This window comes from Mercenaria mercenaria, chromosome 7, assembly GCF_021730395.1.
Source record: "Mercenaria mercenaria strain notata chromosome 7, MADL_Memer_1, whole genome shotgun sequence".
Classification (NCBI taxonomy): domain Eukaryota; kingdom Metazoa; phylum Mollusca; class Bivalvia; order Venerida; family Veneridae; genus Mercenaria; species Mercenaria mercenaria.
The window spans coordinates 61,270,017-61,414,195 of record NC_069367.1 but is presented as its reverse complement, the minus strand read 5'-3'; the positions used below and the strand labels follow the sequence as shown (position 1 = coordinate 61,414,195).

The window sequence follows — 144,179 nt, the reverse complement described above, 5'->3', positions numbered from 1 at the left end:
TCCAAGGCAACGGTACATTTGTCAGTTTTGTTTTACGATAGGCACTAGGGACGCCAAGTCTATTTTGCTACGTTTGAAAGAAGTTTGCTGGAAGATTTTGACGCCATAGTAACATCTTCCATATAAATGTTATACAGAACATTCACTAAGTTGATGACTTTTGCTTTTGTTGTCATTTTTTTGCAAATGAAGTATTAGATTTATTTTGTGCAACAACGTGTAATTAAAATGATGAATTTGCAGTCATATAAGTCGAAAACAACAACTAGCGGGAACACAATGCAGACATGATACACGGAAAAGAAAATGAAACTGATTGAAATAGTTTACATTTATAACCAAAGCGGGATTGAATGTCTAAAAACAGTTCCGTCACAAATTAGTTTTAATTATTTTTTTATGTTTTTGCACTTCTATCCATTTCTTTTGCATATCTTACGGCAAACCCTTTGATGAATATTTCAGATCATCGGTAAATAACATCCATCTCACGCATTCCATTCGTCTCTACATGTTTTTCCAATGTGGGCCGTTTCATAATCAACAAATTCTTGTTCTTGCTATTCAAATATCAATATACTGTTATTGTTAACGGAGAAAATATCTTTATGTAGACTTTTATTATTATGTATCGACACTAATAAAATAACGCTTTTTGTCTATCTGCTTTTAAAAGATATAAACTTAGGTGTTTGGTGAACAATGCACTTATTAGAAAGGACGGCATTGCTTCGTGAGCACCTGTTGAAAGAAAGCAAAGAGCTCCGACAGAAGCAGATCGTGTCGATTTTGAAGTCAGCCGCCGGTGTCCTAATGGATGCAACAGGGAGTTGTTTGTAATGAAGCCTCCTTGCTGTAGATGCATGCAACGCTAGATGACTCGCATTCTTCTGCGTTTAATGTGGGGTGCGAGGTAGGCAAGAAGGCAACACATACTTGATTCTGTTTTCGGGATGATCTAATTTGCGGAAGTTCAGAGCACCATCGGTTTCAACATTTCCGCTTATCATCATTTGTTCAAAAATTTTCCGCCGTGGTTAGAAAATTCACCTTTACGGTACCGAACATTAGTACACGTTTGGTGTGGCGATAATTAACGTAATTCTATAAAGTTACGTAGTCATGACGCAAATAATGAAAAGAATGTATGACATTCATAGAACAGAACTGTATTTAGAACAGTACTGTATTTAGAACAGTACTGTATTCAGGAAGTGCTATTAAAGTGCTACATATCAAAATTATTTAGTAATGGCTATTTTCTTGTTTTTGCCCGATTAATCACACACGTAGGCGGGGGATCAACCACAAAGCGCATTACCATGCCTGCACTTGTTTAACAGACAATATTTTGTGGTTTTCAAATAATATGCAGGACGAGAATGAACAGATTAAAATATTTTTCAACTTTTACGTCATTTGGTACGAACAAATAATGGTATGTTTCTTGGTTTACATAGAATTTAATAGATAACTTATACAATGCAAACTTTCTGACAAAACCCTTTTTTATTTCATTTTGTTTTTCATATTGTATTGACAGGTTGAACCAATCCTATAATGTCATATCGAATCATAGCACACAATTCTTAACGAAATCAAATACATTTGTACTATACAACTTTATGAAAATTACAGTTGAATACAATATTAAATTCCTTTTGTCTCTGTCTGTATTTTTAAAAAAAAAATCTTTTTACTACTCGCCAACAAGTTGTGTTTCTGGATGGGAAGATGTATCGATTGTTTTCACTACTTTTTCAAAGATAATTTGTACTGGTAGAAAATAGCGAAGAAACAATTTCTACATTTTTTGCGTGGTACAATTTAATCTATTAATTTATCTACTTTTTGTATCAAGCATACTGTTTTATCAATAAATATTGCCAGGAACATACTGAATATGTTGATATAAGAAAGCAGAGTACAAAATTTTGAAACTGACACGTCTGATGATGGCCCCCCTTAAATATATTTCATAGAAAAATAAAAAAGTGAACATTATAAAGTCTTGCTTCGAATAAGATATATAATGTTTCTACATTCACATCGTTTGCTTGCTGCTCATGACACAACATTTATACAACACTTTATATACATAGATAAAAATATACGTCCATTAGAAACTACTTAAATACCTTTTTATTCTTTGGTGATTTATGTCTCGCTTTTCGTCTTTTATCCATAATACATGGTAAAATCTCTACTTAATTTTCACAAGAAATCCATTTGTAACTTTGTGATGCACTCCTTGTTTACCTCACCGATTATATGAAACCACTGGTTCAATCCATAATCATTTACTGGAGGGAAACAGTTCGTACGAATTAAAACTTTCAATGTGCATTAATAAACTTCTGTTCTTAATTATTTCAATTATGTTATTTGCATAGGCTGCAATCAGTCTTAATAAAGAGGTAATTAACATATTTAGTAAATCTTTCACGGAATCTGTGAATATCAGCAATATATATAAGTTATGTGCAATAAAAAGGTGAAAGTTTGACAAGCTATTGAACCTCTATCAAGACATAATATCTTTTTATAGATGATTTATTCTGTATGAAAGCACCTTATAAGGCGTTCAAACTTGTACACGTTTGGAATGTTGTATGCGAGCATAAAGTCACCAACATAATACCGCAAAGAGTTTTCCACTTCACGCGACAGTAAACTAGATTTTTATTGATGTTTTTCAAATATAACAACATATAAACATGATAAAATGAACAGGTCATTTACACACAAACAACAATAATCCTATTTTTTTCTCTTTATTCTCTCTCTCTCTCTCTCTCTCTCTCTCTCTCTCTCTCTCTCTCTGTGCGTGTGTGTGTGTGTGTGTGTGTGTGTGTGTGTTCGGGTTTAACGTCTTTTTCAACAAGTTTTCAGTCATATAAACGACGGTGTCTACTTGTAACAGTGAGCACAATGCCCAACTTTATAGTGCTGCCTCACTGGAATATCACACCGTACACACGCGGCATAATACCCCACCTAGTCACATTATACTGAGACCGGGCTGACCAGTCCTAGCACTATCCTCTTAATGCTGAGCGCAAAGCGAGAAAGCTACTAGTACCATTTTTTACGTCGTTTTCTGTGGCAAGACACATAGGTTTATCGTACGCGCGACGATGTATTTGTTAGACTTTAAAAAGAATTTCACGGATAACTGTGAATCTCCTGAATGTTTTTGATGAGAAAAAGTTATGGAAAAAAGCAAAACAAAAAATTAATATTCAGTTTAGAGGAATTCAGATCGTAAAGCTACCATGTTTTCTGTTGATGTTTTTGTTTTTATTATAGTTATTATTTGAGCCGCGCCAAGAAAAAACCAACACAGTGGCCCCGCGGCCCGCAACGACCCATTCTATTCGCTGACAGTTTCTCTAATTGTTACAGGCTTTGAAATTGAACAGCATAGAGCCCGACCAGACCGCCCGGACGCGAAGGCCGGCCCGGACCCGATCCAGCCGCAAAAGAACCCCGCCGGCCTTCTCACGGCGCGGCTCATTTATATGACGTCACCTTGATGACGCGTATTCAAATATATACTGTAAAGCAAGACTTAGTTTAAATGAGCTAGATCTAGAGCGTTCAATAAATTTCTTTTTCGGATAGATACTACAATGAACGTCTTCCGAAAGTAACAATAAAATAACAGTCGATCTTGATACAAGTTTTAAACATGTACATTTTATTTTCTAAATGTATACTTTTAAAAATTTAACTGTCTACCTCTCGTTCTTGGAATTTGCAGGAAAAAAGACCGCTCCTGAAGCGTGGGCTGTTTATATATGGGGTAAAATGTAGTGGGCGGTTCTAAATTTTTGAAACGGATTATTTGATTGGATCTTGGGAACCATGCGGTCGCGTGCAAAATAAATGTTGTTCACGCTATATGTCGTAAACATTTTATTGTATCTGTATGGACATGTTGGTCCGTTTTAAATAGATAAAATATGCAACAGAAAATTTTACTAAAATCATACCCTTCTTTAAAACAATTATTTAACATAAAGTACAAGGACGGTATTCCAAAATGAGCCACCAAGTCTGCTTACAGGTCGTTTTCGATATGATGAATGAAAAGAAATGCATAAATAGTGTTCCCTCCTGTTGGGTAGTTTATTTCTTGTCTTATTGCTCAGTACACACAGTGTTCAAGTTTTAACTGTTACTGCTTTGTTTGTATTCTTCCTAACTCGTCAAACCTAGCATTTATATTACATTGTTGGTATTGATATCTTTAAAATCTTTAGATCTGTGTCTTAAGTCAACAAAAAATTGTTGTTTGCTTGTTACGTTGGCTTTAACGTCTCGCAATTATAAGTCATATGACCACTTTCCAGTTTTCCAGTTTTTGATGGTGCAGGAAGAAGGCAATATACGGGCACCTGGAAAGATTGTGACCACTAACCTATTGCTAGTAAGCTGAATGGCTTCGTCATATGAAAGAATTCTACACACCAATCGAGGTTTCGAAACCACATCGGTGAGTGGCAAGTGATTCAAAGTCAGCGACCTCAACCACTCGGTCATGGAGGCCCTTTCAATGAAATTATATAAGTATGAAATAAAACATATTTATTTTCCTTCTATTATAAATTTTTACCATTTGATATGGTGACTGATTTAGGATATTTCGATATGTTGCGTTGGCGTGCGCGCGCGGTTTATATAGAACATTTCATGGTATCGTCTTTGCGCGAGCGCCAACGCTCCTAAACGAAATTTGGGAAGTTTTATTAGTCGTTTTGGAGCGCGCACAAACGCAACAAAACCAAATTATCAAGGCAACATAACGAAATGTGGAATGCGAAAGAACAACACATGTTAATTTGTGTTGGAGCGTACGGCAAGACGAAATGAAATGCTTCGTTCTGTCGCATTGGCGTGCTCTCCATTTAACAACGATTTTGTTTTGGCGTGTTGGCGCTCTATCAAGGCAAAAGAAATGTTTCGTTGTCTCGCATATCTGAAGTCTTTGTTGATGGCGCGCACGCCAACGCAAACTAATTCTGTTGCGTTCTATGTTTCCTAATGTAGGACTGTTTCGTTTTGTCCCGCTGTTTATTTCGTTTTGTTGCGTTGGCACGCGCGCCAGGACGACACAACAAAATTGTGCTTCAAAGGCCGCGCGCATGCCAACATGATATAACGAAATGTCTTAAACAAACCACCATAGTATGACGGAAACAATAGTTTTTTTCAACATTGGTTATGGACTATACGATTCTTGTTAAACCAGTACTGCCAATATCTTTCCGAATCACTTTGGTTTTACTTCTTATACATTTACTTAAATAAGAAATTATAAATTTCACATTAATTTGCTTAACAGTGTGTCCAAATCACTAAATGTGAAAATACTCTCGTTTTACTTTTTATCTTATAAATTTTAGAACAAAAACGCAGTGTTTTTTTTTTTATGTTTTTTACAGTAAACAAAGGCAATTTCCCAACAAAAAATATAACAGTAGTAAATCAAAATGCATCTTTTGGTCAGCAAAAACTTAGGCTAATAAATTTTATGGTATAACTTGTGTTTGTGCGGTCGATGACCAGCCATTTTGCTGTTTCCTAATACGTGCTTTGCTGAATGATATCGCTTGCAAATAAAAAAAAATGTTTAAGTTGTTAATATTGTTTCTAAATTATGTTTTCATATGAAATAACTCCATGCGAAATAACTAAGATCGTACGAACGAGCACATACAAAATAGAAACAGTATGATAATATGCCGAGACGGCTGATCCTCTTGTGTATACTTCGGTTATCAAGTCTTGCATATTATACCTGGACATTATGCTACTATAGACCCTAAGAGGAACAACTTGCTAAAATCTAGACTACAATGTAATATATAGAAAAGAGTGCAAGGATTCTAGAACTCCTTTAACTTTAAGTACATATCACAAAATACTAGAGTGCAGAACAGATATGTCTGACGTACTTGTTCTTTCTAAATCACTGTTTAAATACAGATGTTTTTGATGTAGCAAAGGCAATCACTGCTAGATATATCTCAACAAACACTAAATAAACATACTATGTAATCAATAATAAATCTCATAATTATTTACCACAAAATATTCATAATACTTATTATCAATGTTAAACTATCAACAAGCTGCAAGAGGTCTTTGAAAACTATCAATCATGTATTTGTTATTGTGTTATTCTTTATAAAAATATGACAATAAATCTAACAATTACCTCTTCGTCAATTTCCTGTACATGCTCATAAGACTTGATTCTACGAAGATTTTGCACGTCATATTTAGTTTCAATATTTTTGCATTTCCCCTTAGCTTCATTTTGAAAATAATCCTTTCTGTCTTTGCAATGACTTGACACTGGTCTGTCAGACCTCTGTGCACATTTTTCTACACCAGATTCGTAAATTTTATCTTTTTCAAAATCAGTATATGAATATCTTCTTGGTGCATATTTCTTTTGAAGACATGTAGTATCAGATAATCGTCTTTTTCCTTTCCAGTTCGACATTTTGTACTTTTCGTTCCATGCAAAATATTGTAAAATGTAATTCCAGATTTAAAAATTCTACAGACACTGTCCATCACGTAAAAAAACTTCATATGTATTGCAATAACATATTTTAGAGGTTATATTTAGCATCAATCATCAGAATATCTATTAGATTTTAAACAGCGTGATTTTGTTTCAATGACAAATGAAAAAAATGACGTATGACCTTTTTGACGCATTACGAATTCACGAATAGACAGACACAGTTATGTGCCAATTAGCAAAGCGAGACAGTTAAAAGTATTTAAATTCGAATCTAATTTCGTTCAATGAAGCAGAATTAAACATATGATTTTATGTAACAGTGCATTGGAAAGACATACATTTATATATCATAATAGTTTTTTATGAAGAGGGATGTTAAAAAAGTTTCATAAAACGTATATATCGTCAATTCGGTACAGTAAATTCATTTGGGTTAAGAACATTTTGCTATATTCAGTGGGTAACTGAAATACAACGATACATTATACCTTAGTAAACTCACTGTTGCCAGTGGGTTGATTTATACTCCAGCTCGTTACATTGGCAGTGATCTAAATTCTCTCGTTAAAGTAAGATCTATATGATTGTAATAAGAACATGAAATATATTGTCATTTCAAATACAAATATCAAAATAAAAGTTTAACTTTCAAACGTGTGTTTCTCATTTTGTTCGACATGTTGAGATGTCTTACACACGTTCAAACTCTTCTTTATTTGTCCGTATCGTTTTAGATGGTATCTTTGTTGTTCTACTTGATCGCCTTCCCCATATATTTATGATAAATTATGAAACTGTTGATGGTTATTTGAAGCGCGCATTCTGGTTTATCTCCGTATTAGAGTGTCACTTTGTGGTTGGCATATTTTTGAGACGTGTGGCTCTGGTTTAGTGTGTTTTCAATGCTTCTACGGAGTCTACCTTTACTCATTGATTCTTTTTCAGCATTTTCCAAATTAAGATCGGCTGCCCCAGCTGCAGCTTTAACAATATATCATTGTTATATCTCTGATCTGGATTTTTGGTTGTTTTGTTTTTGCTGCATGTTTCTTTTGTTTGTTTCTTCATAGTTATTTCTAACAACTGACGAGCTTGAATTTGCCCCCAGTGTTCTTGATTATGTGTGATTTACACCTGGAACTTCTTATATGCTTTCAAGTCATATTTTCTGAAGACCAGTGTCAGATTATAACTTTAAAGTTAGCTACAAAATGAGATCGTTGGTTGTGACATAACGTCCATGTGTTTTATTGTAGGAGGAAAATGATACTTAAATTCCGATAAGAGACCCGTAAAGTTAGTTTAGCAAGAAATAGCACTGAAATAATGTACAAAGGCTCTACAGAGCACTATATAGATCCATAATAGGATTATACTATATCTGATTTTTTGTAATTTGGTGTTTGTATTTTCATAAAAATACGAGTGCGAAATGATGAGAGCGGAAGCGGCATCGTGAGCTGCAGCAACAGGGTAATACATGAGTAACGTGCAAGGAGCAAAAGGTTTAGACATTATAAGCCAACACACAATGGCTCGTAACGAATCGAAGTATTTATACGACAAAAATGAAGACCAAAGGCAATATGAGCTTATGTAGAGTGAGTGAGTTGAGTTTTACGGCAAATCGACACAAAATGGTCATATATCGTCGAGGAGCTTATGTGAAAGCTTATGTAAAAGTTATATAAATGTTACAATCAGAGGTCTACAATTACTTTACTTCTTGCGTTCTATGCTTCCAGATTTTATTTTTTCTTACAGAGTTTATTAACTATCACAAAAGAAATTTTTGTGTGATGTGGATCTTGCACATAGACGCAGTATATGTATTGTTATGTTGTTTTTTGTTGTTGTCATTTTGGATAATTGAGTTGATTCAAATTTACTGTAATAGAATTCCACTAAGGGGGCGTAAGGGGTGTTTGACTTTTCATTACGTCTCATGAGCAGACTCATTCAAACCAAGAATGCTATTGTTTTGCTTAACCCTTAGCCTGCTAAATTTCATAAATGCACTGGTCAATCATTCAATTTGGGCAATACCATATATTATTCGAAGGGGTGTTCATTGAAAATTTACTGACCGAATAGCGAACAGTACAGACCATGATCAGCCTGCACGGATCTTAGTCTGCACTGGTCGCAAAAGCAGAATCTCTTGCCGCCAGCAAGCTAAAGATTAATTAAGTACTACACTTCCAAAGGATCTTCTTATATATTTTATTAGTTCATGTGTGTGTCAGTTATTTAAATTGGTGAAATTTATTTCTTACATATCGATCTTCATAGTATGTATATTATTTTACAAAAATAACAGACTTCGATTGATTGGACACCATCAAGCAACGTATAACAATATTCATAAGTCTAAATTACTTATATCGACACGATATATGCTGTGGAATGAGTAATTTCCCTGGAGACTTTAATGTTGTGAACAGTTGCAGTAAGACCGACATTTGAATTGAAACTCCTCCGAACACTAAGGTGTAAATTTATAACAATGCAAATAAATATGTTGTCATTCAAATTGAGAAAAGTACATTTCAGTATTCCAGACTAAACTGTCGCACAACTAGAGAAACCCCTCTTTCCAGAAAATGCATACGAAACCAAATTTGTATGCATTTAATTATAAATTGTCATATATCATACACGAAGTTGACTCAAACGTATAATTTTGTAAATATCCTCTGTATATCTGGAGAAATGTGTTGGCGTTAACGGGAAAAATAAATGGTATATGACAAACCATTTATTTTAAGATCACTAATGGCTCGGAAGTCTATGCTTTAAACCATTTTTTTTGTGACAGGAAAATGATATCCTTTCGCAAATTAAAGACAAAACTTTATGCGTATGTTTTTGCATTTTAAATATCAACCTTTCATCATATTCACCGAAATGGTGACAGTAACTAGATTGATCGAATGTATAAAAATGAACAAATGGCAAAATTAGCTGCAGTATATACATGCAGATCAAGATTTGTAATGAGCTGCTCAAAAAGCAGTATTCAAGTCATCAGAGATTTTTACCATCTTATTAATTTGGTAGTCAGATAGAAATTTCATTTATTAATACCCTTTTTATAATGTTATTGATATCTCTTCGTTAAAAAAAAACACACTAAATTTTCGTTATTAAGAAAATGTTGTATTTTATGTGGTACGATGTGACTGAGTACACATGTTTAAAAATGTGACGATCGTAAATTTGAATGAAATGTTATAATTACAGCAGCATGAGTTAGTCCGGCAAACCATGTGCTCTGGCTTTTTTTTTTTATTTTGCTTACAGCCAAAGTAGAAATACATTTTTTCCAGCATCTGACATGGGTAACAACATATACGACAACACAAGTTTCTTTGTGCTTTCAGGCGATCCTTTGCAATTTTTTTTATAAGGTATAAGTATTCATTTTGCAGATTGGACTAATAGACTTAACGAAAAGTGTCGGAAAACTGGCTTTGAACAGAAATATAAAACAATAATACATCAGTATAAATCATTAGATGATAGAATACAAGAGCAGGAGAGAGTTGTTTTAAAGATCGCCCAGAACAATGAGGGAATGACGAGGGGCGGTCGGTGTCGATTGATGGGCATATAGGTTCGAACAGAGGAGTCAGTGAAATATTTAGGACATAATTGATTGAAAGTGTTTTGTTATATGTATAAATCTGTGCAGATGTCCGAAGACGGATGTGCTAACTTCATGTCAAAGGCCAGTGTCTCAAAATACTTTGATAGAGTGTTTCTGATATACTGAAAGTTTATAAGTTATTCGGGTTCTCTAGTTAAACGTGGAAAATTGAAGAAATAATGACAGGTGTCGTCTATTTTGACACATTCGCAGAAAGAATAGTCTATGATATTTTCTAGAAAATAAATGTTTCTTGTTAAGAACTGCAACTGGTTCTTAGGTGAGTGTGATATATTTATTCTTCGTGTGCGTCTGTATAGTACTTTGGAATCTGTTTCGCGTCGGAGTTTCTACGGGGGACCAAAACTGAGTCTTGGGGAACATCAGAAGAAATGAGCCGTGCCATGAGAAAACCAACAAAGCAGGTTTGCGACCAGCATGGATCGCTAACAGTTTCTACAATTCCAATAGGCTTTAAAAGCGAACAGCATGGATCCTGACCAGACTGCGCGGATGCGCAGGCTGGTCTGGATCCATGCTGGTCGCAAACCCACTATGTTGGTTTTCTCATGGCACGGCTCAAATTATGAGTATCTCAGGAAGTACAACTCCTTGTTTTCTCTCAGATAATAAATAAGCAGTCAAGGAGTTGACCTATAATATACGTTGACTTCAGTTTATGCAAACGACCTCGATGCCGTACGCCCCGAAAAGCCTTTGAGATATAGCAAAAGATAACTCAGATTTTTTCCTTTCATCGAGACTTTGCGAAAGGTAATTTATATAGATACAAGTTGGGGTATAGTATAGTCCGTTGTTACAAAACCGACTTGCAAAGAGGTAACAGTGTATGAAGCTAATCCCTTGTAATATGGTGCCTAAAGAAGGTGTATATTAGTATATAAATCTTTTCTTTTTCCACTTTGTACTTATTTTCAGAGCAAACCTGATACAGTTTTTTTAAATTCAGATACATTCTAGTTCATCTATTCTGCAGATATGAGTCTTGCAAACAAAGCTGCAATTTTACTTTAAGTGTTTTGTCGCATGTTCTAAAAAAGTCATGATGTAACATAATGACACTTTGTAGAAACTCCAAGTAAATTAGTCTCTCTTTCCCCATCTCAATTGCAGGTTGTACCTCAAAAGGAGAACAGGAAAATCAAGAAATACACTTAATTATGTTCATTAGCATAACAATGAGCAGTATAATGTATAACATTTTAACAAGAAATCTTGAAACAAACTGTTTTTGCCGTAAATTCTGCTAATACATCCTCATTACCTCTACATTAATTTTCGGTGAAAAGTAATTATGTATTGTGTTACACATTTGAATTATGATATATATGAATAGTTTTAAACTTATTAACACAGTTGGATTTTCAAACACGGATAAACGTGATATTGCATTGATGTAAACAGAGGATAGGTGAGAGGTCGACAAGCGTAATGATGTTTGTGCTTTAAGTCCATGATATCTTCCGCATTTCGTTGTCAAAATGATGGGATAGGACCATATAAACGTGTCCTTAAAATATTTCCACGTAATGAGATTAGCTGTATTAAAATTCTAAGCAATTCTGCATATCTAACGTTAAAGGTATGCAGCATTCTTTCACTTGAACTGATAAAGAACTGTCCACACGACAGGGCGTGGTTGTATTTTATCATTATTCTGTGGCTTCCTACTTCTTCTCAGTACAATGTATTCAATTAATTCCGCAAAGTAGACAGATGGGTAAAAATAGTTTTACACTAAGTAGCCTTTATATACTTCATCAATCCCATTTCCTCCACGTAGTTCTCCGCCAATGTAAGTGGTGAAATGCTGATCCTGTTGGATGTTTCATAGGGGACATAGATCTACGTGTAAGTGTAGAAAATAGACAATCTATCACATGTTTTTGATTACTGTAATTGTTAAATGCAAGTTCAACTTTAAGCTATTAACTTTGTAAAGCTGCAGGTTTTTAGGACATGTATATTTCGCCACATAGGCTGCAGTGGTCTAATAGATAAGGCACCTGCTCCGCAATCGGGAGGTCGAAGGTTCGAGCCCTGTCACGGGCGGGACTTGTTACTTAAGAGAGACCGGTTGGTGAGCCGCCAGCTAGTTAAATAATGGTTACCGACTGCCTTCCTTCCTGGTGCTTGGCATTTAAAGAGAAATCGGGAAGTAAGGCTGTTCAATGTATGTAGGTGTCTCATAAGCCAACTTAACTGGCCCTTTTAGTAGGGGTGACACTATAATAAACAAACACTTCACTTCACTTTACTTTTTATCTGATAGAAAGACTTGAAAAGCAAATGGCTGTATGATATCATACACATGAAATACTACTTCATGAATACTGTCGTTCCAAAAAAAATTATGGATTGTAAAATTCTAAATACTTTGGAATGGTTAATTGTCTACTAGGATTCAGGAAATTTTATTAAACAAAAAAAATACTTCTGATTGTTGTCGTGGGTTTTACGTCAGTCTTACGGCGACGTTATAGCGTATGGCGGAAGGAAACGTAAGACGCACCTACACCTACACCTACTGGGCGAGAATCTCTTTATCTGCAAGCCAGCTGGTTGGATTCCTTACATGACGTGACCAAAAGTGGTATGGGACATTTTATGAAAACCACACAGGTACGAATGTCTTTATATGTCAAAAATACCAGTCATACAAAATTTATAAATGTAACAAAAGGTTGACATGAACGTATGCATTATAGCTTTTTTCATCATTCAATCTACATTTAACATTTTGTAAACTTTAAAAAAAAATGGAATATGTCAATGAAAAAGCAATTAAAGTAAATCTAGATTCGCATGTTTAACACCTTTAAAACAGTTACAGTTTAAACCTTTTGCTACGCACGACATTTTTATGATTTACGACACCCACTTTGATAATAGGAAAAACAGGTGTAGATTATGTAAATTCATGTTTTGCAAGCTGACAGACATGTTCTGGGCGTATTCACTCTCAGTTTTAATGCATGTTCTAAAATAAAATGTTCATTTTTATCAAGATCTCAAATTATGTGTGTCAGCTGTTGCTGCTGTCGAAGAGGTCCTTCGTTATTGGTACAATGAGGCGCGATGGGTGTTGCACATTTCTATTCCTCACATGAAAAACACTCACTCGAACTTACTTTGCTAATATTTTGCTCTTGGTAACTTGGTTGCCATCTTTATTTCTTACAGAATTGTTAAACAAACGTCATGTAGATAGCCATTATCGAAGTGATGCAATTAACATTCGCTTTTTCGTTGTCATGTATGACATTTTAGTTAGTAACCACGAAATTATGGGGCGTCATGACATCAATTTATACCTTACAACCTATACTACTTACTAATCTTTATAATTATTATAATTAGAACAAAATGTACAAAGTCAAAAACAAACCAAATAGAAGCGTTGGATTTTTTTTTTTGTATTTAAAATTGACAGTTGTATACATTAACAAATACCTCGACACACAAAAAATTAAAATTAGCGTTTTAATTGATACTCCACCTCATTTGCCGATTTCACACCCAGTCTATAAATCAGTCGGTAACCCCAGGGCTAATGCATAGCTGATTGTGTTCTGACAATAAACGCCTACAACATTTATTATGACAAGTGATAAGTATCAGTGATCAGTGTAGCCGTCCATAAACGATAGGGCCTGATCGCCACTCAACTATGTCACTTTCGCGGTAAAGTATGTCTAAGCTGACGGAATTCAAATCATATGTACCTCCCAGTTAATGTCACAGTTTTCTGTATTTTCTTGAGAGATGTCCTAAATTGTTAGTATCTGCCATTGTCAAACACAGAATCTTGTCAGACATATTACTAGTACCTGACATTCTAAAACATAGCTCAGCTGAACTACGCTATTCTTTCATGTGAGGAAGCAACCCAACCTTGGATGTATCTGAAATACTGTACATTAGGTATTATCCGCGAAAATCTAAAACAAGTTTGACAATTTCTTAACAACGTGAATTCGTAGCTATTCTGTCTACAAAATCGCGGAACAAAAGAATGCGAAAAGTACTCTACCATCATCACAGGACTTGTTTTGGCGAGTGTTACTATCATAAACCTTTAATAAGCTTGAATCCAGTCCTTAAGGAGGCGTAACAAAAAGCTAATCACACGGCGCTTCATGGCTAGTGGGACAATGACAGGCAGAAAATAACCCCCATTTTCCCAGTTAAAATAGCATATTCATGACTTATGTAGGACAGTTACTGTTTTTATTTAACGTAGTATCTTAACAACATTTTCGAGAACTTTTTTTTCAATTTTAGAAATATAAAGGTGTTATGACATATGAATTCACATTCTTAACTGTCAGAAAAAATCTATTGTAAGTACGATCATCTACTTATCTATGACAAAAGACCCTCAGAAGATCTGTACATCCCTCATCCACCCGAGTTCCGACATGGTCACCAGGTGAACACAGTCATGTCCAGTGTAGGACAAAATCTCTCCAGGGACAAGATACCGCTGCTCAATTTGACTAAGGCGGACAACCCTGAATCCAACCATTTTTAGGATGATTATTATAATTGTTTACACGGAATGTACATGTAAATAAACAAACAAAGGGGGATTTTGTATTTCTTGGCAAGTTTTGAATGAGGGAGTGGACGGGATGTGGGTGTGGAGATTTGTTCGTGTATTGAATGGGACTGATTTCCAGAATAACAAGATAAACCGCTGCTTTGAAGTGATGGTTTGTTCTTTAAGTGTCATTTATGAACAAAAGACAAGTAATTCTGATTTAAGATGGACCTGACTATGTGCGACAGCTTAGAGACTATGTATATTTTATATTTAGCACGTACAGATATTTTGCGGACGATACAAGAAGAAATTTCTCTATTGATAAAACTTATTTAGCGTTACATAAAGCCATCAAATACTAGAGTAAGTGTTTCTTAAGCATGTTAATTTTTTATATAATTTCAAAGGATATTCGTTGATTTCTAATGCGACAAATTTGGGCGTATTGCCCCAACGAGTTCATACCTTCTTTTCCTAAAAGGCAAACATTCATGGTAAAGGAGGCAATCACTGTGCAGTATCAACTACGATGTTCCGTTAGTGTCACTCCGTGCTCAGCGTTTTATAAACGCGAAGGTACGAAAGCGAAGAGATGTGCTACAATCGTATAAACTTCATACTTTGCCATCGCAACTTCGCATATCGTGCTTCGTTTCTATCAAGGGACACATGAAGAGCGAATTATGGAAGGTACGATCGTGAAACGCGAAGGTGTGAAGGTGAAGCTACAATGGTAAAAACATTGTGCTCCTCCATCACAGCTTTACGCTTCTCCACAGTACATTCGTGCTTCACGCTTTGCGTCTTTAAAGGGACAAGCGGAGTGCAAATAGCGGAGATACGATAGTGAAAAGTGAGGCACCACCAGTTTATACCATCGTAGTTTCAGTATAGCGTATATATAGGGAGCACGAGGTAGCCCTAACAGAACTCCATACTTATTAATTGGTTAATTACTTCCCTTGAAAAATAAAGTTATTCTACTTGACATATATAGATACACTTTTAATGTCAAAAATGCCACATAAAACAAATAAACGACATTATTATTGCATAGATGCTTTACATATTATATAAATATGCTGTCAAATAAACCACCAACTGTAAACTTTATCATGTGTATGTGACATAATTAGTTTTCTTACGAAAATACAAGTTACTTGCAGACAGACATTTTCGTCTGAGATTTGAAACAGAACGTTAAAGGTCCAGAATCCAAATTTGGAAAATTGTCCGAGATTGTAAATAAGACGAAAAGTAAATGCGATCAATAAAGTCATAGGCAGTCCTTACATTCCTTTATTAAACCCTTAGAGTTATATCGAGATGCCTTCCTACACACGCAGTAAAACTTTATGTATATAATAGAAGTAATTCAAGTAATTTAGCTTACGGATTAATTATTATCATACTGTATTAAATGTACGTCTTAACTCCTTTTTGTAAGTATTAACAATCACATAGAGCATATTTATTTGTTTCTGTGTAAGACTGGAATATTTTTCACCGCTTGAACAACTGTGCCCTAATGAGAAAATACAGGTTCGAGTGTTGAAAATAATAATCCGCGCAATTCCACGTGCATTGTATATAGATCAACGTCTATATATTTGTTGAAAGAACATCTGATATGAGGAACTTCTGGGGCCTCTATGGCCGAGTCGTTAAGGTCGCTGACTTCAAATCACTTGCTCTTCACCGATGTGGGTTCGAGCCTCACTCGGGGCATTGAATTCTTCATGTTAAGAAGCCATCCAGCTGGCTTTCGGAAGGCCGGCGGTTTTACCCAGGTGCTGCCCGTGATGAGATAATGCACGGAGGGGCATCTGTGGCCTTCCTCCACTATCAAAGCTGGAAGGTCGCCATATGTTTTATAATTGTGTCAGTGCGACGTTAAACCTGGCCCATTCACACCAAAGTTAATATCTAACCATGAAATACTTTAGTGAAAGTTAGTACATTTTATCATACAAATAAAAATACTGATTTATGGGTTTTAGATTTTTATAGCCCTTGTTATGTATATTGTAATGTGCATCTGGAGATAAACTTAAAATAAAACTTGCTTTGTTACGGAAAAAAGTCAATTCGTTTGTCAAGATGGAAGAGAAAAAACATCACTGAAAAGTATTTCTGTTTTGTTTTTATCTTAACTAGACTTTTTTGATAAATGACCGACATTTATTTTCATGTATGAAATGTTTTATTGTGAGTATGAAATTTCATCACAGACGATTGACTATCAAATTTGCGGTCAGGATAGAGTATGGACCACGATACGCGCATCAACTGTGACAACTAGATGCAAAAATAGATGGCCTTTCGTATTAAATACCACACCGAAATTGTAAGTCGCATAAAACCATCAATTTCATCTTGATAAAAAATACATGAAGACTGACGTTTATGACATACAAGGATGCTGCTGCTTCCGCCTCACAAAAGATACGTGAGCCGTCACGTCAACACGGACCTCCCCCAGAGTGACGTTTTACTAGTATTTTAAGAAAAGCAAATTTAGTTTACATTACTGGCTCTTCGATATCCCTTCTTCAGGTTTTCTTCTCAGTTATGTTACTATATGCAACAGTAGACAAATTCTGTTAGATGAGAGTATGAACTTACATTCGACCAACAAAGCCCATAAATGTTCGGTATTTCTCACATTAAGTTACAGAAAAGCCAAGACAAGACAATATGTGTAACGAAACTAGGAGTCTGGACATGTGACCTTAAAGGGTTTTGTTTATGCGAGGTTAGTTGGTCGGTCACATTTTAGAGCCTGTCAAATATTTTTTACATCTTAAGTTTGTTCTTTTGTCATTTTAAAAGCCAAACAGTTACTAATTTGACAAATCTGTTCACGTAAAAGTGTTATATATTGCATTGTACTAATTACAAAAATGCGAGACTTTTTTTCTTACGAACTGACTAAAAATGAACCACATAAATCACATTTAACTTACAAGAAGACATATTACTTAACTGATAAATTACATAAACCATTAGAAGAAAAGACTAAATTTCTTAATGACAGGACATAATACTCAAATGAGACGCACGATAGAGAAAAAAAACTAAACAGGACAAAGTATATTATATGCTGCGGTATGATATCTTACGCTACTGAACTATATAATTCAATATGCAACGATACGATACTATATATTACAATATAATATGATTAGTTATACTATGATACAATGCAATATGATACGATGGTTTTAAGATGACAAGCGCGATATGATACGATACGATGAAATATGATGAAAGATATGACATGATATGACACGACATTATCTGACGTGACATGACATGTCATAACATGGAATGACATATGATATGGTATGGTATGAGATATGATATGAGATGTAATACGATACGATGTGATGCAATGTGATTTTATGTGATGCCATGTGATGTGATGCACGATATATGATACGATACGATACGATACGATACGATACGATACGATACGAAACGATACGATACGATACGATATGATACGATACGATACGATACGATACGATACGATACCATACGATACCATACGATACGATACCATACCATACGATACCATACGATACGATACGATGTTATGTGATGCAATGCGATGTGATGTGATGTGACAGAATGTTATATGATATGATATGAGATTTCATGCACTTCATATTTTTTATAAATCCATCTAAGAGGGGTTTGGTGTAGTCAGAATTAATTAAACAATCCTCAAGTGACTGGATGTATATGGAATTATTAAGCTTATCTGTGTGCAAACGAAGGTAATATCAGGTAATAAAACACAAAATGACATTTCTCTTTAAAGTAATTTACTAGTTAATTTTGCATCCGTATTTGCTTTGTTCCAATAAAGCGTGAACGAGATCAGTTTATTTTTGTTTCCCTTTAACCGCATTTTATTAATGAAAATGTAAATTTCTTTTTTATTTTCAGCTAGTCTGATTAAAAGAATCTACGAGGCCTTGACGTCATAGGATCGTCCATATTGGTGTCAGCATCGGCATCGGCGTTAGCATCGGTTAAAAGCTTTGTTTAGGTCCATTTTTTATAGTTCTAAAACTTTGAACACTGATTTACCAATATTAGAGGAGTACGTACTTAGAAAGTGATAATTTCTTGATTAATTCTTGACCTAGGCCCTTTTTTCTTGAATACTGTAAGAGCTATGGCCTCGAAATTAAGTTGACTTGTTTTTCCTCATTAGTTGTGCTAAGAATCACTATTCTTTCAAGCATTTTATCGGATTTATAGCCATTTTTTAACTTACAAAATTAGTAAATATACGTTTTTACTCTCGGTTAGGTCATTTTAAAACTAAAAGAGCTATAACTTTGAAACAGTGTACATTTATTCATTATCATTGAATGAGAAAATGGTCAAGAATCATCACTCTCTCAGGCTTGCACTATATTAGAATTTTGCCCTTTTCTGGACTTGATTACGTTTTGCTTTGTTTATGTCCATGTTCCTTGAATACTACAGCCGTGATACTTCATACCTTTCCTTATAATCAGCAGGTGAGTAAGAAGGTCGAGAAACATTACTTTCTTTCTTGTACATCACTTACAGACGAGCGTCAGCATCCGAAGGCGGCGCTCTTGTTGTTTAACTACTGGTGTATAACCTTGATTTGAAAGTAACGAGACAAAATGCATCGATATCCGTTCTAATGATCTCTCTTTTTTGGTTTTGATGCATGTTGTTTACGTTCTGTGTTCCCCGCTTGCATTTTAAGAGACTAAATGTCACGAAGACATGCAGTTTCTAGGAAATTAAAGTTGATCACTAGGTTCGGAGGTAATGGGTTCTCTGATTTATGCTACAAGTGTAACACTTCCATTTAATTCTAAGATTTCTTTGTCACGTGATGGTTCTCACCCGGGGATGTCAGTTCATGTACTTGCAACAGCATATGATCTGAGAACGGTTAATGCATAATACAGACGAGTGGACTGAAATGAACGCTTAAACCGATTGAAATACTCGCACGTGCACGTAAAGTGACTGTGTCCATACTGTAGCCCTAGTCTGTACTCTCATCCCTCGCTCAACAAAGCACACATAAGAGAGAGAGAGAGAGAGAGAGAGAGAGAGAGAGAGAGAGAGAGAGAGAGAGGGTCTACTGGTAGTACATAACATTGTATAACAAAATAAAAAAACCTATAAATGTATGTATTTTTATGGCGTATATCTATATTTTTTCGTTTAAACAACATGTGGGTTTTTAATTTCTTTTTCTCATTTTTCAGGTTGTACTAACTGGCCTTTGGGCCATTTTCTATTTTAACATAAATTAACCACTTGCTTCCTTTTGTAGCCGAAACTAAAAGCGCAACAACCACAAACTAAGAAGATTCAGGATATAGAATTTTATCCTTACCTTCAACTTATTCTTATAACGGCAGTCTATGTGAAATACAAACATTTACTGACATTTGCGGAGCGTATAGAATTATAATAAATTATGACTTCTCAATGTTAAAATTGTCTAAATTTCATAATGAGTACATAAAGAATACGGTATAATGAATATATCATTGAAAACTTTAACGGCGTTCAGGTAGAGGTAACCCAGTTCTCTGATTTTTAAGACGATTTTCCTACATATTTAGTACCAATTTATACATATCAGCTTTAATACTTTCGGTGAAAACTGGTTAATACGGCGTCTATAAATTTTATACATTCAAAAGTGCTCTTTAAATAAGCGTACTTTACGATATTCAAACATAATCAAACTTGGAAAAGGTAAAAGAACTGGCATACAAGGACTTGGTCCGGGCCCAGCTGAAACATGCCTTTACCATCTTGAGACCTTATGCAAAGACAAATATTGGCAAGGCTTCCTCAACTCTTGAGTGTAACATCCGTGTTATACGAACTGAACGGGTGGTCTCTAGAGCAGCGGAGATTAGACCTCACACTCAATATATATTTACCACACTCGTCCAGTATGTTTCTTCGAATGGGTACTCGTGGGTACTCGTACAAATATATCGCTGTACAGTACAGAAAATGTTACATACACTAATAATACAGATATGGCTGCCCTCATATCTGATAGAATAGCTTCTGAATGGGAAAACTGTTCTATTATCTGGCAATGCATCTATTTATACTTTGAAAACGATCCTTATATATATGGAACAAGTTACACTGGAAGACAGTCTTTCAGATTTCATTCTCATTTTATCTATTTGCACTTATTCGCACATTAGTGAAGATAATGAATTTCTACTAAATTGTATGAAGGATCAAATTGAAGCCTCTAAACATGTACTCATGTACTACTAGGACAAGGCACTGTTGGAGTGAAAGTTCGTCATTTAAAACATACTTTATGTAGTATTTTACATACCGGCAGTCGTGCATATCCCTCTGAGTCAATATACGACCAAGAATCCTCTCTGTTTGCTTCTCGTCTAGTAATTCCAGTGTCATGTTGAAGCGAATCGTTTAAGGTATTATCGAAGCTGTTGTTCCTTCTTCTTTGATTCATTAATGTTTGAGTGTTGTCTTTGTGACCTCGAGATGACACATACCTTGAGGAAACCTCAGATTCCAGGTCATGTTTCCCACTGCTGTATGGATTAGAACTCAGCGTGGAAGAACCCGATATATACCCTTTATTCGTAGCTCCAAACCGCGACTCAGTAGTTCCGTGGCTTCGACGACCGACAGTTTTTGAAGCATATTTTTCGGAAAAGTTACCGTTACCTCTAGAAGCTTCCTGGTCTATACTTCTACGCCGCTCCGATATATTCTCTGTAGAAACATTTGAATACCTCGACAGACTTGTCTGGGAGGCCAGTGATGAGGTAGAGGCGTATAATGAAGCCTGTGGTATCTGAAAGCTCAAGCCAGCGTTATCACCAGGCTCGCTCAATCGTCTAATCCAGGACGGTGTAGCCATTATTAGTTCGCTTATTCCAAAGTTTATTCCAAATATCTGTCGGGTTTAGGCTGTTATACAAACACGAATGATAAATTTTAGTTTAGAAACGTCTTCATAATTTATATTAAACGTTATTTGTTATACAAAAAAGAATGCACATTATAGATAAACAATTAACTTTCCGCCATAATGTCATGTTCGATTTCAACTGATTTTACAATAGTAGTAGATCATTTTCTGAACGATTACATTTTTGGGACAGTTTGATAAAAACCGCCTTTATTGGTTGTACACTATCTATCAATCAACCTATTGTTCTCCCGGACATTATGTACTTTGACGAAAAGCATCCAAATCATTAAGTGGCCCATGTTTTACACACGATTTATTTCATTATTATCCATGTTTCAAATTTTACAGCACGCAATATATAGATCCAGCTACATCCATGAAACAAAATATTCCAAATAAGACGGACGCATGGGCGAAGATTACAATAAGGAATAAAATTCAGTATTTCGGACAAAACTGTCAGGTTATGACAGCCTAGGGCTGTATTACCTAATAAAGCCGTTGAGTTTTATCATAACAATCTAGTTATAGCTGGCAAGCATAGACTTGTATATAAATCAGCATATTTATAGTGACAATCAACGGCATATCACCATGTTAATTTATGACCACTTTATGTCTGTGAAAAATGTATGAACTAAGTCCAGTTGTCATGTAGCTCTTACTGCCGGAATGCGTATAAAAGTAGTCTCGGTTTCCCTCATTTGTTTTACAATTTGGTCGGCAGCAGGTCACAAAGTTTAATAAGCAGCTAAAAGTGCAAGATTGAATCACGGTAGAGTATGCATCTCAGGTAAAACCAGAAACGAATGCAAAAGTCCAGGGGTGAAATACCGGACTACGAAACCATGGGTCGCTAGCTCGAGTTCCCGCTCCTTTAAGTAATATTACTAACCATCTCTAGGATATGGGTATTTTGCGACTGCCATGATGATGAACGAGAGAAACCTCCAGCATCTGAGGTACTTTCGTATCACGAACTATCCTCAGACTCGGATCTCTACCACTTGTCTGGAAGAATCATCTATACTAACAGCTGCTGGCGACTATACGGAGACAAAAATAGAAACATACATGAATAAAACCAGTTCTTACGTCTAATACGACAAGTCTAGGGAAATAAAAGTGCTGATGACGGTCATATTACAGGGCCTTTAAAACCTGGTCTTCATAATAATTATAAATCTCTTAAAGCTGCTCGTCCACAGTTTGGGTGAAATTTTTCAACATGTTCATTTTACCAAATTTGACGTAGAATGTATATATGACACTGAAAAATGTTAATGTGGGTGAAAATAAAAGTTATATATTGGTAAAGATACAAGAAGAACGTAAATTTTCTGCATTATTTAAAATTTTTGGTTATTTATAAGAATATCTTGCAAAAATCTTATGACAATAAGTTTGTACCATTAGTCACTTTCAGAGAACTCACTTTTTATGGATTTTTGAGGGAAATTATTCTTTCGCGTAAAATGTGTTGGTTAGTCCCTTTAAATCTTCCAACACACATACAATTAACTCTTGTTCGTGTCAGCCTGTGGAAATAAGTATAATTATACTGAAACTATATTTATACGGCCTTTAAACATTGGCTCTCTCTCTCTCCCTCTCTCTCTCTCTCTCTCTATGGTACCAAAGACGTAAAAATGGTACTAGTAGCTTCCTTGCTTGGCGCTCAGCATTAAGAGGATAGTCCTAGGACTGGTCAGCCCGGTGTCAGTATAATGTGACTGGGTGGGGTATCATGCCTCGTGTCTACAGCATGATATTCCAGTGAGGCAGCACTATAAAGTTGGGCATTGTGCTCACTGCTACAAGTAGACACCGTCGTTTATATGACTGAAAAATTGTTGAAAAAGACGTTAAACTCGAACACACACACACACACACACACACACGCACTCTCTTTATGGAGTTGAGTTGAAAAAAGAGCCAAGCACATTTTCGAGGCGACGCTAAGGACTGAACTTTACGTATAACCATTTTTGAATAGAACTACATTGCCCGGTTTACGAAGTAAGGTCTTCAATTTCTTACTGAAAGTAAAAATCAGCTCACCCTTTTTCTTTGTTTAGATTTCTCGTATGGTTCCGGTCATTTGCGCCGCCTCGGAAGTGTCATTGGCCTTTTTAAAACTCATCTCCATAAAGAGAAGGAGCCAGTGTTTACAGGCCGTGATTTAGTAGCAACAAAATATGTCTAAAATATCTCGCAAATGATAAATAGCACGTCCTGGTAAAAGCATAATATACTGTGAGAAGGGGCATTACCGCGACGAGCCGAACTGCAAAACAAACATTAATTATCACTTCCCTTATATAAGTGACAATTTACTGACATTCGGCGTGTAGCTACAGCTCACATTAACCCATTTTCCAAGGAGCTTCGGAATATTTTTTTTCTTCACAAAAATATCTGTTTAAAGACGACGATCTTATCATTATCTTTAGCGCGAGCGAACCAACCGAAAACATCCATCGTTTTGACGCATTCTAAACTGGGACAGACGACAGATTTCAATTCTCCTACCCACTGATTTTCAGTACATTTTATTTTCAGCCAGCGCGCTTAGCTCAATAATTAAAGCGTAGATCTACGGATCGTGGGGTCCTGAGTTAGATCCCCGGGCGAGGCGTATGTTCTCTGTAACGATTTGATAAAAGACATTATGTCTGACATCATTCGTACTCAACCTCTGATTCGTGTGGGGAAGTTGGCAGTTACTTGCGGAGAACAGGTTTGTACTGGTACAGAATCCATGAACACTGGGTTGCCATGAATATACTACCACTTTAGATTCCCTACAGTTTGTAGGTTATAGTGATTAGTACAGCCAGTCTACCTAACCCTCTGACCCGTGACATTCCGTGCAAAGCATAGTTGTAAATACAGAACAGAACAGAACAGAACAGAACTTTTATTAACAACTTGACTTGAACATAGAAGTTCATCGTTTCTGTTGTAAATACATGTACACTACTGACTAGTGCACAAATTAAAGCCTGCTCCGCGGCTATTCAAATTCCGTTGTGTGTATGCAACCCATGATTACAATAGGTAACAGTTAACGGCCACGCGCCACACTTTAGCACGCAAAATCACAGGTATTTTATATAGAATTTTATATAAAATAGACTCTATTTTGACAGGCGTCACTGTTCATAGTCAGGATTTTCATGCTTTTTCAGTGACAATTTAAGGTTAAAAGGTAGGACTGGAGCAGGTCTTTAAACCCACTAGAGCTATTGCGGCTTAATATAGTATGTTATTATTAAGTTATAGAATAATACCTACAAAATTTCACTTAATGAACACACATGATGTTAAAGGGGCTAACCTCCTGATCGTACAACTTTTAAAATATCAAGAAATTATTGCTAACTCTCCCAAGAAAGATCTGAAACTTAGCTACTGACACGAGCATGAGTAGTATTTTTTAATTCGACAATGAAGTGTTTGTAACGGGGTACCGAAGTTCAACTGCCTTACTTATTAACCTTTTTACTCACTCTAAGTCATGAGTAAATTAATTATTCACTGATTCAATGTTCCTAACAACAGAAAAGACAAAGACTAATTTAGGATAAAGGTTTTTACTATTTGACAGCATTTCAATGAACAGTAAAGTTGTATAAACATCGTCCTTCCTGAAAAGGGAGGGTGGGTGTATATCTAAACTGAAAACGTTCAGTCTACTGCTGTCAAATATTGAACCTCTGCACAAAGCAAACGCTCAAATAATACACAGAAACGCACGAAAATACCGTGAAAAGAAGAAGTAAAGACGGTAAAATATTTCATTACGTAAACGGGAGCATAGTGTTAGCAAACGACGAAAAACGTTAATAATTTCATATATAAACGGTCGGTGTATTGGTGAAGAGGGAAGGAAAGTTTTTATTGCCGCGGTTCCTGACTCAGACGTGTTTCTTTCCTGATAAAGCATATTTTTAAATAGCTTATAAACAAAAGCTCATATGTATTTAATATGATCTAACTTCAGATTTTAAGAAAGATCATTTTTAGACAAAACCTGGAGTCCGGTCATTTAGAAATAAATCGTTTACAAGGTGTGGACACGATTTAAGCTAACATAGCTTTCAGTCCAATCGTGAATTGATGAAATAAATGATAAATGATAAAGTTAGATTATTTTAAAAACACAGGGGTGTGTATGATTTGCTTTGGGCGGACAATTCTTTCAAAAGGGAGCGGACAAACAATGGATCTGCACCCATATATAGTAAAATATCCGAATTGAAAAAGAATATAGTATTTCCTATTCAAAGTGATATTCAATAGCTTATACACCGATTTAAAGACGTAACACCCTTACATATATCAGTGTATAATCGCATTCGGGTCATTGAACTATATTTACTATAATTATCTGTATTGTAAAGATATAGTATTTCAACATAAAATCCCTCAGAAATATATTTTTTTATTACCCAGTTTGATTATTACAGTTGAACAATATACTTTTATAAAAAAACCAGCATGTGAAAGTAACTAAAATGACATAATTCTGCAAGGATTGAATCAAGGACTATAAATCAGTTTATGAAAAAAATGTGGGAAAGAAGAAAAGTGGGTAAAGGACAAAATTCGTACAGATCCTCATCAAAGTGGACAGCCGAAATAAACTTGCTGTGCTTCACAATAAGTTGTATGAATCATCGAACAGTTTCTGTCCAGACAAAGCTTCTGGTCAAATATATATATTAGCAATGTCTTTTTTCCAAAGAAATTAGAAATGAATGAACACTCAACTGACCGAAAAAGTAGCAGTTTAAATGTACCCCGAATACAACAGGCGTGCCTTTTATGATTAACCACCAGTCTATTGTTATCCGAAACCTCGTCACGCGCTATAGTCAACAAAGCCACTACATCACCGTACAGATTTGTGTTGTAGTACTTAGACTAATTCAAATATTTGGATATTTCAGGTTCATTTTCCGATTTAAATACATTTTGTACATTACAAGTGTTTAATACGGTCGATATACATAAAGCGGATATAATACCTTCGGTCGGTCAAGGTATGTCATATTAATTTCTGTATCATCCGAAAATATAACCAATGTTTCTGTCAGTTTCTGATTTAAACTTAAAGTTTAAAGTATTGTGTATTATCAACAAAAGTCAGTGTACGTATTATTCTATTCTGACTAAAATAATATATAAAAATAACTGTTTTCTTGTATATATATTTGTTCTTATGTGTATAAATGTATATTTGTAAACACGTTCGATCCTATTTTGGGTTATTAAATCTGTGTTAAACTGCGTATTTTTAAGTCATCTTTTATTTCAGAGCTCACCTCTTTCATGCTCATAACAATCACTTGGCATGCCTATTAAAAACTGAAAACCTATGAAATTGTGTTCATACAAAAAATATATATTTAGATAATTTTCTGTTCATTAATAACATATATACTTAATGACGAGTACATGTTTAATACAATACGTGTTGCCTGGCAGGTGCTTCAGCACGGATGCAAAGACCTTTCATAATTACAAGATTTCCTACTATATAAAAGTTTGCCGTCCATTAACTACATTAACTCACGATAAGTCTTGAACCAAATACATCAGAACACAGTATCTCCCATTCACAAAAAGAAAAAACACGTTGAATAGCTTTGACTAAATACTGATTAAGTACATCCGAGCGAAAGCATCTGTCTATGACTTATATAATCGTACTTCTTATGGATTTTATAAGTCTGTTCCATTAAATATGACAGTATAATCATTTTACTGCGTGACAAATGCGGTAAATAGTTGTTTACATACTTTTTTTTTTCAAATAACAATAGAAGAGCATTTTTAAATAAAAATCACCGCATGCGGCTTAAAAATCAAATAAAATTACCGTTATTTCGTTCGTATGAAACAAAATATAATTAACATTATTGGAAAGGTAGTTACTGCGTAGTATGTAATTTAAGCTTTAAAGTTTGTCATTTCACACTGTGTCCAACCGGTAACACTGATTCACGGTAATGACACTTAGCGTCAGACAACAACAGCGCTAAATAGCTATTAGCAAAATCCGCACGTAATGAAATGTATGTAAGAACTCTTTGTAATATCGGGGCTACTTTAAAGAATTGAAATAAAATAAGATGTGCAAACGAGACTGTGAATAAATGGTAATAATGCTGTGCATTATCGTACAGCTAAACTCGCGAGTCGAACTGTCTACATTTTTAATGTTGTTACCATTAACAGTCATTGTTACTAGGGATGGTTATGTGCCACATCCTGTGTTTCTTTAAAAAATTATCAAGTGCTACTAAAACCGTCCCTCACGATGTTCTTGTTTATCTCTTCTTCCAATGTAATGACGCTTACATTTGTGTATTGTTATAAAAACACCAAGCAACATATTGCTGTGTCTGAGGTGACAGAGAAAAGTACTTTCCCATTGTTTTTGTTTTTGTGTAAGCTTATTCATAGTCACCACCGGTAACCCATATGGGAGGCTCCTCATGAGGACTATTAGTAATGTTAGTAGGAGGACAGTACAGAAGACGCTCCAATTCCAAATGCTTCCCAGGTTCTTTAGCGTGCCAGGTGTAAAACACCCGTACATCGGACTCTTATCCCAAAGGTAGTAATTTTGAGTTGGATGAACGGGGGCTCGAACCTACGACTCTTAGTTTCGTAGTGAAACAGTGTTACCACTGTACTACAGCGTCCACTCTATTTGCACTGAAATAATACAAATAGGATTAATTGCCACACTTTGTTCACTCAACAATTTACATCGTATCAATAAGTTGTTTGCGTTGAGTAAGGAGAAAAAAGGTGGAGTGGTGAGGGTTAGCGCTCAGGATACCCAAAGATCAATCAGAAGTTGTAGCAGCACTTGTGCTTTGTTCTGTAATATTGTAATTATGTGTGCCCCAAAATGATCATTATACATTATTACACTGTTAAATCAGACTGTTGGGATCATCATTAGAATAAATTGAAATTTAAACCTACCCCTGTCCCATTTTAAAACCAAGAAAATTTCGGCACTTTTTCCTTCTTTCCAACACTACCATACATATATTTATGCCTCCACTTTGGGGGGGGGGGGGGGGGCATATAGATTTGCCCTTGTTCGTCCGTCCGTCTTTCCGTCATTCCGTCCGTCCGTCTGTCCGTCCGTCCGTCCGTCCGTCCGTCCTTCCGAGAATGTTGTGTCGCGCCTAGCTCCAAAAGTATATGACGTAGAGTCACAAAACTTTACAGGAATGTTGGTCAGCATGTGTAGTTGTGCACCTGGGGTTTCGCGTTCGGATTCATTCAGTCATGTAGAAGTTATGGCCCCTGACTTTGTAAAAATTGGTCATTTTAGTGTTGTGTCGCGCCTAGCTCCAAAAGTATATGACTTAGAATCACAAAACTTTACAGGAATGTTGGTCAGTATGTGTAGTTGTGCACCTGGGGTTTCGCGTCCGGATTCATCCAGTCATGTAGGAGTTATGGCCCCTGACTTAGTAAAAAATTGGTCATTTTAATGTTGTGTCGCGCCTAGCTCCAAAAGTATTTGACCTAGAGTCACCAAGTTTACAGGAATGTTGGTCAGCATGTGCAGTTGTGCACCTGAGGTTTCGCGTCCGGATTCATTCAGTCTTGTAGGAGTTATAGCCCCTGACTTAGTTAAAAATTGGTCATTTTAATGTTGTGTCGTGCGTAGCTCCAAAAGTATTTGACCTAGAGTCACCAAAGTTTACAGGAATGTTGGTCAGCATGTGCAGTTGTGCACCTGGGGTTTCGCGTCCAGATTCATTCAGTCGTGTAGGAGTTATGGCCCCTGACTTAGTTAAAAATTGGTCATTTTAATGTTGTGTTGTGCGTAGCTCCAAAAGTATTTGACCTAGAGTCACCAAAGTTTACAGGAATGTTGGTCAGCATGTGCAGTTGTGCACCTGGGGTTTCGCGTCCGGATTCATTCAGTATTGTAGGAGTTATGGCCCCTGACCTGGGAAAAAATTGTCATTTTAATGTCATGTAGTGGGGGCATCTGTGTCCCATGGACACATTTCTAGTTGTATACTGTACTTTAATATGATTTGCCATGTTTTCATAAAGATCAACCCATTGGGTGTAAAAAATGCAGCTCCCGTGGGTGAGTGAGTGATAGGAGAAAAGCAAGTCAAAGTCACTTACTGTCATTTTGCTACAGAAAACACATTGCTTCTATATAAATTAGGACTCATTTTGATCTCTTTGAGAATTTACTGTAAATAATTAAGACATTAATAAACTACGGTCCTACATATTTTTATGGGGACAAGGTGTCATATACAGGGACGATTTGCGAGACTGGTACGTTTTACTTTGCTATCGTAACAGCTGTGCGTTCGATACCCTACTTTGGATGAGGATTATCTTGTGGTTGAAAACTGTCTAGCTAACTTGCGGAAACGTGGTACTTCCGTCTTGCCTGTAAAAACCTAAATTTGGTTGGTGTGACGTAAAACCAAACTAAAGTGTTAGAGCAAAAGTTCTGAGTTTAATAAAATAGAATTAATTCTTCATTCATTGTCGATTGCTTGACAGTCAGAAAACTATGTAACATCCCGTAAGAATTGCGAGAACTTACAGATTCGTCACAGCAATTTTACGTTAAAATGATCGATTGTTTAATTGATTACTGATTATTGATAGATTAAAACAATTATTAAAATCACTACAGTTATTGATGACGCAAAGCAGAACATTAATTATTGATTTGTTTGTTTGATGATTGATTGAAATATGGAATAATCAGTTACAAAGACATGACTTTGGAAGAATTAAGGGTTGTTTTTGATAGATTGATCCATATAACCATTACAGATGTTGATGAATGTGAAGATCCAAACCGCTGTAATGGTCATGGAACGTGTGAGAATTTTAATGGCGGATTTAGATGCATCTGTGACCTTGAATGGGAAGGAAAGCTTTGTGATTCTGGTACGTGCGAATTATTATTTCGTCAAACGACACCGGCATAGCTGATTCAGCACACTGATATATCTGCACCATTTAAGTCTTCCAAAAACAAAAATTGAAGTTTTACCATGTGCCCGATTTCAATACATTTTCCTTTGATATTCGACATGCAGGCATAGAACTAGGTAGACAAAACTTACGGTAAATATTTACTATAACAACTATCTTTTAGACGTATATAGTTTTCTTAAAAAAATGATCTAACTAAATGAGCGTGAGAAAAAAATAGAGAAAGTTAGAAATTTATTGTGCTTATAGATCACGACGAGTGCTCGGATACAAGTCTTGGTCAGTTATGTTACAACAATGGCCAGTGCATCAACCAATGGGGATCATACAAATGTAATTGTTTAAAAGGTTGGACAGGACGAGATTGCAGGACAGGTATATGTGCAGATATGTATAGAAAATCATTGTGCGATAAAATGTATGTTGAATGCACATAGAGTTTGAGTATGTCTGTTAGACTTTCTTGTTAAATGTTGCCATGATATAATTTAAAGCCTTACATGTATTTATTTTTAATCGGTTTTTGAGAAAGCACTAACAACTTTGTTCACTACGTTTGATGACTTCTTCACATATTTCAAACTAATACTTACACGCGTTTGTAAGCGAATCTGGATCGGACGCAGGTTCATTTTATAATCAGTGGGATTCGAATCTGCAACTTCAAAGAATGGGGTTAATTACCTTCTTACAGCAGTGGAAGGCTCGTTCCCTCAGCATCAGATTGGTGGGGTCTTATTTTCATATGTATAACTTTATATTATTAAGCGTTACTCATAATCCTAAGCATGAAGAGCGAATATCATTGGCTATTATTCACGACTCTTTATAATCTACAAAAGAAAACATCTTGAAATAAAATTTCGCATTTACGGTACCATGGTTACAGATATTGACGAATGTTCCGAGTCACCGTCTGTATGTTTGCATAACGGAGCATGCACTAACAAAGACGGAGGGTATGACTGTACGTGTTCCTCGGGGTGGACTGGAGATCGATGCGAGATAGGTAAAGTATTGCCAGTCAGTCGTTTAAAATCTACTTTGTCCTTTCATTGATATTCAGGGATTTTATCATTCTGTGTCTACAAAATGTATAGTTTTCTATTCATATGATAAAGTATTTAACTATATAATTGTTTTGATAAATCAAGTACTCTGTCTTCAAACCTGCTCCAATATTGAATCAGTATGCATATTGTTTGCTGATTACGTTTATTTTGAGTAATGCTTATTGCAGATTTGTATTCATAGTTCTATTATGAAGCAAGCTTGCATATTTGAAGCAGAAATATATATTATATGTGTTTTAAATCCCATGCAGTGAATGTTCGACGGTTTAAACCATCACATGCATTTTTGTGTTCATAGTCTTACAACAAATGCTTGTCGCAGAGAATACGCGGGGCATTAGTTATAAATTGCATATTCTAAATATTTTGTTTTACTAGTATGTAACTTGCTTCTGATTCTGATTTTAATGTACTTCAGCTTTGTATGCTGCAAAAATAAATAAGATATAACCATAAATAACATTGAATTTCTACAGTCTGCATTTTCTTATCAGTTTGTTCAGATTTCTGAACCAGTTTGAACGTTACTCTGTAGACCAAAATGTTGAACTGATTTATATTGGTTCTGTCATACATTTGAATGTGCAAAGCGTTCAAAAGGTTGAATAAAGGTTGAATAAAATACTTTCTAGATACGTAGCAAAGACTTGAGAGGTAATAATTTATTACACTGATTATTTGACACAACTGTATCCAAATGTTGAACATACCTGAAGTAGTGGTATAAATAATCATATGTTTTGTCTTGTTTATAGATGTGGACGAGTGCAAAACAACATTACCCTGTCAAAACAATGCTACATGTACCAACAAAGTTGGCTCATTTGTATGCATGTGCACTTCTGGGTGGAGAGGACTACTGTGTCAACACGGTAAAAGAGACTTTTTCTTCGTTTTTTTAAAGCTTTTCTGTTTTGTCATTGTGACGTTATGTTCGTGTTTGAAGCCTTTATGTTTTGTCAAGGAATTAATTACATCTAGGGTCAAACTGCAACACCATTGGAAATGTGCTCACTACCTCGCTGTTTGGCTTAATGCCAGAAGTTTCTGCTTGTCTTGTCTTCATGAAGGTTTACTTTTGCAGAAATACTGCCTTAACACATTTCTTAAAATGTAGTCCCCCTTGATAATCATGCTCAACGTGGATGACGTACCCAAACGTAAATGTACGTATATGCCCTATATTACTCACTCTATGTCGTGAGTAAATCGGTTATTCACTAATTTCATGTTCCTAACTACAAAAACAACAAACAAAAATAAAGGATACAGGTCTTAGTATTTGACAGCATTCCAATGTACAAAAAATACGAATATATTTGTCTTGTAAATGCCAGTTGGTACGATGTTGTGCAATAATGTGACCAGTAATGGGTAAATGCGGTTATCTTTATCTTTGTACACCACTCAGCCTGAAAACATACTATCAAAATTTAAGGCAAACATACAATCAGATGTTCATGAAAATCTAAACTGTAAAAATGGGTTTTCTATTATGTCCCGAATGAAACAGAAAAATGTAATAACTTGAACTCATCTAATCTAGAATAGTTAAACAGCATGTAAGATAGCCACTCGGATCTCTCGCAGCTTCTTAGAACATCCACAGAATCAAAAAACAAAAATTGTTTAGCGTGTAAAACATTACATTCTTTCAAGTTAGAATAAAAATAAAATGAAAAACTAGCTCAAAAGAGGATAACGACAATTTCCCTTTGATAACGAAAGAATAACATTGTATGGGGAAAAACAGCATAAAATATATTGATATAAAATTAATTGCGTACTTGTGAATGTTACTTTTCTAAATGTAGATACCGAGTCTGGCATGAATAATCCAAATATTCTTATATAATGTTAAATGTATGTCTGCCTTTAATGTTCTAATACTACACGACTACTTACTCAGTAGTAATAATTATCAAGAAACTGTTCATGCCTAAAAACCCTTAGAACATATGGATATACATTTACGATACGTAATTGTGAACCTTATTTTCTATAAGAACTTAAAGGAGATGTAGTGTCTGGCCTGAGGAATTTCTAGACGATGAAAAACGTGAATAATTACATTTATAGAGCACAACATTCTCAATCAATAGCTCAATCATATCTGTACAAAAATCCATTTAACAAATCCTAGATTCTAAAGTAGGAACTTATTGGAATAATATTTGGGTAAAAAATGAAAAACACCAGAATTATAGATATAATATAAATTTTCGGACACTTGTTCTTTTATCAGAAACGCTAGAGACATTTATCACTAAATCACATCCATTTATCATCGCTATAAAGTATGTAAGTGTTTATTTTTCTTAAAAATATTAAATATCTATTGCTATATGCAACAAAATCAATCAGAATCATCATCGTTTACAATAATGACAAACGTTCAATATTTCTACATTATGACCATGCGTGAGGGTTAGAAAAAGTAAAAGACTCTCAGGTTTCCTAGGCTATTGAGTCCACATAGTGCTTACCAACAGGTTAAAATGAACTTTTATAATAATCAGCTGTAGTAGCTGGTATCTGAAATGTCAAATGATTGTAGTGTCTGGACTGTCTTCTTTAAGGTGTAACGTATTACTTAGAATCAACATCTACTTGATAATAAACCATTTTGTAATACTTATTGTCTTCTAATTGCAACGAGTTCCAATTAGGTCATTTATGATATTTGAGACTGTGCCCGGGTCTTGATATAATTTTTGTTACAAATCTTGCAGCTTGTCTTTGAACGTTTTCTAGTTTGTCCATATCCTTCTGATGTTGGGATCTCAAACATAAGAACAGTATTCTAAAGTTGGTCATACAATAGTATTATAATCAGCTGCCTTGTTGAAACTTTAAAATGAATGTTTTAAGAAACCCAACATATATGCTTTAACATCTATATTCATATTTACTCAACATACAGATATTAACGAGTGTGTCGAAACACCGGGTATATGTAGAAATGGTGGCACCTGCACCAACAAGCCAGGAGACTACCACTGTGATTGTCCGCCTGGTAGAGGAGGAAAGAACTGCGATTACAGTAAGTGTAATATGACAAATATATGAATACATAATGAGGATAAATAAACAATTAATGTTTTACCAGAATTCTTATATGTCGAATGTGTCTGTTGAATAGATTTCGGAAAAATGTGAAAAAACATAGTCTTTAAAACGACACAAAGTATGCTTTCCATAGAAATTCCCAGAAAAGCATCGAGTATAAGACAACCATGACGACCTAATGCAAGTAAAGAAGAACAAAAAAGCTACATTATCTCGGAATTTAAACGCATAAAATGGCAATCTATTTTACTGACAACTGAGTGTCATAGTAAAAAAGGACATGCTTCACTTTCGCCTTGTATGGCCTACACAATTTGGAAAATTTTCAAATAGGCGATAACTGAAATAAATTTACATTGTTATAGAATGTATTGTTTGCAAAATACAGACATAGTTGCATTATTTGTTTTGAACATCCCTTGTATATAGTCAGAGTAAAACAAATTGGCTACAACAGCACAACACGCGCATAAAAGAACGCAATAAGCCATCTCCACTTAACCGACATAAAACATTGCTTAGGGGTTTAAACTAGTTAAATGTAAAAAAATACGTTTAAGTCATTAAAACAGTACTTGAATATATTATCCTACAGGTACAGATCCATGCAATGATATAGTGTGTGCTCACGGAGGTACCTGTTACATTGATACAAACGGAGAACCCGCGTGTGCTTGCACAGACCAGTTCCAGGGTCAAAACTGCCAAGAAGGTTTTTCTTTCCTATCCAAATCTAAATAGCAGCTAACATCTGTTACTTGTTTGGCTTGATAAATTAAAATTGTAATATAGTGTTTGACCTAAAATTACATTTTTAAAATTTCCTGTGATATGGACAGTTTAGCGCGCTAGTTAGCTATAACATCTCATTTGGTTCCAGATTTTGACGAGTGTAGTCAGAGCCCCTGTGTAAATGGAACTTGCAGAAATCTTCCTGGAACCTTCTATTGTGATTGTAATACAGGCTATACTGGGGATCTTTGTGATGAAGGTAGGATCATATATACTATACAGCAACAATTTTACCCAGTTATTCAGTTTTGTTTGTTGTCGAAATAACAAAAAAAACAACAATTAACCGCACCCCCCCCCCCACCCAAAAAAGAGAAAAAAATGAGAAAAAATGTATTAATTACTACTTCATTTTCAGAGTTACTGACCATACGCTTTGAAGTTGTAACCGAATTGTGTATACTCTTTTTTCAAATTAAATTATCTTGAAACTTCTGTAGACTGGATACAAATAAATCCAGGAAATAAAATTCCACAATTTGTATTAAGAAATCTACCAGCATTTAATGGAATATCGATAATCAGATGTCATTATTGTAAAATTAGCCGTGCCATGAGAAAACCAACATAGTGGGTATGCGACCAGCATGGATCCAGACCAGCCTGCGCATCCGCGCAGTCTGGTCAGGCTCCATGCTGTTCGCTTTTAAAGCCTACTGGAATTGGAGAAACTATAAGCGAACAGCATGGATCCTGACCAGACTGCGCGGATGCGCAGGCTGGTCTGGATCCATGCTGGTCGCAAAGCCACTATGTTGGTTTTCCCATGGCACGGCTCAAATTACCTCCTTTTGGATGTGGATGTCTGGTAATTATTAAATGGTATGAGCGTAAGAAAACAGTTAAATTGAATATATTAAGTGATGCACAGTGATCAGTACAAAGCAATGACAGAAAAAAGTACGTTTTTTGACTTATCAGAATAACTGCAGCATTGCTACGATAAATAACGTTCTGGAAGTAGAGCGAAACTCTTTAGGGTAGGTATTTGTCGGTCATAGTTTCACGAAGCTGTATATTTTGTATCTCAAGTATGAGTGTTTGATGCAGATGTTCAAATGGATTTTTAGCTCCTGTCCTGAGCATTCACTTTTTATGTAAATTTATTGTACACTATTATTTCTTTTTTCTGGAGCGGAGGTTTTCAACAAGACTTTCATTTTTATGCCGAGTGTGCACTGTTTTATACACAAAAAATTCGGTCTTGTGTGTGAACTGTTTTATGTAGTTCATAAGCTATAGAGTCAATGATCAAGCAGCATGCACCGCTTTCAAAAGACTCCAAGGACCAATGTTTTCTGAAAGTGTTTACTACTTGATTACTGGTCCCAGTTTTCTGACAACGACTGAACCTTATAAGAATGAATCACTTTGTTATAGCTCTTGTATAATTTAACATTATTCTAGCAACCTGTGTATGCTTCATACATTAGTGTTTTATAAAGCCCTACGGATGCTTTTCTTGACATTCACAGCAACAGTTTGTGTAAACGTTTGTCTTTATACATTTCACGGTAAATTAAATATTTGCTATCACAGATGTTGACGAATGCACATTCTTCCCTTGCGTAAATGGTAATTGTATGAACACTGTCGGTTCATTCTACTGTGACTGTGTTCCAGGATGGACAGGCCCAGCCTGTAATGTCGGTAAGGTTATTTAAACATACCGTTTACCAATACCTTCATTCCTTTTTCTTCTTTATTTTCAAACTATACCTATATTTCTGTTACCCGCTTATATTTTCTATATTTTGCTGCAATTTAAGTAATGCTCCTATTTGTTTGGATATAAATAAAAATGATAAACCTTGTCAAATTTTTGCTGCTTAATTCGACAAAGTATAGACTTTGTCATCTACTAACCAGCAATACTTTCCAGTTGTTTTTCCAGTTGTTTGTAAAATAAAGCCTGATACAAGGACAGAGAGACCCAAATATGAAAGCAACGTTCAAAAAACGCACTGAATGTATGTATGGCTGTATACACCATAAATATGTGGTAAGATTAAAACATATTTTGCAGATAAAATGTTTGCTGCAGGTCATACAACATGCATTTGTGTTTTGTTATGTAGATAGGTCAGAATGCTCACTGTTGACAGACCCGTGTAACGGCAATGGTAGGTGTGAGGAGATACCTGGCTCATACAAATGTGTCTGTTACGTAGGATACGAGGGCCAATTCTGTCAAAATGGTACGTTAAATTTCTTATCTGTCCGTATTTCTTGTATTTCGTCACATTACATGGTAACTTAACCGATTAGATTAACATATTATTTTAACATTTCGATAAAATATTGCATAACAGTTAAAACTATGTTGGTAATACGTCGCTTGTTCAGAGTATCTACGTTTTAAATTACTCCTCTGCATATGCAATGAAAAAGGTAGGTCTAGACCTTTTGTATAGCTGCGTTACAATATTACCCCTTTGTTCTTTCCTGTTTTTATAGTTTTTAAGCTACAGAGAAATCTACTATAGTTCTACATTTCATATATCTGTAAATTTAAAAGAGACGCGTTACGTCGATATATTGAGGTAATATTTTAAAGTGTCGGTAACCAGAAAAAAACATACAAATACTAGTACATGTTTTAGTCTAGAAATTATTGGTTTAAACGCATTTGATTGCAATTTGAATTTTCACCATTTATTGTTTTTCTTAAGATGTCGATGAATGTAAAGAAATTCAGTGTGACAATGGTGGCACTTGTGTAAATTATCCCGGAGGCTATCAGTGCAACTGTACTCAGTACTGGACTGGTCCATTCTGTGGCATAGGTACATGTATACGCTTACGCAGCACGTGATATTTTGAAAGTGATTTCAAAGTAACTCATTTCAACAGTATATGCTTTTAAAAATGCCTTACTTTAAGACTGCATCGTCGGTATTAAAAAATAATAGTGTTTAGTCAATATATTTGGCATTTGTTTTGTATGAAGAAAATTTGTTTAATGACGAAAATTTTGCTTAACAATCTATGGGAATATTGATGGAGGTCTGAAAAATCTGTATATAACTTGAAACAAGATACTGAAGTTCGCTTTTAAATTAAGACGCGTTTTAAGAAAATATTTCTCTTAAAAATTCAGATCTGAATGAATGTACAACACTGACGGAACCATGCATTAATGGTGGAACATGCAAAAATAGACAGCTTGGATATGATTGTACATGTACCAGTCAGTGGCAAGGTGACACCTGTACTGAAGGTAAGGCGGATAATAGTGGCGGTGCGTTTGACTGTTCTTTTCAATGGAACATCTAAACGTATTGTCATGATAACTGATGCCTTATATTAATATGATTTGTTAACAAAATTTGTATTTTAAAGTATTATGGTTTTCCGACCGCAGCGGTAAAAACCACTAAATTCGAATTTCAATCACATTGTCGCTGCAGTTTCGAACCCTGCGCTGATCATTCTCTAAGGAAGCTGATTTCGGAAGTTCAGGTGCCCGCTCGTACCTGAAATAATGCACGGGACACGAGTTTCCTCCATTGTAAAAGCTAGAAAGTCGCCATATGACCTGAACTGTGTCAATGTGACCTATAAGGCCAGCAGCCAGAAGTGCACAAATCATATTGTTCATGCGGCGTATGGATATGATAAGAACTGATCTGAAAGCATCGGTAGTTCTTAAGTTTCATTCTTGTGGAATAATTTGCAACCAAAGTTTGGTATTAAAGTAATATATCTCTTAATAGTGTTGTTATTCGTGTCTCAAAAATGCGTCAAATTAGACAAATTGATACTGCAGATGTAGACGAATGTACAGAAACCCCTGGGATATGCCAGAACAGCGGAGCATGTATAAACGAACCGGGAGGCTTCCGCTGCAATTGTACAGATGGATACGAGGGTGATTTATGTCAAACAGGTTAGTAATTAATGCTATTTTAGACCAAACATGTTAGTTCAACGGAAAGCAACGTTGCTTTCATAATGATATCGCTAAATGAGCCGCGCCATGAGAAAACCAACATAGTGGCTTTGCGACCAGCATGGATCCAGACCAGCCTGCGCATCCGCGCAGTCTGGTCAGGATCAATGCTGTTCGCTAACAGTTCTTCTAATTGCTATAAGCTTTGAAAGCGAACAGCATGGATCCTGACCAGACTGCGCGGATGCGCAGGCTGGTCGCAAAGCCATATGTTGGTTTTCTCATGGCACGGCTCACATGAATATTGGTTTAAAAGAAATTCTTTTTTTATTCCTATCATGGTTTTCCCAGTTGAGATTTATCATTGCTTAATTGATAAATACTTTATTTAAATTGATTTTACACTGGATATGATAGCATGTTCCTTTGAGAAAATGGGATGGTCGTTTAACAAAATAGTACCTCACTGTAACAAGAAAGTATGCTCACTAGACATGATATCAAGTTGCTTTAAGACAATAGGATGATCGTTTAACAAAATAATACGCCACAGAGGCAAAATAGTACATGTGTTATACATGATGGCATTGCAAGTCAACATGATAATACAGTAAATAACAAAATATAACAGGATCTTGGGAAGAAACTATTCTAAAGAATTCCTCGAATTCATTTAACATAAGACATCTCTGGCGTTCCGTAATTATGCATGATATCAGTTTTGATTTGATTTGTAGTTATTCGAGTTGTTCCCTAAATCACTAACCTTGTATAATTTTCTAGTATTTGTCTTGAAGTGTAAATCATATTTTGACTATTTATAGATAAGAATGAATGTATGACATTAAAGCCATGCATGAATGCAGCGACGTGTGAAAATATACCCGGAAGTTATGAATGTACATGCGCTAAGGGGTTTGAGGGAAGAAACTGCGAAATTGGTAAGCTTGTTTACATTAAAGCAAAACCATTCTCAAGTGTGAGTCTACGTAAGGAATAAATGATTTTATTGGACATTATTTTCATAATACAGCAAACACAGTTAAATTTTATATTAAAAGTCGCTACATGATCGAAACTATGTTGTATCTTAACAGTTAATTCCTCTCACAAAAGCCCCTAATTCCGTGATATAATATGAGCCGCGCCATGGGAAAACCAACATAGTGGCTTTGCGACCAGCATGGATCCAGACCAGCCTGCGCATCCGCGCAGTCTGGTCAGGATCCATGCTGTTCGCTAACAGTTTCTCCAATTCCAATAGGCTTTAAAAACGAACAGCATGGATCCTGACCAGACTGCGCGGATGCGCAGGCTGGTCTGGATCCATGCTGGTCGCAAAGCCACTATGTTGGTTTTCACATGGCACGGCTCATATAACTTTCCTGTTAACGCTAAAGTTGGTGCTTGTTAGGAGTGATTAGTACTATCTCTCTTAATTGATGTCTAGACATTAACTACGGACTTTTCGCCTAAAATTCCTAGTGAAACTTTTAAACATGAAATCAGATATTTTGAAGGCAGTTAAGTATACGTTTAAATATATGTTTTTACATAGATCTATTTTGAATGCTTCTCTAGATATAAATGAGTGTTTAACTGATCCTTGTGAAAATGAAGCTACTTGTATGAATACACCACCCGGTGATTACACATGTACGTGTACGGACGAATGGACAGGAAAAAATTGCACTATAGGTAAATTTTCGTTCAGGTTTAATTTAATTCAAATTTAAATCTGAAATGTCATGTCTGTTGCACCTATGAACATAAAATGCAGGTTTGTCAACTTGTCATCAGTTTGTAATACATCTTATTTTGATTTATAAAAATGAATTTCTTTCTATACTTCAAACGGAACATCTTATAGTTTTAAGTATTTAAAAACGACTGTAATGTCCAAACTTCTACTTCTGATTTTAAAAGCATTAAATCTCGATTTTTTTAACAGAGGTTGAAAGATGCCCAGAATGTGAGAATGGAGGTATTTGTATAGAGGTGAACAGTGATTTCCAATGCGATTGCCCGTCTGGATGGCAAGGAGAAGTTTGCCAGAAGGGTAAATGTTATTCCATTACTGATTGGATTCATTATAGGAGTATACACAAATGTATTAAAGTTCTCAAACACAAATCACTATGTTGTCTAGACGTTTTTAGTTACTGGTACTGATGATAAACCCGAACAGAAATTGAGGTTTTTTACCTGTAACTTTTTTATTTCTGCAATTTGTAATCAATGGTTGGTATCAAAATAAAGCTTAACATTTGCTGAAAACTTTACATAATTCAAATTTATATTTAGTTAGCAAACTCACACGAAGTGAGGCCCTGAAAGGGGTTAGTAAAATGGGGACTGTAAGCAGGTTGACTGATGATAAATTCGAACACTTTGTCATTTACAAAATTTTCTTCATAGTATTATATTGATACTTTCCCCCAAAAGCTGCAACAGAGATTCCTGATCAAGTAATGAAAAGTGACCTAATGTCAGGCCTTCATGTGGCGACAGTGAGCATGCGCAAGAAACACCCTCTTCCCCAGTAATTTTGGATAAATATTTTTTATACAGATAAATGTAAGTCATTTATTTATACAGAATATTTACCAATTTTGTTTTTATTTACACCAGTTGGTGTTGTAAATGGAAACTATTAGATGGTGTATTCAATTTTATAAATAACCGATTGCAATCAAATATTTCCAAGGTGGTCGACTTTATCATCTGTCCGGGTTTATCATCAGTACCAGTATAGATAAAAGCATTCCTGTGCTTATTCTGTATTTTGAAACGAATGGAAGAAAATAATAAAAAGTAATGTATTTTTACACGAGTATGTTGTGGTTTGCAGAGCTGTTATATTTTTGTCTCTACAGATTTTTGAAAATGACATATATTTTGTGTTAGTGGCATTGTTTAGCTTTCCAGCTTTAATATTTCGGCTTGGGTGGTTACAATATCTCCAGATTTCATAGCTTTTGGTATTGCTCCAAAATTGTGTCTATAAGCAGTTTCTGTGATATGCATGCTCCATAACCTCGGATCCTCTCTCTAAACCCAGTTTGTTTAGTTCTGTCTTATTTTAACTTGGGACCTTACGCTGCTTTTCATATCATGGATTTGCACAGTGTATCATTGAAGGTTTTATGTACACCGCCATATGAACACACATGTACAGATTTCATAGCTTTTGGTATTGCTTCTAAATTGTGTCTATAAGCAGTTTCTGTGATATGCATGCTCCATAACCTCGGATCCTGTGTCTAAATCCCAGTTTATTTAGTTTTGCCTTATTTTAACTTGGGAACTTACGCTGCTTTTCATATCATGGATTTTCAGTGTATCATTGAAAGTTTTGTGTATACCGCCATATGAACACATATGCGGATGTCTCGGAATTGTTTCTTGGTACTTGTTACGTGTGTAAAGGTTGAGTTTTACTCAACTCGGGGCTAGCGTTCAACTTTTTCTATATTACATATCGTGTCTTTCATTACTCTTACTTTTGTAACTTTTGTTAGGAGTTCAGCCGGTTTCTTTCATTTACACTGTCCAGTAACTTTGGAACAATTTTGCAACATTTGGAGTAGGGTTAAGAGTGAGGGTTGGTGATTTCATTTCCCATCTGGTACGTTGCCACTGACTCTTCTAAGGCGTCGTCCATTGGTCTGTTTGGTTTTGTCTTTGTTTCGTGTGAATATGCAACTACTCGTGCAAGTTACGGGCAAAGTAATTTTTTTTACAAGTTAAAGCATAGCAAAAGTTCCTTCTAGGGCACATCTATATAAATATATAATGATCTTGTAAAATTTTGGTTGCAATGTCTGTTTTATACTGCCAAAAATGTCAAGTAAGTATTAACGCTAGTTATTTAACATAAATTGTTAAATCCAACAACAAATTAAATCTGTTACCACTTTCAGTAGAGTAAATACGGCAATAAGACATTGACCCGGTCAATCTATTACGATTCCATGCGTGAATTTGTTGGCATAATTAGAGGGTCACAATGGGGTTTGTTTCCATATATTAAACCATGCATTTGAAGGTGACGATAATATTTAGTTGTTACATGCAAATTTGCTGATATATGTCTATCTGGTCGACTGAATGTACATATGTTATGTTCTTCAAAAATGGAGGAAATAAAAGAATCGATTAATCATCCTCGGGTTTAGTAATATGTATTCCACAGAACGCGTTTTAGTAAGAGAGTCGCCTCAATTAAGAAAGAATAGTTTAACGTCAGAGGTTATTTCTAAGGTCACGGATTTTAATTGGCCAGCTTGTAATGACAACAGCTTTAGATATCAGTAGCTCAGTCAAGTGTGACTTACTCAATTAAGATATTCCTTCTCAAGAGAAGGAGCAATAACAGGACACATTTATTAACATATCAATTTGGATTTGTCATCACGGGTTATGTCTCGGCATTTTCTGATATACTTTCTGGCAGGAATATTTGACATCAAGTAAATTTAACACGCAAATTTAGGAAGTATTGGTGACTTACACACGTGGAGGTTGGTATTCCGACCCTCAAACTGATTCCACTAATTCTTTCTTAATACTACGTAAATATAATTTTGAATACTTTTATCAGATGTCAACGAATGTAATACTATAGCTGACTTATGTCTGAATGGTGCTACGTGTCACAATAGAGATGGAGATTACCATTGCGCTTGTGTCCCTGGATATGAAGGGAGACACTGTGAAATAGGTATGTTTGGTGTTTTTTTAAAAAAAAATAATAAAAAGGTAACCAATAGAATCTTACATTGACGTTATCTCAACAAACCACGTGTTCACTGAAATCAAATACGCTTATAAATTTCGCAATACCTAACGAAATTTCATCTTTTGTACAATCAAGAGTTTCCGTTTCATTTCATAGATCTTTGTTTAAACGTACTTACCAAACCAAAACACTTATTTATCGATAAGCCCTAAGATAGATAAGATACCATTTTATGTAAATTATTGCACCAGTGAAGCAAATACAGTCACAGTTTTTGGAAATACAAAAATTGAAAAAGAAATCTCCTCAGGTCCATTTAATTAGTTAAAAGTAACTTTGTGATGAATGATAAAAAGATTTCTGTTGTATTTTGTTCACCACTTAGGCAAACAAATTTCCATGATGAATTTATTTGATTAATCGGACTAATTGTATGTATATTCTTTGTCAGACATAAACGAGTGTGATCCTAACCCCTGCTTATTCGGTGGTACTTGTACTGATGGCATAAATTCCTACTCCTGTCTGTGTCTTCCGGGAAGAACCGGTGATACATGTCAGAATGGTAAGTAAGCAAAACATGCAACCTTTGTTTTACCAATCAATCCAAACCATCTTCACTTGTTTAAAATTTCGATCAATCTGTATTTCTGTGTTGCTCCTAGGAACAACGGAACTTCCGCTATAGTATGATTACTTTTATGGAACTACCAAATAATTATTTTAAAGATGTAGGACAATCGATGCATGTTTGACAAATTTAATTTATAGTTATGAAGTCTAATTTATTCTTGCCGCGCTTTGACAGATATGTCGTGAAAATTTTCAGCTTTAGACATTGGATTTCGAATCAGCGCAAAAATGGTCAAGCAGTGGTACATATAGAAGCCAAAACTTTTTCTGCTAGACTACTTGTAAAGTGTGGGGTTTGAATGTCTTTCAGTCAAAAACCATTATACTATAGCACATTGTTCGCAGATTTACCGATATAGGTCTGTAAACTTAACTTACTATTGCCGAACGTGTTCAAGCTCATTGGTAATATTATGTCAGATATGCTATCATAAATGTTTTTTTTTTTCTTTGATTGCATCATTAGATATAAATGAGTGTCAAACTGCAACACCGACTTGCCAAAATGGAGGCACATGCTCTAATACAATTGGATCATTTGATTGCAAGTGTACAGACAACTGGCAAGGAGAGCTTTGTGAAATCGGTATGTAGACGCAACCACTTTTATAACTTCTCCAAAAAAAAGCATATTTGTGGACTGCTTTTACTGTTATTGCGTTAAATTCAAATTCATATAAGATACGATTTACTTACTTTTTGCCTGTAGTCTGTATATAATGTCAAATAGTTTACCCAACAAATTACTGTATGATCCAACTTTCAGTAACAAGGGTTTTCATTGATTGCTTTTTTGAGGTAGGATAATATTGAAAAGAACTCTGATGTGGTATCAGGCAATTTTTTATAGTTTCAAAATATCTTGGTTGTTTTGTATGTTTTACTTATAAACACTTTTTATGAGGTATTTTCTGTTGTAAATTGCAGTTGATTGTTTGAAACGTTGAGGATATATAACTTAGCACACAAGGAACACTTCCTTGCAAAACGTTTTGTAAAATTTCTGAAAATAAATGTTTTTCAAAACTGTGATTTGTCCAGATATTTACGTGGGAAAATGCATTTTTGCAATAAAATTAACATACTTTAACAATTCAGAAGAGTTCTACTATCATTCTCGGAACCATTAAGAATGATTTACAATGTACATCTAGATCTTGTAAAAAGGACGCAATTAAAGAAAAAACCTTTGTCATGGATTAGATGGATGTAACAAAACAGTACTGTGTGCATTCTATGCTAAAGACAATCTAATACAAAGAGGGTTTGCTGGCACTTGTCCTGTATTCTGTTAATAATACCTGATTGTAATATATCTTATTTAGGCGACTTTTTTTCTTCTATCTGAAGAATTATCTAAGTATTGAGTGCATGATTTTGATTCAGATAAAGATGAATGTCTGACGGTGACCTGTATGCACGGTGGAACATGTGTTAACACTGAAGGTTCCTTTAATTGTGAAAACTGCGACAGTGGTTGGGAAGGCCAGCTGTGTGACCAAGGTAATGTACACATTGTTAAGAAAATATGTGTAAATTTTCTGATACAGTACGGTATTTAAAATGGTCCGAGAAAAGAATGGGAAATTTTACTTTAATCATCAAAAAGAAGAAATTATTATTTCCATTTATTTTCTATGTCAAATAACTTTTAGCCTTATACACTGTTCCTTTTCGTATGTACATCCACCATTTCTCACATTTTCCATATTAAAGTCTTCGTTTATAATACATCTTGAATATATTGACACTGTGCAGCATTCGAAAGAACTCAAAAGTTGGAAATAGAACTATATAATTTATCAAATATATTTCTGATCATCAAAATTGAACTGAAATACAATTTTGGCTCAATTTGTCAAAGGATTATCGATGACCAGCGATATTGCAATTTAATCGTTATAGTCAATGGACGATACAAAGCGAAAGCATATTCTCCAAATGGTAGGAATGGGTCTAATTTTCAGATACAGATGAATGTCCGACGGTGACCTGTATGCACGGTGGAACATGTGTTAACACTGACGGTTCCTTTTATTGTGATAAATGTGACAGCGGATGGGAAGGTCAACTCTGTGATGAAGGTAATAAGCGTTACTATTTATAGGAAATAGGAATAGAATCATTATTTTAGGCAATAAACCATTCAGAAGGCTCCTACTATCATTTCCGGAACCCTTCAGAATGATTTACAATGTATTCTGCTAATAATACCTGATTGTAATATATCTTATTGTAGCTACTTTCTTTGTATTGAGTGGATGTATTTGATTCAGATACGGATGAATGTCGGACGGTGACCTGTATGCATGGTGGAACATGTGTTAACACTGACGGTTCCTTTATTTGTGAAAACTGTGACAGTGGTTGGGAAGGTCAGCTCTGTGACAAAGGTAATGTATACATTGTTAAAAATATGTATACATTTTTCTGATACAGCACGGTTTTTAATAGTCCTAAGATGTTATGTCAAACAAGACCACAGAAGAGTGCCTCCATTGAATTCATATTTCTAGATTATACAAAAATATTGTCTAAGAAAAGAGTGGAAAGTTTTTATCATCAAAATGAAGGAATAAATATTTCCGTTTATTTTCTTTGTCAAATAACTTCTCTCCTACTACACTGTACCGTTTAGTATGTATATCCACCGTGTCTCTAATGTTTGCTCAACTTTTCCGTAACAATGTTTTCGTTTAATTTCTTTTTGTAATACATTTTTAACATGCTGATACTATACTGCATTCGGAAGAACTCAAAAGTTGGTAAAAGAACTATATAAATTATCAAATGATTTTTTAAGTTTGGACTGATCATAAAAATATATTTGTCAAAGTGTTATTGATGACCAGTTATTACCATTTGATAAATTTGCAATTTAATCGTTAGGCTAAGGTCAATACAAAGCGAAAGCACATTCTCCAAATGGTAGGAATGGGTTAAATTTTCAGATACAGATGAATGTCCGACGGTGACTTGTATGCACGGCGGAACATGTGTTAACACTGACGGTTCCTTTTATTGTGATAAATGTGACAGCGGATGGGAAGGCCAACTCTGTGATAAAGGTTATAAGCGTGACTGTTTATAAGAAATTGAAATAAAATCATTATTTAAGGCAATAATCTAGAAAATGAGTGAAATACTTGTTGTTTTGTAGAAAGTTTTGTTGAATCTGTCCACATTGTATTATATATAACTGTATTAGAAAAACACGAAACAATATCACGCGCTTCAAGAGACTGAAGTATCCAAACTCTGCGATGTTATTTGAGCTGAAACGAAACAAATTCCTCCAAGCAAGAGAATATTGATCCATTTCACAGAAACAAACGCATAGGCCCAGTATAAATAGCTACGTTCCAAAATAACAAAAATGTACATCAGTGCATATACAGCTGAGTAAATGGCATACATTAATGCAATTATACCTAAAGAAAATAAATCAAGAAGAAATGACAGCACATTAAAGGAAAAGAGTGGTTCATCGCATTAGGTCGGGCAGTGTTAAAACACTACATATAGTTGTCAACCAGTAAATACTGGCTAGTCTGTCATTTACAGAAACAGATATAGAATCACAGGGAACGAAATAAATAAGACCGACTCTGGAACATAACCAGACATGGGGTAACCCGCGGAATGAAATACAAAATATCGCTGGCTATCAGGAGTACTTTATTGTTTTTCTCAAATGGGACAAGTAAATCTCAAATGTATAGTTTTTTAAAGAAACATCTAGTGAACAGAAAGATAATTAATTTGATTCAGATATAAATGAATGCCCGATGGTGAGCTGTATGCACGGTGGCACTTGTGTAAACACTGGCGGTTCCTTTTATTGCGAAAACTGTGACAGTGGTTGGGAAGGCCAACTCTGCGATGAAGGTATTTAATATTCAGAAATATGTTTTAAGTTGCAGACAAGCACATCTGCTATAAAGCTTTAAGCGGCGCGGATAAACATTCGTATAGCATAAAGATTTCAGTCAATCTTCACAGACAAAGGTGCAATACAGTAGTTTTATCGAACCATTGCACAGTCTAATTCAAGACAGTTGTAATCCAAACCTCTACAGTTCACAAAACACAATTTTTATGCATTCCAGTGTGAGTTATCTGTGAGTTATATCTATGGCTAGCTATGAGAGATATAAATGACATAAAATAAGACTGAGTTTACCTTCAGATATAGATGAATGTCCAATGATAACTTGTATGCACGGTGGGACCTGCTTTAACACCGACGGATCATTTAATTGTGAAAACTGTGACAGTGGTTGGGAAGGCCAGCTGTGTGACAAAGGTAGAGTACACACATATTTTCGAGTTAACTTGTATGCATTGTTGAACAAGAAAGATTCTAGGTTGAATATGAAAATGGAAATTTGTTAACATGAAAATACATTCTCTAAAATTTCTAAAACTGAGTTTTTTTTAGCTCACATGAGCCAAAGGCTCAGTGTGAGCTTTTGTGACCGCTCGGTGTCTGTCGTGCGTCGTGTGTCAACAATTTCTAAAAAAATATTCTTCTTCAAAATTACTGGGCAGATTTACACTTAACTTCACAGGAAGGATGGACACATTTCAAAATTGCCCTCCAAAATTGAATTCCATGCAGAACTCTGGTTGTCGTGGCAACCGAAAGGAAAAAATTTGAAAATCTTCTTGTCCAAAATCACAGGCCCTAGGGCTTTGATATTTGGTATGTAGAATGATCTAGTTGGCCACTACCAAGATTATTCAAATTATTTCTATAGGGTCAAATATGGCCCAGCCGTGGGTGGTCACATGGTTTACTTAGACTTACATAGGGAAAACTTTGGAAATCTTCTGATCCAAATTCACAAATTGTTCAAATCATTTCCCTAAGGTCAAATATGGCCCCGCACTGGGGGTCAAATGGTTTACATACACTTATAACGGGAAAATTTTGAAAATCTAATTGACCAAAACCACAGGGCCTAGGGCTTTGGTATTTTGTATGTATCGTCATCAAGTGGTCCTCTACCAAGGTTGTACAAATTATCCCCCTAGGGTCAAATATGGCCCCGCCCTGGGGGTCACATGTTTTATATAGACTTTTATAGGGAAAAAACTTTGAAAATCTTCTTGTACAAAACCACATGGCCTAGGGCTTTGCTATTTGGCATGTAGCATTGTGATGTAGTCCTTTACCAAGATTGTTCAAATTATCCCCCCTGGAGTTAAAACTGGCCCCGCCCTGGGGTCATATTGTTAATATAGACTTATATAGGGAAAATCTTTGAAAATCTACTTGTCCAAAACCACAGGGTCAAGGACTTTGATATTTTGTATGTAGCATCATCTAGTGGTCGTCTACCATAATTTTTCACATTATCCCCTTAGGGTCAAATATGGCCCCGCCCTGGGGGTCACATTGTTTATATAGACTTAATTATGGAAAACTTTGAAAATCTTCTTGTACAAAACCACATGGCCTAGAGCTTTGATATTTGGTATGTAGTATCGTGTAGTAGTCCTTTGCAAAGATTGTTCAAATTATCCACCCTGGAGTCAAAACTGTCCCGCCCCGGGGAGTGGGGGCACATGGTTTAAATAGACTTTTATAGGGAAAACTCTTTAAAAAATTCTTGTCTTAAACCATAAGGCCAAGAGCTTAGATATTTATTATGTGGCATGCTCTAGTGGTTCTCTACCAAGATTGTTCAAATCATGCCCCTGTGGTCAATATAGGCCACACCTGGTGGTCCCTTGTTATGCATAAACTTACTTGTTTTTGAAGCTGTGGACCACAATATAATGTTTGATACAGATCTCAACACTCATCTTGAAAAGTCTTATTCGTGACCTACTGACCTACTTCCTCGTTTTTGAAGTAACTTCAGATACAGATTTCAGTACTCATCTTTAATATTCTTAACCCTGACCTACTGACCTACTTTCGTATTTCTGAAGCTACAGCAAATATATTTGGACCACATGTATAATGTTTGATACAGATTTCAATACTCATCTTGATATTCTTTACCCCGACCTACTGTCTTGTTTTTGAGGGTACAGGAAAGAAATTTAGACCACCTGTACGATTTCAGTAGTAATCGTTTTTTGGTTTTGAAATTTTAGCAAAGAAATTTGTTCAAGCAAGCAACTAAATTCAAATGAGCGATATAGGACCATCATGGCCCTCTTGTTTAACTGATTTGTTTCTTATCAAACAAAGAAGGGTGAAAAAGTGACGTTATTATGCGATAAACCTTTGCATGTACGTCATAACGTATCAATGTGAAATGCGGCACATTGAAAAGTATTACGGTGAAAACAAGGCAAGTTTTAGGGTGAATGCTGTAAGAATAAGAATGATATATCTCGTAGTGATGAATAAGCTCGTTATTTGTTTTACAGATGCACACTATTATATAATTCCTACGCATATGATTCCAAAGAATAATCACTGGTTGAAATATATTATTTCTTAAACATTTTCTGATACATTCTAGTATCAGTTATAAATACATTCTAACATCAGTTATAAATGTCGAATTAGAAACTTGCTTTATTAAGCGAACTAAGAAGAATTGTATATGTAAAAAATCTGTTTAATCATCAGATAAAGACGAATGTCCAAATATTACATGTATGCATGGTGGAAATTGCGTTGACACTGACGGTTCCTTTAATTGTGAAAACTGTGACAGTGGTTGGGAAGGCCAGCTTTGCGAAATAGGTATCATCGTACACATATTTTCAAGTTTGTTGGTAATAACGTTTGTAAAAAGACTTAACGAGAGACAAATATTGCTTGTTGGTCCAAATATTACATCCCTTTATTCAAATAGATTGTAACCCCGATGTAAATTAGACTTTAAAGTTGATATTTTTTGGAGAAATTTTAGTCTGAACGCAAAGTTGGTTTAAACTGTCAGACGGCTTAGGTAAAAATGAATACCAAATGTTTCATGTATGCATTACATTACTGAACATGGGGTTTCCATGCAATAGCTTGCATTTCTCCCATCCAACAATCTGCATTACCTCCACCACCCCGCACACATCCAACAGAAAAAAATCAATTTTTATCTTTTTGATATTGCTTCCGTCCTCCTCTGATATAACCCTTTGGGCGTGTATAGTCCCGCTTGGCGAAGCTCTTGTTGTAGACATAGGTACATCTTTTTAATTTTTGGATTTTTGAAGCAGCCCGTCTACAATATTTTTTCCGTTACAGCTTCTTTTTGTTGTGGGCCTACTTGGCGATGCATTGCTTTATGGCTGTGTTTGGGGTGCTCTGTGCTTCCAGGAAATCTACCCTTACATTAATTTTGATCTTTTATTCATTTTATTTTTCAAATTCAGTTCTATAAAACAGGAAAAGACTGTTTTACAGAATATTTTTTTTTGCTTTGGTAAAACATGAAGTCGCGAAATACATTACAAATCGCTCAATCAAGAATCTAACCACTAAACCTTAATAGTCCTACCTTGCATGGTAAAAATGAGTAACATCTAAAACGAAAAGTAGATTATGATATTTTACAGCGATTTTCAGGTGTTACTATTGGAAAGCAACAAGAAGTGTAGCACATGGGTGTTTTCACGTGATTTTTTCATCGATCTCGCATTCATGGAACGACATTTTCGCAATATAGCTGACATAGATAATTTTCGGGCAACAATTTATTATTAATAGCAAAATTCAGGTTTGGATACTCTTTTAGGTATCGTTTATGAACAGCAGTAAACTATTGTTTTTATTTTGAAAATTAATTTCATTTTTGTCAGTGTCCCTAATTTTCCGGAAAGTAAACTGGAAAACAATCGCGAATATTTTAATATGCATACATACATCCAAAACAATTTCTGGTCTGTACATTTTCTGGCCGCAGGAAATCTTTTAACTTGTCTTCACCTGGTATTTGTAGCTCAGGTTAGCAAAATCATAATTGCTCATCCAATTCATGAGAGAAAGAAATGATATATCATTTTCAGCTACGCAAATCAGTAAAATGAAAGAAACATCTTGTCCGTAAGGACGTAAAGGTATTAAATTTCCGTCCAAATCTTACCTTTATTTTCCTTGAAAGTGCCGTGCTTATCTGATGTTAGAAAAAAGTAAGGAACATAAGCAGGTTGTTTTATTTGATATTCAATAACCATCGATATTGCTGTAATATATATTTGGGTTAAAAGCTAAAATGCACTCTTCTTTCAAGTTAATGGCAAATACGCATTCAAATTTCAGATATAAATGAATGCCTGACGGTAACTTGCATGCAAGGTGGAACTTGTGTCAACACCGACGGTTCCTTTAATTGTGAAAACTGTGACAGTGGCTGGGAAGGTCAGCTCTGTGAGCAAGGTAACGCATAATATATAAAGATATTGTGTTGACAATCTAACTATATAAAGAAATTTAATGTAAAGCTAAACATATTCTATGTGGAATAGAAAAAATCAGTCAAAATATTGCTATGTTATGTCTAGTCATAAGAAAGCATTTATTAGTCCCCTACTGGTTGAAAACCAGTTTCGGGGACTATAGGAATGCACTTTTCCGTCATTCCGTCCGTCCGTCCGTCTGTCCGTGCCCGCGAAATGATGGTTAAGTGACAGCATAACGGTACTTTCTCTTTGATGTCATTCATTCCGTTCTGTTTATGTGACCTTTTTCTTTTTATGTGACTGTTAGAACAATAGAGAGAACAATGGGGGTGTCACATAAATACCGTTTCGTTAGAAAGTCCGTCTGTCCGTCCGTCCGCAATTTCGTGTCCGGTCCATAACTCTGTCATCCATGAAGGGATTTTAATATTACTTGGCACAAATGTTCCCCATGATGAGACGACGTGTCATGCGCAAAAACCCGGACCCCTAGCTCAAAGGTCAAGGTCACAATTGCAGGTCAAAGGTCAGCAGGGCTTTTTTCCTGTACGGTCCACAACTCTCCCATCCTTGAAGGGATTTTAGTATTACTTGGCACAAATGTTCCCCATGATGAGATGACGTGTCAGGCGCAAATCCCGGACCCCTAGCTCAAAGGTCAAGGTCACAATTGGAGGTCAAAGGTCAACAGGGCTTTTTTCCTGTCCGGTCCATAACTCTCCCATCCATGAAGAGATTTTAATATCACTTGGCACAAATGTTTCCCATGAGGAGACGACGTGTCTTGCGCAAAACCTGGACCCCTAGCTTAAAGGTCAAGGTCACAATTTGAGGTCAAAGGTCAACAAGGCTTTTTTCCTGTCCGGTCCATAACTCTCCCATCCATGAAGGGATTTTAATATTACTTGGCACAAATGTACCTCATAATAAGACGATGTGTTATGCACAACATTCAGACCCCTAGCTCAAAGTTCAAGGTCACACTTAGCAGTCAAATGTTAACATAGCGCGAACAGGGTCTGTTTCGTGTCCGGTCCATAACTCTGACATTCATGAAGGGATTTTAATATCACTTAGCACAAGTGTTCCCCATGATGAGACGACGTGTCATGCGCAAAGCCCAGACCCTTAGCTCAAAGGTCAAGGTCACAATTGAAGGTCAAAGGTCATTAAGGTTTTTTCCCTGTCCGATCCAGAACTCTGTCATCCATCAAGGGATTACAATATTACTTAGCATAAATGTTCCCCATGATGAGACGACGTGTCATGCGCAACACCCAGTACTCTAGCTTAAAGGTCAAGGTCACACTTTGAGATCAAAGGTCAAGAGGATTTTTTTCCTGTCCGGTCTATAACTTTGTCATGCAAAGCAGGATTTAGATATCAGTTGGCACAAATATTCCCCTGGATGAGACAACATGTCATGCGCAAGAACCAGGTTCCTAGGTCTAAGGTCAAGGTCATATTTAGAGGTCAAAGGTCAAATTCAAAAATGGCTTTGTACGGAACATTTCTTCTTCATGCATGGAGGGATTTTGATGTAACTTGGACCAAATATTCACCACCATGAGGCACCCTTGTTTTTAGAATTACGTCCCTTTGTTGTTACTATAAATAGATTTTATTGTAACTTTTTGTTACTGGCAGTAGAGAAAAATCGAGACCACTTTTCTGTGGTACAGCATGCATGCTACATCCAATTTTTTGGTGTATTTTGACCTATCTCTACCTTGTAAAGAGTTTCTTGTGGACTTATATTATATAGATTTTTTTTTTTTTTTAAGATTAATTTCCCTTTGTTGTTACTATAAATAATTTACATGATAACATTTTTATAATCAGCCAAAAAATTTCAATATGAAAACAACTGTGGGTTTTTATATATGCACATTTTAATCCAAGTGTGTTGTTATAACATATTGTATATGTAATACAATATTGTTTATACATCATTGACAGATGTCAGTTCATTATGTCATACTGCAGTAGAGAAAATAAGGTGCCTTCCAGTAGGGGACTTAGTATTGCATGGCAATACTTCATTCACTTGTTTACTTTGAATCTTTTAAATTCATATCGATATATTACCAAATCTACAGCATAAAAGTTAAGTAACGAGGAATAAAAGGGTAAAATATTCTCACATAAGTTTCAATAAGTTTTACATATGCAGTTATTACAAGAGTACTCGCGACCTATTAGAGCAACATTATCACAATTTAGCAATACCACGTTAGTTTATACTAATTAATTATATTACCGCCACCACCCCGCACAAATCCCACTGAAAAAAAATCAATTTTGCTGTTTTTTAAATATTGCCTCCGTTCTCCTTTGATATTTCCATTTGGGCGTGTATAGTCTCGCTTAGCGGAGCTCTTGTTGTAGACATAGATACATGTTTTTTACTTTTGGACTTTTGAAGCAACCCGTCTACAATATTTATCCGTTACAGCTTCTTTTTGTTGTGGGCCTACTTTGCAATGCATTGCTATATGGCAGTGTTTGGGGTGCTCTGTGCTTCCAGGAAATCTTCCCTTACATTTGATCTTTTATTCATTCTATTTTTCAAATGCAGTTTTATTAAACAGGAAAAGACTGTTTTTAGCTCACCTGTCACAAAGTGACAAGGTGAGCTTTTGTGATCGCGCGGTGTCCGTCGTCCGTCGTCCGTGCGTGCGTGCGTCCGTCCGTAAACTTTTGCTTGTGACCACTCTAGAGGTCATATTTTTCATGGGATCTTTATGAAAGTTGGTCAGAATGTTCATATTGATGATATCTAGGTCAAGTTCGAAACTGGGTCACGTGCCTTCAGAAACTAGGTCAGTAGGTCTAAAAATAGGAAAACCTTGTGACCTCTCTAGAGGCCATATATTTCACAAGATCTTCATGAAAATTGGTCACAATGTTCATCTTGATGATATCTAGGTCAAGTTCGAAACTGGGTTATGTGCCATCAAAAACTAGGTCAGTAGGTCTAAAAATAGAAAAACCTTGTGACCTCTCTAGAGGCCATATATTTCACAAGATCTTCATGAAAATTGGTCAGAATGTTCATCTTGATGATATCTATGTCAAGTTCGAAACTGGGTCACGTGCCATTAAAAACTAGGTCAGTAGGTCTAAAAATAGAAAAACCTTGCAACCTCTCTAGAGGCCATATATTTCATAAGATCTTCATGAAAATTGGTCAGAATGTTCACCTTGATGATATCTAGGTCAGTTTTGAAACTGGGTCACGTGCCATCAAAACCTAGGTCAGTAGGTCAAATAATAGAAAAACCTTGTGACCTCTCTAAAGGTCTATATTTTTCATGGGATCTGTATGAAAGTTGGTCTGAATGTTCACCTTGATGATATCTAGGTCAAGTTAGAAACTGGGTCACTTGCGGTCAAAAACTAGGTCAGTAGGTCTAAAAATAGAAAAACCTTGCAACCTCTCTAGAGGCCATATATTTCAAGAGATCTTCATGAAAATTGGTCAGAATGTTCACCCTGATGATATCTAGGTCAAATTCGAAAGTGGGTCACATGCCATCAAAAACTAGGTCAATAGGTCAAATAATAGAAAAACCTTGTGACCTCTTTAGAGGCCATATTTTTCATGGGATCTGTATGAATGTTGGTCTGAATGTTTATCTTTATGATATCTAGGTCAAGTTTGAAAGTGGATCACGTGCTATCAAAAACTAGGTCAGTAGGTCTAAAAATAGAAAAACCTTGTGACTTCTCTAAAGGCCATATTTTTCATGGGATCTGTATGAAAGTTGGTCTGAATGTTCATCTTGATGATTTCCAGGTCAAGTTTGAAACTGGGTCACGTGCCTTAAAAAACTAGGTCAGTAGGTCTAAAAATAGAAAAACCTTGTGACCTCTCTAGAGGCCATACTTGTGAATGGATCTCCATAAAAATTGGCCAGAATGTTCACCTAGATGATGTCCAGGTCAAGTTTGAAACTGGGTCACGTGCCTTAAAAAACTAGGTCAGTAGGTCAAATAGTAGAAAAACCTTGTGACCTCTCTAGAGGCCATACTTTTCATGGGATCTGTATGAAAATTGGTCAGAATGTTCATCTTGATGATATCTAGGTCAAGTTTGAAACTGGGTCAACTGCGGTCAAAAACTAGGTCAGTAGGTCTAAAATTATTAAAATCTTTTGACCTCTCTAGAGGCCATATTTTTCAATGGATCTTCATAAAAATTGATCTGAATGTTCACCTTGATGATATCTAAGTCAATTTCGAAACTGGGTCACGTGCGGTCAAAAACTAGGCCAGTAGGTATAAAAATAGAAAAACCTTGTGACCTCTTTAGAGGCCATATTTTTCATGAGATTTTCATGAAAATTAGTGAGAATGTTCACCTTGATGATATCTAGTTAAAATTCAAAACAGGGTCACGTACCTTTGAAAACTAGGTCAATAGGTCAAATCATAAAAAAAACATTGTGACTTCTCTAGAGACCATATTTTTCAATGGATTTTCATGAAAATTGGTCAGAATTTTTATCTTGATAATATCTAGGTCAAGTTCAAAACTGGGTCACATGAGCTCAAAAACTAGGTCACTATGTCAGATAATAGAAAAAACAACGTTATACTCAAAACTGGGTCATGTGGGAAGAGGTGAGCGATTCAGGACCATCATGGTCCTCTTGTTTAGAATTATTTTTTTGCTGTGGTAATATTTGAAAATAGAAAAAGTGGAAACTCCATAGGTCGCTCAAGACGACAAAAACGAAAATCTTGCAGGCTCGGTTTGATTGAGCCTGTTCATGGACGGTAGTGGAAATGCATGCTACCGTCCACGCCCTCTAGCCCCGGGTTGAGCAGAACTCAACATTTACACATGCTAACAGAACCAAACATTTTTTCCGCAGATGTGTTCATACGGTGGTGCACATGCTACACTAAAATAAAGAGTTTGCCCTAAACGAGAAAACAATGGGCAGAACTAAACAAACTGGAATTTATAAAGGGGGTCTGAGGTTATGGAGCCTGCATATCACAGGAACTGCCAAAAGACAAAATTAAAAAGCAAGCACCATATCCAAGGGGTGATTATACAATACCTAAAGCTATGAAAGCGGGATTATTGGAACCACCCAGGCCAAAATGTTCATGCTGAGAAACTAAACAGTAACAATAACACGACATAATTTTTAAGTCGTGCTGAACGATCTGAGAAGTCGCGAAATATATAACAGATCGCTCAATCAAGACTATAACCACCTAACTATACCTTACCTTGTATGGTAAAAATGATTAACATCTGAAACGAAAATAGAGTATGATATTTTACAGCGATATTCAGGTGTTATTATTGGACAGAAACAAGTAATGTAGCACATGGGTGTTTTCACGTGATTTTTATTACCGATCTCGCATTTATGGAACGACGTTTTCGCAATTTAGCTGGCATAGATAATTTTCAGGCAACAATTTATTAATAAAAGTAAAATTCAGATTTGGAAACTGTTTCTTGTATCGTTTATGAACAGCAATAAACTATTGTTTTTATTTTGAAAATTAATTTCATTTTTGTCAGTGTCCCTAATTTTCCGGAAAGTAAACCGGAAAACAATCGCGAATATTTTAATACGCATACATACATCCAAAAACAATATCTGGTTTGTATATTTTCTGACCGCAGGAAATCTTTTAACTTGTCTTCACCTGACATTTGTAGTTCAGGTTAGCAAAAGCATAATTGCACACCCACTTCATGAGAGAAAGAAATGATATATGATTTTCAGCTTATCTAATCAGTAAAATGAAAGAAACATCTTGTCCGTAAGGACGTAAAGGTATTTAAGTTCCGTCGAAATCTTACCTGTGTTTCCCTTGAAAATGCCGGCCTTATCTGATGTGAGAAAGGTAAGAAAAATAAGCAGATTGTTGTATATCGCTGTAATATACAGCTGGAAAATTAGAAGCTAAGATGCACACTTCTTTCAAGTTAGTGGCAAATACGCATTCAATTTTCAGATATAAATGAATGCTCGACGGTAACTTGCATGCATAGTGGAACTTGTGTCAACACCGACGGTTCCTTTAATTGTGAAAACTGTGACAGTGGCTGGGAAGGTCAGCTTTGTGAGCAAGGTAATGCATAATATATAAACATATTGTGTTGACAATCTAATTATGTAAAGAAATTTAATGTAAAGCAAAACATATTCTATGGGCAATAGAATAAATCTGTCAAAAATATTGCTGTGTTACGTCTAGTCTTTTAAATTCATATCGATATATTACTAAATCTACTGCATAAAAGTTAAGTAACGAGGAATAAAAGGCTAAATATTCTCACATAAGTTTCAATATTTTTTACATATGCAGTTGTTACAAGAGTACTCGCGACCTGTTACAGCAACATAAACACAATTTAGGAAGATATATATACTAATTAGTTATATTACATCAACCACCCCGCATACATCCCACTGAAAAAAAAAATCAATTTTTCCTTTTTTAATATTGCCTCCGTTCTCCTTTGATATATCCATTTGGGCGTGAATAGTTCCGTTTTGCGGGGCTCTTGTAGACATTGATACATGTTTTTTTATATTTGGATTTTTGAAGCAACCCATCTACAATATTTTTCCGTTACTGCTTCTTTTTGTTGTGGGCCTCCTTTGCGATGCATTGCTCTATGGCTGTGTTTGGTGTGCTCCGTGCTTCCGGGAAATCTACCCTTACAATTGATCTTTTATTCGTTCTATTTTTCAAATTTGGTTCTATAAAACAGGAAAAGACTGTTTTATAGAATTATTTTTGCTGTGGTAATATATGAAGTCGCGAAATACATGACAAATCACTCAATCAAGAATCTAACCACCAAATCCTAATAGTCCTACCTTGCATGGTAAAAAGGAGTAACATCTGAAACGAAAATAGAGTATGATATTTTACCGCGATTTTCAGGTGTTAATACTGGACAGAAACAAGAAGTGTAGTACACGGGTTTTTTAACGCGATTTTCTTACCGATCTCGCATTAAAGGAACGACTGTTTCGCAATATAGCTGGCATAGATAATTTTCAGGCAACAATTTATTAATAATCATGATAGTAAAATTCAGGTTTGGAAACTGGTTTAGGTATCGTTAATGAACAGCAGTTAACTATTGTTTGTATTTTGAAAATTATTTTTTTTTCAGGGTTCGTAATTTTCAGAAAAGTAAACCGGAAAACAATCGCGAATATTTTAATACGCATACATACATAAAACAATTTCTGGTTTTATATTTTCTGACCGCAGGAAATCTTTTAACTTGTCTTAACCTGTCATTTGTAGCTCAGATTAGTAAAAAGCATAACTGCAAATCCACTTCATGAGTGAAAGAAATGATATATCATTTTCAGCTACGCAAATCGGTAAAATGAAAGAAACATGTTGTCCGTAAGGACGTAAAGGTATTTAATTTCCGTCAAAATCTTACCTGTGTTTCCCTTTGAAATTGCCGTCCTTATCTGATGTTAGAAAAGTAAGTAAAAAAAGAAAAATAAGCAGATTGTTGTATTTGATATTTTATAACCACCGATATCGCTGTAATGTACAGTTTGAAAATTAGAAGCTAAGATGCACTCTTCTTTCAAGTTAGTGGCAAATACGCATTCAATTTTCAGATATAAATGAATGCCCGACGGTAACTTGCATGCATGGTGGAACTTGTGTCAACACCGACGGTTCCTTTAATTGTGAAAACTGTGACAGTGGCTGGGAAGGTCAGCTTTGTGAGCAAGGTAATGCATAATATATAAACATATTGTCTTGACAATCTAGTTATGTAAAGAAATTTAATGTAAAGCAAAACATATTCTATGGTCAATAGAAAAAATCAGTCAAAATATTGCTTTGTTACGTCTAGTCATAAGAAAGCATTTATTTACTTTGAATCTTCGAAATTCATATCAATATATTACTAAATCTACAGCATAAAAGTTGAGTAACAAGGAATAAAAGGCTAAATATTCTCACATAAGTTTCAATAATTTTTACATATGCAGTTATTACAAGAGTACTCGCGACCTATTAGAGCAACATTAACACAATGCAAGATCACGTTAGTTTATACTAATTAATTTGTGCTCGATTATTTGAACCACTTTCGTTCCTTGAAAAACCTGTACAGGTGTCATGTGAGAAGGCGTGGTCGTGACCGAGTTTGACTCGAACCCACGATCGCAGGGATGAGCTGCAGACCTTATTAAAGATGTTATACAGAAACTAAGAAATATTCAACTACTTGCCAAAACCGATAGTTGTGAATACACCACATAATGTTACTATTGTGGCACTACAGCACCTATTCCAGTTCGAATCAAATGACCTGGTGCCAGATGCATGCCCAGATACATGTTTGTCTTCTTTTAATTCTGTGGGAATTTAGCTTTGTGATATAGAATGCTATGATAGTTTTAAGAAGATAAGAGCTTTAGGTTTGTGTAGGAATATGCTGACGAATGTCTGTAAATTCAACGTTCTAATTAATTGCTTTAATCAGTGCCCCATTCCTAATGGAATGTTATATACATACTAAATTTGTCTCTTGTTTATACGTAAAATAATGTCTATCATTTTTTTTGCAAACATAAGAATGAAAAAGAAAGACTTTCGCGTAAACATATATAAGGAGGACGACAAAAACATTTTGTATTACTTGTAAATGTATAAAATAATTTAATATTTGAAATACACCTGTATGAGATTTTCCTAAATTATTTCACGAATCATATCGAAACTGTCCAAAAACAGATTATTTTAGAAAGTTGTTGGTATAAGTATGACTGTAGCAGTATAATATTATTTTCATAAAGTTTTAATAAAAACAATAACAAAAGCACGCGTTTCATCAAAGTAAAACCCTGCACCTCTTTTGTTATAAAGTAAAAAGATAATAAGTTTTCTTTGAAAAAGAAATATTGTGCGCAATAATAACTTATTAAGAAGTCGAAAAAAAAAACACCTTTCTATTTGCTTATTATATCGTATTTATCGTTCCATTTTGTTACATTGTTAATTTAATATAATGTTAAAACTGTATTACGTATACGATCTGTGTATACTACTATGAATAAGCCCTGATGAAGGGCTAATATAGCCTGAAACTAATCACATTTAAATAAAATTACATTTATTTACATTCGGTTCCACTTTTTCTTCCTAGTATTTAACGACCAAAAATAAAAAAAAAGATGAAAAAATAGCTAAAACAAATTCAGGTTCTCTATTATCACTGTTTAAGTTAGTGGCTTATATACTATCATTAAAATATTTTGAACTTTCATTGACACAGATAAAGATGAATGTCTGACGGTAACCTGTATGCACGGTGGAACGTGTGTAAACACCGACGGTTCATTTAAATGTGAAAACTGTGACAGTGGCTGGGAAGGCCAGCTGTGTGACAAAGGTAACCAACACGTTTAAACTGCATTCGGATGTAATAAATTTTATATTAAGGAAACTATAAATATTGCATTTATTCTGAATTTAAAAGATGAAATGCGAGCAATTTGACAAAGCTTTATTACTATGACTTCATTTTGGGTTAGAAGCTAAAATGCACATTTCTTTAAAGTTAGTGGCAAATACGCATTCAATTTTCAGATATAAATGAATGCCAAACGGTAACTTGCATGCATGGTGGAACTTGTGTCAACACCGACGGTTCCTTTAATTGTGAAAACTGTGACAGTGGCTGGGAAGGTCAGCTCTGTGAGCAAGGTAATGCATAATATATAAAGATATTGTGTTGACAATCTAATTATGTAAAGAAATTTAATGTAAAGCTAAACATATTCTATGGGCAACAGAAAAAAAAACAGTTAAAAATATTGCTATGTTACGTCTAGTTAAAAGAAAGCAGTTATTTACTTTGAATCTTTTAAATTCATGTTGATATATTACTAAATCTACAGCATAAAAGTTAAGTAACGAGGAATAGAAGGCTACATATTCTCACATAAGTTTCAATAATTTTTACATATGCAGTTATTAGATGAGGACTCGCGACCTATTAGAGCAACATTAACACAATGCAAGATCACGTTAGTTTATACTAATTAATTCGTGCTCGATTATTTGAACCACTCTCGTTCCTTGAAAAACTAGTACTGGTGTCATGTGAGAAGGCATGGTCGTGACCGAGTTTGACTCGAACCCACGACCGTAGGGATGAGCTGCAGACCTTATTAAAGATGTTATACAGAAACTAAGAAATATTCAACTACTTGCCAAAAACGCTAGTTGTGAATACACCACATAATGTTACGATTGTGGCACTACAGCACCGCAGCTATTTCAGTTCGAATCTAATGACCTGGTGCCAGATGCATGTCCAGATACATGTTTGTCTTCTTTTAATTCTGTGGGAATTTAGCTTTGTGATTTAGAATGCTATGATAGTTTTAAGAAGATAAGAGCTTTAGGTTTGTGTAGAAATATGCTGACGAATGTTTGTAAATTCAACGTTCTTATTAATTGCTTTAATCAGTGCCCCATTCCTAATGGAATGTTATATACATACTAAATTTGTCTCTTGTTTATACGTAAAATAATGTCTATCATTTTTTTGCAAACATAAGAATGTAAAAGAAAGACTTTCGCGTAAACATATATAAGGAGGACAACAAAAACATTTTGTATTACTTGTAAATGTATAAAATAATTTAATATTTGAAATACACCTGTATGAGATTTTCCTAAATTATTTCACGAATCATATCGAAACTGTCCAAAAACAGATTATTTAAGAAAGTTGTTGGTATAAGTATGACTGTAGCAGTATAATATTATTTTCATAAAGTTTTAATAAAAACAATAACAAAAGCACGCGTTTCATCAAAGTAAAACCCTGCACCTCTTTTGTTATAAAGTAAAAAGATAATAAGTTTTCTTTGAAAGAGAAATATTGTGCGCAATAATAACTTATCAATAAGACGAAAAAAACCCTTTCTATTTGCTTATTATTATGTCATATTTATCGTTCCATTTTGTTACATTGTTAATTTAATATAATGTTAAAACTGTATTAGGTATACGATCTGTGTATACTACTATGAATAAGCCCTGATGAATTGCTAATATAGCCCGAAACTAATCACATTTAAATAAAATTACATTTATTTACATTCGGTTCCACTTTTCCTTCCTATTATTTAATGACCAAAAATAAAAAAAGATGAAAAAATAGCTGAAACGAATTCAGGTTCTCTATTATCACTGTTCAAGTTAGTGGCTTATATACTATCTTTAAAATATGTTCAGTTTGAACTTTCATTTGACACAGATAAAGATGAATGTCTGACGGTAACCTGTATGCACGGTGGAACGTGTGTAAACACCGACGGTTCATTTAATTGTGAAAACTGTGACAGTGGCTGGGAAGGCCAGCTGTGTGACAAAGGTAACCAACACGTTTAAACTGCATTCGGATGTAATAAATTTTATATTAAGGAAACTATAAATATTGCATTTATTCTGAATTTAAAAGATGAAATGCGAGCAATTTGACAAAGCTTTATTACTATGACTTCATTTTGGGTCAGAAGCTAAAATGCACATTTCTTTAAAGTTAGTGGCAAATACGCATTCAATTTTCAGATATAGATGAATGCCCAACGGTAACTTGCATGCATGGTGGAACTTGTGTCAACACCGACGGTTCCTTTAATTGTGAAAACTGTGACAGTGGCTGGGAAGGTCAGCTCTGTGAGCAAGGTAATGCATAATATATAAACATATTGTGTTGACAATCTAATTATGTAAAGAAATTTTATGTAAAGCAAAACATTCTATGGGCAACAGAAAACAATCAGTCAGAATATTGCTATGTTACGTCTAGTCACAAGAAATCATTTATTTACTTTGAATCTTTTAAATTCGTATCGATATATTTCTAAATCTACAGCATAAAAGTTAAGTAACGAGGAACAGAAGGCTACATATTCTCACATAAGTTTCAATAATTTTTACATATGCAGTTATTAGATGAGGACTCGCGACCTATTAGAGCAACATTAACACAATTCAAGGCCACGTTAGTTTATACTAATTAATTTGTGCACGATTATTTGAACCTCTCTTATTCCTTGAAAAACCAGTACTGGTGTCATGTGAGAAGGCGTGGTCGTGACCGAGTTTGACTCCAATCCACGACCGCCGGGATGAGCTGCAGACCTAATTAAAGATGTTATACAGAAACTAAGAAATAACCAACTTCTTGCCAAAAACGCTAATTGTGAATACTCCACATAATGTTACTATTGTGGCACTACAGCACCTATTCCAGTTCGAATCAAATGACCTAGTGCCAGATGCATGCCCAGATACATGCTTGTCTTTTAATTCTGTGAGAATTTAGCTTTGTGATATAGAATCTTATGGTAGTTTTAAGAAGATAAGAGCTTTAGGTTTGTGTAAGAATATGCTGACGAATGTCTGTAAATTCAACGTTCTAATTAATTGCTTTAATCAGTGCCCCATTCCTAATGGAATGTTATATACATACTATATTTGTCTCTTGTTTATACGTAAAACAATGTCTATTATTTTTTTGCAAACATAAAAATGAAAAAAAAAGACTATCGCGTAAACATATATAAGGAGGACAACAAAACATCTTGTATTACTAGTAAATGTATAATATAATTTAATACTTGAAATACACCTGTATGAGATTTTCCTAAATTATTTCACGAATCATATCGAAACTGTCCATAAATAGATTATTTAAGAAAGTTGTTGGTATAAGTATAAATGGTTAAATACATGACTGTAACAGTATATTGCTAATGTTATTTTTATAAAGTTTTAACAAAAAACAATAACAAAAGCATGCGTTTCATCAGAGTATAACTCTACACCTCTTTGTTATAAAGTAAAAAGATAATAAGTTTTTTTTTTTTAAAAAGAAATATTGTGCGCAATAATAACTTATCAATAAGACGAAATAACCTTTCTATTTGCTTATTATATCATGTTTATCGTTCCATTTTGTTACATTGTTAATTTAATGTAATATTAAAACTGTATTACGTTTACGATCTATGTATACTACTATGAATAAGCCCTGATGAAGGGCTAATATAGCCCGAAACTAATCTCATTCAGTAAAGTTACTTTATTTACATTCGGTTCCACTTTTCCGTCTTCTTATTTAATGAACAGAAATTGAAGAAAAAACAAGATGAAAAATAGCTAAAACAAATTCAGGTTCTCTATTGTCCCTGTTTCAGTTAGTGGCTTATATGCTATCTATTTTGCAATAAAATATGTTCAGTTTGAACGTTTATTTGACTCAGATAACGATGAATGTCTGACGGTAACCTGTATGCACGGTGGAACGTGTGTAAACATCGACGGTTCATTTAATTGTGAAAACTGTGACAGTGGCTGGGAAGGCCAGCTGTGTGACAAAGGTAACCAACACGTTTAAACTGCATTCGGATGTAATAAATTTTATATTAAGGAAACTATAAATATTGTATTTATTCTGAACTTAAAAGATGAAATGCGAGCATTTTGACAAAGCTTTATTACTATGATTTCATTTTAGTTAGGCATTTTTGCGTATCTGCATAACCAATATTCCAGTGGTGTAAGAAACAGTGTTTCATATTGTTCATTAATATTAAGAACCTTTACATGTTCTTTAATATTTTATGTATCATTAACAGATGTGGATGAATGCATTTTAACTCCTCCAATATGTCAAAATGGAGGTAGTTGTACAAACTCGATAGGCTCGTATTCATGTCTATGTACAGATTTCTGGAGAGGAGACAGCTGCGAAATAGGTATATAAGTTAAACATACATGAAAGATTTTGGTCATCACGTTTGTTCTGAAAATTTTCATATTGGGTTAATAAATGGCAAAAATGAATTTTAATTTTGACTAAATGGCTGATCATAGCTGGAAATTAAAAGTAAATACTAGTTTGTTTTCCTATTCCTATACACTCATAATGTGGAAACGTGTACAGAAACACTTAGAAGCGCACATTTACATTTTATGAAATCATTTGCAGATGTCGATGAATGCGTCGAGTTTGGGTCTTTAGCTTGCTACGGTAACGGAGGGTGTACAAACACGCGAGGAAATTACTCGTGTAACTGTACTACAGGATACACTGGAGAAAGATGTGACCAAGGTAGTTACATGTCTTTTCTCACAAAAAAGTTGTCAAATATATGTTTTCATACTTCATTTTGTGTACTTAGACGTGGTCAGACTAAAACTTATAAATACATTCCAGGCCAACAGTCCTTCAAGGGTTATCATCTAGTGCTTATTTTTTTAGCGGTAGCGTTGTCATTCCATTTATTACTGATACTTGTATTTGATTTAAATTAACATTGCTTCAAACTTGCTACATTGTATACAATAGTAAAATGGCCGAAAATCGTAATGACCAACGAAATCAATCAACTCCAGGGTTATTTACATAGTTTCATTTTGATACTACATTTTGGTAAATATAGAAAGAAAGGAAGTACATGTATTATTGTAACATATTATGGTACAAGAGAATTGTATAGTCTCTTCAATTTTGAATGGCCATTTGCTTGCAGATAATGTGTTATGTTTAACAACTAATCAAGGCCTCCGAGTGGTTTATCGTCTTAACCACGGTTCAGAGTTCAGATGCGTAGGAATTGAACTACGAGGGCGTTAGCCCGAGTGGTAAATACTGAAGCATCTGAACGATTAACCGTGGTAAATTAGACGATAAATCCCAAGAAGACATTGATAGTTTTCGTTCTGATATGCTCATTAACATATTTTTATAAATATTATGCTGGACTTCATTTACACGTGGAGTAATGTATGGGACGTTATGTGGCAATTTGACGTTATTATTGACGTCATAATACTCTCTTACCGATCCGCACGTCAACCGTTGTTTTTCGCAGAATATACAGAGCTTGATTTCCTTCTTTGTTTAACTGGAAATCAAATCGAGCCATGCTAGAAAATGTTTTATACATGTATTGTCACTTTTATAAGCCCACATAAAAAGGACTTGTAGATCTAAGTTATTTCAGTTTATGTCAAGCTTAACTTAAGTCAGAATGATAACATTTTTCCTCATTTCTTAGTAATTACATATTATGTAAATCTAGAAGCACTGAATATTCTAATTTATTTTGACCTTCTTGCTGTAGATGTAAATGAATGCAATCTAACCAATCCTGTTTGTTTGAATGGTGGTACATGTGACAACTATTTTGGCTTTTATGAATGTGTCTGTCAAGATGGATTTGAAGGAAAAAATTGCGAAAAAAGTAAGTTACATTATTACCTGGTAAAATTGTCATAGGCCTACACTTAACGGAACTTCTAATGCAGTGATTGGTATTTTATATGTGATTAGGTCAGTATGATGGCATAATTTACATTTTCGTTAAAATTTCTGCTGGCATATACATAAAATATAAATGTTGTTTCTATGTTTCAGATGTGGATGAATGAAATTTAGCTGTATGCGTGACATGTGTATCTCATCTATTTCAGATATTGATGAGTGCAGTTTAAATGTGTGTATTAATGCCGTCGTGTGTGAAGATACCTTTGGTTCATATAGATGTACATGTTTACCAGGATGGACAGGACCTAACTGTGATACGGGTATATAACAGGGCTGTTCCATTGAAATATCGAAAAGTTAATTTAGATACTTAAGCTGTGCTTGTTATGATCAATGTGTTAGTTTCCACAGAAATGTTAAGCATCGTATCTTCGTTTCCTGACTTTGTCGTACTGATTATAACCAACACTATTTTGCTACTACCGTTTTTAAATTTACTGACCACAGGCAACTATAAAAAGTTCGAGAGCAAAGGTACTGTGCAGAAACCATGTTCAATGTAGTTAATTCTTACCTTGTCCATCGACCTACTGGCACATAAAACGATACTTGTCATTTACTGACCATAGGTAATCATCTTATAAAGTTTGCGAAATGTAAGCCAAACCTTTCTGTATTTATTGAGTGGAAACCATTTTCAGATAACTTTTGCTTTTACTTTTAACCTACTGATCCTTAAAGTGACGGAGGTCATCTGCTAATAACATTTTCGTCTTTTTGTCACCTTAACCTTAAAACAACAGGTATCATCTACTGACCACAGGCAATCATTTTCATAGGACTATATCAATGCCTGTCATGTTCCACCGACTGACCGCCCGATCGGCAAATAGACAGACTGATAATTAGCAAAACAATGTAATAATTTTGTTTGCGACGGCCTTATATTTTTTACTTGTACTTTTTTTCAAAATGCACAGAGCGTCTGGCTTCGTAGATTGCGTCACTATGGTGTGAAAAGACCCTAATTAATTTTAGCACTGGAGAACTTGATTATAATTTTACTGTGCAACGCCGATTGAAAACTTGAATTGTGTTTTAATCTTAGATATAAATGAATGCAACGACAACCTTTGTAAGAATGGAGCCACGTGTTCTAACAGTGCCGGATCAGTGGAATGTTTATGCGCACCGGGCTGGACAGGGCTAGTATGTGACACAGGTGAGAATATATACAGGCTTATCGTTTCATGTTTTGTAACATTAATCTATGTAACATTAGATATTTTGCAACTTGATAGTAGTTAAATATTTCTGATAAATATGTAGGACACAGCACTTTAAATAAGCCCGCCGATAAGCTCAATAAGGAAAACGCAGACCTACGGATCGGTTGGTCGTGAGTTCGAGCTGCTTATTTCTCCGTGGCGATCTGATAGTAGACGTTGCATCAGGAGTAATTTCGTCCTACACTTCTGAATCATGTGGAGAAGCTTGCAGTTACCTTCGTAAAACAGGTTAATACTGGAAGAGATTCCAGGAACATGGGTGCTACCAGCCATACATGATGAAAATAAACAAACATTTTAAATAAGCGAAACGTATACTGTTAAAATCATTGATTTTAGTGGATGACTTACTTTAATGGATTTATACGAAATTAAATTGCAACAAACAAGTAAAATCCTATTCATTTTGTATAATAAATTTGAAATTCATGAATTCTCTTTTCTCATAAAATGGCAGTGTGGGCATAAGTCCACGAAATGTCCTTCCCATAAATTTGATTCTACAATTTAAGACAAATCTATATTATTTCTGAAATACACACATGATTGAAATATCCAAAACATAACGACCATTATTTTACATCACCTCAAAGTTTGTCAAACATATCAGTAGACAAAAGTGCCAGTTTTGGTTTAGTTTTAGAATACTAGGATGCTGTTTTAGTAAGACATTCATCAGTTGAAAGAAATACGAAAAAAAACCCCCAACTCTCAGACGTTTTTGAAATAACAGACGTAATTAGATTTTTGAGCAGATTTTTAATACAATTCTTCTTTTTTATGTGTTAATATAAGACATACATGATATTGTTCACATGTAAATAAAAGTAAATAATACTAAGCCCGTCTATCTGCTGTAAGCTTTAAACCATTATTGTGATGGTTGTAAATTATTTACAAATATTAAAATAGAATAAATTGCATAAAAACCAAAATGTACAACATAATTTTGCAAAATGTAAACATAAACGAAATTATCTTTTGAATAATCAAAACTTGGCAGCGCAAAGTGAAACCATGCAAATTTATAGCAGATACTATTTATGAGAGGTAATGAAATGTGCAACAAACCACATCCTTCATTAGCATGGGCATGACGCAATGATCATATAAATTGCCAGAATAATAAATAATTGGTCATAATTGTTGATATTCTACAGATATTAACGAGTGTCTGACAGCAGATATATGTAAAAACGAAGCAACGTGTATAAACGAAGATGGTGGATATACTTGCACGTGTGCGGTCGGATGGGAAGGTCTTAATTGTAATATTGGTAAATATGTTTTTGAACTAATAACTCTTCTAATCAAAAACTCTTGTTTTCACGTTTTGTTATTGAAAAACGTTTGCATTTTAACATTATTAGTTATCAGAAAAGATGATAAAAAGTCTTTTGCACTTTGTTTCCATTTTATTTACAGACCTATAATTAGTACCTGCAAAACTATATATTTAACTAGAACTTGATGTTTTCAAACCATTTTAAAACTGCAAATAGACAGTGACCGAATACAGTAAGTAAATCTGGTTATTTTGGTTGAGAAATTGAAGGAGAACTTGGTTTTTTGACGTAACAGATATATATTATTAAACGAAACATGCGTATAAATAACGTTGTGAAATTTTGTATCATTTATCTGAAATGCTTGTAGTCAAAACTACAAAATATTACACTAAAATCTGTAAAAAGATCCTTTGGAAGCATAGAATAAAACCAGGAAGAGTAAAAGCAGACTCGTTTTGATTGAGTTTGTTCATGAGAGGTAATGAAATGTGCAACACCTCTCACGCACCCAAGCACCGACTTAAGTGGAACTCTATTACACATCTATTGAATGGACTTCATGATCCTAAAAGACCATAAAAGATAACAACACTGAATCCAAGTTCGGAGAGACTTTTTACAGCCGCCACAAGGCACTTAAAGAGTTAATAAAAACTGCCTGTTCTAAGGTGGTTATCCACTGTGCTCCTATATATTTTTGTCTTCTCTACGTTTAATGTTTATTGTTTACATTTTCTATTTGTTTTGTGTGCATTTTTATCATGAAAACATCAAAGGTTTAATGTTAAAGGGTTTTGATTCACGGGGGCTGCGTTCATGCTCTTTGTTTTTATTTTAGTTAGCTGGAAATGATTTCAATTTTAACGTTGAACCAAAAACAAAAGTAACGATTAAAGACTCGTTGAATTTTGAATGAGCGCCTGTTTGAGAGAACCACCGCTCTTTTTTTAAAGAATTATTTAACATTTAAATCATTTTGATCACTGTGCAGATATTGACGAGTGTCTAACAGTAGGTACCTGTAAAAACGAAGCAACTTGTGAAAATAAAGATGGAGGATATTCGTGCATATGCGCATCTGGATGGGAAGGTCCTAACTGTGAAATTGGTAAATATGGTTTCCAAATTATTTGCTTTCAGTTTCGTTTTTTGAAAAGTCATAATTAATTAGGGTTATCTAATTAAATACATCATGGTAGAAGGAGCATACTGATTCTGTTTGGCTGACAGCCTTTTGATGTGTATCTGTCTGTATAAAATTGCATTAAAAACGACAAACTTTCAAACTATTTTAAAAACTACTATTTATTTAAGTAAATGAGCAAAGTAAGTAGTTATTTATTTTTAGCAATGCTCAGATGAGTTTTTCTGATCGCTCGACGTCCGGCGTCCGCCGTCTGTCTGTCTGTCTGTCGTCTGTCTGTCAACATTTGGCTTGTGTATGCGATAGAGGCTGTATTTTTCAACTGATCTTCATGAAATTTTAGTGAGAATGATTACCTTAATGAAATCTAGGCCGATTTTGAAAATGGGTCATCTGGGGTGAAAAACTAGGTCACTAGGTCAAATCAAAGAAAAACATTGTGCATGCGATAGAGGCTGTATTTTTCAATTTATCTTCATGAATTTTAGGGAATTACCTTGAACAAATCTAGGCCGAGTTTGAAAATGGGTCATCTGGGTTCAAAAACTAGGTCACTAGGTCAAATCAAAGAAAAACATTGTGTATGCGATAGAGGCTGTATTTTTCAATTAGTCTTCATGAATTTTAGTCAAAATGATAACCTTGATGAAATCTAGGTCAAGTTTGAAAATGGGTCATCTTGGATCAAAAATTAGTTCACTAGGTCAAATCAAAGAAAAAACATGTGTATGTGATAGAGACTGTATTTTTCAATTGATCTTCTTGAAATTTGGTCAGAATGGTTACATTGATGGAATCTAGGTCAAGTTTGAATATGGGCTATCCAGGGTAAAAAAAATAGGTGATTAGGTCAAATCACAGAAAAAAACATTTTGTTAGCGATAGAGGCTACATTTTTCAATTGATCTTCATGAAATTAAGTCAAAATGATTGCCTTGTTCAAGTCTAGGTCGAGTTTGAAAGTAGGTCATCTTGGGTCAAAAAGTAGGTCACTAGGTCAAATAAAAAACCCTTGTGTATGCGATAGAGGCTGTATTTTTCAACTGATCTTCATGAAATTTGGTCAGAATAATTGCCTTGATGAAATCTAGGTCAAGTTTGAATATGGGTTATCTGGGTTCGAAAACTAGGTCACTAGGTCAAATCAAGGCAAAACCTTGTGTATGCGATAGGGGCTGCATTTTACACTGGATTTTCATAAAATTTAGTCAGAATGCTTGCCTTGATGAAATCTAGGTCAAGTTTGAATATGGGTCATCCGGGGTCAAAAAGTAGGTGATTAGGTCAAATCACAGAAAAACATTTTGTATGCGATAGAGGCTATATTTTTCAATTGATCTTCATGAAATTAAGTCAGAATGATTGCCTTGTTTAAATCTAGGTCGAATTTGAAAATAGGTCATCTGGAGTCAAGAACTAGGTCACTAGGTCAAATCAAATAAAAACATTGTGTATGCGATAGAGGCTGTATTTTTCAATTGATCTTCATGAAATTTGATCAGAATGATAGCCTTGATGAAATCTAGGTCAGTTTCGAATATGGGTCATCTGGGGTCAAAAGCTAGGTCACTAGGTCAAATTAAAGAAATTACTTGTTTATACTCAAGGTTTTTGCTCCAATTTTAATGATAGTGAAATCACTAGGTCAAACATGTTTACACTGTTATGGTGTGTTATGGTGTGTTTCTCAGGTGAGTGACCTAGGGCCATCTTGGCTCTCTTGTTTTTGTTAATGTTGGGTTTAATGTCATACCGACATAATTAAAGGTCATATGGCGACCTTCCAGCTTTCTTGGTGAAGGAAGAACCCAGGTGCCTATCCGGGCATTGTTTCATCATGGGCAGGCACCTGGGTAGAAACACCGACCTTCTATAACCCAGCTGGATGGCTTTCGCACATGAACAGACATCGGTAAGAGGCAAATGAGGCCCCTTTTTTTTGTTTAAGTTATTGAAAGAAAAAACATTATGTGTTGATCAAACGCAGTCAAACTAAATATATACTGAAATGACGTTGTGAGTCCTTTTTCATGGACAGTGGTTGGATGCATTCACTCTGAAGGAAATAGAACACGGTACTTTCTGCAGTAACTGTAATTGAGATAGAAAAAAGGGTTTCAATTACAAAACTTCACTTGATACAAACCTATCAATAAAAACGTATTGAATATATCATATTATCTCACATAATCATGACTTATCATTTAGTAAGAATTGTCTAAACATACATTATTATTACTGTGCAGATATTGACGAGTGTCTAACAGCAAGTACCTGTAAAAATGGGGCAACTTGTGTAAATAAAGATGGTGGGTACACTTGCACATGTGCTTCTGGATGGGAAGGTCCTAACTGCGATATTGGTACATGAAGATTTTATCTCTTTATTTAAATCTCTTTGCTTTCAGACTATTTACATTGATCATGAAATTGCTAGAGTAAATGTTGAGTTACTTTTGATTTTGTTGGGTTTAATGTCAAACTTGCACATTTATACATCATCGGTCGACCTTCCAGGTTTTCATGGTTGAGGAACACCCAAGATGCCCCCGGACATTATTGTCTGCATGAGCGGGCACCTGGGTGGAACCAAAGACCTACATCCATGACCAGGTGAATGACCCTTTCACATGGAAAAAAATCCTCAGAACAAGCGAGATTTCAATTGCTCAGTGGTGAGGGGCAGGTCATTTGAAGTTTGTGACCTTAACCACTCCGCAAAAAAAAAAGAAAAATACCCAGGTTCGGTTAGATGTGCAACTTCAAATTATAAAAAAGATCACATACATACATATCTGCCAAAGCCTTGAAAATATCAAATTATTTGACAGCTTCTGCTGTTTGTAAGAACGTTTTAAATAGAAAACTAACTTTGTCGTTGTGCAGATATTGACGAGTGTCTAATAGCAGATACATGTAAAAATGAAGCAACTTGTGTAAATAAAGATGGAACATATACTTGCATATGCACATTTGGATGGGAAGGTCGAAACTGCGATATAGGTAAATATGCTTACGAAAAGATAGGATTTTGATCCAAATTAGATCCAAGTGAAAGAGAAAAGTGAAGTACAAAAAAGGCTAAACATGTTTACAGGATATCAGATGATATTTCCAACTTCCTTTAGAGGTTGAGTCGAGCCATGCAGACCTTTTGAATGCCCAAAAGCACATCCCAAGTTATCTTTAAGATAATGATATTCGTTTTTACAAAAAAAATATATAGTAAAAGCATGTCGATAACTTATTAATTAACACTGGTATTTTGTGCTTTTTAGTTAAAACAATGAAAACAGAAACCAAAGGGGTCATCTATTTTGTTTCTAATAGTACGGTGTCCATTTGTAGCTCAAACTGACCAAAACAGTCATACTAGATGTAATTCGGAATTTTTACGGGACGTCTAAAAGCTCTGCAATGCTAGATATTTCCATTTACGGTCAAATATAGCTGTATAACGTGTAAACTCATTTTTCAATTTTTATATGTATCGAGGCCAATTTTGACCAAAAAGCAGATGTACTAATTTCACAAATTTTGAAAATCAAAACCTTTGTTTTTTTTTAGCAAAATAGTAAGTGTATTTAATTTGATTAAACTGTCATCAAGAAAAGATGGTAGATGACTGTTAAAGAAGGAAAGGTTTACTCACAGCCAAAATATCTTTTAAAGACAAGTTGATTTTTTTCATATTATTTTTCAGGGTTAGAATTATTTACAAAGATAATTTAATCATTTTATAGATATTGACGAGTGTCTTACAACAGATATCTGTAAAAATGAGGCAACTTGTGAAAATACAGATGGAGGTTATACGTGCATATGCGCGTCCGGATGGGAAGGTCCTAACTGCGCTTTTGGTAAATATGGTTTTGAATATACTAGTTTCGCAAATTAAAGTATCGTTGTTTCATTTTCTTTCACTGAAGCTCGTTAAGATTAGTTTTAGCTCTGTTTTTAATATATACCTATATAAATACTGTAAAAAATCGGCTTGTATTTCACAATTGAATATGAACAGGCAGAAAAAATTCCGTATTGTATCTTTTTAATTCCGTATTCTACCTTCCGTATTGTATGTTGCCGGACTACTTTCATTAATATGCACGACACACAGTTCTATAAAAGCGCACATAAAAATCACTTAGTTCCGTTTTAATATCGATAAACATTGAAGATTACGTTCAATAACAAAACAACAAACAAAAAAGGTAGATGTATATAATAAAAGGGTCATTATAACAGTAGTTAGATCTGGGATTTTGTATTGCGCGCCTCGTGAGATCCGATCTAGCAAAAATCCACTCAAGCCGACTACAGCATCACAGATCGAGCTTCTGTTATAATAACCCTTTTATATTTCAATGGAAAACGAATGACTTCTTTATACTGTGCTGTGTATTTCTACACATTTTCGAAAAAATTTAACAGACTCCGTATTTCTTTATGATCGAATTGAACAATTACTAGGTTGTACAAAGAAATGTGTCTTTATGGCTCAAAACATATTTCCTTAAGCAAGACTGTGTGAGATTTCTTTCACTACCACAATTGTTTTTGAAAAAGTGCTTAAAAATAGATCAAGCATGGTATTCTTTTTTTCAGATATCAGCTATCTATAAGTTCAATACATACATGTCTTAGTTACGTGATGTATCAGATTTAGATGTTGATATATGAAATGGGAAATTTGGAAATATAGAAATAATTGTAAATTCAATTACAGCTATCAGTCAATAAGAAAGCTTTTATATTATCTAGTTAGAAAAATTAAAGAACAAATAAAATGGCACAATACTGATAATGAAAAACTAGAGTTATTGAAATCTATTGAGTCCATGTCAGAAACATATATAAACGTATAAATTTTCACAGTGCTGTGTATGATAAAATATTTGTAAGCTTGACAAAAGAAACTTCGTCAAATACTTGTCATTTCGTTTTTCGAACAAGTTCTATTTCACTGGCGAAGTAACTATTGTGTTCAATATATCACTTAATTTATTATTCATATGTTTGTACGAATTGGTTGTTTAATGACTTCCTGTACTGTTATTGTTTTGTAAATGCTCATACATTACAAAAATAAATTGGGTTATCCCAAGTGGGAGCCCGAAAAAAAAATGTTGATATATGTAGTGACATTTCGCCTACTAGTATAACGCCAAACATTATCAAATATCAGTAGAACATTTACTCTTCTACAGATATAAATGAATGTCTAAATGACGTATGCAAAAATGGAGGAGCGTGTACGAATATACCCGGTTCATTCAACTGTTCATGTGTTGGTGATTGGACGGGACTTACCTGTGAACAAGGTTTCAAACGTTTATGTAGTCATAATTTCTGAATTTGTTACAATATACATGATGTCTGCATGCTAAGCTTTCGAGTTAAAGTTACAGTTTAGTAGTGTAAAGGAGGATACATAAAATGTACGTTACACAGAAAACGTTGTTTCTAGTCTGTTTTGTGGAGAATTTTGTTTATCGTAATCCGTGTTTTTGCATGACTGCAACAATTTATCATAAACTCTGAAGTTTTGAAGTTGGGAGTTTTTCATGCAAATGGTGTATCAGGTAGAAGAAGAATGTGTTGTTGAAAATTTCATTCAAGTGGTATGATACATGATGTAGAATTCTAAATATTTTGTGCTGTGCAATATATCATTTTCTCTTTTGTTTTGTAAAGGTATATATTTCTTTTACGAATTACCATTATCTTAATACAATTCCTGTCTTTCAAGTGGGAGGCAAAACATTTGAGTTGTCATTCGAGACGGTCGGGCTGACTATTACTTCTGCACTGCTAGACAGGCAATCTGAAGAATTCCAAAGAAGGCAAGACGCGTTATGCAGCGATGTAAGTATCCAAACATTGAAGTTGAAGTAAAACAAAATGCTTTCATCTGTGTATCAACATTAGTTTTAAAACATGTGTAGCGACTTTGATTTACACAACCCTGTAGGTCTGCAACACGATAGCGACTGATTTAGAGCGGATGCATATTAAGCCGATTTGAGCTTCCCAGAAGTGTTATAACTCTGATTGTTCTAAGGTGTGCCTATATGCTTTTTGTTTTGCTAGTTCTTGCTTCTAGTTATGCCTTATGTACGCATTTTCATGAACATTTCATTTATATGTGCACACCGACACAAACACTGATGTAGTTTTTTCCTTTAAGACGCTGCTAACTTGGACTGATGTTATTGCTTTTGAATACTTGATCTTGGTTTTGCTAACAAGCAAAGTTAATGCAGCGAACGCCTTTATATTTTGTCACTTTTGATATCGTTAAAGTTTAATGCTAACACTTGCTTTTAGCACACTTCATTTTGATACGAGTATATATTAAATGCATATTTTATATATCACAGCAAAGATTTTGATGCCTTGTACAAAGGCTGAACAAAATAAGTTGGGCTGCAGTCATACGCTGAAACTTTTACAACCAGAACATAATGTAAATGTGTTGTGTTCCATTTCAGATAGGTACTTTTGTTGAGAACAATTTTGCCGCTTACGAGAGCTGTAGCATTGCAAACTTTATGTAAGTCCTAGCAAACATGTACATGGTTTGTTTCTACTTTTGATTTTTAGCTCACCTGTCACGTAGTGACAGGATGAGCTTTTGTGATCACCCTTCGTCCGTCGTCCGTCCGTCCGTCCACAATTTGATGTGAACAAGATAGAGACCACATTTTGCAAGCAATTTTGATCAAACTTGTACAAAACTTGTATTGGCATGATATCTCAGTTCCTTTCGAAAACTGGCCAGATCCCATCATGGTTTCTAGAGTTATTGCCCCTCAAAGGGCCAGAATTTGCTATTTTGTGTGTCAACAATTTCTTGTCTGCACGATAGTGGTTTCATTTATGATTTTATTTTAACCAAACTTGCACACAACTTGTATCACCGTAAGATCTTGGTTCCTTTCTTGAACCGGCCAGATCCGATTATGGGTTCCAGAGTTATGGGCCCTGAAGGGCCAAAATTAGCTATTTTGACCTTGTCTGCACAATAGCAACTTCATTTATGATTTGATATTTACCAAACTTGCACACAACTTGTATTACCGTGAGATCTTGGTTCCTTTCTTGAAATGGCCAAATTCCATTTTGGGTTCCAGAGTTATGGCCCCTGAAAGGGCCAGAATTAGCTATTTTGACCTTGTCTGCACAATAGCAGCTTCATTTATGATTTGAATTTAACCACACTTGCTACCAACTTGTATCACCATAAGATCTTGTTTCCTTTCTTGAACTGGCCAGATTCCGATATGGGTTCCGGAGTTATGGCCCCTGAAAGGGCCAAAATTAGCTATTTTGACCTTGTCTGCACAATAGCAGCTTTATTTATGATTTGAATTGAATCAAACTTGCAGGAAACTTGTGTCACTATAAGATCTCGATTCCTTTCTTGAACTGACCAGATCCCATAATTGGTTCCAGAGTTATGGCCCCTGAAAGGGCCAGAATTAGCTGTTTTGACCTTGTCTGCGCAATAGCAGCTTCATTTATGATTTTTTTTAACCAAACTTGCACACAACTTGTATCACCATAAGATCTCGGTTCCTTTCTTGAACCGGCCAGATCCCATAATGGGTTTTAGAGTTAATGCACCTGAAAGGGTCAAAATTAGCTATTTTGACCTTTTCTGCACAATAGCAGCTTCATTTATGATTTGATTTTAACCAAACTTGCACATAACTTGTATCACCATAAGATCTTGCTTCCTTTCTTCAGCTGGCCAGATTCTATCATGGGTTCCAAAGTTATGGCCCCTTAAAGGTCCAAATTGGCTATTTTGGCTTTTGCAGCCATATAGAGACTTCATTTATGGTCTTATTTGATACAGACTTCCAAAATATCTTCAACAACAATAAATCTTGGATTCCATGACAAATCAGATCCAATCATAGGTTCCAGAGTTAATTTATATCTGATTACCTCCCCTGATTGTAATCAAAATGGATTTATATCAGTAAGTACTTACAGGACTTATTTGAAATTTCATTATTGTTATTAGTTGGACTGAGACAATCAGGGTAGATAACTATGGACTGATTTTATGTCAAACTACCTCCCTTTATTTCAAATTAAAATTGTTATATCTTCATATCTAATGAAGATACTGATCTGAAATTTCATTTATGTCAACAGATTTATTTGGCAGATCTTTCTTTTGTCCACTTACAATATTTATTTTTTTTTAATTACTTCCTTTTTACGTTACTATAAATAACTTATTTTTAGTAACTTTTTTATTATTGGCCATAGGGAAAACTCGAGACCAGTTTTCTGTGGTACAACATGGATAGTACCTCCAATTTTTAGGTGTATTTTAACATATCTATACCTTGTAAGATTTTGTTTTCTTTTTGGTTAAATTTCTTCCCTTTGTTGTTCCTATCCTTTGGACTTAGATATTTTTTCTGAATCTTCAAGTGCAATGATAACTGGTGAGCTATATAGGGTCATCATGGCCCTCTTGTTTGACATATCTGTACCTTGTAAGAATTTTTCTTTTCTTTTTGGTTAAATTCTTCCCTTTGTTGTTCATGTCCTTTGGACTTAGATGCTTTTTTCTGAGGACTTAGATTTATCTTTAATTTCTTCCCTTTGTTGTTCCTGTCCTTTGGGCTTCATCAGTCAAAATTTTGCTCCTATCCTCCTCTGATGTAATCCTTCGGGCATGAAACTACTGGCCTGATTTGAAAATAATTTTATTTGAAGTAACTTTAATAAAATTTCATCTATATTTTCTCATAATTCTTTTGATTGATCTTGATTATGATTTTTTGACCTTCTTGTCCTTAAGTGCAATGATAACAGGTGAGCGATATAGGGCCATTTTGGCCCTCTTGTATAATATTTTGTTAATGGTTATTACTTACATATGGTTTGGTTTTAGGAGTCTTGTCCAACCCTTTCAAGGGGCATAGGCATTTTTGTGCCTGTCAAACCAAAATGTGTTGGTTGTTAATATTCAAAAAGATCAAAAACAGGATATGGTGAAGTTCAAGTTACGATAGGACATAAGCCCGCCCGCTTAGCTCAGTAGGGAGATTGTTGGTCTACGGATTGCGGGGTCGTGAGTTCGATCCCCGGGCGGGGCGTATGTTCTCCGTGACAATTTGATAAAAGACATTGTGTCTGAAATCATTCGTCGTCCACCTCTGATAATTCATGTGGGAAGGTTGGCAGTTACTTGTGGAGAACAGGTTTGTACTGGTACAGAATCCAAGAACACTGGTTAGGTTAACTGCTCGCCGTTACATGACTGAAATACTGTTGAAAAACGGCGTTAAACCAACCCAAACAAACACACGATAGGACATGTTAAACCAATCGATGGATAGGAGATCAGAGAAACTATATCATACAGGAAGAAATGAGTATTAGTCATTGTTTGTAGAGAATGAATTTAGGATAGCGGGTGAAAACGGCGGAGTTTCCTATTTAAGGAGATAAAATAAACTTTAGAGAGGGAGAGCAACTAGTTCAGAAATAAATTTGTACAAGTGATCCTTGTGAATCTGTATCAGACTAAATAACATTTCTGTGGCATAAGAGATGCGGTCAATGTCATACATAGCCCGCCGTCTGCCAGTAAATTGGTTAATTTCGTTTAGGTATATGGTGACAGTGCTTCAAAGCTGCGAAAAATATGTGCATATACGGGAGTATACGGTCCCGTATATGTCTAATATACGAATATCATATAAAAGGTATCTTTCCTGAAAGTATGATAAAAAATTACGCCGTAAACATACTTTTGAACCTTGGCAGTCCCTAACTTTGAATACTGACATAAACTGTTGAAACGTATTTATGCTAAGTATGAATGAACGGATCCATGTGAGAAAAACATAAATGTCCAATTAAAGAATACGGGATTCCCGTATATGGAATGTTCCATATACGGGAAAAATGTTTGCGTATACGCCCGTATATTAGGAGTATACGGAATGCGTACACACCCGTATACGAAACCATTTTCCGCAACTGTTCTATGTGTTGGGTTCGTCAAATTCTTAAGCATATTAAGTTTAGATTGTGTTTAGTTTAAGTTTGTGTCCTAGAATGTGATAAGACTTCCAATTAAAACCAACATTAGAACTTTTTTCTCTCGGAAACCATGCTGAAGATGGTACACAATGTCAAGGTTTGTAAAGTATTTAGCAATTGATGAGAACGCTAAATTTTATAGATTCTACAAAGTACATTTGCGAAAGAGTTTGGCCTACATTTGGCTGACAGATTGGGGTTTCATTTGCATGTGTCCACCGGAAAAATATAGACCCCTCATCAGAGAATTTCTGAAAGATAGTTTCTAGGAATAGTGGTAGTTTTATTTGGGATTTTGGAGTAAATAAAAGCGCATACTCGTATACTGAAAATGATTATTTCGCCAGAATGGTATTTGCTTCGGTATTCTAAAAGAGGTAGGATGGTTTATCAAGTGTGGATCACTTGAAGAGAGAATATGATTACTAGTCTAGAATAACATCAGGCTAGTTAACATTCTGAATATATTCAAGACAATGGAAACCCATGGGTCGTTAAGCACGACAAAAATGTTGTAGGCTCGATTTGATTGAGCATATTTATGGATAGTAGTTGAATTGCATGATATCGTTTACGTCATCTAGCTCCAGGCTGAGCAGAATTTAACATTGAACAAGTTACAAGCACCAAACTACAATTAAGAAACATCCGTAAATGTGTTCATACGGTGGTGTATGTACTTACATAGAAGCTTTAATGATACAATAGAGCGAATCTCCATGAAGCAACGAATGGTCAGCAGTTGGAATAATGGATGGGTACTAAACGAGAAAACAACGCATAACTAAGCAATCTAAAGTTTAGAGAGGGAATCTGAAGTTAAGGAGCCTGCATATCACACAGACTTTTAAAAGAAAGCATTAAAAAAGCAGGGGTCATATCCTACGGGTGATTACACTATACCCAAGCTACGGATTCGGGCTGAGCTGAAAAACTAGACAGAACCACTAACACAACATAAAAGATTAATATATAATAGCTCTAATCGAATATACAGGGGGGGGGGGGCATTTTACGGCCGCAATGCGACACAAACAACGCTGCTGTGACAAAAGCCTGTTTATATTCTGTCGCACTGAATGATAGATATCAATCAAATATGCGCCATCAAATTTAATTGATTTGTTTAGCTTTTCGAAGACCTTATTACGTCTTCTGATTATCCTCTTAAGATTTTGATTAACACATGGAAGTTGGTTTCTAACGGATTATGTCTTTTACTTGAAATCCGTTGTCTTTAAGAGTTATTTAGCATTTGTGTAATAAAAGTTTATTTTTGTATTAGGGTTAATCCTGCCGGACTCACGCTGCGGCTCACATTTGATGCAGGTCAGTCCGACGAACTTGGCACATACATAAAGGAGTTGCTATTTGAAACAAGAGATCCAGAGAGGTACAATTCATTTGAAACTTGACCTAGTTGCATGGTCTCAAAAATAAAAAAGTTTTCTTGGCAATATTATTTGTTTTTAATATGATTTTATATTATAGCTATAATAAACATCATGTATATGTGCCGAAACACATTGAAGGATCAAAACAAGAGCAAATTACAGCATCCTGTTGAAATTTAATAACATAGAAAATAGTATCGCTTTGGTTTATGCGTCATATTCTTGGTCAAAATGAGGGAAAATAGCACAAAATGTGACATGTGTTGGTAGATTTGGTGTTGGGATAGGAATACACGTATATTCTGTATCGTACATTAAATTAATGTTACTTGCAATGGACAATAAATGCAATTATATTATGTTGTCGAAAATTGTGGCGTGAAAAACAATGATCCCCCCATGTTACCTCAATAGGGTAGATAAAGAATACTTTGAAAGAAACTAACTTTTTTGAAACTTATTCAAATTCTAGCGAACATTTCACTTACCTTTAAAAGCTATTATCGAGTGTAATTAATTTATTTACCTGTTAAAGTGAGTAATTTATTCTTCAGATTCGGAGACGTTTATGGAATTAGAGTTGGCGATATGATATTTAAACATTCTGATTTCATTTCAACTAAGGTTGAAATGACAAAGCGACTCGTGAACTTTACATACACAGCCGATCTGCAAAACGAGAATTCCTTTGCGTTTCAACAATATGAAGATGCTTTTTGTACACAGGTAATTCGTTTCTTTATACTTTTTCGTAGATGAACCGGCTGGTTGTGTCGAGATGCATGATAGCTCGGTCAAAACAGTACCTTTAAATAATTTTTACAATATTTTCATTTTCAGAGTTTAGAGGTATTATTCCTGTGGCTTTCAAACTAACAAAATGACTAATTGCTACATGGTATTAATCATCTTTACATTTTTAGTGAGTGGTTCAAATCAAAGATCTAACTTCGAATCTCCTTAACTTTCATATTTTTATAAGTCAGAAACTGTAATAGTGATAGCTATCAAACATTAAACATTGACTTAGTACCACAAAAGAAAGATGGAAGGCCCCTATTATTTCGGTGTCAGTAATTTAAAGGTCAAGGTCATAGCAACGTCCATACTTTCTTTGTTTGTAAGTATATTATCGTCAAAATAACACTGCTTTTACGTGTTTCTAACACTCTCCTTTTGTCACTGCACTTACTTAAGTGATCCAAACCAGCTAGATATAGTTTTTCCTGTTAGTGTAACTATTTGTATAATTATTCAGTTCTTCTACTTTCAGTTGTTTATTTCTCATTTTCGCCCCTGCACTAATCCTTCATTTTAATATAGTTGTACCTTTATTCATTCAATTCTAAAGAAATAGCATTCTTTTTGTTGCTTAATACTGTTTTTAAGCCGTAGTGATAATTCTTTTTAACTTAGAATCTACCAACAAATATATACATCATCATTTCTGGCTTTTTTTATATTGTTTTTCTTCTATGTATCCTTTTCTTCTCTAGAAACGGACGAATCTTTATTTTGACCTTTCCTTTGTTTGTCTTTAAATTTCTTGTGTTTGTTGATATTGCTTTTAATTCTTAGTATCCCATTACCAACAAGCAAACTGAAAGGGTTTTCTACGTCATTTCCTGTAGATCTGTTTGTTCTTCAATATATTGTGTGTAAATTAAGAATAGCATGTTATGGGATTATAAGGATCTTACATGCCTACAGTATACCCGTGTAAGACGGTTTTTTCCCAACCCGAGGAAAAACCGAGCGTCAACGAGTTTTTTTTTATCAAAGCTGTCCCTCGGTTTGGGAAAATAGAGTTCTGTCTTGCACAGGCAGACATGTTGGGCAGTTATTCTTGCCTATTACATTCAGAATAAATTGTGGTGACAAATACACATTATTTATATAGTGTATGACGTCATAATAGTGCCAGAACTATGTGACGTCACCTAAGTGCACGCTATTTTAGACAAGGTTTTACCCTAGGAAAAGACAGGAATATCTATCCTTGGAGCGTGCTCGGAAAAATGTATACTTCTCCCGATAGGTAGGCAAGAAATGGATATCTTTATCAGGCGCGTAACTAGGCATACGCAAATACGCACGTGCGTCATTTTCAAATCGCATTTTCAAAAAATAAAAAGTCTAAAAATGCAAAATCTGCATTAAAAATCAATGCCTAAGGGGGGTTAGGCATTAAATTCCTATCGATCACAGCTGAATTCTCGAGTTCTTTATCTCAAAATGAAAAGATGTCCCTCACAAAAATGCCGACCGCAGATCTACTTCGTGTCACGGTTTATAACACTTGATTGTATCGCTTTATCGTTGTATCTCTGTATATTCCGAATGTAAGATGTAAACAAGCCGCGAATGTTTAAAATTGCTGACTGTGGCACTTCGCAGCCTTACGCTGACGTTTTTTAAAGAACAGGGAACCCAAGGTCTTGTAATAAAGATGAAAACGTGGCATTACTCACTCACGAATGGAAGCAAGCCCATGTTTTTTATTTCCCGTATAAGTAAGTTAACTTAGAATGATGTAGAATCTCTTCTGGTTAGATCTAGATCTATATAATTATATTCCACATCATGGTAGTAAATTATTTGAACATCTGCCATAATTTTGAATTGCTACAAATGCATTTATTTAAATATATGTATGTCGATAATGTGTTAATTAACATGTAAACATTAGAAATTGAACTTCCAAGAAGCGGCAAACTGTTACGGTGAGTTTAGCAACTGGTTAAACATTGCAATAATATATTGTGCAATCGTATAGCCGCCATAGGGATTTTGGTAGAGCACTCGTTTGTCGAATCTATGGGTTTGAGGTTCGAATCCAGCAAGCTTTGTGGTTTGTGGATTACAAGTTGTTGCGATATTCGGTTAAGTCTTAAGGAGTCTACTGCGTCAACTGCTTCTTATTTGGTGAGCATAACTGACGTAATAAGCTTGAAGCTCTCTAAAGAATCTAGATCTACCACATCCTTACCATGTTCAGCAATCTATTGCTGCAGATAACTTTTTGGCTGTTATGAGTGGGGACAGAAAGGACAATGAAAATACTCTTTCGTCGCAGTATCATGAAATGATTGAGATTCTAACACGACCCGATTCATTTTCCTATTAAACAAAGAAGGCAGAAAACAGTGAATTATTATACAACAAATCACTGTTCTGACGTCACAATTATTACGTCATGGCGTCAAACGGCATAGCGGCGCGCTGGAAAAGAAACCGATTGAAAACGGGCAAATTTTTAATGAATCTCGTGAAGGATGTACTTAAAAATCCTTGGTAACGTGTTAGAATCGAAATAATATATCTCATTTAGTGATTTGCTCTTGAATAAATCATTGTTTGTCGTTCAGATGCGTATCATTATATCACTCGGGCTGCTCCCTCGTGATATAATTTCTTCGCATCTGAACTCCAAACAATGATTTATTCAACGACAAATCACTGGATGAGATATATTATTTCTTAAATAATAGACAGATAATTACTTGTATTTTAGAGACAATTAGTTTGTGTGGGGAGAAAAACATTGCATTGAGTATACTAAGGGCCCGCCAAAATACTGAAAATATCCCCAGAGTTAAACACCCACGTTTTAAACAGAGAAAAATCATTGCTAACTAGCAAGAAAAGTATCATCGGGAGAATTTATCTAAGAACTGTTATCTCGTGACCCCCCACCCCCCTTACACTTGTGGGTATGGTTCTTTTAGATCTACAAAAGGCGTTTGATACCGTCAACCACTCAATTCTTTTAATGAAACTAAGAGCATTGGGTCTCACAGAGTCCTCTATCAGATGGTTTTCTTCGTATTTGTCTGATAGACGCCAATTGGTTGAAATATCATGTACTTTGTCTTCTTCTGCCAATATAACATGTGGTGTGCCCCAGGGATCTATATTAGGGCCTCTGCTTTTCTTATTTATGTGAATGACATGTCAGCTGTTGTAAAAAACAAGCTGCTTCTCTATGCTGATGACTCAGCAATTCTTGTGTCTGCCAAAAACAAGTGTGATATTGAAAATCTCTTAAGTCAGGATCTGAATATTGTCAGTCAATGGCTTGTATGTAATAAACTATCTCTTCACCTTGGTAAGACAGAATCTATTTTATTTGGGTCAGTACAAAGGTTAAAAAAACATGGTAATCTTGATATAAATTGCAATGGTCAAACTATTGAATCCAAATCTTCAGTTAAATATCTTGGTGCAACCATTGATCAAAGTTTGTCATTTGAGTCAGTGGCTAGGTCTGTTATTAAGAAATCCAATGCTCTGTTAAAATTCCTCTACCGTAAAAGTGAATTCCTCACTTTGCACACAAAAAAGCTCTTAGCTACATCACTTGTACAATGTCATTTCGACTATGCCTCTTCTACTTGGTTTAATAGTTTAACACAGGAATTAAAACACAAGTTACAGGTCACACAAAATAAACTTATACGTTTTGTGTTGAATTTAAATCCCATGTCACACATGAGAACAACTGAGCCCCGGGTACACCAGGTTAGCTTTTGTGAACACCCGCTGTCTGTCCTCTGGCTGTCAGCGTTTGCCTAGTGAACAGAGATGTGGCTATAGTATGATTCAATAATCATTATTTCATTTGGTGAGTGTGTTATCGTGTTGGTAGTTTCAGTTCAGGTTGAACAGGGCTGCGTTTGAGATTCTGCAAAAATATCTTTACAATCGAGGACAATCGATTTTTTCCTCTCCTCCTGCCCTACCTTTTTTTCCAAAAACAATATCGGTAAAACTAAAATAAAAAAGATGTTTGCCTTATTTCAAATATGAATTAAATGGTAGGTAAACTTATCGCTACAAAATGGATTTCGAAAATATTTAGAATTTAATTGTTTTGCCTTAATCAGCTGTTCAACATGGATGTATCTGTACACTGTATCCGCAGGCGCTATTAGTATTTTTTCAATTGAGCATACTACAACGTCCCATTGGGTATTGGATTACGGTTTAGTATACTCATAGCCCTTCGGGGACCTTAAAGTAGTTCCTCCTGTGGACAATGACCCGTTCGGCCTGAAGGTGTCACGTCCGTTTTCACAGGAACAATGCGAAGAAGAAGTGATCCAATGTTACAGTGTCAACCTGCCAGTATATGTCACCGAAGACCTTTTTCTCAGGGAATGTTGGCTCATTTGGTGGACATCGGATGCACTGAGGAGACCTCGCTGAAAGCTTGGGGTATGCGTCCGATATGTACCAAGCATCCGAAAATGTCTGACCATTTCGTTAGGGATGCCAGACTCAAATGAAACCACAGAGAGATCCTTCTCCAGTATGAGAAGGGTGAAGACCTATCTGCGCAGTACAATGAGTACATAAAGGTTGTCTGGGTTTGGACTCTTGAACATTTATAAAGAGCAGAAAATTAGTGCAGAACATGTTGTTGACATATTTGCGAACAGGAAAAGCTGACGTTTGGCTCTTCCATGTTTGAATATATAACAATGTTAATAGAAAATGTCGCACTGACAATTGATACGACACGAACCCGGCCACCATAGCCATCTATAGTCAATCAGGGGAATTTTGTGATTTTCATGCTGACGATTAATTAACTCTTGTCTTTATCAGAAAAAATGTTCTGCATATTTTGATGATTTTCAGCACTGTGCCGTAGATTCGTTGCTATTCAGTTGGGCATTACTTGATATGTTAGATCTAGTGGTCACTTATAATAATGTGGTTCATATCGGCTGTTAAAGATAAAAAATAGGTATTAGATCTAATTTGCTACCGTGAAATGTATTATTTTTATATTGAAATTCGTCATCTGGATACCCACCAGAACGCACCATAGACATTCTAAGAAAAAAAATTTCTCGGGGGAGCATGCCCCCCAACCCCCCTAGCAATCGTGCGTATTCTCAAAATAGGCCCAGTTACGCCCCTGTTTATGAATATGCTCTTTTTAACGTTTCTAGTGACATGTTTTCTGCCCGAGCCAATTCTGCTTGCAAATGGGATAATTAGATCTACTATTTTTTGTGACTGCTTCGTGTACTTAACCTTAGCCTAGTTTACGCCGTTTACTTCAAATGTAAAACCTGCCCTTCGTTTTGTCTTTTTTTTGTTGTTTTTTTTGTGTCCGGAGCACAACGCCGATACTGTTCGTAAATGTGGAATGTAAGTTGATATATGAGGAGTGCAACAATCCAAATTACTGCCCCGCCAGAAGAAAATCCATCATTATCCGCCATCCCACCCCTTACACCACTTTTATATTTTTGTGCCTTACTATTCGAGGGTATGAACCAGGTCGGTAGGTCAAAGTTCAATGCTACAACATTGTTATATCTGTCCATCTTATTTTGTGATCAGACCGTAGCTTGATATCCAGTCAAGGTATTGACTTCAAATGTAGATTGCAATTTGACTATATGCAGAACACGTATAGATCTACTTGGTTTGTAGATCAAAGTTTAAGGTACCTGATTGAGCTCAAATGTCAAATCGGTCTTTAGTCTTTCATTTGATTATTTTTGTGTCAGGAGCACAAATTTTCATTACTAACTCCAGCCCACACCAAAAAATTGCACGTACACAAACCCTCTCTTCCCGGCCCATCCAAAAACATCACTTTTAGTTTTTTTGTGCCCTAGTCCCAACGTTCCAAAACGTCCCAACTCCACCCACCATTGCATTACATCCACCTTCAGACAAATACGCCCAAGTTTTCCTAGATGTTTTATTCTTCTACATTTGACCTTAAAGTTTAGGTGTATATTGTCCTGCTTTTAGCAACCCTTGTTGAAATGTTCTATGCACACACAACCAGGATATATTGGAGGTTCTCACCGATCATTTAAACAAGGCAGTGTTTTGGGAGATGTGCCTGTATTTTATGCATTCTTTTGAGTTGTTATTGATTTCAGGTACGAGAAATTATGACAATTGAGGCAGCCACGTTTCCAAATTTCTTAGAGTGTGATGTGATGGGTTTCAGGTATATATATATATATGCTTCGGCCTTTACTTCTAAAGAGTCAGTCGTTGATTAACTTTTACCCTGCTTAAATTCTAAAATGGACAGATGTTTCATTTAATTTTGGGCAGAACCATTTATTATTCGAAAGGATGTAAATTTACTGAACGAATAGCGAACAGTGTAGACCAAGATTAGCTTGCGCGGACGTTCAGGCTGATCTTGGTCTGCACTTGCCGCCAGCAGGCTTAAAGTTAAGAGACATGTAATGACAATCAACAATTTCTGTTCGGCTACGTATTCTCCATACATGATTTCGGCTTTCTCGGCTGTGACGGAAATTCATGTCCACGTTAGAGCTACAGAATATTTGTTTCTAAAGTCATGGATTGTAAAATTTAAAAACTGGCGTTAAGCTACTATCTGACATATGTACTGTTGCTAAATAACTTACTGACATGCGAACCGTTGTAAATTAAGTTAATGACAAATGAACTGCTCCCTAATAACTTACTGACATGCAGACCGTTTTTAATTAAGTTAATGACAAATGAACTGCTCCCTGATAACTTAATGACATGCAAACCGTTGTTAATTAAGTTAATGACAAATGAACTGCTCCCTGATAACTTACTGACATGCAGACCGTTGTTAATTAAGTTAATGACAAATGAACTGCTCCCTGATAACTTACTGACATGCAGACCGTTGTTAATTAAGTTAATGACAAATGAACTGCTCCCTAGTAACTTACTGACATGCGAACCGTTGTTAAGGGGACGCATATTGCTACATTCACAGTTCATACAGAAATGAGGAAGGGGTGCATATTCAAAAAATCGATTGTGGGAAGATAAAAAAGATATTCCTAAACTGATATAATACTGATGGACACCTGTAATGTTCAGTACTTTGTGGATAAGGATGTGGTACTATGAATGTAATAGGAAAACAGAGGTCTTTGTGAAAGTACATTCAACACAAAATATTAAACTTTTGTATAAGAAAAAAAAAACAGGTTTTTACAATACCAGTGTTACAAATAATGTTGAAGAGATGAAATTTTCTTTCTAACACACCAGGTTTTCTTAAACATGTAAAAATTTAACGCCACGTCATTTCATCTCGGGATGGACGCCATATTTCTCATTGATAAAAAATGTAAACAAAAAAAATCAGAGTGGGATTAGCATTGCAAGGGCATAACATGACATTCTACACAATGAATACTTTAGAACAGATATCTAAGATGCTACACAGGCCAGGCGGGTTAAATGCATAACGTCGATCACTTGAAATTGATCTTGAAAAGGTGGTTAATTTAAGTTTATTTACATGGTTTTTAATTTTCCCACGACTTCTCGGCGATTCACTGCAAAAAGTATTACTGCGCCGGACGAAAGGTAACTCTAATAAACAACGGGAGACAACTTAGGTGTCAGCACGTGTATGATTTTTAAAAAAAAACATGTCGATGATTATAATTTCTTATCAAATAACGAATCCTATTCAGAGATTCGTCTTTAATATCAGAAAATTATTAATTTCTATGCACATTTATCACAAAATATTACTTACAATGGACTACTTTGCGCATCAAACTGGTTTCCGCTTCAGTTGTGAGGCACTTCCGTTATACTTTTTGACAACAATAACAAAACACAAAATGAATCAATAAAGTCACTTATAAACCGACTGCTACTTAGATCAGTTTAAGTATAGTTGTTGTTACAACATTATACTTGTTCAATACGCTATGAGATAAACTTTTTCTTGAACTGCATAATCCATTAATTACGTTTAGACGATATTGCATTTACAACTTATCTGACCCCGTTTTTTACGTAAATGACAGCATTCTCGTGCAACTCGTGCAAACAGAGTTATGAAAAGTATGGTGGAGAATTCAAGGACAAATTATTAATGACATTAAAGTGAGGATAACTGTATATTCGTCCAGTTTTGATCATTGACATTCCTGCTGTGTATTAGTAAGTTTTGTGAACAAGATTAGAATGTTACTTTTGCACATATACACATTGATTGGACCTCTCAACCAAATTTCATACCTTATTTTAGGGATTTTTAAGACAATACATTTTCAAAAATGTGTTCAATGTGTTTTGATATTTAAGTGCATTGTAGTTCATGAATATCAAGTTGACAATTAATAATGGAAACATTTCTAGGCCCTTATTGTAAGCCACTCGACTTCTGTAACGATAAATGTTTAATTTATTAAGAGGAATATACTCTTTTAGTTTTGGAATGTGGCATTCCTTGACCACCATATCTTTTCTTATGCACTACTTTGTAAACAAACTAAATAATGTGTTTTAGCTTACATATGCAAAATGAAAAGCAAGACAGTGAACTTATTTCACTTTTTTTTCTTTAAATTAGAATCTGTAGGAGATTGATAAATGTTTGGACAAGGTAAAGCGCTATTATTTTCGCACCAAAAATATTAATTGTTGACTTTGAATGTACACAATGAGTCTTATGTAATTCAACAATAACTTTCTTGATTCAGTTTTTCTCATTTTTATTTTAGTGAGCAATCCTTTGTGTACTTATAACAGTTGAAACAGTATCTATTTCATGTACCAAAACTTTGTACTTTTTTGCAGGTAAATTTGAACATACCCTACCCACTTTTTTCTAATTTTAAAGTATGCGTCCCCTTAAGGAGATGTCACGGCTGAGATAGTTAAGCATTATTACAATACACAGTTGGTATTGAAATTGTGTTTCCAATACATGTGCTCATTAGATAAATCCTCAATATCTATGTGAAAATAAGGGATGTGTTTTGTATGATTGCAATACTGTGAATTGCTCTAATTACTGACAAATGACTGAAACAATAGGAATTCGTACGAGAGATGGATAGACAAAACGACAGTGAGGTAACAATATATTCTTTTATTGTTTTAATGTATGAGTTGTAAGCTACAATAAAGAATACCCATTTTATGAAAATCAAACTGGAAGTTAGAAATAACAGAAAAAAAATAATTAGGTTATGAGTCATCATATACCTGTCAAAATTTGTCATTAGTTTTCACGAGCTGTCAAAATTACTTTTATCTCTCTATTCTGCAAATGCATTGTTTTTGAAAGTATCTTTGACGGATATTGTAGTGTGTAACTTACTTTACATTCCACATTAATATTTGTGCTTGAAATTGCTTTGTTGAGCTCACCGACGTCACATATGAATGTTTATTGTTTTAGTTTACTGTCTGTTATAAACGTATCAAATCTCAATATTAAGATAAAAGAATTGTTCCTTTCTGGTAGACAATGGAAACTATTTGGTTGAATCATAATATAACAGTTTTTGGAAAGAACTGAATATTCTTTGGTTTTTTGTTATTCACCGGAAATTCAAAAAGTGACATCACCTTAATTAAGTTACTGACACATGAACTGCTCCTGAATAACTTACTGATATAAGCTGTTGCTGAATAACTTAAATGACATGAACTGTTGCTAAAAATAAAATGTTGCTAAATAACTTATAGACATGTGAACTATTGCTAATTATGAACTGTAGCTAAATATTCTACTGCCATATGAAAGTTCAGATGTAACTTACTGACATATAAACTGTTGCTAAATAATTCACTGACATAACAATTGTTGCTAAATATCTTACTGCCTGATTAACTGTTGCTTTATATCTTATGAATTGTTGCTAATATGAACTATTGTAAACTACTGACTAACATATCAACTGTTGCTAAATAAGCTTTTGATATGAACTTAGTGCAATATGAAATATGAAATGTTGCTAAATACATATGAAAAGCTTACGTAATGATAAGATGACGATCAAGATTGTTTTGCTAACTCCCATTTCCAGATAAATAAAATATTATATCAAGCTGCGTAATTTCAGACTATGAGTAAGTTGCTTAAACATATTTGATATGCTTTTACTTTTTTGTTTTTACTCATAGATTTTCTGATCTTTGTTTAACATATCTACGAAATTCAAATGAAAAATGTTGTTGTTACATATTGCAGTTATGATGCAGACCAGGATGAATCGAGTGTCTCATTTTCATTTGAGTTCGAAGGTGCGAAAAATGAAGCTGACCTAATAACAGAATTTAATGAGTACTTAAACAGGTAAGACGATTAGTCAAATCCCAATAGTTAGACAATTGTTAAATAGGTAAGTTTTCGATTCACTAAAGAGTAAAGTTAAAATTAGTTTCAGCTCATGTCCATAAAACTTAAAAGTTAAGAGAGGTGCAAAAGTTGGAAGGCCGATGCGCCATGCTAATTGTCAAATATTAAATGTCAAATAGTTAATGAAAATGCTTAACGTCAAGTACTGACTGTCAAATAATAAATGCTAATTGCTAATTGCAGAGCAAAAATACCAAATGCTTATTTCTAAGTGCCTGTGCAAATAAAGAGGTGCATGGAAGGCCGGTGCCGTGCGCCATGCTGATTGTGAAATGCTGAATGCTAAATACTTAATGCTAACTGGCAATAACTTAATGCTAAATTCCACAAACTTAATGTTAAGTGCTACATACCAAATGTTATATGCCATATATTTAATGCTAATGACAATTGCAAAATGTCAATAGCTAAATTAAATGCGTATGGCAAAGTGATAAATTCTAGTTGTCATATTATTTACTTCTATGACTTATTAAACTTATAAATGTACTTTTTTAATCGCGTGAAAACATATAATGTTCTATCAGTCTGACCTGAAGCAATAGCATGTTCTACTGGCCAAAGGATTATGGCACAAAAAATTAACGCTAAAACGATAGACAAGGTTTTCTTAATAGGGGCAAAGTTATGCAACATACACCAATGAGTATTTAAAGGATGCATTAATACTCTGATGTATACATCTCTTTATCTGAATAAGTAGTAAAATACGTATTTGGCATTTATTGTTTCGTTATTTGCTATTAACAACTATCATCTATCTTTTGACAATTAAATCAAAATTTTGACAGTCAATATTTCACAGTAAGCATTTAGCAAATAACATTTTGCACTAATTATTTGGCATTTAGCATTCAGCAAATAGCATAGAGGGCCGATGTGCCATTCTAATTGCCAAATGCTTAATGCTACACAGATGATGTGAAATGTTATTTGTCAAATGATTTATATAAAAAACTGACTGCCATATGTCATTGTCAAATGATAAATGCTAATTGCGAAATGCGGAAAAATAAATGCAAAATGCTTATTGTTGTGTGCTTATACAAATACAGAGCTAAATATATCAGTGGTTAACTGCATCCTTTAAATAGCCATTACTATTTTTACGTAACTTTATCTCTCAGTTTAATTCTTTTTCGACCTTTTCTGCCTTTTCCCTCTTCTATAATAGTTGTATGCAAGATCGGTGTGCCAAGTTTATTGCCAATTGCTTAATGAAAAAGTTTACAAAGCTAAATGCCATGTACATTATGCTCCGTTCCAGAACTTAATTCCTCTAGCATATACCAAATTCTGTATACTACATGTATATGATTAATATTAAGTGCTTAATACTAAATGCCAAACAGCTAATGCTTATTGCCAAATGATAAAAATTGATAATATTTTATAAAATAAATCGATGTGTAAATGATTTATATCTCTTCAATTTATAAATGCAGCTTTTAATTATTTAAAAAAAAATATGTTCTGTCAGTCTGATTTGAAGCAATATCTGTTTAGTTATGACGAAATTTCAATATCGATGGATCATTTATATTCATAATTAACATTATAGAACAAATGCAACAACACACTTGAATTAATTCTAAATGAGATGAGAGTTACTTGTCTAATAATTCCCACACATGTGAGAGAACAACCTGACATCATATGTATAAATTTAAATCGAAAATACAAAATACGTTTCGAATAAAAATGTTAAACTAAATGAAATAAATCCAAAACGAATGACGAGATATTTATTTCTGTATTAGTGCTGGATGCTTAACCTAAGTATGATTTTTTAACCTCTCAACATTTAATATTTTTGGTCAATTTTATGTCATTTTTCATTCAATTTTGGGTATAAAATATTATATAAATTATGTACTTGTGGCATGTATGTAGTCATAAAATATATAATTGCAGCACATTTGAATAACCTTTCAGAATGATTTGATGAATGTTTTAAAGCTTCTTTTAGCATGATACAGAAGGCTTTTAAATGCATTCGAGAACAGAAACAAAGAATTATAACAAGTACCTAGTTACAGAAATGGTGAAAATAATTTTATTCATAGTGTTATGCAGATCAAAATATTGTTTGAAAGCTTGGTCTGACCAAACATTTGCTTCAAATATTTGTTTTAGATCTGTCAGTGTCAGATTATTCTTACTATCATGTTGTCATTTTGACATGTCATACTTTGTAAATTAAACTACATTTGATTTCAAGCTTTGCATGTGAGGTTTATAACTAACCGTTAGAATTATCTGACATGCAGCCTAGAAAGTAGGGACGTGACTCAAGAATCAAGATTTTCAAAAACGTGCGCAAGTATGATATATATATATATATGTACATTATTTTGAAGCAGTGTTGGAAGCGGACGTGGTCAGCCATACACACAGGTATTTGTTTCTGGCTAAACGAAGGTCAATGACTATTTATAGGTATGGAAGGCTGATGTGCAATGCTAATTGCAAAATGTTACATGCCAATACTTAATGATAATTATTATGCTAAATGTTTAATACCGTATGCTATTTGCTAAATATTGGCTATAAAAAAGTAATAATTGATGAATGCTTATTAATGAAACTACCATTTTGCAATTCAAAGTTCGTTTCCTTAGTTCTGATAAAATTTACTTAAGAATGACCCATTTTGTTTCAGTAATTTAAAAAAAGTGCGTTTTGACCGTTACGAGGCTGCAGAGCTAGGTGACTTCTATATTTACCTGAGAGACCTGCCAAATTTCACCAGTGTCCCTTTAAGTTACCAACTGCTGGATGTCGGCTGGGATCAAGATTTGGGAGACAACCAGTCTGCTTTGTTTTTACAACACAGTGTACCATTCTGTGATGCGGTAATTTGTACAGTGTACTATTTTGAAATAAATTTTTTAGTATGCTATTCTTTAATGAGATAATACAATTTTCATAGGCATGATTGTTTCATTAAAAACAGTTAAGGCCATCTAATATTATTTTGTCCAACTATTATTCTGTTTAGTATATAGCATGTGCTAACACAGAAATATGTCATCGATCTATCGTCTAATATTGATTAAACTGCGTATTACGCAAAGACGCACTGTCAGTGCAAGAGAAAAATATAACAAAAGTATTGACAGTGAGATGTCAATGTGAGAAAGGTATACTGAAACAGTTAAAAGTGTTAAATGAAGACAAGAGTTGCAAACTTAGGTTAAAAACACACTTTGATCCGGTTAACTGTTTGTATTTGGGCACACTGCCTTGAAATATTCAGGCATGGGCAGGAGAACAATTTCTGACAGGAGGTTGTTTCATAAGATAAGGGTACCTTGAAAAAGAAAAGATTTTTTTTTAAGTTTGTCAATAGGCAAGGATGTGTGTGTGTGTGTGTGTGTGTGTGTGTGTGTATGTGTGTGTGACTCCTGGAATTTTCGAAATAAACTGGTACAGACTTCTAGTGTACTGACAATTTTGTTAAACATTGCTTATTTTGCATTATTTTTTTTCTCCATATATCTAAATCCAAGAGGACTTTGCAAATCTGAAACACTGACATATGTTGTTATGTATTCACCTGAATGCCCTTCTTTGAACACCATTTCAATTTTGTTGATATTAAGTTTAGTGTATGTGACCAGACTGAAGATGAGTATTCTGCCTGCGGAGTGACAAGAGTTTTGTATGCTGTGTCTTAACATTTTGTCTGTTTTTAGTTTAGATGTTATGTTTTATGAAGCCAAGGGTTCAGTTCGATTGTTAACATGTGTGTTAAAAGAAATGACGTTTGATAGGTCAAGACTGTGTTATAATAGATTGCAATCAGCTATGTTGTTAATAGTAAAATAAACAACAGTCGTCTGCAAAGAGTCATACCTGGAACTCCATATGATCACATATGTTATACATAGATCGAAGAAGAGGCTAAAGTTCAGGCCCTTGGGGCACACCAGATGCTGCAGGAACTTCAAACAGATTTCTCGTCTTCAAGCAAAGCCACTTGAGTCTGTCCATCAATAAGAGGCAAATCTAGTCAAGAGAACAGTCTCTCATACCATGCTTACGAAGTTTGTAAAATAGTTTAGTTTTACTTATTTTGTCGTCAATCAAACTTCTTGCTAAATTCAAGGAGAATGTTTCTCTGTCCACTGAATCGGGGTTGCAGTTCATACAGAATGTTGTACCGAGAAATAGTTGGTGTAATAATATGTTCAGTCAGTTTACAAAGAATTCAGGTTGTGTGATTGGACAATAGTACAATGGATCAGTCGGAGGAGCAAGATTTCGTTTTGTACAATCTAACGGCAAATTATCTGAGCCAAGATATTTAAGGAAAGGAATCTGCAGACCAGGTGCATTTTGACAATGACTTTTGTTAGGACAATTGATTTAATGTAATCAGGACCAGCAGCTTTATCTGTTATAGATCAGAACACAATTTAGACTCGTAGAGATGTCTTACATGTAGAGTGTTTACTTTTGAGATTAGAGAGTGATTCATAATATCAGAATCACACAGTTTCCCCCGAATGTATGCAGACAGGACTGTCCGCAATAGACAGACAGACAGACATACAGACAGACAGATAGATAGATTTAGTGTAATGAAAACAGATTGAAATTGGATATTAAGAACATTTGTTTTACCAGTGCTATCAGTATTTCAGTGAACCAGAACCAGGAATTATCTTGTAGGGGTACGATGCCCTGTGTGTCTTGTCTGGCGTTCTCAATTAGAAGGAATATATTTTGTGATGAACGAGCTTTGTCCAGGATTGTTATTGTCAGTTACAATGACACTTTCTTAGTACTTTTTCAGTGATATGTAAAGTTGGAATAAATTTTGAGATACTTTTTTTTCAAGAAAATATTTAAAACCGACCCAAATACCCTCCATAGTTTTAGATTCTATATCATACATAGACTGCTGGCTCTCTTGTTCTATAAAAGTTTTGAATTTGCGAGTTAAAGTCTGGTTTTTGTAAAAACATATTTTTCTTGGCTTTTGTTTATATATTTTTGGTTTTACGTCATATGTTAGTTTTACAATGTCATGATCTGAGATGCCAGGGAGGGTGCATATGGTGTTAGTAACTGCATGATTTGATGCTAAGAATAAGTCACGTGTATTAGTCTAGTGCTTTCGGAGATCATTTGGACCGAATTGAAATCATCAAGAAGATTTATTTAATATTTCAAAAAGATTTATTAAATCTTCATATATTTGAAAATATGGACGGTCATGTTTGATGGTTAGAGTGAGAGTTTCATCCAAACACCTATTATGGCGACCAAACCAAATGCCCAAATGTTACCTTTTAAAAACGTAATCTTTACTAAAGATAGCTTTGACTGTTTACTTACTGAAAGAATTGTGGGTCAATAGTCAAAACTAACCCATCAGGTGTTAGGCAGAAACATTGTGTTTCATAAGAAATGAATATCAATAAAAAACAGCTGTTGTTCGGCACGACGCATGCACGAGGTAAGTGCTTCTTTGTATAGTTTATATGGTTAACACTGCCATCCAAACTGTGTTCATGCTATTATATCTGTTAAATACTGGAGAGGTATATTGTTTTTTAAAAAGGGAGACAGGTGCTCGTGCTAATGAAGAATTTTCTTTTGATTTTATAGATGGCATTTCATATACAGCAACAGTCAGCGTACGCTGGTAATTACGGTGGTTGTAGTGTGCAAAGCTATAGGTAAGTTTTCCGTATTTAAACTGTCAAACTATGTCTCAGTTTAATGCACCCCATTTGCAATCGCTCTGATTGTATAATCGTTTCTAAATGATGATAGACATGGATTGAAATATTTGGCTAGAAGATAACTGTTTTTGGTGAAAACTAGGCTCTATCTAGTTACCGCCGAAAATTATCCAAGCGCTGTAACTTCCATCCATAGCTACAACCAGTGATAGATTCTTTATTTTTATCTTTCATATTGTATCTTACTACTAATGAAAGAAATAAACTAAAACGAATGACTCGTTTAAACACTGTTTGGAATACTGTTTGGAATACCGGCTTAGGAACTTACTCGTATGCCGTAAAAATGACAACGCCACGAGTCTTTAACCTACAGAAGTAATGAAGTTCCTGCCTTATAAAGTCTGTTGGAGGTACTTTGGAAGCATATACATAACGCAACAAAGCGCAAAATAAAAAAGACTCAATTTGACTGAGACTTAAAAACAAGGCTGCTATCGTGAAAATCAATTAAATCTTCAAGGAGATACTTTGAAAGTCGTGGATTTTTTGTTTGTTACAAAGGTGGAATTTTATGCGTCTTTTTGTCTTTTTAAATCCAATTGGCATTTATTTAGGCCGGTTTTTATTTCAATTTTTACATTCATTCTTTTCTCTCCAACATTCCTGTTTGTTTTGGTCATTATTCATCTATGTATACATAGTGAGACGCACTTCTCTTAATCAAACAACTCGGAATTAAATGAAATTAAGTGACTTAATGTTTAGAGAGGTAACGTTTAGTACTTATTCCGGACCATTGCAGTATGAGGGGTTTCATGATTAGAGAAGCTAGGTTTAAGTACTTGTTCACAGCTGTGATAATTTGAAGGAGCTTTCATGCCACAGAGGTATTTTAAAACGTAGTGCAAAAACAACTGTTCGTTTGGAGGATTTCCGCTTGTCAGTGGTTCTGGTTTGGATGAGTTATTGGGTGTTATCTTTCTTTGACCTATGCCCTTGTAAAATGATCCTTTTCACAGCTGAAGGCTACTTAGTTACGACATGTCTTGTTGTTTAGAATATGTATGTATATTATTTTCAGCGGGGGACAAGCAAATCAGGAGTTTGTCAGAGTAAACTTCACGCTTGATTATTACGAAATTTTGGATGTGCCTATGATGCAAAATGAAGTTTCCATGATTATTTACAACAACACTCCACAGCAAAGATACAATGGCTTCGTAGGTCACGTGGTCAGCGATCTCGTTTTGTTTGACTCTCTTGCTACTTACTTTGACGTTCCTTACGGTAGGCTGAAAAGTCACTGTATTTGTTCTGTAGCAAAATATTTCATTATTGTCAAAGAAACAGTTACTTTTATCACAGTACACGTAATATTTTACAAATATCTTTACAATTATATCTACTACAAGTATACGTATGAAATTTCACATACATTAAGAACTTTATTGTTGATGGCATGAAAAAAAAACATTAATGTAGTCTAAACAATTTACGACCTTACAGTTTTTTTAAAGTTAAAAATATATTAGCTGCCGTAACGTTGTTATGAACGAAAAAAGATAACAAAAAGAACAATATAGGATAGGCTGCATGTTAGCTGTCAATCGCCTTGTTATTTTCTATCTATTATAGATGCATGGATTGCCAATATGACATTCACTTTGTTCGACTATAGTTCCTACAAACCCACGTTGCTTAACTCCTCGTCATATGACTTTAGAACGAAACAGAAAGCGTTTTGTGATGGAGACGCTGTCAATAATGCCGAAGGGGTAAATTTATTTTTTTTCAGTTTAAATATATGGAAAGCTACAATGGTAAAATGTTTAATAAGGCTTGACTGGTGACCGACATTTGTCTTTTGATTTGAAAAGCAATGGTTCAGATTATATACTTAAATATTCAATTAGGCATTGCCATGGGTCAAAACATAGGCAGGTTATTAGCAATAAAAAGTCATATTGACTCAAACTGTGAGTCAAATCACATATGGACCTTCAGCAGTGTCGTCTTAACGTTATGGCGCCGTGACATTCGACGTCAGACACAATATTAGAACATCACATCAGACAAAATACAAACTTTTTTTTTTTATTTTCGCTACACCCTTGACCAGTAAAGTTTTTCCCAGGTCGATTAACCCTTATAACTGAATGGCAATATTGTTATGAAAATTTTAATCAGCATTTTCCATTGGATTACACACTCACACAGTTACTGATAAAAAATAATATTGACTGGAGAACGGAGCTAAAATACACATTGACACAGGAGGGAATTTGGCGCCAGTGACGTCATTAATTTGATCTTTCACAACAAATGGCAAGCTGTTTGATTGAATACCAAAACACCTGTTGCTTTTATATAGTTATAATGGTGTTGTGCCATATTTTGTCTGGACTTAAAGTATATCAATTTCTTTAAATTTTTCTTTTTCGGTAATCTCATTTTGATTATTACATTTTAAAATCATATGCAACACTGAAAGTTTAAAGTTAGTAACTTCCATATGTTTTAACGTAAAATTAAATTCAATGATGTAGAACTTCCAGGATCTATCAAAGGTCGACAAATACAAATAAAAAGACAATGATATTATAATACTTTATGTACACAAAGAAACAAAAACAGAATTAAAAATATCCCTTATTAGGCCTTAAATTCCTTAAGGCTTCTCGTTCACATTTTGTTTTTAAAAACTTTGAATATTTATTTACATGGAGTTTGGCATGTATACCGTCGATAGATAACGCAAAAATTGAAAACCAAAATCACTGTTTTTAGTAGAATTTCGGTAAGTATTCTTCGTGCAGCGGAAACCCGGTTTAAAATAAAACGAGAGTCTGTCTTTTATACGCCTTGAAAATTATCACGTGGTAGGTATGAAATGCAAAATGTTAACAAAATATATCCAGGGAGGACTATAATTTTTATTATTTCATTGCAGTTGAAACCACATATTCTTGCTTCACCGTTCTACGGAAGTCGATTCCTGCGATGTTTTGTACACAGCTACACGTAAGAGTTTTAAAATATTAGCATCAACATATCAGTGATAGCATTTACAGCTGCTTTTGCGTGTTTCTGGCATTTCGATGTTTTAAATTTTCTTGTTCTGACTTCTTCATAAATTGCATTCTTGTTTTAATTTATTGGTTAAAAGATGAGCATAGAACGTCGTTGGTTGCCCTGTTGCTTATGGATTTGTACGCGCATGCGTTCTTTGCGTGTTACAAAATACATCGTCTTTAAATTAAGAATTGTACACAGTATCTTTACTTGTAAACGGTGAGACAATCACGTCTCCTGTAGACTAGACATATTCATGTTGATAGTTACCTTTGCATCGAGAGGGCACAAAACTAGAGTATACAGGCTTAAAACCCCTTTTTGATATGTCTGCTAGAAAATAATAGCATTCACTAAGCGATATTCCAATCATTTACAGGTTTAGAAAAAAGTAAAAAAAATATACCGGACAAGAATGTTGCTATAATTGAATTATCATTACATGTCATTTATTTCATTTTTATGGTAAAATATTATTTTGCTTAAAGCTATATTTAAGTTATGTATTACTTGAGAAAGTGGGGGCTTCATCATTCTTTCTCTGCTAGCATTCTCGAACCAAGGTTAAGTCACAGGAACATACCTTAAACTTGTTTCTTACAACTGAAATTGTCGCTTTTTGATCTGTCAGGAGACATTTTCCCCCGATATTTCCATGTACTAGACGTGTTTTTTTTTGTAATTTCTAAATTGTAGCCTTATTCTACTTAGTCATAAAAGTTATTGGAGCAGATGTGACTTACATAGTTACATAGGTAACTACATAGGTAGTTATGGTGTTGTATTTTTCTGAACATGGTACTTCTATTAGACTATGACTGTTCTGAAATGTCCTTTTTTCCAAACAATATATCATCATAAGTTTTAACTTGATATTTATTTTTGTGCCACCCTCCACCCCCCCCCCCCCCCCAATTTGTGTGTGTGTGTTGAAGCAGTGCACCAGGGGTTTTAATTTGGACCTTACACAGTCAGAGTTATGGCCCTTGACTTAGTCATATTAGGCATAAAACGGACCTACGTTTGTGTCGCATGTATCTCCAAACGTATTTGACCCAGTATTATGAAACATTACAGGAATATTATTCAGCATGCGATGTTGTGCATCTGGGGTCAGAGATATCACTCAGTCAGACCAGAGTTATGGTCCTTGACTTAGTAAAAGAATATGCATAAAAAGGCATAAAAGTTGTGTCGCACATATCTGATATATGACATAGGATCATGAAACATCCTCGGAATATTATTCAGCATGTGAAGTTGTGCACATGATATTTTGTTCTGGATTTTTATCATTCAGACCAGAGTTATGGCCCTTGATTGTCAAAAATATGTATAAATGTGGAACAAGTTTGTGTCACATGTATCTCAAAAAAGTATTTTACGTACAGGCATAAGCATTAGGGGATTGCTATATAGCATATGAGGTTGCGCACCTGGTGTTCTGTTTAGGGGTTCACTGAGTTGTGAAATCATGCAGGAATATTATCCATTATGTGAATTTGTGCACATGAGTTTTTTCACTTTCTAAGAGTTATGGCACTTTATTTAGTAACAAAAAAGTTTATGCTGCATGTGTGTGAAAATGTACCTGACCTAGAGTCATAAAACATTAGAGGATTGTTTTATAGCCTATGACATTTTGCTTCGGTGTTCTTTGGGATTTTATTCAGCTAGGCTAAAGCTATGGTCCTTCAGGCCATACCAAATTGATTTGTCGTTCGTCGGAACTACCGCATCAATGATTTCATTCCCGAGAAAAAGAAAAAAATTCACCCGCCCGCACGTACATAAAAATCTCCGAAAAAAAAAAAAAAAAAATTCTGACTACGCGGTCCGGAATGATAACGGTAAAACAGGTTTTATCGCTGTTTTAATGCGTCAAAGTGATGTTGATCGGAATTCATGCGTTCATAATACATGTAGCTGATGACACAAACTCAAAAAGTCGGGAATTATGGTGTTGTTCATCATTTGTTTTAAATCTGGAGTGTCTGTGCTAGTGCCACACATGGCCTTCGATGTGCCGGTATGTAATGAAGTAGGCACGTTCTATGATTGTTCAAATTATACAGTGAAAAGAACAAAGTCCGACTTGTAAGACGTGCACGGCCACGGGGATTCAATTGAAAATATTTGAATTAAACATAGAAATATTGTTCAGATAAAGTTTTCAAACCGTTGTTATCAGTTGTTTAGTTCAATATTTTAGATCTAGAGCCAAAGCCAGTGCTTTCTTACAAAAAAAAGTTTGTTCACAGATCCTGACTGATCCATCACATTAATTGTCTCGGTCCCAAATCGTTTTGAACGTAATTTCTTTAGTACGGCAGTCAGATATTCTATCAAAATGCATATATTCAATTTAAAAAAAATGTTTAGCTTTTCAAATAAGTAGTGTAGATATGAAAAATAATTTATGTCGTATTGTAACCCCAATTTTCCCTGTTTGTGTATTAATTGACTGTGAATTGATTGAAAGAAAGAATCTGAAAAAACAGACCTTCCCAACTCAAAATTTCTTGGTCAATCAAAGCACAACAAATAACACTTTTAAGAGTGGCCATATTAGGATCATTTTTTGTCCGTCTGTTATCATTTTTGACTGAAATGAACCTCTACCACAAAAACTTAAGCTAGCCTGATCTGTTAAGAAATTATTCCAATGGGATTCGAGCAGTGTCGAAGCATTTGTGTGCCCAACTCCGTTTGGTCTCATTGGTCAAGTGATTTATTACTTTCCCCTCACCTCTACCGTTTGGAGTTTCACTAGGGGCACAAAGTTGCTCATGTGTCGAAGCTATCTAACTGGGTTTCAGAGGGTATATGTTATTCCACTCGGGTGCCCGTTTTGTCTTATATATTCCTCATCCTCTGCCGTTAAATGGGCACGCCTTCCGATTAATGTAGAACAATCAAAATTAAAATTAAGACACTCATCCCTTAGTAATTATAAATACAAAAAAAAAACCCAAAGTAATTCAGTGAGTTTTAGCAAGAATTTATTTGCAAAACCATTCATGTAGTCTTTAAAACATATAGAAAAGCTATCTACTGTGTTAGTCACACTGTAAATGTTTAAGTTCTGTGTTATTCTTAAAGAAATGTTAACTTCATGTATAATCATAACTGCCAAAAAAAAAAAAAAAAAAAAAAAATACCCGCTCGCTCCATGTAAAAGCTACCCGCCTCTGAAAAAAATCAGAATTGAGAAAAAAAAAATTCGCTCGCCCGCTCCCATTTTTTTTGAAAATTTTCCGAAGAACTATTAATCAATTTGGTATGGCCTCACTAAGTGAAAAATACACATAAAGTTCTTAAAAGTTTGTGGTGCAAACATCTTAAAAATGGTTAACCTTGAGTCATAAAACCATATACATTGACAGGAGTGGGTAGGACACACATATATATTTTTTTTCATTTAATTCTATTTTTTTTTACTTGTTTACGTTGAATTAATTTTGTTCAAGTGAAAACCAGTATGCCTTGAAATTGTAAATCATTCATTCTAACTTTATTGCTTTTTGGTACTTAGTAAACACGGATGGCTGTGAGATTAAATCCAAGATCAGCTAATTTTAGAAAAGTAACTTTCTTGTTCTGGTAAAAAAGTGTAAAACTGTATCAAAAACCATGAACAAGAAGTGGGAACTTTTTAACATCAGCGTTAATCTTTTTGTGGGAAAACCACTCGCAAAGAGACATTTGCGAGATTGATCTTCCATTCCAAGGAAATAGATAAATGAGCCGCACCATGAGAAAACCAGCATAGTCCATGCTGTTCGCTAACGGTTTCTCTTATTGCAATAGGTTTTGAAAGCGAACAGCATGGATCCTGACCAGACTATGCGGATGCGCAGGCTGGTCTGGATCCATGATGATCGCAAATGCACTATGTTGGTTTTCTCATGGTGCAGTTCAAATTGTGTTCATCCCTTACGGGTCAGAGTAGCTTTAGTTATAATGTAGCTGTCACACTTTTATTAAAATAAACTATGTACTTATTTTGTTATTTCTTACGTTCGGTGACTCACAGTTCTATAACAAGTTCGTCTATTTAAACGTTTTAACACGACAGTAGAGATAATACTGGACCCAGGTTAGAGTAATATTCACTATGTCATGAAATACACTTATTACGCCTAAAATACGGTTTATATCTTCAAACACGTCTAGCTTATTTCTAAACTTTTCGGTGGTTATGTGACAAAATTAGTGTAACGGACAACGCGGAGAAATCATCTCAGTGCTTGTTTCTATGAGGAAAAATATGCAGCTGACAGATAACCCTTTTCAGTTCTTATTTAAGTAACAGAATTGACATTGGCTAAATTTAGCTATATATATGTGTGTTCGTTAGGTCGTTTCAACAAAACAATACGGAGTTGACCTTTTTGTATTTCCTTGCGAAATTTGTTGTACGTAAATAAGTTGCTACAATTTTTAGAATTAAAAATGGCATCGTTATATGAATATCGTTTATAGTTACGACGAATTATCACTCACCGACAAACTGACGTCAACTGTCTCGTTCCTTTTCGATGGCATTGAACCAATCTTCGAATCTGAGTTAGAAGAAATAATACGAAATAACTTTGTGAACATTGCGGTGGGTGGCGATGAGGATTACTACTTTATTGGATATGATCTGGTGTTGATACGTGGAATAGATGAGATCAAAGTAAACAAAAGTGATTATAACGTGGACACTACTACAACAACGCCGGCACCAGAAATAGGTAACGTGCTTGAGTGGTGATCTAGAAAAAGTGTGACTTATTGAAAATTAAATCTAAAGTAGATACCTAAATACAATTTCGTCTGTTTACTTCATTCAGATTTAAAATTTCAACATTATACGAAAAATATGATCCGTTCTTTGATTATCAGCAATAGGCAAGTGTCGCAAACAGAAAGGTCACAGTGACGTTGCAATGTACATCCAAGTTTCTTATGTTGAATTAATGTCGCGTAAAATTGGTGATTTGTTTTTTCTTTGAGTGAAAATTCAGATAAAATTTTGTACGTAATTCAATATCATTATTAAAATACATTAAAAATTGTAGGTCACTCTCTAAGCTTTAATATTATCTAGCTTAATTAAATCATAGGTATTTTCGTGTATCCTCGAGATATAAGAGTTATTCATAGGTAAAATTTGTACAGTAATACGATGCTTGTGTGCAGATATATTTTCTCAAGCAACCATTTTTCAGCATTTTAAACGTACACTGACGTCATGATTTCTGATTTTTTGTTGAGCAATGTTTTGTTTAATATTATTCCTTTTTGCTCTAGTTGCTTCACTACCAATGCGTTTTCCACTTATGAACTTCACTATCACCGAGGACTACCAGGAGCCTTCGTCAGCATTATTCAGAAACAGCTCCGAGTGGTTTTGCAGTGCTGTGAGTATGATGTTATTAAAAGTGGCCAATCTCATTTAAACGAAAATATTTTACTTTTTTTTCGCTGTCTATATATTCAGTTTATTTTTAAAATATAGAAAAGCGATTAGTTGATTAGTAGATTTTGATTCCAATATCGTTTTTTTCCCGTCGTCTGTATATTTGTCTATCTGTTCGTCTCATTTAGCTTTCTCGCACTTATTCTCGATAAGAAATATTTTTTGACCCCATCGTCTGTCTGTCTGTCTATCCTTCCGTCCACACTTTGCTTTCCACACTTCATCTCGGTAAGAATATTGTTTTCTTTTTATCGTCTGTCTGTCTATCTATCCTTCCTTTCCGAGTATCATCCATAACCATCATCGTTCGCGTTGTCTGTCTGTCTGTCTATCTATCCATCCGTCAGTACTTAGCTTTCCCGAGCATCATCGCAATAAGAAATATTGTTTATGCCCGCGCCGTCTGTCTGTCTATCTATCGTCCCGTCAAAACTTAGCTTTTCCTAGCATCATCCCAATAAGAAATACTGTTTTCGCCCGCGCCGTCTGTCTGTCTATCTAACATTCCGTCAATACTTAAGCTTTCCAGAGCATCATCCCAATAAGAAATATTGTTTTTGCCCGCACCGTCTGTCTGTCTATCATTTCGTGAATACTTAGTTTTCCGAGCATAATCCCGATAAGAAATATTGTTTTTGCCCGCGCCGCCTGTCTGTCTATACTGAAGCTTTTCCGAGCATCATTCCAATAAGAAATATTGTTTTTGCCCGTGCCGTCTGTCTGTCTGTCTATGGTTCTGTCAAAATTAAGCTTTTCCGAGCGTCATCCCAATAAGAAATATTGTTTATGCCCTTGCCGTCTGTCTGTCTATCTATCATTCCGTCAATACTTAGCTTTCCCGAGCACCATCCTAATAAGAGATATCGTTTATGCCCGCGCCGTCTGTCTGTCTATCTATCATTCCGTCAATACTAAGCTTTTCCGAGCATCATCCCAATAAGAAACATTGCTTTTGCCCGCACCGTCTGTCTGTCTGTCTATCTTTACGCCAAATACTTAGCTTTCCCGAGCATCATCCCAATAAGAAATATTGTTTTTGCCCGCGCCGTCTGTCTGTCTATCTAGCATTCCGTCAATACTTAAGCTTTCCCGAGCATCATCCCAATAAGAAATATTGTTTTTGCCCGCGCCGTCTGTCTGTCTATCTATCATTCCGTCAATACTTAGCTTTCCCGAGCATCATCCCAATAAGAAATATTGTTTTTGCCCGCACCGTCTGTCTGTCTATCATTTCGTGAATACTTAGTTTTCCGAGCATAATCCCGATAAGAAATATTGTTTTTGCCCGCGCCGCCTGTCTGTCTATCTAGTATTCCGTCAATACTTAAGCTTTTCCGAGCATCATCCCAATAAGAAATATTGTTTTTGCCCGCGCCGTCTGTCTGTTTGTCTAGCATTCCGTCAAAACTAAGCCTTTCCCGAGCATCATCCCAATAAGAAATATTGTTTTTGCCCGCTCCGTCTGTCTGTCTATCTTTCGTTACGCCAATACTTAGCTTTTCAGAGCATCATCCCAATGAGAAATATTAATTTTGCCCGCGCCATCTGTCTGCCTATCTATCATTTCGTTAATACTTAGCTTTCCCGAGCATCATCCCAATAAGAGATATTTTTTGCCCGCGCCGTCCGTATCGTCCCGTCAAAGCTTAGATTTTCCGAGCATCATCCCAATAAGAAATATTGTCTTTGCCAGCGCCGTCTGTCTGTCTATCTATCATTCCGTCAATACTTAGCTTTTCCCGAGCATCATCCCAATAAGAAATATTGTTTCTGCCCTCGCCGTCTGTCTGTTTATCTTTCATTCCGTCAATACTTAGCTTTTCTGGGCATCATCCCAATAAGAAATAGTGTTATCTATCCTGTCAATACTTAGCTTTTCCAAGCTTCATCTCGATCAAAAATATTGTCTTCCCCTCGTCGTCTGTCTATATACCCTTACATCCACAGCGTTTCCGAGCATCATTCCAGTAAGAATTAATCCTTTTTGCCCGCGTTTTCAGTCTGTCTATTTATCCGAGCTTTGCCGCGCTACATCTCTATATGTTATAGCAGTTCAATGAAACTCCATAGCAAAGATTGGTATTTAGTCCCCTACCGGAGGAACACCGCAGGGGACTATAGGAATGCCCTCCGTCCACCCGTCCGCAAATATGGATACTACAATTACTCAAACAGTATTCAAGCTTGGTATAATAGAGCTTGGTACCGGGTATGTGACTTATGCTTGTAGTTTAAAGGTCAAGGTCGCTATTAAAAGTCAGGTAAAATTGTTTCCGCTACATTACTTTTACATGCATTGATGGATTATCTTAGTGCTACACAGAAATGTTCCCCATGATGAGACAATGTATCAATACATGACCTATGTCGGTCAAAGGTCAAGGACACTATTGAAAGTTTTCCACCGGTAGGGGACTTCTGTATTACACCTGCAATTCTCGGTCACTTGATCATCTAGTTTCACGCTCAGATTATTCTGTGCGGAGTTATGACCCATTTAAAGACATTCCCTTAATGAAATGTATCTAATACTCACACATACATAAAACTTTATAGGAATGTTCATTACATGTTTGGTGTTTGGTTGCGCATTTGTACATACATAGAGACTTGTCAATAAAGGGATTTTTTTTCCTGATTACACCTCTAAAACCACTTCCCAGCTTTAGGTGAAATTGTAGAGAAATCATTTGAATATTTCGTATAGGTGATTCTGTCCGATGTATTTTTTGTCCTGTGCGCTTCATGTATTTGGAAATTTGGTTGAATGATTTCTGCATTCCTTTCAGATGAGTAGAATGTTTATAGGTGCAAGAGAAAACGGTCTACCAAACTACGGTGGTTGTGGTAATTTGAGCTTGTAAGTACGGTCTTTTAATGTCATTTACATTATAACTTGCCTCGTGAAAAGGGCAGAATACAGTGTATATCACAGATTAAGGTGTTTAATTAAAGAATATATACAGCATTGTTTTTGTTACCTTCTTTAAAACAAAAGACTAAACTAAACATTTCGAAATGACTTTTTTTTTTATCCGTCTGTAAGTTAAGTGAAATCTGAATGAATGAAATTTTCAAAACACCCATTTGTTTCTTTTGAATTACATAATATGCAAATGAAGCACTTGAGATACTTTATATTAGCAAAATATGTTTATTTTATTTGTTTTTACCTTCTGACTGTACGTTTATACAATTTGAACATAGTTTAAACTAATCTGTGATTTAAAGAAATGCATGTAAAGTTGTCAGATTCTGATTACTTGCTAAAATATGCCAAATGGTGTTTACGAAGCTTTTGTTATTTTACCTGAATGCCTTCCAATTTGGTTCGTACATGTATATACCGATAATCATTTCTGCAAGTTTAAAAAACATTTACATGATACCTTTAAACATTCTTCAGCTCTATGGAAGGTGACCAAATCTATCTAAACTTTGAACTGGCTTTCACGGAGAATATCGACGATCCCCCTAATACAGTAGTACGGCTTTTGAAAGTGATAAATGAGAAAGCTGTAAGGACGACATTGGCCGATGGCAATGTAGCAATCACGCTAGGACCTTTCAAGGTGTTCCAAGACTTTTTGCTACCCAGTATAACCAACCCAGGTCTCTCTGGAACTCAGTCGCCACCTTCATGAACCATTCAAAGGTAATTTTGAAGTCTGGGATATTGCCTAATATTACGTTTGGAAAAACGGATCAATTTCTACAGTTTCTATTTAATGTTAAAATACTACACAAGTGTAAATGAATTAGTGCACGCAGTATGAATATGTAATGCAACTGAATAAGCTGGATTGCACCTTATATGAGAGGCGCCACGAGAAAATCAACATAGTGGATTTGTGACTAGCATGGATCCAGACCAGCCTGCGCATCCGCGCAGTTTGGTCAGGATCCATGCTGTTCGCTTTCAAAACCTAATGCAATTAGAGAAACCGTTAGCGAACATCATTGATCCTGACAAGACTGCACGGATGCGCAGGCTAGTCTGAATCCATGCTGGTCGCAAAGCCACTATGTTGGTTTTCTCATGGTGCGGCTCATATTAGATATCTAGTCAAGTTAAATATATTTTTTGAGGATTACTAAAAATAAATTAACATCTGATTATAGGATATTTTAGTGAAAAACGAGCACAGTACATTTTTAAGTGTTTATGAGGATAATGGAAAGACGTCGTTACCTCAATAATACTTTTACGCGTGTGCTTCGCTCATAATTATTCTATTTTCAAAAAGGTACCAGTTTTAGTCCTGCTATAGTGTAAACTTCTAAATATAATTATTCAGTCTAACCATTTTTTTAAATACAATTTTGTAAATTAGTTTGGATTATTGTTATTCCAACTATATATTATTTTTTTCAGCACAGAATGAAGAATTTAAAACAGATTCTTGCTTTTTGCTAGTTTATGTACATTTGACATTGACAGTGAATATTGCCATGTGAATTGTGTGTATTAATTAACATTTTGAAAGATATACTTTATCCAATTTGCAAGTGTGTGTGTTAAAGGAAGAAGGCAAAGGCTTATGATGAGTAATGCGTATTTATGAATTGTACAGTATGTCGTCCATCAAGCGCCTGTAGTTTATCATCAATATTACTATCTTAACAATCTTCTGAAACAGAATCTTCTGAAACAGCTGTCAAAATAACAAGTTAGTCAGTAGCATCATGGTACTGAGCTCCTTCAAGTATATTCAAATCAACCATTTGATTCATTTAGGGGCAGTAACTAAACTAAACTAAACCGAGTGAAACCTTCACCGAATTTCGCCTGCATTTCCGTAGTACCTTTCTCATATGTATTTAAACTGCTTTGCTTGGCTGCACCACCTCGGGGCAAGAAAAGCTACAAACAACAAAACCTTTTAACAACTGCATTTTTAACGACTGGATAGATATTCAGCAAATTTGGTTTGCAGCATCCATAGATATATCGTTTCAATGGTGTTAAAATGATATAATATTCGTTACTGACTTCAGAGCCTGTTGTAAATAAATACAGAACAAAGTTCAAAACGAAGTTTTCCGTGAATTTATGGTATCTTTGAGTTAACCTTATAAATTTAATTACATCGTTCTTATGACTACATTTAGGGTCAGTGAAGAGTTAAAAAATATACCGCCTACATTGTATTAACATGAAATATTAATGAATAAATTTTCGCCAGACTTGGTCTGTAGCATCACTTATTTCAGTCTCTCATAGGATGTCCGCCTGGATGCTCTAAGTGCTCTAAAATTGTAGGATATTTATTTGCTACAGTAGTTGTACATATGAGCCGTGCCATGAGAAAATCAACATAGTGGGTATGCGACCAGCATGGATCCAGACCAGCCTGCGCATCCGCGCAGTCTGGTCAGGCTCCATGCTGTTCGCTAACAGTTTCTCCAATTCCAATAGGCTTTAAAAGCGAACAGCATGGAGCCTGACCAGACTGCGCGGATGCGCAGGCTGGTCTGGATCCATGCTGGTCGCAAACCCACTATGTTGATTTTCTCATGGCACGGCTCATATGTAGATAGATCTAGTTCATATATTTAGTGATGTATTTGATAAAACTATTTTTATCTTTATTAACAGTTCCGCTTCCTTTTCTTTTTTGTTTCTTTTCATTGATTAATTATATATTTATGTTTTTTTGCACAGTGTATTTTATTTATTTCCTGCATTTCAGTGTTTTATAAAAATAAACCCATAGGTCATATGTTTTTATAATTATATTTCTTTTTAAATTTTAATTGCTTACAAAAATATAAACAACATCTCTTTTATTGTTTCTTGAAAAATTAAAAAAAAAAGCGGAAAACCACAGGTCGCTTAAAACCCTTTAAGCCTTTGATGTATATATCAATTATAACACTCGTTTTTATAAAATAATAAATCATAAAAGAATAAAGATCAATTTTCATAAGCACAAAATATGTTTGTTTTACTTAACTCGAGAAAAAAAAAGATTTACTGTTTCACAATTGTTTTTCTTGCGGCTTCCTCAACCATATTCTCGTTCGTGTGTCCAATGGGTGAAGACCTTTCGATTTTGCACAGACAGATAAAAAGCTAATGTTATCTTTGAATATATTTTAATTCATATATTGAAATATTTAAAACATGAGGTTCAAGTTAGACAAAAATTAGAAAGAACATCCTACAGGGAAAGACACATGGATGGCTCCCTAACATGAAGCATTCTACACTTCGAGCGAGGTTTCCAATCCACATTGGTGAGGGGCAAGTGATTTACCGGCCAGTGACCATAACCACTCGACCCAGAAGCCAAGTGGTTAAATTGCAACCTAGCATAATTCTGGATAGTTTTGGATCATCCTCATGTAGCTGACTTCACATTAAGCAGAATTTGCTTAGATTATCATGATTCTAGACGGAACAAAGCATCGAACCAGGATCAACACAGAGACGGGAATGTCAACCATTTGTTGATAGATTTTAGGTATCAGACCCTAAACAGTTGCGATGATAAAATGTTTGAGGAATCATTTGGAAGCAAATAACGCAACCGAGCAAGCAAAAGCACTTTGCTTTAAGTGAATCTGTTCATGGCAGGTAATGTTATTTACAACACCCATTTATTGTGGTATTACCAGAAAAACAAAATCATACGTTGAACGAGAAGCACATATAGTATTTCATCAAACCAATTATAATTACACAAATAATATTCCGATGACATTTTAGTATATTAAATCAGAGTCGAGGAAAGTAAATGAAAGTCAGCGGAGAGTAGTAATGTTTAGCCCGTTTGAAATTTGTCGCTAAACTTTCCGTTTTGAATGTGCAATGATGTGACAGAAGAAGGACACCAGAAGAATTAGTTATTACATCCCAAGGGCCAGACTGGTTTGATATCTTCCTCTGCCCTGCTTTGTCTTTCTCTTAGTGCTATTTCTCATTATGCTCTGGCTACTTTTCCATCGCTGAGTATTATATATGTTTACTATTTTATGGGTTTTCTTTACATAAGCATGTGTGTTTACAATGAGTTCCTGCCCGCCCGCTGAGCTCAGTAGGGAGAGCGTTGGTCTACGGATCGCGGGGTCGCGAGTTCGATCCCCGGGCAGGGCGTATGTTTTCCGTGACGATTTGATAAAAGACATTGCAATCATTCGTCCTCCACCTCTGATAATTCATGTGGGGAAGTTGGCAGTTACTTGCGGAAAACAGGTTTGTACTGGTAAAGAATCCAAGAACACTGGTTAGGTTAAATGCCCGCCGTTACATGACTGAAATACTGTTGAAAAAAGGCGTAAAATCCAAAACAAACAAATATAATGAGTTCATGTGATAACGTATTGATTAATCAATTTCTTTGCTTTGTTTATTTTTTGATTTAACACGGTATAGGTATCAAACAAAGAATGTGATAATAAACCAAAAGAGGACATTGTTTATTTTCATTTAACATGCACTTTAAATATAATATGCTGTTGAACGTCATTCATACAAGCAGTGTTGAAATGGGCGTCATTCGGATATTTTGACGTCGTACTAGACGCCATATGTTCCCTGATGTCGCAGAATTTACGACGCTTGACTTCCTTCTTTGCTTAATTGACAAAACATTGGAGCCATGTTAGAATGTTAGATATACTTGAGATTCATCTGATATGCAGTAATGTTATATACACTGTCTTGTACTATACAAGTATGATGTTAACATGGTGGGAGGTTTAGTAGCAACTTAAAATTTAAACTGTCTACAAAGAGGTATACCTATACGTTCTTTAAAGTGCATGAGAAAATAAATGTTATTAGGGTTAATTTTGCTATTATATAAATTGAAAGATTTTTATAAAACATAAAAGATTAAAATGACCAAACCATAAATACCATTAAGTTTGAAAGATACTTTGCATTTTATATATAAATCAACAGTCCATGGCCCGATCACACACATACATGCATACAAACATAGAGATGTCTTGTTAAATTTAAAATTAATCAATGGGCCTTATCTGACCAATCTGATCTGACTGATTTTTTTCATAACCTAATCACTTTTACAATACTTGGGAAGAGCACAGGAAACATAAACACTTTTATGATTGCCTCTGTCTAATATAATATGCTTATATTGTATGGCTTGCCAGTCGATAGTTAAAACTATTACACAAGTCCATATATAACTAGCTGATCCATAGTTTGTGTCATTGGCCGGTCTACAGTTAATGTCAAAACTTGAAGAAAAATATATGAATACATATTTCTATGCTATGTAACATAATTTGCTGGCCAGTAGCCGAAACTATTAACCACAAGGTTATGACTGAGAAAAGGGAATGAATATATAAGTAAAAATATACAATCATGTAGATGTACATTTCAATTTAACAAAAAAAAACTGAACTTCAGACATTTATTTAGAGCAAACTGTTTTTACGCAATTAATTAACATTCTAAAATTAACATTAAATTCAACCAATCCTGTCTACAGAATCACAGTTTTTAGCTCACATGAGCCAAAGGCTCAAGACGAAAGGTGAGCTTAGGACCGCTCGATGTCCGTCGTCCGTCGTGTGTCGTGTGTCAACAATTTCTAAAAAAAAAAAACTTTTTCAAAACCACTAGGCAAATTTACACCAAACTTCACAGGAATGATCCTTGGATGACTCTCTGCCCAAAGAATTGAAATCCATGCAAAACTCTGGTTGCCATGGCAACCGATAGGAAAAACTTCTAGTCCAAAACCACAAGTCCTAAAGCTTTTGTATTTGGTATGTAGCATCATCTAGTGGTCCTCTACCAAGATTGTTCAAATTATTCCCTAAGGGTCAAATATAGGCCCGCCCTAGGTGTCACATGGTTGAAGTTTATTTTTCTCTATTTTACATAGACATATTTGGAAAACTTGAACATCTTCTTGTCCAAAACCACAGGTCCTAGGGCTTTGATATTTGGTATGTAAGATTTTTTCTACCAAAATTGTTCAAACTATCCCCCTAGAGTGAAGTATGGCCCCGCCCTGGGGGTCACATGCTTTATATGGACTTATATAGGGAAAAACTTTGATAATCTTCTTGTCTTAAACCTAAGAGCCTAGGGCTTTGATATTTTGTATGAAGCATCATCTGGTAGTCCTCTACCAAGATTTTTAAAGTTATCCCCCTAGGGTCAAATTTGGCCCCGCCCAGGGAGTCACATGGTATATATAGACTTGTATAAGAAAACACTTTAAAAATCTTCTTGTCTGAAACCACAAGACCTAGGCCTTTGATATTATTTTATATATTTGGTGTGTAGCATTGTCTTGTGGTCCTCTACCAACATTGTTCAAATTATTACCCTAGGTAGAAAAGAGGCTCTGCCCCAGGGGTCCCTAGTTTTACATAACATTATATAGGAAAAAACTTTAAAAATCTTCTTACCTGAAACTGCAAGGCCTAGGCTTTTGATATTTGGTATATTGTATTGCCTAGTGGTCTACTACCAGAATTGTTCAAATTATGCCCCTGGGGTGTAAAGAAGCCCTGCTCTTGAGGTCCCAAGTTATACATAGACTTATATAGGAAAAAACTTAAAAAATCTTCTTGACTGAAAGTTCAAGGCCTAGGCCTTTGATACTTGTATATATCATTGCCTAGTTGATCTTTAACAAGATTGTTAGAATTATGTCCCTGGGGTGAAAAGAGGCCCCGCACTGGGGTTTACTTGTTATATGAGTTACTTAGGTAAAATACTTCAAAAGTTATCAGATCATATTTTCTAGACTATTTAATTATTATTACCTGATGACCCCAAGTGATTAGGGGTCACCCGACTGTGATCTTGACCTACTGACCTACTTTTTTAAGGTACAGCCTTGAAATTTGGATGACATGTACAGTTTTGCACACCGATCTTAAAACTGACTTGCAGTGACCAAGAATGTGACCTACCGACCTACTTCCTTGTTTTTTCAGACACAGCCTTAAAATTTGGATACCATGTACAGATTTGCACACCGATCTTAAAACTGACTTTCAGTGACCATAAATGTGACATACTGACCTACTTTCTTGTTTTTTAACATACAGCTTTGAAATTTGGATGGCATGTACAGTTTTGCACACCAATCTTAAAACTGACTTTCAGTGACCATAAATGTGACCTACTGACCTACTTTCTTAATATTCTAGTATCAGTTTGACACTGAAACATGTAGCTCATATACTCAGGCGAGCGATCCATGGACAAGATAAATGTTTTGGTTCTGAATATGACACTGGGCCGTTCGGCTCGTACCTCGATGTCATGTCTGGAAGCAAATATTGCTATAAGATACACCATATTCATTTACTTAATAATATACTAATAACTCAATTCTTTCATTGTGTGCGACAGATTAAGTTTCTTAATACTTTTGCACCAATATGGTTTACATATTTGATATTTGTGCAGATTTGCAAAGTATTAGTTCTTGTCAAATTATTAATTTATTCAGCATTTTGTTTAATTACACGGTTTGAATGTGATCTGTCTAAATCATCACAATAGTACAACAACACGAAAAAAAGAAATTCCACAAAAACCATGTTTAACCACCATCATGTTCTGTTTAAAAAGGGTCATGTTCTGTTATGTATATTTGACTGCATGCAGTCTTACTATACAACAAGCATAGATAGGTTATAACAAAATGTCTTTTTTACTCAGGTCATTAGTTTGATCTTGACCCTATGACATCTAAATGACTCCTTTTTAGTTAAAAAGTAATTTTAACCGCAAGCGTTCCATTTAACCTTAGATCAACGCTTTAGCCTAGTTCATTAAGGTGGAACTTCTGAAGCTACATATTGATTAAAATATTAGCGAACTTTAATATTCTATTTTTAATAACAGTGACCTTGACCATAACCCGCTAACCCTCATCCACGCCCTAAACATTTCCAACTCTTTCCTTTGCTAAAGACTACCTACACATCAAGTTTGTTGACAACAGGTATACCCTAATTAAAGATAATGAGCGGTAAACATGTTTTGTTTGTTTTAGTAACAATGACTCCAAATATAATCCAAAGCCAGTTCTTCATATAAGCTTACTATTCGCCAAGTTTGGTGACAGTTAGTCAATCCTAACTAAAGTATTAAAACGGTAAGAACCTTTTCATGATTACTATGAAGAAAACCTTTTTAGTAATTGTTGCTTTGATTTACGGCTGTACATTACAAAACAAAGTTAGACCCGGACAGGATACTTTTTGGGGTAGAAAAGATGTCATTGATAAAATCCGGATGCTCTGTAACATTTCACATTTTAATGACATCTCTAACAGCGGTACACGTCGAATTATAATACGTAATATAATAAATAAATTTATGAAAGAAATAACTTACTAAATGACTCGTTTCTGAAAACCAACCAGTCCCATATAAACAAAGCTATATCCAAACTTAGTTTGCAGGACCAGTTATGTAAGAAATATGTTATAAATCTATCGAAACTTGATGCAAATATATCACGTGTTTTTACAAGAGATGAAAATCATAAATATTCGAATCTTAACATTTTTCAGAAAAAAAAAAAACTCAATAGTGATATGTTTCATACACTACCCCGTCTTCTACGACAAGCCCCGACCCATTTGACTACACAACATACTCTTTCTAATCTACTTTTAATGCATATAATATATAAATAATTCTGTTGAAAGTATTAATTTATGATAAAATTCGTATGTCATACTTTTTGTTTTTAAATAACTACCTTTGAAAACATAATACGTAATTAAATTTCTTAAGTTCTTATTCAAGTCTCTTTTATGTAAACATGTGATAGTTGGCAAACGTAAGATAGTTCTTCCCGAATGGGTCAATTTGTTGTTCTTTAACCAGTCACGTCGGGAAAAAAATATGAAGTTGATATGAAAGAAAAATGAAACAGACAAACAAAGATACTTACGTTACCTTAATTGTACACCTGAAATTTACCACCTTCAAAGTATCTCACAAGGAGAGAATAGTCCTCCAAAGAGAGTTATCACACAGACATAATAAAATTGTTGTGAATACAATCTATAGGACAGAACTTATAAATGTCACTATGAGGTACGTTTCAGTTCTAATGTTAACTGATGTCACATAAACAGGGTTTGATAGATGCATTTAGTTCCAGACAAGAATAACAATTACTTTCACAATTTTGTAAAGAATTACATTTCAGTAAGTGTCGACTAAATCCAAAGCAGAGGGACTTAAAATTTGCTGAAAGTGAATCATAACATTAGTTAGGGCTATTCTTTCTGACTCCCAAAATTTAACAAAATATCCTGTTTGAAAAATCTTTACTGAATTTAAAGTATATATTTCTATTGCTTCTATTAGTTAAGGTGAGGAATAAATATATCTCAGTCTCGACGAGTCTTGCTACACTGATCACTTCTGCATGTTCTTACATAACATATTTTGTTATATCTATATTACTTGATTAATTTTGTCCATGGTATATTATAACTATGAGCGACATTTAAATTGAAAACGACTTGAAATAAAAATCCGAAAAAATATTGTTAGGAAAAAATATTTGATAACAAACATAATGTTTATCCTTTCCAGTAATATGTAGTGTACATATTATTCCATGAGTGCCACTTTTTTCATTGTTAGGTAACATGCAATACTATTTTTATAGTTTTTGTCGGTACTTTTGTGTTGTATATGTGTATAGAGTTCACGTTAAAAGATACACAGAAATAATGATCAAAATAAACTATTCTTTTCTAAATAAAAGTAACTTCTGGAAGATTTTATTTGTTAAATAGATAATAACAAAATTATATCTCTGAGTTTTTTACATTCATTCTAATAAAGTATATACTTTCAACTGTTTGTTTCAAGCTTAAAAAAGAAAGAGTTATGCGCGCGAATCCATGGCATGGTTAAAGCATCAGTGATATAACGTTTCGCACATATAATGTTAGTTTCGCGGAATAGTTTTGAAAATTAAAGCAGATACTGAATCTTCGATGATTTCAAAATCCACAAAGGTACCCTGATAAATTTAAACGAGATACTTAAGTAAATAGTTGTGACCTTTGGTACGCATGTACACACGCCTGCTTCCGGAAGTATACAGCAGCTATTCATTACACACATAGGAAAAATATGACAAAAACATACTTCACGTTACTAAACATTTGGCCTAGCATGATTTCAAAATAGTGCTATACCCAAATAAATCTTGTTCAAGCTCTTTTTTGTTGCAAACTTGTACTTCAAGCAATTTCTGTTGCAAACCTTTTTTTTGAAAAAATAGTGTCCAACTCTTAGAGAGTGTTTATTGTGCAACTGGTTGAAGAGGCAAATCATAAATTTCTTCAAAGTTGATGCAGATAGCGCAAAATTTCATAATTCTATTTCTAATCACGTATTACGACGTTTGGGCACAAAACAGAGACTTATTTTTAGCTTTTTGTAATTTTGTAAGATCAGTGAAATAATATGGTCGATGTTTTGCTATGGTGTGCACTAGCCTTGTGTGTATCTTGCCCAAGAAATTACTTAATGCAGACCGGGTAATCTGACAAGTTCTCGTCTCAATTCTTAGTCCAAATTCTAAGTTTCCATCTCTATTGACCTGTATTTATGATTGACAGAAAATTTGTTAAAGATATTTTACATAAAAGAAATATTATAATCGAACTAATATATAGCAAACTTATGTTTTTATTTCAGTCTATCTGAAATCTGCAGTATTGTATTTCCTTGTTCAATTTTTCAGGCAAAAAGACTGAGACAGCGATGAGAATTCTCCTCTGGAATGTGGTATTTGCGAAAAGAAATCCCGTTCACGGTCTATGCTTCAACGCATTTGACGTCACATGAAACAACAAACTACCAGGATACATGATTTGTTCATAAAAACTGTTTTTTCGAAAAACATTAGTACATGTAGTTTTGATAGAAAAACAAAACACAACACATTTATATACAACAGTGATGTAATAACATAATGACATGAATGCATACGTTATTTTTCATTTCTAGATTAAATGTACAAAAATATATCACAGTCTTAAGATATGATTATGATGCAAAATGTTTTAAACTCGTTCGAAGTTATAGTAGTTGTTTATCCACCCACCTGCGCAATCTTGTGCCGATATAACATGATCATACTATGAAACAAGGCTGTTGAGTGTTGGTGATAAGATACATGTAAAATATCTCTTTACGGACATGCGGCATAATTCATATTTTGTTTCTGAAACATAAATCGTCGTCTTTGAATATCTTATAAGTCATACTACATGTACTGTGTATCAAAACAATAAATAATTCGATACTAACACTAAAACACATGGACGATGTACAATGGGAGTAAAACTGAGATAAAATGTTTAACTCATCTATGTTACAGTGTAACATCTGCTGAAACATGAATGTTTTTTTGTTGTTGTTTTTTTTGGTTAGATTTAACGTTGCACCGACACATGATAGGTCATATGGTGACTTTCCAGCTTTAATGGTGGAGGAAGACCCCAGGTGCCCCTCCGTGCTTTATTTCATCACGAGTGGGCACCTGGGTAGAACCACCGACTTTCCGTAAGCCAGCTGGATGGCTTCCTCACATGAAGAATTCAACGCCCCGAGTGAGGCTCGAACCCACATCGATGAGGGGCAAGTGATTTGAAGTCAGCGACCTTAACCACCCGGCCACGGAGGCTCCACAAAACATGAATGTAGCTCCCATCATTTTATCACGTGCTTAATTTTGTCGTTTAAAGTTTCTGACTGGAAAATTGAATGGTTTTAAACAGAAAGAAGAGGTACCACAAACAACTTCAGAAAAGGCAAAACCCAAGTTGCACGGTATCCAAAAAGATGTAATCTTGGACACAAGCAACTTTATTAAGGCAAAATTGAAAACAGTAGAGTTGGCATTTAAATTTGTGGTTGCAATCAACAGAAAACATCATAATTATGTTTGTTCATTTTCAGAGAAGATGGATTTAATCGCAGCCGAACATTTTCTTGTTATAGTTTATCAATTTCAATCCACTGTATACAGCGTAACTGTTGCGCTGTATTTTAATTTGTGAGTTTGCTCAAAATATAGCCTTAGTGGACTCGTCAACTATGTAATGTGACTTAACTGGTCGAACACCACTTGATATATCATTCAATTTTCTTAATGTTCCATACTTTGGTACGCTTCCTTTCCTTCGGTTAAACTCGTGGTCTCTTCAATAAAAAGTAACACTGGTAATTTGTGTAATATATTGCGATGTAATGCAAAATTAACAATATACGATATAAAGAACTGAACATTCAACATTATACACTGTAGCACTTGACGCTTTTGTTTTGTTTCTAACAATTAAAATAAATCTTGCAAGTAAACGGTATTTATGTTTGTCCTTGCCATTCATTTCTGTAGCAATACATATAAGTCTTCTGTATTATGGCACTGCAATTAATTTACTTTTCATTACTGGTTGGTAACCAGCATTGCTTGCGTGTACTATAATATTACGCAAAAAATGTATCTGACTTTAGGTTGCTAAAATTGTTGGTTCAGAATAGGAATAGAAAATTAGAATAGGCTTACAAAATTTTATAAACTATCTTTGATACCAATAATACTTACCGAACGGTTATTTCTGATATACGTGTTAGCATAGTTTGTTCAACTAATGAAGATTCATGTTCATGCTGTCGGGTCATAATAGCGTCTGATGTTCATAGCATCTAGACCTGAAAAGATCTGAAAGAAAACAACTGCATGTTAAAGTCGTTGTCTGTATAGTGTGTATAGATGGACAAGATCCAAAAGACAAAATTTACCTATAGACAATGTCTCCGAAAGTTTAATTTTATTTCTGCTTGCAATCTAGACAGCTGAATCTATAAACAGGGAAGATGTTAAAACTATGTATGAACACTCCCCCTAATCCTACCAGGTTTCATGAAAACATTATAAGGTTTTTTTTATCAACAGTTATATTAAAATACCAAAGGGCCATTTGAAGCTATAAAAATGTACGACCCTAAACAGAAAAGAAATGTACACGAGTTGCACAATAAACATTCTCTGATAGTTGGACACTATTTTTCCGAAAAAATGTTTGCAACAGAAATTGCTTGAAGTACAAGTTTGCAACAAAAAAGAGCTTGAACAAGATTTATTTGGGTATAGCACTATCCCGAAATCATGCAGAGCCAAATGTTTATAGAATTCTTCACAATTAGTTGTTTTGTCTCGTGTAAGGGCCCCAAAACAGGCTAGTTTGATCATTAGAATGGAAAAAATGGCAGGAAGCGACGCAATTCAAATACCAAAACATGAACATGACCATTTTATAACTTCAATAACTTCGAGAATTCGAAATCTAGAACCCTGAAACGCAAAACCGAGTGTGACGTAGACATAGAACTGATGCATGCACATATCCATAGAGTTCAAAGTACCATAGAAACCCACTTACCTGATAAAAAAAAACAAGCGAACACGCGATGATTTCAGAAAATATCCGCCATTTTGTAAGTTTGCAACCATTTCGCTCGCTTGAACCAAGTGTGCACCCGCTTCACGTCCTGCCCCTTGCTTTGAATATAGCCTCTCGAAGGCAGTATTAGTATAAGCTCCCTCGTTGAAAATATGTGAACCTATGAACTAGTGTTGCATTGACCGTGAAGAATGCATTTTTACCAGGCGACTCAACCGCTTCGGTGACCTATTGGAAGAGCGCAAGCTTTGAGTGCGGGACGTCGTAGGTCCGCTGCAGGAAGTTGCCCTTAAATATCACCTAATTTTCGAGTTTGGCTTGGTCTTAGGCGGACTTATGGCTCTTTTGAGGTCCTTATTTTCTTACAATGCATAAGTACAAATGTATCCAAAAATAATAAAACGTAAACACTTATGTTGGCATTTATTTGGCATTATTATTATCATCATAGCTGACCTAATTTGTTCATCGGAGAAAAAGTACGCAAAGTTCGAGGAAAAGTCATTAAATCGAAACATATAACAAAAGTAAGAAGAAGTAGTATTTGATTGTTTGTAGGTATATTTTACCAATTTTACTATATAGCTTTTAGTATCTATGCAATACTCTGTGGCAACTAATTAATGTTGAACATCGTAAGTATTTAGAAAAAAATATTTGGTGTTCTAACAATGTCACACAGGAAGATATCTTCTCTTTTCTTCTACACACTTCTTACAAATTTTAAAACAAGTTTCTTACGAGTAGCCAGTAGTATTGGAAATGTCTTAAATACTTTAGCCAGTGATAATTTCTGAAATATTGAGAGAATACTTTTATTATTATTAGCAATTTGAAAGCTTTTTTCGAAAATAATAGACCTCCTTAGAGTCATTTCCCATATCTTACTGACTAGAACAACAACAGCCTTTAAGCAGTAAAAAAGTATCCACGTACATGGACTCAGTATTGTTATATTTTTCCGCCCCTCATCGAGAACGTTCAATTTTACTAAAATATTATCCTGCTTAAGCCAGAGCTAGGTGTGCTGCACATTTCTTTTCCTCTCATGAACAGACATTCAAACAGAGTCTACTATTAAGTTACTTAGTTGCCTTATATCCTATCGACCAAGCTGTAAAAGCCCTGTATTTTTACGTTTTACAGCTTTGACTTTCAATTGTGAATTTTTACAGCTGTAGTTCTGAGATCTGTATGTCTTACACTTGCAAATTACAACTGACTGTCTGGTCATTTTCCACTTGCAGGTTCCTTTATAGCTGTAATTAAAAAAGGTCATTAACAGACGTTTTACAGCTGTAAAACATGTGCTATTTTCGTACAGGAAAGAACTTTGCACAGATTTTGTTTCCATATTTTTACAAACTGATTTATTTTTTTGTCCTACCTTTGGTGCGAATTATTTTATCAAGGACATGTAAGTATATTGTTTCTCACTTATCGGACAGAAAAATCTCTATTTTAAGAAATGCTGGAAAATCTTATCTCAGATGGGTTATCCCACACTCCTGTGACGGACTATTTCATGCACTGAATATACATATTATTTATGTAAAATAATTAAAAATCAGGTACCTTTATCTCTTCTCTCCGTTCCTTATAGTGTATTTCTCGATTCAAAATTCGTTACTTTATGATAAGAACGTACCGTTACGCTGCAAACGATAAAACTAAAGCGGAACTTTGTTATTATGCGTCACTGAAATAACATGACGTCACTTCTGCTTACGGACGTCAATTTCCCGCGTTTTAAATAGTTCCATATTTTCATACTTGTTTTCATTTTTTCTGTTGTGGTAAGTGAAAAATAGAATCCATCATTGGTGTTCGGTGAAGATCGAAAGTCCCAACTCTCTGGCGCACCGCTCAAGTCTTAAACTCGGCACAGCCTCGTTTAAGACTTGAGCGGTGCGCCCTCGGGTTGTGATTTTCTGATCTTAACCAAACACCAATGACAGATTCTCTATTTCTTACTGCAAACTGCATTCAGACAACCCGACTGTTCCTGGATTCCATACCAGTACCAGACTATTCACCGGAAGTAACTGACAACTTCCCCACATTGGTAATCATTAACTGGCCGAAGCCGTAGACGGAAGCAGGTAAGAATTAGCGAAGCCGATAGCGGATAGCCAATGCATGAGCCATTACTTGGTAAAATTCAATTAATAAACTTTCTGGATTTATAATAGTAGCTCATGAATAGACTTCCCGCAAACACATCGCTACCGCCAACTTTAGGCAGCAAAACTCTTAGTAGGCACTGGAAGCTTTACTAAAAAACAACTATAAGACATTATAAAATGGAATAAGGCCGCGATTTCAACATGAATACTATAAATCACGGCATATCGCAAAAATGGAAATTATCATTATGGCATAATATCCTATAATCATATCAAAATATTATGAAATTATCAAGTTTCACATAAAAACAGAGAACTAAAATTGATGCTAACAATTTGCCCCAACGACACTGTAAAGGTACAAATTAATAGCAACAATTTAAATCCAAAAGTAGCGGAACTTTCTTCAATATTTGCTTGGAATACCCATAAATACTAAATCAACCTGCCATACGCCATGTTTGAAATGCACTTACGTGTGTTGAAGAGCCACTGAAATTAATTTACGTACAGATACTATTAAATTAATTTGTTCCACCTATTAACTGTAGCAAAGAATTACTATATAGTTTCTAGTCAAAAATGAATTTGTCAGTGGCGTCATCAAGAAAAACGCATGACTCAACTACTTCTTTAAAAGATAATAATAGGATGTCAAGGCCAATATCTGAAAGATGGACTCCGTCCTGCCGGAACAGTCCCGGGCAGTCCCTGGTGAGCTCAACACTTTTGAGCCAGGCACCACCGCAGTAAAGGGCTGCGCTAGCAGCCGCGCGGTTTACGGCCTTCCTTTTTCGTTCCACACCACAGACCGACCGGGGAGAACCCCAGACAAGACGGGGCAAGATATTCGACCATACAATTGGCACAGACTCTTTAGTTAACTTCCATATCTTTTTAATGTCAATAGAAATTTTTGAAATTAGCCTTGCCTTTGGTGTCCTGATTAATGAGTTCCCACTGCAATGTATCACAACAACGTCTGGGTAGTCTGTCGCTCTGCTAAGATTTAATTCTACAAGCGGTAAAACTTCATTCCACTGCATCCCTCTTTTAGTCAAACATCTGATTTTGATGTTTCTCCCTTCCAGGCCTAGATTGTTAGAAGAGCGTGTTAAGGCCCGTTTCCTTGCCTAGAAGGGAATAGACGAGCCCACAATCCATGCAACTGAAATTTACATTAAGAACAAATTACCGTTCAAAATTAACGAATATAGCTGATATAAGCATCTGAAATGATAACATTATGCGGAATTCCTTGGGACTCAAGGTACGTAGCTACACCAATCCTGAAACTATGTGTTAGTATTCTACTTGTTGGCAAACCAATATGAATCAAACAACGTTTCAATACAACACTAAATTGATATCTTGTGACTGGTTTACCATCCGAATGACACAATAAATATTCACTAGCAAAAGCCTTGCTGCAGCTGAAAATGGACACACATTTGAATTAGCTATAGCTCCTATTCTAACAAATTGGCTAGACCCACTTTGGTTATTTTTAGAATGACATAGTGTCAGTATCATAAAAGATTTACAGTCATTCTGGATCAGTTTTATGTCTCTTGTACGCAATGGATAATGTTGTAATGCAGACGAAGTAAAAACAAGTTCGCTTATTCTAAATAAACCAAAAAAAAAGGCAATTAGAAATGCTGCCTTAAAAAGGCAATTTTCATAAAATCTAGTGCATACTTTATCCAGAGCTGAAATCAGATGTAAAATGTCAATTGATATCGGAATGCGAGTATCTTTTATTGACCCACTGCGCCTAAAACCAACCATTGCCCGTTGAAAATAGAATGACGCAGTTGGATCGTTAAGATTACTAATTTTGTGAACATAACTTATTCCGGCTATATATATCTGAGCAGAGTTAGATGACAAGTTTTTCCTGTACAGCCAGGCTACGTAGAGGAGTAAAAGCCGATCAGGTATCGGCAATGTAAACTTAAGCCCCATTTCTGTGCTAAATTGCTTAAATGAAATAATAGCTTTGCTATAGGTAAGTTTTGTATTACCTGACAAACTATTTGAAACAAGGTGATTAGCTATTACTTGAAGATTTGCCATAGATGTGCCGGTGTAGGGTGAAATGGGTGGACATGGAAAAAAGTGGACACAAAGTCATGTGCGCATGCGCTAATCTATATATAGTTAATGGGCGGAGCGCGCTAAATATAATCTTAGGGTACATCTCAAAACTTAATATGACTGGTTTGCCGATTGATAAAAACGGCCAGTAACAAATAAATATCCTCTGGATTCAAGGCATTTAAGTTTCCGTGCATAAATTGGGCTATTATACTATATCTGACTTATCTTAATTTATGGACATTGGTATCATCCTAAGGTCTTAAGATAGTTTCTGTGTTTTCCCGGTTATATTTTACCAATATATAATGCGCAGCATGAAATCTCCGGCGAATAGTGATAGTTGTGGGTTCGAGTCCAGTCAGATATATTTTTTTTTATTTTGTCTTTTACTTTGTAATTGATTCATGGTCTTATAACAACCCAATTATGTAAAGAGTAGATTTACTACATATTCGGTTTGAGGCAATTGTAATTTTGCCCTGCGGATATCTATATTCAAATGCCATTTCTCTTTATTGTTTGAAAAGATTTAATAATATGGCATTTAGATGAACAGAGTAATGTGAGAATGGCATGCAACTAAATAAATGTGCAAATAATATACGTGTACATGCATAAGAAACACGGCTTAGGAATTAGTAGACATACTAACGATCCACTGGGATATAAGAAGACGTGTGAAACAGAGATGAGAAATTGGTAGATATACTTATAAATTCCTGGGAAATATGTGGACACAACACATATGAGAACACAGCTCATGAAATGGTAGACACAGTAAGAATCTCCTGGGAAAGAAGCGGACACGATATTGAAACGCAGTTGAGTAACTTGTAGACATAATAAGAATCTTCTGTGAGATAAGTGGACACGACATATATGTGACACAGCTGAGGAATTAGTAGACATACAAACAGTCCACTGGGAAATAAGTAGACGTGTGAGGCAGAGATGAGTAATTGGTAGATATACTAATAATCTCCTGAGAAATGGTAGACATAGTAAGAATCTTCTGGAAAATAAGTGGACACGACATATATGTAACACAGCTGAGTAACTGGTAGACATTATAAGAATCTCCTATGAGATAAGTGGACACGATGTATAGGAGACACATCTGCGGAATTGGTAGACATAATAAGAATATACTGGGAAATAAGTGGACATCATATATATGAGGCACACCAGAGGAATTGGAACACATAATAAGAATCTCCAAGAATATATGAGACACTGTTGAACAATGTTATACTTAATAAGACTCTACTGGGAATTATGTGGACGCGATATATATATGAGACACTGTTGAACAATGTTATACTTAATAAGAATCTACTGGGAATTATGTGGACGCGATATTTATATGAGACACTGTTGAACAATGTTATACTTAATAAGAATCTACTGGGAATTATGTGGACGCGATATATATATATATATGAGACACTGTTGAACAATGTTATACTTAATAAGAATCTACTGGGGATTATGTGGACGCGATATATATATGAGACACTGTTGAACAATGTTATACTTAATAAGAATCTACTGGGAATTATGTGGACGCGATATATATATGAGACACTGTTGAACAATGTTATACTTAATAAGAATCTACTGGGAATTATGTGGACGCGATATATATATGAGACACTGTTGAACAATGTTATACTTAATAAGAATCTACTGGGAATTATGTGGACGCGATATATATATGAGACACTGTTGAACAATGTTATACTTAATAAGAATCTACTGGGAATTATGTGGACGCGATATATATATGAGACACTGTTGAACAATGTTATACTTAATAAGAATCTACTGGGAATTATGTGGACGCGATATATATATATATATGAGACACTGTTGAACAATGTTATACTTAATAAGAATCTACTGGGAATTATGTGGACGCGATATATATATGAGACACTGTTGAACAATGTTATACTTAATAAGAATCTACTGGAAATTATGTGGACGCGATATATATCAGACAAAGTTGTTCAGGAAATGGACTGTCAAGTTTACTTTACATCAATGAAAACATTTCTCACCGGTATGAATTTTCATGTTTGATTAAATATGTGGATTATCAAGTTTACCTTAAACAACATTACAACAGTTCTCTCAAGTATGTATTTTCATGTTTGTAATGGATAATTTGTTTTGTTTTTGATATCGTGACGTACGTTTGCGTTTTGAGAAATTGATTTCATTTTTTTTAAAGTTGCAACATTCCAGGCTATAAATGCTTCATACACCGTGAGTGATGTTAGAAATCAACTTACTGATGTTCTAGAAGCCCAACCCCATATCAATGTCGTATGTTCCCATGATATAAAAAAAATACATGTATGATAAAAATATTTGCGACATACTCTGGATTTTTAGGGCCCGGTGAGGGGGGGGGGGGGGCCTGAAATAAGTGAACCCATGAAAAAAAGATAAGTAACTGATAGTGATAGACATAATAAGAATCTCATGTGAAACATATGGACACGATGTATATGAGGCACTTAAAAAAAGGCACATATAACATGAGACACATAACAAGAATTCACGGGGAAATAATTGGAAATTATATATATGCGACACAGGCGAGGAATATGCATGCATATAAAGAATCGTCTTGGAAATGAGTGGACATTTGAGATACAGCTGAGGAAATAGTAGAGGAAAGGGGAAACTTCTGGAAAATAGGTGGACATGATATACACAGTTGAGGAATTGCTAGACATGATAAGAATCTTCTGAGGAAATAAATGGATATGATATATATGAGACACAGATGATGAACTGGTTAACATAATACGAATCGGCTGAAAAATTAGTGGACAAGAAATATATTAGACACAGCTGAGGAATAGGTAGAAATAATGGGAATTACCTGGGAAATAAATGGACATATGAGACTCAGCTGAGGAATTGGTAGACATAATAAGAAACCTTTGATAAAAAGTGGACAGGATATATATAAGACAAAGTTGAGGAATTGGTTGACATATAAGAATCACCTGGGAAAAATATGGATATGAAATATATGAGACACAGCTGCGGGATATGTATATATAATAAGAATCTCTTGGGAAATATATGAGACAATATATGAGGAATTAGTAGACATAATAATAATCCACTGGGAAATAAATGGACACATGAGACTCAGTTGAGAAATTGATAGACATAATAAGAAACTTTTTGGAAAATAGTGAACACGATATATATGATACACAGCCGAAAACTTTGTAGACATATTAAGAAACTTGTGGGAAATAAGTGGACATATGATACAGAGCTGAGAAAATGGTAGACAAAATAACAAAAATAAGACAAAATAAGAAACTTGTGGGAAATAAGAGGACAGTATAGGGACGGCTGAGGAATGTTTAGACAAAATAAGAATCCCCTGGGAAATAAATAGACATATGCGACAGAGCTGAGGAAAAGGAAGACAAAATTAAAAACTTCTAGGAAAAAAGCAGACATATGAGAAAGAGCTGAGAAATTAGCATACAAAATTAGAAACTTATGGGAAATAAGTGGACATACAGAACTGAGGAATTGGTAGACAATATAAGAATACCCTGGGATATAAGTGGATATATGAGACAGAACTGAGGAATTGGTAGACAATTTAAGAATCCCCAGGGATATAAGTGGACATATGAGACAGAGCTGAGGAATTGGTAGACAATATAAGAATCCCCTGGGAAATAAGTGGACATATGAGAGAGAGCTGAGGAACTGGTAGACAAAATAAAAATCCCCTGGAAAATAAATAGACATATAAGACTGAGGTGAGAAATAGGCAGACAAGTTTAGAACCTTCTTGGAATAAAGCGGACATATGAGACAAAGCTGAGGAATTAGTAGACATAATAAGAAACCTGTGGGAAATAAGTAGACATATGAGACAGAGCTAAGGAATTGGTAGACAATATAAAAATTCCCTGGGAAATAAGTGGACATATGAGACAGAGCTGAGGAATTGGTAGACAATATAAGAATCCCCTGGGAAATAAGTGGACATATGAGACAGAGCTGAGGAACTGGTAGACAATATAAGAATCCCCTGGGAAATACGTGTAGACAAAATAAAGTCCAATGGACGAAACATGTTAGTTTTAAGGTAAACGGTATATATCTGGTGTGAGTTCATCTCTTTTATGGTAGACAAAATAAGAAACCTGTGGGAAATAAGTGGTCATCTGAGACAAAGACGAGAATTTAGTAGACAAAATAAGATTCCCTGAGAAATAAGTAGACATATGACACTGAGCTGAGGTATAGGTAGACAAAATTAGAAACTTCTTGGAAAAAACCGGACATATGAATAAGACCTGAGGAATAAGTATAAAATCTTGTGGGAAATTAGTCGGCATATGAGACAGAGCTAAGGAATTAGAAACGTGTGGGAAATAAGTGGACAAATGATACAGAGCTGAGGAAATGGTAGACAAAATAAGAAACTTGTGGTGTGGGAAATAAGTGGACATATGACAGAGAGCTGAGGAATTGTTAGACAAAATAAAAATCCCCTGGGAAATAAATAGACATATAAGACAGAGCTGAGGAATAAAAAGACAAAATTAGAAAATTCTGGGAAAAAGCAGACATATGAGGCTGAGCTGAGGAATTAGTAGACAAAATAAGAATCTTGTAAGAAATAAGTGGACATATGAGAGAGAGCTGAGGAATTGGTAGACAAGAAAAAAGAATCTCTGAGAAATAAATAAGAATTTGAGACTGAGATGAGGAACAGGTAGCCAAAATTAGAGACTTCTGGGAAAAAAACGGACATTCGAGACAGAGCTGAGGAAGTAGTAGACATAATACGAAACTTGTGGGAAATAAGTGGACATATGAGACAGAGCAGAGGAATTGGTAGACAAAATAAGAAACGTGTTGGAAATAAGTGGACATATAAAACAGAGCTGAGGAAATGGTAAACAAAATTAGAAACTTGTGGGAAATAAGTGGACATATGAGAGAGAGATGAGGAATTTTGGTAGACAAAATAAGAATCCACTGGGAAATAAATAGACATATGAGACTGAGCTGAGGAAACGGTAGACAAATTAGAAACTTCTGGGAAAAAGTGGACATATAAGACACAACTGAGAAATTGGTAGACAATATAAGAATCCCCTGGGATAAAAGTGGACATATTAGACAGAACTGAGAAATTGGTAGACAATAAAAATCCCCTGGGATATAAGTGGACATATGAGACAGAACTGAGGAACTGGTAGACAATATAAGATTCCCCTAGGATATAAGTGGACAAATGAGACAGAACTGAGAAATTGGTAGACAATGTAAGAATCCCCTGGGATAAAAGTGGACATATGAGACAGAACTGAGAAACTGGTAGACAATATAAGAATCCCCTGGGATAAAAGTGGACATATGAGACAGAACTGAGAAATTGGTAGTCAGTATAAGAATCCCCTTGGAAATAAGTGGACATATGAGACAGAGCGGAGGAATGGGAAGAAAAAATAAGAATCTTCTGGGAAATAAGTGGAACAGAAATGAGGAATTTGTAAAGAAAATAAGAATCTTGTGTGAAATAAGTCGACATACGAGACAGAGCTGAGGAATTGTTAGAAAAAAATAAGAATCCCCTTGGAAATAAGTGGACATTTGAGACAGAGCGGAGGAATGGGAAGAAAAAAAATAAGAATCTTCTGGGAAATAAGTGGAACAGAAATGAGGAATTTGTAGAGAAAATAAGAATCTTGTGAGAAATAAGTGGACATATGAGACAGAGCTGAAAAAATGGTAGGCAAAATAAGAAACCTGTGGAAAATAAGTGGACATATGGGACAGAGCTGAAAAATTGGTAGACAAAATAAGAAACCTGTGGAAAATAAGTGGACATATAGGACAGAGTTGAAAAATTGGTAGACAAAATAAGAAACCTGTATGAAATAAAGGGACATTAGAGACAGAGCTGAGGAATTGTAGAAAAAATCAAAATACCCTTTGAAATAAGTGGACATATTAAACAGAGCTGAGGAATGTAAAGAAAAGGTAAGAATCTTCTGTGAAATAAGTGGACACATGAGACAGAGCTGAGAAATCTGTAGACAAAATAAGAATACCCTGGGAAATAAGTGGACACGATATATATATGACACAGCTGAGATATGGGTAGATAATTGGAATCTCCTGAGAAAACAGTGAACACAATATTTATAAAACGCAGGTGATGAATTTGTTGATAAAATGATAATCCACTGGGAAATTGGTGGACACGACATATATGACACACATCACAGGAATTTGTAGCTTTGGGACATAAGTAGACATATGAGACAGAACTGAGATATTGGCAGACCAAAAAGGAACTTATGGGAAATAACTGGACGCGATATATATGTGAGATTCAGCTGAGGAATTGGTAGACATAAAAAGAATCCACTGGAAAATACGTAGCACGATATCCTCAAATAAGTGGACATGATATACATAATACATACTGTAGCTGATGAAATGGTTGTCATAATAAGAATCCACTGGGAAGTACGTGGACACGATATTATAAGAGGCACAACTGACGAAATGGTAGACATAATAAGAATTTTCTGGGAAATAAGTGGGCATTATATATATGATACACAGCTGATAAATTAGTAGACATGATAAGAAACTTCTATGAAAAAGTGGACACGATATATATGAAACACAGCCAGTGTACTCGTTGCTACAATTGACTTGGTAATGATGTTGATTTCCTTGTGGAGCTCACTTCTTCTACAGTCTTTGCTGTATTTTATTCAGACGTCAAAGAAGTGATTGACATGTTAAGACGCAGTGTCAGACATGTACTTTTTTTGATCGGATACATGATAGCCAACTGGCGGCCGTATAAGATTTTATAATTTCCTTGTGCAGCGAACTACTTCTATAGTCTCCATTGCATTCCCTTCAAACATAACAGAAGTGACCGACATAATAAATGCGCAGCGCGTGACATTAAAAGATCTTATAAATGTTCCCTTGGATAGAATGTGTTTTCTGGTTTTCTGGTATGAAATGTCTTTATCTGATGCAAGATGGCCGTCTGTGTCAATGTGCCATTTCGTGGGTATTTGTCAACTTCCATGACTGCTCTAATGTCTGCTAATTCCACATCTGTACTTCATATATATCGTGTCCACTTATTTCCCAGAAGATTCTATTATGTCTTCCAATCCCTCAGCTTAGTCTCATATATATTGTGTCCACTTATTATCCAGTAAATTCCTATTATATTTGTATATCTACCAATTTCTCAGCTACGTCTCATATATACTGTATTCACTTATTCACCCGGAGATTCGTACTGTATCTACGACTTCACTTATTTCCCAGTAGATTCTTATTATATCTACCAATTTCTCAGCTGTGTCTCATATATTGTAACCTTATTTATTAATGGATTCCTTTCATGTATAGCATTTCCTGAGCTGTATCAAATACATGCGCACTTATTTTTCAAGGATTCTTATTATGTCTTCCCGTTACCCATCTCTATCTCATATATTTCTTGTCTCCTTATTTCCGACGAGAATCTAACTATGTCTCCCATTTCTTCAGCTGTATCTTTTATATATTGTGAACAACAGACTCTTATTAAGTATAGTATTTCCTTAAGAGTGTCTCATATATATCATGTCCAGTTATTTCCCGGCTGGAGAGTCTTATTATGTTCACCATTTTCATAGCTTTGTCTCACATATATCTTGTCCACTTATTTCCTAGGAACTTAGTATGTATACGGATTCAACAGCTGTGTCTCATATTTATTTAGTCCACTTATTTCCGAGGAAATTCTTATTATGTCCACCACTTCGTAAGCTGTGCTTCATAAGTTTTGTGTCCACTCATTTTCTATGTGATTCTTATCATATCTACTTTTTCCTCAGCTGTGTCTCATATTTATTGTGTCCACTTATTTCCCAGGAAATTCTTATTACGCACATCACTTCGTCAGCTGTGTCTCATATGTATCATGTCCACTTTTTCTCAAGGAAATAAGTGGACACAATACATACGAGATACAGCTGACGAAATGGGAGAATAGTTAGAACTATGTCTCCAGTTTCATCCTTATAATGCCTACTGTTTTCTCACCTGTGACTGGTATATATCACTTAATTCCGAATAGCCTCATATTGAGTATAGTATTTCTCAACAGTGTCTAGTATATATCGTGGTTAAGTCGCTGATTTCAAATCAAATGCCTCTTATCGATCTGGGTTCGAGCCTCACTCGGGGGTTGAATTCTTCGAGAGGAAGCAATCCAGCTGGCTTACAAAACATCCGTGGTTCTGTCCGCTCCTGATGAAATAATGCACGGTGAGGTACTTGGGGTCATCCTTAACCATCAAAGCTGGAAGTCGCTATATGATTTATAATTGTGTCGGTGCGACGTTAAACCCAACAAAATAAATATATATATATATCATGTCCACTTATTTCTTAGTGGAATCTTATTATGTTTACCATTTTCTCATTTTCTCATCAGTGTCTCATATACATCGTGACCACTTATTTCCTAGATAATTCTTATCATGCTTTCCAATCCCTCAGCTGTGTCTCACATATACTTATTTTCCAGATGATTCTTGTAATGTCTTCCAATCCCTCAGCTGTGTCTCATATATATCGTGTTCAAATATTTACCACTAACTACAATGTATGTCCTCCAGTTCCACAGCTGTGTCTTAAATATATCTTGTCCACTTCTTTCCCAGAAGATTCTTATTATGTCGTATAATTCCTAAGCTGTGACTCATATGTCAACTTATTTCCAAGGTGCTTCTTATCATGTCTATCAGTTCTCCAGCTGTGTCTCATATATATCGTTTCCAGTTTTCTCCGAAGTTTCTTAAAATGCCTACAATTTCCTCAGGTGTATCTGATATATATCGCGACCACTTATTATTTTCATATAGATTGTTATCAAGTTTAGCATTTCTCAGCAGTGTGTCCACTTATTTCCCAGGTTATTCTTATTATGTCTACCATATATATACCATAACTGTGTCTCATATATAATTATATTATATGTGGGCCGGTAGTCTAGTGTTAACACACTTGACTGTCAATCCAGAGACCCGGGGTTCGAATCCTGGTCCAGACACTGGACATTTCTGAGATGCTCTTGAGTGTCTTCCACCTAACTAAGACGCCTGTACTGGCTCTTCGCAGGGAAGACGGTTTCGCGTGTATCGGTGATGTACACCGGGCATGTCAAAGAATTTGAATGTCTATGACTGTCTATTCGCAAAAGAGCTAGACAGGCATGTATCTAGAAATGATTTCTCTCTATCTGTTCTGGGGGCTTTATCTCACTCTGTCCCTCTGTCAGATCGCTCTGTGTCTGTGCTAGTAGAGGATGAATTTCGCGCCCTGTGCGCGGCTGCGTTTGCTTTATGTAAAGCGCCTTTGAACGTGTTTATCATGAAAAGGGTGCTATATGGATGTAGTATTTAATAATAACATCGTTTCCAGTTTTTTCCTAGATGATTCTTATTATGTCTAGAAATACCGCATTTATCTCTCATAGTATTATGTCCACTTATTTTCCAGTGGATTCTTGGTATGTCTATTAAATACTATGCTGTGTCTCTTATATGTGTATATGTATATATTTCATATCCTTGTATATTCCTGGTGCATGCCATTTTCAGGCAATAAAAACAAATGGCATATAGCTCTTAATGAACAATTGATACCCACTGGGCAAAATCACCATTGTTTGTAATAAAAAATGCTGTAAATTCCATGCAAAATGCCAGCGCCCTAGACCACTCAGTCACAAAGAGTATGTAAAATACAATGTCGATAAGAAAATATGTTCCGAAAGAAAAACAAACAGAAACCATTTTTAGTCAGTCATACCAGTATATTAGCCCAGTTTATACACGGAAGCTTAGATAAATATCATAAATCCAGTGGAGATCTATTCGTCACTGGGCGTATTATCAATCGGCGAACTAGTCAATTTAGGTTTTGAGATGTACCCTGAGGTTATATTAAGCGCGCTCCGCCCATTAGCTATATATAGGTTTGCGCATGCGCATATGACCGTCTGTCCACTTTTTTCATGGGTCCACGTATTTCACCCCACACCGGCACTTTGCTTGGTAATATATCTGCTTCTGGTGCCAGCCTTCGGAATCGCTGAAAATCAAGCCTAGATAAAGCATCTGTTATTGCATTATAAGTACCAGAAATATGTTCACACTTAAAGCGTATATTGAATTTCAAGCATTGAAGCACAAAAAGTCTGACAAGAACTATAATGTCTTTTGATTTACTTGTAAGTGAATTTACTATATGGCAAACCGCCATATTGTCACACCTGAACACGATCTTTTGAGTTTTTACATAATCAGCCCACAAGAAAACTGAAAGTACAATAGGGAACATTTCCAAAACTGTAATATCATGCAAAAGCCATTTGCTAGGCCAAAAACACCATATGACTATATTCCTTTAAGAAAAATTCCAACACCTTTGCTAGAGCTATCTGTGAACAATTGTAAATGCTGGTTTGTTTACTATTCACTATCGTGTATGACAGAAACCCGATTGTGTTCAGAGAGAAAAGAGGACCAAATTTTAAGGTCCTCTTTTATATCCAGTGTAACCCTTAAACGATGGTTCTTATTTTGTGCTTTACCAACTATCAAATCTATCATTCTGCGTATAAAGGGTCTGCCAAAAGGGATAGCCTTGCACGCAAAAGAAAGACTACCAATTAATGACTGCATTTCCAATAAAATTGTTTTTGATTTAACCAACATATTTTCAACTTTTTCTCTTAAATCTTTCAATTTTGACAAGGGAATACGAATGACCATATCGTCTGAATCAAGTTCAAGGCCAAGGAAAACTAACACACTTGTCGACTGAACGGTTTTGTCTATCGCTAAAGGGACTTCAAGATCTTGGCATATTTCAAAAAATCCAGTCAAAATATGCGCACAGTCTAGAGTTTTTTCTTTACCTCCAAACAAAAAATCATCTAAATAATGTTTGATGTTTTTAGATTTTGCCCTTTCTTTAATACACCATTCCAAAAATGTTGAGAATTTTTCAAATGTTGCGCATGAAATGGATGTGCCTAAAGGAAGACATTTATCGAAATAATATTTGCCGTCATGTTTAATGCCCAACAATTCGAAATCACCTGGTGAAATTGGTAACAAACGGAAAGCTGACTGGATCTCAACCTTTGCCATTATTGCATGCTTACCTAAATTTGCAATCATTTCTACTGCTTCATCGAAGTGGGTGTATTTAACCGAGCAAAGCTCCTCCGGGATAAAATCATTGACGGATTCATTTTTTGGATAGCTAAAGTGGTGTATTAAACGATACTCATCTTTCCCCTTTTTTCCACTAAACCCATCGGAGACACTCTGAAATTCTTTAAAGGCGGGATTTCAAATGGGCCGGCAACTCTACCAGAAAGTATTTCTTTCTGTAACTTCTCAAACACTACTTCCGGCTTTTCATATGCCGACTGTAGATTTCTTGCATGTGTTGACACACGTGGGCCCATATAATGAAGTGGAAACCGGAGACAAAACCGTTGAGCAGCTGTGTAGCTACGACCTGATCAGGATATTTTTTTAGATATAAACATAGTTTATCAACCTTTATAGGGGATTGAGCAAGTGACAGACTAGTTTCTAAATTTTCCCGAGAACTTGTTGAATTTTCCTTTTGGACGAAGAAAGTTCGCCCTGTTGCTACATTTAATGCTTGGGTGGGGATTGCTGCATAACGAGCACACATGCCTAAATTTGCAAGGGTTAGCGTAACAATACCCCTTATTAAAGTGGGCAAATAGTGATTCATATGAAGATCGGGTAGATTGATTTTGAACTGCGCTTCTACTCTGAGCATAAGCTGGGCTTTGAACTGACGACATAAGTTTCAACCATAAATCATAATTAAGTTTGGACTATGATTGCAATACGTTTTCTTGACGCATACGAAATTGCTCGTCATAAGTTCGCCAAGCGTAATCAGTTTTACGTGATGCCGCCTGACGAATTGTAGACATGTACGCCAACAACTCGGCTGCAGATTGAGGTCTGTGGATTAAATAGATATGGCAGACCCTCCTGGCCGTTAACTCCAGTTGCGCCGTTGTTTATTGGGGGCAGAGGAGGCTGGACCCCCTGGCTGTTCGCACCAACAACTGCGCCGTCGTTTAATGGGGCCAGAGGGGGCGCGACCCCCTGGCCGTTACGTCCATTGTCATCCTGCATAGCGGCTTGTAGCGCATGCTGTACTTGTCGTTGCCTTGCATTAGCTCTCGCTGCTCTCTCACGTGGCTGTCTCACGCCTGGTGGGCCGTCACGCCTTGCCCGTCTACGCATTTCCCTAGGCATAACACAAACTGACAAAGGCTTCAAAGCACAATATTTCTGTAATATTACAAATAATTCACCTGAAAAACAGCAATAAATAATTAAATACATTTGAAGAAGCTGATACCTGATAGTGAGCGGCTAATTTACGAATGAAACTAATGCAACGCGGAGTATTTAAGAATTATTTGAAGAGACATGACGTTGTTCACACGCTGTCACAGAATGAAATGACAGATTTTTTGCACGAGACAAATCAAGGGGAGTAATTATTGACGAAAGCTTAATATATATCATTATCATCACGACTTTCACGTAGAATAGTGGGTCCATGAAAAATAACAAAATTTATTAAGCAAGATTGCAACATAAATAGATTTATTGTTCTATCTCTTGTTCTATACACATTTGAAGCAAAACGAGCACGTGTTTCTGACTTTTTTCATGAAAAAATGGGACATAGATAGAAAATAATACGTAGAATATAAAATCATTTTATTTTGTTCCTTTATCCATCTGTTCTTTTGTCTGTGTGTTCATTTGTTTATTCAGCCGTCACAAAAGATCCTCTGTTGATTTAAAAAGTACATTTGTGTTCAAGAAACCTGACTTATAGATGGTTATCTGGACAATATGTAGGTTTTTTCAATAACGTTTGAATATACATAATATTGTTGCTATGGCAGCAAATATGAAAAAGGCCCTTTCTAGTAGGGGAATTTTATTGCCTGGGAATAGTTTTTACATAATAGATCGAATGTTTGTTTTTCCTTTTGGAAATGTCCGATAAAATTGGTTACTTGAGACAGTTTTGAGAGCTGTCGTCAGTTTAACCTAGAACAGGGATAGCTGTGTCCAAACTGTGTCCTAGAACTTCCATAATTATGTTTATTTATGTAAACTAAGAGTTTGTCTCTCATCAAAATCTAATTTGTATATGAAGTTTTATTATACTAAGGAAGTAGACATAAGACGATACAGCGAAAGCGATGGTAACGCTGATACTAGGACAATTGAATAGTCGGATACTCTGAACGTTTCCATTGTTTTAAGTGTATGAATCAAGGTAATTGTGCTTGTATCCAGATCAGCAATGACAGATATGTTTGCTACTGACAAAGACTATTCCTTCAGTAAAAGCATTGTCAAAAAAGCAGTTAATCATAATACTATGAATCATGATGCTCACTGTATACACTTGGCCAAATTAAATTCAATTGTCTCTGTTGTGTCTAAATAAAATGCATAGAAAAAGCTGCGGGTATTGTAAAAAAAAATCAGTATTTAGCATATTTTCTGTTGTATTATACGTTTTTACCAAGGATTTAAAAATGCAAACATACTTGCATGACTGGAAACCGACAAATCGGCTAAGCATAAATTTCATAAGCAATGGACTGATTTGTTTCTATTGTAAATATATTCTAATAATGGAAGTGCGTCAGTGTTTTATGGATGTGAAATGAAAATAAATGACAGACAGAATTCCCCAAATCAGAGTTCTCGTGACGGTGTAAGCCAATCTGTTAAGACGACAGACATGATTAAAATTCTGTAATGGTATTTACTGATCACCACATTAGTCGTATTCTCTACAATCTTTAACGTGCCTTATTGTAGTCTATGGCAAATTGTCCGAAAACACGAGTTTGCATTTTATTTTACTTGTTTTTTGAATTCGTATTTAGTTATAAGTTTAAACTTCCGTCCCTCAAAAATATTATCATTATTTGTGCTGCCATCTTGATTTCAAAATAGTCACTTCAAGTCATTTCTATTTAAGATGCTTAATCTTTTTAAATATTTCTAAAATGTGATAAAGACAAAATAAAGGGAGGTAGAATAATTAAATTATGCATTTATGTCTTCGCTTC

General features: G+C 35.1%; 1 protein-coding gene across 2 annotated transcripts; it reads left to right on the top strand.

The window, feature by feature from the left end:
* Positions 1-31,657: 31,657 nt before the first annotated feature.
* On the top strand, positions 31,658-115,170 carry LOC123555792 (neurogenic locus notch homolog protein 1-like). Of its 2 annotated transcripts, none has more exons than XM_053548495.1 (57): positions 31,658-31,769; positions 32,589-32,705; positions 34,757-34,876; positions 35,498-35,614; positions 35,783-35,893; positions 37,234-37,344; positions 37,773-37,892; positions 38,367-38,480; positions 38,795-38,914; positions 39,464-39,583; positions 40,411-40,527; positions 41,168-41,284; positions 41,538-41,645; positions 44,190-44,309; positions 44,779-44,892; positions 45,427-45,546; positions 46,347-46,463; positions 46,928-47,044; positions 47,237-47,353; positions 48,732-48,848; positions 49,150-49,266; positions 51,553-51,669; positions 53,185-53,301; positions 59,313-59,429; positions 60,956-61,072; positions 62,626-62,742; positions 62,940-63,056; positions 64,621-64,737; positions 64,935-65,051; positions 66,635-66,751; positions 67,010-67,129; positions 67,363-67,485; positions 68,501-68,620; positions 68,850-68,963; positions 69,752-69,865; positions 71,093-71,209; positions 72,213-72,329; positions 74,612-74,728; positions 75,252-75,368; positions 76,109-76,225; positions 77,573-77,686; positions 78,115-78,230; positions 78,857-78,918; positions 83,725-83,832; positions 84,388-84,559; positions 90,745-90,815; positions 94,827-94,931; positions 97,657-97,849; positions 100,614-100,684; positions 101,775-101,980; positions 102,329-102,468; positions 103,644-103,714; positions 108,251-108,504; positions 109,064-109,173; positions 112,022-112,092; positions 112,639-112,887; positions 113,608-115,170. In XM_053548495.1, exons 2-56 carry the CDS (start codon positions 32,666-32,668, stop codon positions 112,874-112,876), a joined length of 6,585 nt encoding a protein of 2,194 aa, XP_053404470.1. In that variant the 5' UTR covers positions 31,658-31,769; positions 32,589-32,665; the 3' UTR covers positions 112,877-112,887; positions 113,608-115,170. The 2 variants fall into 2 exon arrangements, with proteins under 2 accessions (XP_053404470.1, XP_053404471.1); XM_053548496.1 differs by lacking the exon at positions 59,313-59,429 and adding an exon at positions 47,912-48,028.
* The last annotated feature ends 29,009 nt before the right edge of the window (positions 115,171-144,179 follow it).

Coding starts and splice junctions, on each gene's coding strand:
- LOC123555792 (XM_053548495.1), top strand. CDS start 32,666: ATGTGCACTTCTGGGTGGAGAGGACTACTGTGTCAACACG. Junction 35,615..35,782: donor GGGTCAAAACTGCCAAGAAG/GTTTTTCTTTCC, acceptor ATTTGGTTCCAG/ATTTTGACGAGTGTAGTCAG. Junction 68,621..68,849: donor AGGAAAAAATTGCGAAAAAA/GTAAGTTACATT, acceptor CATCTATTTCAG/ATATTGATGAGTGCAGTTTA.